This window comes from Leptosomus discolor, chromosome 3, assembly GCF_034619465.1.
Source record: "Leptosomus discolor isolate bLepDis1 chromosome 3, bLepDis1.hap2, whole genome shotgun sequence".
NCBI lineage: Eukaryota > Metazoa > Chordata > Aves > Leptosomiformes > Leptosomidae > Leptosomus > Leptosomus discolor.
In genome coordinates this window covers 77,549,471-77,693,649 of record NC_141393.1, presented here as the reverse complement: position 1 = coordinate 77,693,649, position 144,179 = coordinate 77,549,471, and the positions used below count along the sequence as shown (strand labels likewise).

General features: G+C 38.7%; 4 protein-coding genes across 7 annotated transcripts; 1 reads left to right on the top strand and 3 right to left on the bottom strand.

Moving 5' to 3' along the window:
• Positions 1-28,846: 28,846 nt before the first annotated feature.
• GPR88 (G protein-coupled receptor 88) lies at positions 28,847-29,935 on the bottom strand. The gene has a single exon (XM_009958104.2). It carries the CDS (start codon positions 29,933-29,935, stop codon positions 28,847-28,849), a length of 1,089 nt encoding a protein of 362 aa, XP_009956406.2.
• A 4,654-nt stretch (positions 29,936-34,589) lies between these two features.
• CDC14A (cell division cycle 14A) lies at positions 34,590-97,836 on the bottom strand. The gene is given in 17 exon segments (XM_086462680.1): positions 34,590-34,880; positions 42,745-42,805; positions 42,807-43,067; positions 43,997-44,125; positions 45,743-45,790; positions 46,368-46,483; positions 48,831-48,987; positions 51,692-51,830; positions 54,168-54,398; positions 56,236-56,323; positions 59,562-59,624; positions 61,804-61,870; positions 70,224-70,303; positions 78,201-78,293; positions 86,120-86,195; positions 97,136-97,226; positions 97,731-97,836. Coding segments are annotated over 17 exon segments (1,836 nt in total). The 3' UTR covers positions 34,590-34,850.
• Positions 97,837-101,177: 3,341 nt separating this feature from the next.
• Positions 101,178-108,625, bottom strand: EXTL2 (exostosin like glycosyltransferase 2). 3 transcript variants are annotated; one of them, XM_086462672.1, is made up of 5 exons: positions 108,591-108,625; positions 107,403-107,472; positions 105,816-106,243; positions 104,340-104,410; positions 101,178-103,727 (listed from the first exon to the last, which is right to left on the bottom strand). In XM_086462672.1, the coding sequence occupies exons 2-5, from the start codon at positions 107,405-107,407 to the stop codon at positions 103,236-103,238; spliced, it is 996 nt and encodes a 331-aa protein (XP_086318798.1). In that variant the 5' UTR covers positions 107,408-107,472; positions 108,591-108,625; the 3' UTR covers positions 101,178-103,235. The 3 variants fall into 3 exon arrangements, with proteins under 3 accessions (XP_086318798.1, XP_086318799.1, XP_009953491.1); XM_086462673.1 differs by lacking the exon at positions 108,591-108,625 and adding an exon at positions 108,426-108,459; XM_009955189.2 differs by lacking the exons at positions 107,403-107,472; positions 108,591-108,625 and adding an exon at positions 108,315-108,332 and having other exon boundaries at positions 105,816-106,224.
• A 475-nt stretch (positions 108,626-109,100) lies between these two features.
• SLC30A7 (solute carrier family 30 member 7) lies at positions 109,101-139,265 on the top strand. Of its 2 annotated transcripts, none has more exons than XM_086463501.1 (11): positions 109,101-109,180; positions 109,359-109,460; positions 115,867-115,980; positions 117,458-117,545; positions 119,218-119,344; positions 120,267-120,404; positions 121,977-122,027; positions 124,215-124,350; positions 135,578-135,668; positions 136,679-136,828; positions 138,644-139,265. In XM_086463501.1, exons 1-11 carry the CDS (start codon positions 109,101-109,103, stop codon positions 138,689-138,691), a joined length of 1,125 nt encoding a protein of 374 aa, XP_086319627.1. In that variant the 3' UTR covers positions 138,692-139,265. The 2 variants fall into 2 exon arrangements, with proteins under 2 accessions (XP_086319627.1, XP_086319626.1); XM_086463500.1 differs by having other exon boundaries at positions 120,267-120,422.
• The last annotated feature ends 4,914 nt before the right edge of the window (positions 139,266-144,179 follow it).

Here is a 144,179-nt window from a genome sequence, read left to right as displayed (position 1 = left end):
GCATTTCACATGGTCAGATGAAGGTATTCAAGAAAATGGTAGAGAACTTTTTTACCAAACTTTGTTATTACTCACCAGCAGCTGCTCTCCAAGGCATTTGTAGATCTTTGACTATGGGAAAATTGAGATCAGCCACTTCCCTATTTCTCACCTCCTTCCTGCTCTTCAATCATGAGGTACAGGTATGTCCCTATGGACCCAGAAAGACAAAGGGGAATGATGAGAGCAAAGTCTATAACAGACCATTCCAGCTGCAACCAATGCAGAACTTGGATTCTCCTAGACAGGCTACTAATAACTGCACTGCTACTAACTTGTCTATCACAGACTATATTCTTTATTCGCTTACAACGGTTCATATTCTTAAAAGCTGTGTTCAACTGTATAGATGTTATTTTTGTTGCACTGCATTATATAAATGTTATCTTTGTAGTCCCACAGCGAACTGGCTCACTAACAGGTAGAAATACTACACAGGTATCAGAAAGGAATTAAATGACTTAAGATTGCATGATTCAAAAATCATAATTTTTAAGTCTTCCACACAGCTGAGGATTACAGGGACTGCTCTTTTTTGTTGTTGTTGGTTTTGGTGGTTTTTTTTTTAATAAAGAAAAAAAAAGACACATGAGGAAATCTTTCATTTATCTAGGTATTCTCATTTTTCTCTCTCTGGAAGTAGACTGAAAGATCTAAAGAAAATGACCCTCCAAACAGAGACAAGAAGGAATGAAGAGATTTTTACTTTCATCAAGGCAAAATGACTAGTACACAGGAGAAAGCATTCTGCAGTAGCAAAATGTCTGTGTGAGTGTACATATACTAATAAACCGGGTGATGCTCAAAGCCAGCTGCAAGTCTGTCAAGGATCTGGCACCTTTCCTTTATCTCTTGAATATCCTCTACCCTAAATCAACAACATGCTGTTTTGTTACTTAGACTATTTCTCTCTTCCATTTTTTTCCCACAGAGTTAAGTATCATGTTAACTACTCGCTTTATTAACACGTTCATGGAAGGAATATGCTAATGTAGGAGTAGCTAAGTGATAAAAACCATGGGCACCTGAGTCTTCCTGGACAAGCAAGGGTAAGAGAGATGTGAGTTGCTGGGATTTATTCCACCTTTCAAGCCAACTACTTGGCTAGGCATCAAAGCCCCAGTCCTTGTTGTCTGATACAGACAACTGAGCAAGAATGACTTTCATAGTTGTGTCACCCTCTATCATAGACCATGTTACTGTCCAGTGATAAGAAAGGCAACTTGAGAAACGTGATGCATGTTTGAAATTGCTGTCAGGCAGGATAAAGGTCTGTGCTGAATGAGCTTGAGAAATGACTGACTTTCAACATTCCCATGCTTCTTAGCCAAGGACCCCTCCTGAAATTTCCCAGAAATATACGTGTGTACCAATTCATAAGAAATGGATGATTTAATGACCGTTTTGGTTGCACAAATTTTGCCTCTATTCATTTCTGACTATAATTAGCTCCACATGGTGAGAAACAGATATTAGTACCTCTCTTCCAACAGCCCAGCTCCAGACAAATGCTCTACCTACATGGTTCGCTGCTGAGGTTCTCTCCCCTGCTGAATGAAATCACTACTGACTGGGTCAGACAACCATGCAGCTACTGCTAAAGTAGCTGCGACATCCTAATGAGAAACAAAACATTTCTGTGCAGCCCACAGTTTCTAAAAGATAAGGAAGACATACAAATGTTGCATATGTGGTGTTGAATCCTTTTGTGGATCAAGGACCAAATCCAATAAAGTTCTGGTAGGCCCACGAGCCTGAGATTAGTCTTACCTCTGTAATGTCTTTCTGTATTCAGGGTATCAAGTAGCATTGTGACTTGGTATCTGCAAGACCATCAGGATCAAGGCACAGGAATTTCTAGAAGCATATTCAAGGGTGAATTCATTAAGATTTTGAGCAAATTATCTTACACTCAGTTTCCTAGACTATTTGAATGAATACAATACAATTATCTCACACTGAAAAGAAATACTCTCTAGCAATTCTGTATTATTGTGCTAAAGTGTTTGATATAAAACTATCAGCCTTTAAATTACTTATTATTACATTTTATTACACTGATTCATCTACTATAGTGCCAAGATCCAAGTGCTGACTTTGATTTTCCTGCACTTTCAGTTGCCTTGTACCATGACTGTATTGAATTTTGTGGCATGGAGGGATGTTCATTCTGCATCTAAGGTCACCATACGGACCCTGCTGTAGCTTCTGGCTTCAGAAAATGCGTTTGTACATAGCAAGTATATCCTAGTAAACAATTTAGGATCTCAGACAATCTAAGAAAAATTGTTTCCCTGTATCCTGATTATTGTATTTATTAATTTGAATGTTTATTTTTATATGCAATTTATTAATTGGAATATTAATAAATAAAATTTATTTTTAAAGATAACTAGAAGGTTTTCGCATTTAACATAAAGGAGGAAAAATTTCCAAGTGGAGTCAATAGTACAGAATGATTACAAGAATGAAGATAAATTTATCACAAGGTTGAAAAATAAGCATTGCGTTTAAAAATCCATAACTACCCAGCAGAAAGCAATTACTAAATTAATCTTCACTATTTACTAGTGCCTATTAGATCGTTATATTGCTATTTTAATACAAGCAACAACGCTGCTTTCTAAGTTATCAAAAGGATTAAGGAAAAACTTTCTCATTGTGAGGGTGACAGAGCACTGGAACAGGCTGCCCAGGGAGGGTGTGGAGTCTCCTTCCCTGGAGTCATTCAAAACCCATCTGGACGCGTTCCTGTGTGACCTGCTCTGGGTGGTCCTGCTCTGGCAGGGGGGATCATCTTTTGAGGTCCCTTCCAACCCCTCACATTCTGTGATTGTGTGATTGGACAGTACAGTTGAAAAAGACCATTAATTTAGACTAAAGCTGCAGATTATAATAAATATGAATAAATGATGAATTGACAATTTTGCATAACATTGTCTGTGAAGTTAGTTTCATTTTTGTGAGTTATCTGTAAACTTACCTTGATCTTTTTATTTTCTTACATTTTTTTAATGAATGGATTTCATACTGTAGCGTTCATCTGTTTCCATCAGGATTTGTACTGTAAAATATGCCATTTAAGATTCATGTTATCCTTCCAATCCTTTTTTAGATGACCAAAATTCAGACAACGAAGTTCAGTGCTTTGACTGACACAGTAATCTACTGGACTTGACTGGGAATGGCACTTTTTTGGTGCATAGCTATAAAGCAAGCCATTGTGAATAACTGGAAATCCTGGCAGGATCTAATTAGAAGAAATAGGACATAAAAACAAGCAAGAAGTCATCTTTAATTTCTTGGTAACCTCATAATAACCAAGTTATATTGGTCGTAGCAATTTCATAGCTACTCTTTAAGGTCACTGAAGGTGAAATACTATGGAAGCCTAACCTGGTATGTGACAAAGAACTTCCAGCTTTATCTTGTCTGTAATTGCTCGCTGTGTCTCAAGAGAAATGTCTATGTTATTCAGAGAGCACTCTCAACCACAAGGAATGTCAAGAGCCTGCAGTGTAAGTGAGTATAGCCTGCATTGTCACATCTGGGTTTACAACACACAGAAGTGTTCAGCAACAGTGAGAGCAGCTTTGTGCTTCCCAAATGAATATGCAGTAAGTGCCCAGGAGCCCAAGGCAGCTTTAAAATCTTGCATTTAAAGAGGACTGAAACCTACCATTCCCACCAATAATAGTGCTTTACACAGAGACAAATTTCACAGGCTCTTCTGTGAGAAATTTACTAGTCAACTGAGAAATTTACTTCTCAATATATGCATGAATGCCACGAACTTCTTTGTAAAATTTCCAGGATCCACATAGTGAGAGGCTGTCTGAAAGAGTAGTAAAACAATTACTTACAAACACCACAAATTCTTCTTACTCTAATACTTAAAATCTTTCCTGACAAACCCCAGCTTCTACTCAGGAATCACTTACAGTTGCTCCACAAAACATAATAAACAATGCAAATACATAAAAGAACAAACAAGAGAGAAAACTGGAAAACAGGAAATGGATATTAAGGAAAAAGCTCTTCCAGAAACATTACCAAATAGTCTTAAGTCTTCAGGATCTCACACATATTAGGAAAAAAGTTTCGTCTTCTCAGGGAGTTCAAATGGAAGGACAAATGGTTCTACCATGTGCAGTTACGATAAAGGAAACTATTATAGAGCATATTCTTGTTCTCTTATTCTTGTTTTCGTATCTTACAAAACACATGACGCGTTTTGGATTGGAGGTTACACTTTTTGTCTTCTTACACCAAAAGGAACCCTTTTCATCCATAAATTCTGCTGCTGCTGTTTCTCCCTTACATTTAGAACTATTTGCTTGTGATCTTCTCCGTAATATACCAGAAGAAATGCAACTCTACCCCAAAGCTTTTGACATAAAGGTCTACTTTTGTAAGAGAAATAGGGTTTTTCCAGTTAATTCAATATTCCTCTGAATCTTTGTAAGAATCATGGAAAGTAGGCCAGAGGATAGCTAGTACCCCAGGTCTCACTCCTCCTCCCCCATTTACAGTATTTCTGAATTCAAATCCTGTTTGAATGTGCTCATCAGTGTGGTTTTTATATGTCTACTGACATGTATTCCTAAAGCTTGTAGGCTTTGAAAATCTTATCCTAACCAGGGTAGAAAAATAGAAATTAACAGTACTGATTAACAGTAGTTCATTTAGAACTCAGGAATCACCTGCTCTGTTCTGCCACTCTAAAACCAACTCTGCTGCTTTATACAGCTCTCCTCTGCACTGCTACTGCAAAATCTCTTTTTCTCCATGCAACTGCAAAACAACTTCAGTCACTCCCAAGTCTAGAATGCCACTGAACTCTATCAAATGAGCTCTTCTGAGCATCCCAATTTTGCACAGAGACTCTGCCAACATTTTGCATTGCAAAACAGCTGTAGCTGACTGCCAACTGCTGCTAATGCATTACTCCCAGGCCATCTCACAGTCCTGTTACCATGTTTTGGCTGCCCCTACTGTGTAGCAGCTTCTTCATCCGCTGACATGGCACTACATGCTCTTACAAAGCTGCCTGTTGGCATCCAACCCTAAAGGTAAGTTTTCCCTAAGTGAATCACATCACCTTCTTAGGTTTTCATTCTGGCCTAATCTAAAACCCAATGGACTCAAACAGAGAATCTTCTACAGATACTATTAGACTTTGCATTGTTCCCTTCAGCAGTGTAATAACTTACTAATTGATTTCTTAACATTGAAAGCATCAATTTTACTACCACTAAAAACTGGAATGACTGAAAGACTAAAGAGCTACTTTGCTGCCAAGGATCTGTGTAACCGAAGTCACGAGGAACAAAATTCTTAAGTACTTTATAGGTGGCCTCCTGCTGTGCCTCCCAGGGCTCAAGCACAATGCATGGCTGTAGTTCAGAAGGTTGTCTTTGACACAGTACAAAAGTTTGCAAACTTTATCACAAAGAATAAACACCTTTATCTAAAGAGTGAAAGTTTGCTTTCCAACAACACAACCTGAAAATATATTTCAAAGCTGATTTCAAAATACAATGAGGTTTCAAAGGAAACATACAAATCAGTAAATCTTTAAATATACTCAAAATCACTTCATTTTCTGATGCGTTTCTTTCCATTTTCCTCTTGGGAGAAAACTGGCATCTACCATTGCAGTAGCACCTATTACCACTCTTTAAACATTTCTCAATTTTAGCAGAAAAATCTCTACCTTCTCCAAATACACCATAGATTAAATCTTTCTATAGCTTCAGTCCTTTCCAAAATCCCAATGTCACCCGGGGGATAAAGAAAGAAACAGGATACAAAATAGGAAGAACTTTGTTTACGAAATGGCAACCAGAGTCCTGACATATACAATATTCCCATTGTTTTTTCCTTTGCCATAAGTTTTCTGACCCTTCTGTTTTGTTTTTCTGGTTGATTTATTCATCAGCTTTTTCTATCACTATGGCAAAGGCAAATATCCTTTGGAAGGAAGACCATCTTTCCCTCCTCCACACTTCCTCCAGGATAGAGAAGAAAGAACATCAATTTATTGTCCTGACAAAGTTGGCCACCTGGACAAAGAGCCCCATCGTTCTCAGGCCAGAAGTGCAAGACTGTTGTCTACTCTGGCAAATCTGCCTGAGAAACAGATCATTTGCCACATCAGCAGCATTTACTGTGGGTCCACTGACTAACTTACAGCAATAGTCAACAGCAGGTGCTTCAGCAGAAGACGAAGACTGCCCATAACAGGCCAAGTTCATCATGCAGTGCTTGAAATAATTTCCTTATTTGCACAGAATTTTATGTCCCCTTACTTGAGGTATGACTTCCTTCTTTAGGCTTGGCTTACTTTACTGCAAATATTGTTCCTTCAATGGTGACAACCCACTTCTTTTAAAAAAAAGGTCAAAACCTACACAGAATGAACAATACATACAGAGAGTGGTAAATACAGGAGCATATAAATTTGTATAGAACTCCAGCATTTATCTCTGAAAACAGCAAGAAACTTCCTGAAAGTTTCCCAATCAAAATGTATCATATAATCAGACAGTATCATTATCCAAAATCAAAACCTACTTAATTCAAGGAAATGCAAAGCATTTGACTGGAAATGAGAGGAATTATCACATATCAAAGCACAGTGCTTGCTACTCTTCAGATAAGAAATCTTCCTAATTTCATCTATGCTGTGATATTTATAACATTGGAATTGCCTGTATTCAGGCTGTGAGCTTAATATTTGAACTTTAATCAAAATAAGTTATAGAAAGAAGAAAAAATATAAAGAAAAAGGAACTTAAGATTTGTGATGGTCTGGAACTTAAAATCATTGCCAAGTTCTATTAGAATCCTTCTAGACAACTCAAATGTTGAACCAATGTATCCACATGTTGAATTACATCAATCTTCATAAGCACTGTATTCTCTACAGGGCACACAAAGTCCATATACAAGCAAATAGGTAACCCAAGCGCAATTTTAGTTTTCTTTAAAAAATGGTGGAGAAACATTTTCAGTTAGAAAAATAATAATTCACCCATATCTTGTTTTGATTTTGACATAATTGTCATGTGTGTCCACCAGCAGAAAACAGAAGTCATCTCCCTGATGCAGGTACACAATCACTTTCGATATCCTGACTGGGTTTTTTTCTGTGTAATACATTCTATTTGTTATCACATTATTATAGATTTTTTTGAGTTGACAATCTAGTCATATTCTTACAAATGTCCATCCAACATTGTTACGTAGTAAAGCATCAGAGTTGTTGTTAGTATTATTAATGAGACAGTACTCATTTGGAAAAAAAATAAGGCAATTGAGAGTCACTAATATTTTTTTAAATTTGCTTCTCTACAGAGAAATATGTGAACAGAATGCTTTGGCCATACAAATATTAATGAGATTTTCTTCATGTGGGTCCTGTAAAACTTGCCACTCATCAGGCATTGCAAGTTCTTTATTTGCAGTAACTTCAGAAAGTTATTGGCAAGGATTAGCACTAGACATTGAATTTTGATTCTTTTGGACCAACTCAAAGAGGATGGAGCCTCGTTTTCCTTTGGAAGGACTTCATAATTATGAATGACTGCCAAGACAAGCAGCCTTTGCTAGGAAAAGTAATGTTAAAACAATGCAAGAGGTCACTGGAAGTTTCCCTCTAAATTTTTTCATATGCAACCTTTTGGGGAGCAGGAGGAGGTAGGACCTTTCGTTTGAAACAATAGACCCCAACTAAATACGACTTAAAATATCTTTGAAAAGGAAAAATATTCTTAGGACAGCTGGAAACTAACTCCTGTTGTGTAGCACTGGGCTGCTACAGGCTGCTCTCTTAATTCACAAACAATGTTACTCTGATCAACCCTGCTGTGTGTCTCTAATTGAATGAAAATCTTCCAGGACTGACACAGCTGGAGCACCAGTAGCAAAGAAAGACTTTTTCCTCTGTTACGGAGGGCAATACTTGGGGCAGCTGTAAGTGTACGCACTGTGGCTTGTACCATGCCCCCGGATGAGCTCTAGGCAATTCTGGATGAGCTGTTCCGTATGAAATACAAGCAGAAAAAATGGGTTTGGTAGCATACACAGCACATGGTAACAGGTAGGACATGTTTTAACAAAACATATGGTAACATTTACGTATGTTGGAAGACCATCTAACTTCCAACACATGTCATGCTATGCCATGGCATGTGGAATGGAGCAGTTTCTAAGAGCTTTTCACTTAGGAGAGAAGACCGTTACATTTAGGGGCAAGTCAACCTGCTGTAATGCTACTTTTGCAATTGGGTTGTTTTTGCATTATGTTTTACTGGGTACAGGTACACATCAAGCTAATACACAGCCAGTTCCCGGATGCAGAATAATTTTAATCTTGGTTTTCAGTACAGCTTTTAGGACCAATCATTTTTTAATGTTCTGGTAAAACATGAATACTGCTTAAGAGAATTTATCTAGAATCTCTCAAAGCTCAGTGATGGGAGCATGACAAAATTCCTCCATCTGCTATGGCCACGTTTTTTCCAAATATTTTGCTAAAGGTAATTTCCAAGCTTTTGATTCATTTTGGTGTCTATTTGAAAGATGGTAAGAGGCAGAAAGAAAAATAAAGAACCCTAAATGCTCATGTAACGGTTACAGAAACACAGGCATTTCACACAATTATGTTAAAGAACAGTAGGTGCTTTACAACTCCCCACCCTAAAACAGTTTCCTGTTTTTCAAAACCACAGCTACAGATGCTAAATGCTAAAGATTCACCTTAATGCAGTTTACCTCATTGCAGCCCCTATGCCCAGTTTGCATCAACCACTGAAATTAAGCTTTCATACCATGGTGAATTCCCTGCAAACTGACCACTGCGTATATGACAGATCAGAACCTGCTGTGAACTTACCTCAATTAAGGACCTGTCTTCCCATTTTCACTGTGAGGTACTGCGTATTTCTGAGGTACTATAATAATAATTAACAGCCTTAAAAATACACAAAAAAGAAAATTGAACCATTGAACTAAACTCATTTCCTAGTTCTTGATGAGTTTTTTCATTCAGCTACAGGGTTTAGACTTTAAAAACGCTCATTAAAACCATGAAGATACATTTATGGAAACATAGCTTCACAGGATAAAAGCAATTAGTCATGGATCAAATACTGTTAATAAAATGGAAGTGCTTTGTACTTCCAAACTTGTTCAAGTGAAGATGACTATTGATCAAAACACTTTCTTAGAAACTCCCACATCAATAGCTATATGTAGAAACAAAAAAAATTACATAGTCAAATTCTGTATTGACATCGCTTGATAAAACAAAATCTGTCTCAGGGTCCCTTCCAAAGTGTATCTCCTGTTTTAGTCCGTTTTCTCTCTTCGATGAAAAGAGAATGAGTCAGGCTTTTAAGAAACCCAGAGACCAGACGCTTAGGAAATACTGCCCTTCCTAAGTTGTGTCTAAGCTCTTAAGATATTTTTTAATGATCTCAGAAATTTGTTCTGGTAAAACATGAATACTGCTTAAGAAAATTTATCTAGAATCTCTCAATTTGATTAGTGTAATTTTTTTTCCTGATATCTCAAGCAATGGTTTTCAAAGTGCAGGCTGCAACAGCATGAAGTCTGATTAGACCCATGCTGCTACACTGCACTGATCTGATTCTTAGACTTTAATGACAACTCAAAAAAAAAAAAAAAAAAAAAGAAAAAGATCAAATTTGATCTAGACATACAAAGCCTCACCAGTCCCTACTCATTGTCTTTATAGTACATGAGCTAAAGTGGCCAGGTTGATGGGAATGACTGTATCTTTCTTACAAAGGCTTTTTTGGCTTTGAGAGACTGTCTGGCAATTCAGACTATTTTAAAAATGTCTGCACGCCTTACAACATCCACTGAATTGTGTAAATTTTCCAGACTACCAACATCCTTAAAAATCACAGAGTCATTTCCTAGTTAAAATCTGAAAATTCTCAACATCACTTTCGATCTTTTATAAAACTTTTCAATCTGTAAAGCTTTGAGGCATTATCCTTCCCTACAGATCTGAATGCCTGTGTACGTGCATATTTTACAAATACAGTGGAAAGCACATTTTCAGATTCTTGCTTAATCAACCATATTAGAGTTTAAAACACATCACCAGTATTTTAGCAACTTCCATATAAAACAGACTGGTCATTGCAAAGTCCCCAGTGGATTTCATTGTAAATATGCTGCTCTTATGATACAATTTTTAATACCCTGCACCCAAAAATATGTAGATGATCACATTACTTATTTTAAGATGTTTTTTAAAATATTTGCAACCCTGCCAATTTTAACTTTTTTTTTTTTCTAAATTTTTTGACCAAAAAGTTCATCCATTTCCAAATGGAGGTATTATCTAACTGTTGTGTATGACCAGACCATACACATACCACCCCTTTAGAGTGAACAAACACGTCTCAGTTCTTGCTTGCACGTACTCAGGTTAGTCCTAAATGCACATACATCACAGCTCAACAGCACAGCCGATCTGGTGGAGCTGCAAGTTTAAGGCATTCCCATGCTCTCTGCCAGTATGACATGGTATGATGGAATTTCTGCAGTGAGATATCATGTTTAAAAACTCTATTAAGGTTGCAAATCCACATGCTATAAAAGGGAAGAAGAGAATTAAAGTCTACTTACGTGCTGACATACTTTTTTCCCAGGAAACATTCAGTTCCTTTACTGTAGGAAATAGATTGACTGTGGGGATGAATGAGGAGTTGGAGGACAAGGGAGACTCTGTACCTGAACTTTGCCTCATTTAGCCACAATTAAAGTTAGTGAGAACTATCTTTTGCCTAACAGAAGTAGTAACAAACGTTTATTACTCTGAAAACTCAGGTTCTCAAATTAGGCATTCAAAGTTACTGGAGTTGAGGTGCTCCAGAGAAGTGGGTGGAAAAAACCAACAAATTAATCGGTGGCACTTATTTTCCATGTTTTGATAATCTACATCAACTATGTGGGCGTAGGTACAGTAAAAACACATGTGTTCAATTCAGTACAGCTACTATCCTCCGAATAAGCTGCAAGGGAAAGGAAAGTTTTTGAATCCTGTTACTTCTGGGAAGTGCTGTAATATCCTCATGATTATGAGGAAATGCTTTGAGATTAGAGATGAAAAAGAGAAGGCATCATAACTGAGCAACTGAAAAAACAGCTTTAGGCTATGTCCAGCTTCTAGACAGTTTTTACATGGGAAGTGACACCCATTTGTCCCATTTCCTACACACACATCCACTTCTACAAGCGAAGAAGCAGCAGCAAGACCCAGATCCTCACAGCAGTTTCTCTTGCCAGAAGTTCACTTTTTTTTTTCTGCACTAAGTGCACCTAAATTCCAGGAACTCAACGGAAATAACACCCCCGAGCAGAGACTGCAATTTTAGTCCCTGGAGCAGGACACGTGCAGAGTCCTTCAGCTACACTAGGGACTTCCTTTCAGAAATGGGCCTGATAAAGAACTTTCTCTGTGACAGTCCATCTTATAAAACACAATGATAAATCTGAGATCGGTGACGCTTGGGTGAGGAGCGACTCACAGATAACACTCCAGCGTTTGTGGAGAACCCAAGCAGCCAGTGGTGCCTGCTGTGAGCCCCTACGCTGCACAGGCTCCTCTGGGCTCCTACAAGAAAATCTTAAAGTTGCCCATGAAGAATCTATCCAGAGAGCTCACCAACCAAAGAACAACATTCAGTCTATGGAGAGAAAGACCTCATGCAGGGTTTAGATTCATCAGTGATTCCTAACACTGGGGGATTTTGTGTGACGTAGCAATTGCAGTAGGGAGTTACAATGGAAAAAATGAGTGTAATTTAGCTTGTTTAATATCAGATAACTGTATTACTTGTAACCTTAGAAAGATTTTTTTACAACAAACATAAAAGTACACCCTCTGGGGGTCTCAAAAGCTTCAGAACGTTACTATTATCACCTCCGTTTTCAAACACAGGTGGGCCTACGCTGCAAGGGAAACCTTTAATCACGTTAAAATCTTATGCTTCAGCTAGCTGTGGTACAAATCATTCCCAGCTAGATGAACCATGCGCGACAGCCTACATTATACAGTGGCAAAAATAATAGTCTGCCTTTTAACGTGTTCACAACATACACAATTTGCTGCTCTTTCTATAATTTCTGCATAATAGCATCCTTTGTCAATACTGTGCAGAAGCTCAACATAATCTTTTCTAAATTTCATTTTTTCTTAAATGCTCTAACTATACCCAGAAAAAGTAAAACAGCCCGCAGTAATACACTTACTAATAACTTGTTGATAGATAGGTGCACATTAATAGAGCTCCTTCCTGATAAAAATCCCAATGACTGAACCCAGTGACTTCTTTGTCATTGTGTGAATGTGTACATAGTTTTTCTTATTCAGACACACAGACAGCTGCGGGTCATGTTCTCACAGTAACTTCCTCTTTCCTCTTTTCCTTTTGGACAGTCAGGAGACATGCAAACTCCTTCCAAGTATGCATGATGGCCTCATGCAGTGGGGAATAGGAAGTCGTGGCACTAATATCTAGTGAGCACAAACTTGTAAAAAAACAGTATCTTACGAAAAGATAGCTACAAAGAGAACTTCATCCTTGGGAAGAAAGCGGTCTCTCTGCCAAGCAGTTTTGCAGTACTGCAACGGCAAATGCCCCCAGTTATATTGGTGAGTTCAAGACTGGGTAAGCCCCACTGCGCAAAGCACTGACACACTTTAAACGCTATTGTTTGAAAAGTACCTGGAAGATCTACTTTTCACAAGTATATAATTCTCCATGTGCATAAAATTGTTCTCAGTCCCAAACTAACTTGAAATATTTCCTGCTTCACTATCACATGCCTATACTTCCTTCTCAATTATCACACGCCTTAGCAGCCTCTGGTTCCCTGCAACTCTTTGGCCCTTTTGTCCAAGCGAACAGAATGATGAACACAACCTGCTGACAAAGTGACTTTCTCTGTCATTCTACCCTTACGAGTCTGTACAATACCAAACCTTGGCTATTCTCCTCTGACAGAACAGTTGCAAGTGCTAGCATTTAAATTCACATCAGGTATATGAAATTTTTGAACCTTTCTTGTGGAAGTGTCTCCTTAAGTACCTGCGCTCTCCTCTTTCAATTTCCTTTCAGTTATCAGCAAGTTTATTTTGAAACTTTTCTTGCTGGTAATTAATTTTTCATCTTATTTTCAGGATTTCAGTTTGGCTATCTTTCTCCCTAATTACAAAATCATTGAACTTTATACACTAGTTTCAGCATATCCAGTTTCCCTTTGCATCTTTATTTTCTCTTCCCAATTCTGCAGAGGGTAATTTCAAAAATGTGCTGTTCTTTTCTTTAAAGACTCTTCTGCACTCACATTTTTTATCACCATAACTGCTCTGGTGCCTCTTTCCAGTCTGCCCAAGATCACAGGCTAAATGTTCTCATTTCTCTTCCAATATGCCTCACTAAAAGTCAGTTTCTAACATTTTGAACCACAGCTATCTATTATTCAGTGTGCCAAACACCTCTCTCACTCCTTTGTAAACTTTTCCTTGCTTGTACCTGAAGTTAGCAAGACCACTCAGCTGACTACTCTTTCACAAGCCATTAATGGTTCAAGCCTCTGTTGAACTAGCCTGCAATTGCTCTGATAGCTAACACTGGGAGAACAATAAAACATTTTGTAGCATATTTGCAGGCATTTAACCTTCTTATAACTTCCAATACTAGCTGAATTCTCAAACTCTTTGCTTCTAAATCCTTCCCAAATCTAGCCCAATATTACTTGCTAGCATGTTGTAAACATGCTATTGTTCTTTTCCCACCTAGTTCCTGCTCTGTAATCCCAGCTATTTCATTTGTACAAAAATAGTAGAATTAAATTAATTAAGATTTCCTACTATTCTTTCTTTTAGTTATCGTGTTGGAAATGCCCCACCAACTTAGAAATCTGAAAAAAAAAATCTGAGATACTGAAACTGAAACCTTCCACAGAAGAATAAAAAAAGAAAGAAAAATAAGGAAAAAAATGATTAAAATTCCTCTTATTTGTGAAACAAAACAAAAGAGGATTTAAAAAAATTCTCTTAATACTCTTCACTCCAAGTTCAGCGTAGGCTCTCCGCACATTACAGACTCTCAAAACTGAAAAAAATAAGTTAAGTATTTTGGTTACTAGTTCTCCAAAATCAGAGAAGGCATTAGTTGCAGTTAACTATGTAAATGAAACCTCATATATGCTTGAGTTTTGCTAAAAGAGCCTTTACTATCATTAACTAAGAAGGGTAAATGAAGGTGTAAAAATGCTAGAAGACACTCCCCCTAGTCGGTAGAGTATTAACCAAGGAACTCAGAGGCTCATAGCCTTTGTGTAAAAAACCTTTAACAAACTTTTACTACAGCAATCACATCTTAGTAGCTCTGAGCACACATTTTGTACGTATGTACTAAGAGCGGACAGCTGTTTAATGAGGGTTTGAAAGCAGTGGAAACACCCTTGTAAGAGAGGAAATGGAAATCCCCCCCCCCCCATCCATTATTACACCAAAAATTTATTTCTATAAAATTATTGTCAGAGTCACGGATGAAGCTGAATGTTTAGGAATATGGAAAAAATCTTCCTGCATTCCTGATATTTTGTGGAGATCTGCAGTGGCCCGTGTGCAAAAAAATCACCTGCTCATAACTATTCTTTCCCAGTAGAAACCTCATCTCTGTTAGATGGAATCACTCTTGTATTTTGCAAGACTAGACTAGAACAGAAAGAAAAGGAACATACATGGTCAGACTAACACCTGATTCACCCCAGCGCTGCAGACACTGGAGGTGAGGCTCTTTTCTCTGGCTTGTTCCACTGGTTATGAATGTTCTCGTCTTTTTTTTCTTTAGACCTCGCCTGTGCTGGAGCAAGTTGCTTTCAGACATCCCTGCTCATAATCGGAATATTGTAGTTCAGAGCTGCATTAGAGTGATGCACGAGTGAGAAGCAAGTGGGAATCTCTGTCCTTCCCCACGCAGCAGGCCCGGGAAGGAAGGGTGCTGCCCCAGGAAGGTGTCTGGCGGGTGGGGAGCAGCTGCAGAAGCTGCAGCCAATTTCAAAGCCGTAAAGGAAAGAGATGCTCGGGCAGACAGGCTGGAGTCACTTCCATACAAGCTGTTACCACAGCCAGCAAAATTAAGCTTCAGGAGGAGACGAAAAGAAAGCTGTGTGGCTTTCCACAAGCTGTGTCTTTATCTGCACAGGCAGTAGCAGGCCTGGGGTTTGCATCCTAAACTGGGGCAAGCAGAAAAATGGTCTTTCAGCCTCAGCTCTTACTCTGTTCTCCAGCCTGCCTTCTTCAGCAGGTAGCCTGGACGCCACATTGTAGCTGAATTACTGGAAATACTGAGGCAGGGTTGGGAATCTGTCACGTAATTTGCAATGGAATAGTGCAGCAAATACTCTCCGAGGATTGAAACAAACAAACATAATTAATTTGGCACTTTCCAAGAATGTTAAACAAATTAATTTACCAGAAAGAGTTTTTTAAGCAGAAGAGTGATTTTCAAGTGACTATTGCAGTATAAATGCATTTATAATAATTATCTGAAATACTAATCCGCTCTTCAAATCAGCATGGTGCAAAGTGCTATGTCAATAAAGAGCCTATTCAACATCCCATTATAACATCATATATTTCAAATACATTCCTAGTACTGCTCAGAAACTATTTTCATTGTAATAAATAATTGTTCCTTAATTCAGAGTAATTAACACCTTTAAAAAATGTTAATATTTTCATGTACTGTCTGTGTCTTCTGTTTGTTTCATAGGCCCTGTTTGGACTTCCTGTGAACAGTCACCAGCCAAAATTTCATTATTCTATTACTTTTAGTATTTTACAAATACATTGCAGCTTTCCCTTAAAATACACTGTTTTGACGAACCAACTTGTGGATAAATTCACCCAGGCATAGTGAAATAAAAAAAGCAGTTTCAATGCATGGTAAGCAATTAAAAAACCTTAATTTTTAGAACATGTATGGTAAGCAATTTTTAAAAAATAATTTTTAGAACAATTATTTTTAAACATTCTCACAGATTTAAAGCACATTGAGTGTATCAACTTATTCACCTATGACACTAAATCCAAAAGCCAGTCATGTTGGATTTCTTGCTGAGTGTGTTGGTTTTAGGACAGTCGCTGCAATTCAAAATTAGTACTTTATTTAGGATCAGCACTTTCTTGAAAACAAACATAAAGTTGATGGTTATTTTTAAGAATTTGCTGCATCACACATTTAGAAAATACAAATAATGCCAGCAAACATGAAGGAGATGTACCTTATAGAGTGTCACAGGAAACACAAATCTGATAGAACAAAGAGATCTTCCTATCACCAATAACTAGAAATTGGACCTGCTATTGTTTATTTAAAACATAGGGAAAACTCTGCTTCCTGTCACTATACATGAATTTTGCTCCAGATACAACATGACCCTTTACCTACAATAGACATTAGAGAACTTCTTGGCTTTCATTCATTTAGCCTTTACAGACCGAACCTGCAGAAGGTTCAGCCAACATCCACACTACTTTAAAAGGATCTGACACATCATCAGAAAAAAGAAAATGTGACTTTCCTTGAATTTTATGGGTAAAGCGCTCGTACGGCAAAAAAAGAACAGAAACATTGTTAGGTCAGACAGTACTCTGTGGACAGTCCTTGTTGCTGAGACAGCACAAAGCAAAACTCGCAGCTACACAAGTACTGTATCAGCACTACTGTCTTTCTCAGGGCTTTTGAAGGCTGAAACCTGCAGTCAGTTCTCAGGAGTCCAGAGCCAAATGGCAAACTGCACAGTACAGCCCCATAAAGGGAAAAAACTACAATTCCCATAAAGTTAGAAAGCAATAATAATAATAAAAAAAGACTGGTGTTTAATAAAGCAGTAGCAATCCGTGGTTAATTAAGGACAAGGCTCATGGCCTGCCATGTCTTAATATAAGTTGGAAGAATGATGTTCTTACTGGATGATGCTCATTTTTCGGGGGGTAATCTGTGGCAGCTGTGTATTCAATGAAAACAGGGGACAGAGCAGCGAGTAGGTGGTGTTTCTAAAAGCTTTTAACAGGAACTAGATTTTCATATGTTGTTGAAGAAAGGAAAAGATTTCATAATTTGTTATAATTCATTCTGAATTTTCTTCCTAAATCCCTCCAGTTAGCCATTTTGGTCATGGAGGGCTTTTATGTTTTCCATCTCTTGGGAAGCATCATTTTTCCCATTTGAACTTGAAGTACGTCCTCGTAGCATACTGATACTAAGCACAGGAGCTAAAAAGGACTCCTGCATCATCAAATACACAATAAAGCAGGACCTGACAAATTCAGTGTATCTTGAAAGGGGAGGAAAATCTCAAAAATAATTGCTGTAAAATTAATCTCTTTTTTTTTTCCCTTATTTTTAAACAAAGTGCCATGTTAAAAGTAATTGATTTTTTGCTCTTTGCTAGCCCAGGGGAAATTTTTTTGCTGCTCCAGCGTACGGTTGTTCTAATAGCCTTGCTCTTCATATTTCCAATCCCACTGCCAATTAATACAGGCTGCTTCTCTGCACACTTTCTACAAAACTTTTGACCTTCTTCTTCCACTATGCCTTCTGTCTACAGATGAGTCCCTCTCTTCTAGTCTCTCTTGAAGAATCTTTGATAAAATTCCTAGTTCCTTGCCAGTATTGGCTATGTCCATTATCTCATCTTCATTTCCAAGGAGGTGTCTTGTTCTCCCATTCCTTTCAACCCCATTTTCTCCTCTTCATTCCTACTCCTCGGCTCTATTTCTTTTCCAGCTGCTAGTTCCTTAACACTGTCCTTGTAGGATTGCAGTTCTATGAATTTGCTTCACCAGCCTTCATATGCAGTTTTGCTATTGTGTAAGCATTAAAATTCTGTAATTATATTATATTAAGCTTTTAACTTCATCTTGCTCGCCCCTTTTTGCAGGTTTCCCAGAAGTTCCTCAAGTGCCTCCCTAGCAACTACTAACCTTGAAGATTTTCTAGCATTCCCAAATGAGTTACGTGCCCATCCATATCCCTTACTGTCATGTTAATGACCCACTGAATTCTGCAGGAACAGTATGGTATTCTGTGCTACCTTCTGCCATGATAAAATACTACAAAATCAGTCACTTATTGCATCTGTTCTGTCATAGATGCATGTTTGTGTAACTTGCCAGTTTGTATAGCAGTACCTTACCTCTAAGTCAACAATGTTGAACTCCTCTAAAAAAAAGGACTCTTCCTTTAGCAAAAGACCTTGGTTCAAACATTGCATTCCACAGCGCAGACCTCTTCATTGCATAAGGAAAGTATACCAAGCAAAAAGCCTAGAGGCTGGCTTTACTACAGATGCAAAGTTGTTTGGCTGTCTGGATTTCATTTACTTTTAAATGTTGAAACTTTCTTTAAACTCATTATTCAGTAAGACCTCCCCAGACTTCCAAAGCTTAGGGATATTTCTGTTTATTTCTTTTGTGTGTTAATACCTCTAAGATTCTTCTAAGGAATTCTTGAGCTTAAATTGCCTACTTGTACCTTAAATACTAATTACAGGCTGGGTAGAGGCTTCAGTCCGCCTTAGAATTGTAGTAAAAATATTATTAGTATATTCCTGTCTGACTTACTGATAAAAACACAAATGGATTAATTGCATATATAGTTCACTAAAAACCAGTATAACTTAGTAAAAAATAATTGTGTTCTAAAAATAGAGATTAGGAAAACTGCCATATGAAAGTGAAAACATATGTATTTAAAAATAACTTAATACGTGGTCTTAATGAGTGTCTTAACAGTTATTTGCTTGTACAAAATTTGTATTTTGATAGTGCAGATCCCTTTATCCCCATCCTTAAAAAATCATCAAAGAAAAGTTTCATGAGTGGATCAGGGTGGATTTTTTTCCCCTCTAGCTTGCTGGACCAAAAAAGATGAGTGTGCACTGCTTATCTACTTCCATACATATTAATATATTTGAACAGAAATATCTGAGTGTGTATTTAAACTTAAACAAATACGTTTAAGTTATGTTGAGGCAAAGATGCACAACCTATTTCTCACAGTTTTATCTGTGTAGGCCGTTTTACATCTGTAATCTTCTCTTTCATGTCTATATGCTTAAATTTAAGCCTGTTAGTGTTATAAAAAACAAAAGCTAAACAGTTGTATCAGTGGAAAGCCTGTTCTCTCCCTAATTCTGCTTCAGGAATTCTGACCCTGTTTTTGCTGGTATCTGTCAAATTCTAGTGGCTTTTTAGACCAGATGACTTGCACAGCTTCATCTTCTTCACCAGCAGCACATGATCTCTTTGGACCATAGTGCCATCTAGCTTCTCTTTTCCTGACCTCTGTAATTCTGTGTCCTGAACAGAATTGTGTGACATAGCAAAAGGCGGTCCAGGGGGCTATTGTTAATATAATTGTCAAGCTAGTTTTGACTATTTATCTAGACACACAGGTGAATAAGGGGAAGAAATTACTCACTGAACCTCTCAATAAACTCCTCTTTGATCATCCATTGAAAAACGGGAGACAAAAGTATGTATTTTCCTTTAGAATTGGCCTTATTGCTTCCCTCCAAAATGGAAAATCAAGATCCATAGCAATGCTCTAGGCAAGCTACCTGTGCCTTTGCGAAAGCTCTGGCACCATACCAACACACACTTCACAGGACATCAAGGGCAAAGTGGTTAAATCCTCCTACATTGCTGAAGGCATTTGTCTCCTAAAGAAAAACCCCTGCTCTCAAAGGAGCAATATTTTAAAAGACTTGGATAATTCCCTGAGGTGCCAAGAAAAGAAAAATGCTAGAGAAAGATACTTTTCATTCACATGGGGGTGTGTGTGTGTGTTACATCTCTTCCTTTAGCAACAAAGACTTTTTATGAGAGTAGCAGAGCAGACGTGAAGTGGTCCACCATAACTCCTTGTAACAGGCTGTGTGAAATGGGAACCCTTTTTGGGTAATGGATTTTCCTTGCATACACCTGGAATCTGAGACCCACTCGAAGGTGTCTGGGTTTCATTTGTTTTTGCAATATATGCAGAACCTACCTACATGCAAATATACAACAATTCCAGTCCCCTTAACAAAGGTGTAATGTCATAACAAAGGCTGCAGCAGAAGAGCAGATGAAATCTCTTCCACATTTGGGTCTGGCTCATGTCCTTGGCAGCTTCTGATGAGCCAGGACTATACAAGATCAAATCTAGTTTTCTTAATCTTTCTTCCTAATTCACTGCGCTCTTTACTGCTGGGAGGGATATTTCCCGCTGCATCTCAGGAGCACGGTTTGCTCCCATCAACTGGCATCATTACATGGACTTCTCGCTGTTAATGCCCAGTAACAAAACAGCCGAGTCTTCAAACGCTCGCTTCAGACTCAACGGCAAGAAAAAAGATTTTCGATGGAATTCTACTAGTCAACCAAACGTCTTAAATGATTAGCGTATAATAAGGTCTTAATCTCTAAGTAATTAAAAAACTAATTGAGATTCCACCCCCCTTATGCCTTTTCACATAAACCACTACTTTAACTCTGCGAAGCTACGAGGACAGATGTGCTACTGAGTGTGTAAAGGTGGCATATACATGCAGCGGTGAGAGGGATGCAGTAGTTGTGACCTTTTGCAACTGGCTTGTATGAGGGAGAACAACTCAGATCCCTGTCTGGCCACTGTAAAAGAGTAGGCTACAGGCTAGCAGCCTTCTTTTTCCCAAAGAGCATCCTGACACAGCTATCCACACTGCTGACAGCATCCAGTAGCGTCAGACACCCTTGCTTAACATCTACAGACAACCTTGTGATCACTGAATGTTTTAATGGACGTTTTTGGCAATAGTTTGTTCACAGACTATCTGAATAAAAGTGTTTACACAATAGGCACCTATGCCAACCTGGGAATGGCGGCACATCAACAGCTTTGTACACTCGTGCTTGAAACCAAATATCGATGTCAAAATATTCCCAAAAATATATCACAACTCACCAACTTTGTTCTCAAAATCAATTAATAAAAAGCAGCATTTCAATAAGGACTGTGTAAGTGATGAGAATAGGAAACGGAACAACACTGCAGTATTTCTACAGATACCTCATTTAAAGATAAAAACTTGTATGTGCCATTCTATCCTGATTACGGTGATCATAATTATCTTCAAATTACAGGTAAGATTAACATACAGTCAGCTATTTTATTCATTAGGTTAACATAATATTTATAGTGTTAAATGTTACTAAATGAGATACTGGTCACAAGACCCTTGGTTTTACATGTACTGGGTTTTTATTTTGAACTATTTGCTCCTCAAGTTGCATTCACACAGATTCCTCAATATGGTTTCCCTAGAATCTCTCTACATTTGGGAAGAGAATTGTTTTATACCTTTGTAAACTTATGTGACAATATTTTTTTCTTTAGAACTAAACGAACAATTGTCTTCCAAATCTAAAAGAAAATAGACCAATGATACCCATAAAATCTGAAGAAGATACCAGATAATGATTTAAAATTTGTTCTCAGAGTTCTGCCCTTAGATTCTACAGAAATCAGACCACTCTCTGAAGGCACATAGTTTATTCTCCGGGAAGTCATCCTCTACCTCCAAGCCACAATCTGCAGTCTCATAAACACTGTGCCCCAGGAATCCTGGCTCTGGTTCCCAGATCAGCTTCTGGGCATGAGAGGTCAACCAGCCTCTGCCTCGAGAGAGACCCTGGGAGGTACAGCCAGAACCCGCGGGGCACCGGGTGTTGTACTGCAAAAGGGTGTGGGCTTATCTACCACACTGACACATGCTGCCAAACAAGCTTTCACATAATTTCTTTGATCTCTGAGTAATAACTGCACTTTTTTATATTCTTAAATTCTCAAACTCAGCTGGAGGGATGTTTGGCAAGGGATAAGAAGTCCTGACAAGTTTTGTTTATCTCAAATGAACTAAAGCCATAGTTCAAAAAGATACATATTTTTTCATTATATACACATACATGTACATGTAAGCATGTAATTTTGCTTGAATGTTAATAAAAGGCTATATATATTTTAATATATACACATATATGTACATGTAAGTATATAATTTTCCTTCAATGTCAATAACTCAGAAACAAAATATTTTTCCTCTCAAAAATCTCAAAATGTATTTGTGTTTGGGTGGAGACCAAGCATGGGACACTACCATCTCAAAGACACATTTTTTCGCATAGTATGACTACATTGCAGAAGGGACTATAATTATAATCTTGACATTGCCATAACGACGGTGGTTGCTATCAGGTGACAGGTATAATATAGATAATCAGTAGACAGTACAATAGCAATATTTAATGATGCATGAGATAGAAGAAAATTAATTCATGCCTTTAATTCAGCTCAGAGACATAATTTTTGAGTGTGACTTTCCTAATCCTGTTAGCATGTACATAACAGCTACAATAAACAGCAAAGAGCCAAGCAAGATATCTACTGCAGAATCCAGACAGCTTATATTTACTCATCATATACAATGAATAATTTTTGTGTTCCTATTCATCTCTCTTTTTTTTAACATGATAGATAGTTCTACTGTCTTGTTTTGATACAAAAAAAGCTGATAGCCACAGCAAAAGCTGTGAAAAGTGCCTTTGCCTTGAAATCAAACAGAAGCAGTAGTGAGGCTGTTCTTTTGTTTTCCCATGTTGCAGTCTACCAACTCTCTCATTTAACCAGCCTGAGAAATAATGCCACAAATAATAAAAAAAACCAACTAATCTAGGCTAAAGGAAGATGCTCAGTTGAATGAAAGAGGGATAATTATGCTCAGTGGAGGAGCTAACATGGCTGCACACTAAAAATCTGCAAGATTTCACCACTACCTTTATAAAAAACGATTAATTGAAAGAGATGACAGTCCCACAACAAAGCCATTCCAATATGTGTCGACAGCAATGGATGAAATGCAACAGAAGACAAAGGAGTAACACTCAAACGTAGATATGAGGAAGTACTACTCACATATCTTCACAGTATTTCTGGTTATTACTTCTGTTCAAACCTTGCTGCTCCTGTCTCCACAGCTACAACACTGCTAGAGCCATTTCACTGAGCCTTAGAATGAAAGATGCAAAGTTAATAAAGAATCACAGAAATAGTGTCTTATGAAATTACATCAAAGTGAGTGTCAGAGGCTCCAGGGTGAGAAGAAAGTGGCTGTCCCAGCACTGCAGTACACTGAGGCAAGGCAGACAAAGGGGGCAGAAGAAAACAAAGGGAACGTTTCACTGTGACACTCAGTGGAATAAACACGGGGAAAAGTTTGTGTATTGCTTTACAACACTCTGGCTATTGTTCGCTTCATCAACTTTGTCTCTCAAGCTCTCTCTTTCATAGTTTTCTTCTGTTGCTAACACTCACTTTGTTGCTTTCAGACTGACACTGCGCCTCCATCACATCATCAGCTTCAGAACAGATCAGGATGGATGCAGCTCTTGCCTGAAGCATATCTGCATTTTTAATTCTGCCCGCAGACTGTCACAGGACAGGTGAAGCCTCCAGACAGCCTGAAGACATCTATTAAGAAATTTCCATCTGAGATGGCAGATTCATCAAGCTATTAATAAAACAACAAGATCTCAAAGGTATCTCTTCTAGCTATGGTAGCTCCTACTGTTTCTTCCCCCATGACTGCACAAGTGGGTTTTCTTCAGGATTATTTTGCTTCCAGGTCTTTAATTTCACGAATACCTGCCCAGACTAGGTGTAGGGCAGACTGCACAGGAAGCCTTGCCACATTGAACTCCTCGACAACAAACAAACGAGGCAGCCCACACTCTTAAAGCAGCGCTAGTTTGCTTTAAGGTCATGTCATCCAAGGCAGCAGAGACCATTAGATCACCTTGTATGGTAACAGATTGAATACTTGCATAAGGGCGTGTGTTCTGCAACGAGGTCACTTTTGATAAGTTAATCATAAGGAGCTCTTCAGCTACAAAGTTCTTTTCTTTAGTCTTCAAACTATTTGTGACTTGTTTCTGTATTACCCCCATTTTTTACATAGCTGTAATCAAACACAAGTATCTCTAAAAATTTGTCCACTACTCTACACGGGAAAAAAATCACCTTCAAAACTTACTCAGTCTTAACTAGAAATTTAAGTGTGTGGGATTTGTCCCTCACGTCTTTAGTCTTAGTTTACAATTATCTCCCAAAACTTAGACTGCTCAAGGAGTCATGCCCAGATCAGCAGGATCAAGTACTTTTCCCTTAGTGAAGGAAATTACAGGAAAAAAAAAACGAAGAAGGGGAAAAGAAGGAAAGAAAATAGATTATTACCCTGGTAAAATGATGACAGTGCATGGGAAGGATTGACATAAAAGAGCAAAAAAGGTAGCTTTCTTAGAAGTTAAACAGTCACGAGAAAAGCTATTTTCGCTGCCATTTGGGAAAGGGACTTCTGAATTTAAAGAATACTGCAATAATCGAGTTATGTGATTTAAGATGAAATAGAAAGCTAAAGTATATGTTGTCACTTTTTTCTTTAATGAAATGCTACACTTAAACGTCTTCATTTGAAAATAATCTGTATGTGGGTTTTTTTTAAAAATAGCATCAATTTGGTAGTTAGAAAAAAAAAGGTTCACAGCGTGCTTATGGCTGACTGAATCTGGAGGTTAGCTAAGATGTTATCCGTGCTTGTAAGGCCAGTAATGCTGTTGAGTGCAGTCTTCATATGAAATTCATAACTTCAGTCTTTTTTGATCCCAGAAGTTACAGAATGTGTATGGAATGCTTTGTTAAAAGACGAAATTGAGAATACAATTGCATGTTTTTATTTATTAAGAAAAGCATAGAATTCTGTTTCCCCACATATATAAAGAATCAAATAATTTGAGATGGTTTATTTCATCATAATCCCAGGCCTCATGGCTTTCAGACTTTTCTCTGTGTTGTTTCTCAGGATCACACTTAGTGTCCCTGTCCTGCTATCTTTATCTCCTCTTGTCATTTTTCCCAGCTTCACTTTGCTGCCTGGACTTTTCTACACACCTTTGTTTAGGGCAATGACTGTCCAGTTTTGGTGGAGGCTCATATTACTGTAGCTACTTGGATTCCACAAAGCAGCTCAATGGCTTAACGATCTTAAATTCAGCTTAGGTAACTTCAAAAGATTTAATCCAAACTATAACTTCATGAACACCCTCTGCAAGTAATTTTCACAAATAACTGCGTTTCTGCCTTACAGCATTATTCTGAGGCACTACAATTTTACCTTCAAAAAGCAGGTCCCACGTGTACTCCTGCATGGCCAAACCACAAGCTGAGTGGCAGATTTCCTTACGCCATAATACACCCAACTGCAGTTTTCAAGCCACATCAGTACAACTGACCACAACTCACCCGGCCTGTTACTAACTCCTGGCTGCTCTTGTTTCCAGAAGCCCTGAGAAAACAGCAAAGGAAGAGGCACCTATTGCACATGAACAGCGTGGCTGATCTGCACTACTGTATAATAAATCCAGTTCTTTAATGAGATCACACCCCTCATCCAATATATATGAAGCCAGCTGACCAGCCTTTCTAGGAAGAGCACCTTTAGGCCATGCTCAGACAACTTGCTTGACACACCACCAGAGTGAAGGAGCAATTCCATCCAAGCAAACCTCACTGAAATTGCTGACAGGATTTCCCACCATCTTCCTTTCCACCTCTTGAAAGATCGTTTGGTCGAGCCATTTTAAAGCACAATTGGCAGCATATCCCTTGCATCTCTAAATTAGTTGTTTGAGCATGACAGGAATTCATACTGAAGAAAAGTCACCATTAAACTAGCAGTGGACACATTTGAATCAGCTGTAAAAGTAAGCACAGATGCCAAAAACTGAGAATCAGATCAATTTTCTCAACCAAGAAGCAGTACCACAGAAGTTGAGCTAAGCCGAGCTTCCACTGCAATTTACCATGGAGTATTTACAAGGTGGAAATACAAAGAATATGGCTGTAGAACAAGGCATACAGGACTTTTCTGAGCAGTAATTTCTTAGAGAAACTGATCTTAACTTGAGACAATTACTCTTTCTTACTTACTTTAAATTAAAATTCTTTTCTGCTTAATGCTATTTAGGTCACCTGAGTATATTAAAACAGTCAAAGATTTACAGTCAGATGTGATTACATCAAACTTTCCAAGGGATTTCCAGCTGTTCTCTGGAATTAATGCATAGCATAAGGATAGCTGACTGGAGTTTTGTACATGATAGCATTTTTATACACATCTGCATTTAAAATGTAGTCTATATAAAATACAGGCATTTCAGACGTAACTTGCATGCTATTTTACAAGGGAAGAAGCCCAGAAGTTCCAGTTATCTGATGTTTGGACATTGGATGCTGAAACAGGTTATTGCTTTAATTCCATACTAACACGTTCCATAGCCAAACACAAGGGGGGACGTTGTCTAATTTTTTATTTTAAAGTTTGTTCTTTTGCTTACGGGCCCAGTACTGAGCTTTACCACGTGTTTTCAGTTCCTTTAGCCATAGTGGGAAGCGGCAACGTGAATCCTTTTGTGGGTTCCAGCCTAAGGACTACTTTATAATTGAACAGGGTCTTACCCCCGGGTGGCCCTTGGTTTAGCTTTATTTTGGCAGCAATCCAGAATATTTTCCAGAATTGGTACAGGTGCGATTGGAAGTTTTCCTTCTCCGTTTGCTGCACAAAGCTAGCGAAAGCACAGTCACTGTGATTAGGGTGAGAGATTACAACAAGGATATAGCGGCTCCTCCACTCTCCAAGACATGTGCACAGTGTTGATAAAAATAAATCTTGCATATCTTGTATGTTCATGTTTCCTCGCTAGCCCTCCCCATCTTTGTGATGCTGTCACTCAGTGGCACAGCCTCTCACACTGTCTCCAAGATGGAGGAAAAAAGAAGCTCTCTGTAAGCCTCAGGCTCTACGAAAGTTACTTTTCCACAGGTCCTTGCAAGTGGCTAAAGCTGTTTGCAAGATGCTGATACATTTTCAGGAGGTCAAGATAATTTTTTTTATTTTCCTTTTGAGTTCCTTGTCTTTGCTGAATCCTGACTTCGAGAAGAATCTTTTCTATGATGATAGCGAGTTTTTTTATTTAGAAAAATAAATAATTTTTAGATACATCACTGTATCACAGAAATCTAACAGGTCTTAGACTTGGTAAAAAATTAAATTCCTCCCTTCCTCTTAAAGCAGTATCTGTTGAAACCCAAACCTCATCATCTAAGGCAAGCAAAGTGTGGAGCATTATGAAATATGGCCACAGGGCCTTTTTACGTTATTCCCATCGTGCTTGTCTCTTCCTTGTTACTGTCTCATCATTCAAATCTCCTCATGAGAGCTGCCAAGCTCATATTCATACCTGTCACACAAACTCTTGTTGTGAAGAACTTTCCTATGTTCCCATGTGTCCATTCTTCTTCTCCACACAGCACAACTTAGGTGATACTGCTCGTGGATGCCTATGGATTCAGAAAACAACTACCTTCTTCCAGTCTTTTGTGCCAAAAGGCAAACAGAGCGCTGTCATCGCCACGAGAACAACAGCAACTGTGTTGGAAAAGAGGAAGGGGGTGGTCAAGAAACAGAGAAGGAAACACAAGGGGTTTAGGTCCCTTCCTGGGAGGAACGAAGCTGCATCACTCACCACCGCAGTTTGTTTCCCTCACCACCCTCAGTGCGAGGAGCTGCCGCCTTTCCAAATGCCACACAGAATCTGTCATTTTATATTTAGCAGAGGCTGTGAAATCGCACTCCAGGAGTAACATATTTAACAGAAACAAAACAAACCGGTAACTGAACAGGTGACAAGGTTAGATGGACAACACTGGTCTCCATACTGCATTGTATTTATCAAGTGCATTACACAGGCAGAGAGGCCTTTGTCAAGACAGGCCTTATATAAAGAGCTTTCAAAATCAAATATCCAAACCAGATCACTGCAAAGGTGTACGTGTTTTTCTTTTTAACCATTTCCACAGACAGCATCATCTGGAAGTTTGCCGGGGAAAGCTGAAGGAGGGTGGATTTGTGGTGGATTTGTGCATGTCTGTAATGAGACGCTTGCCAGTTCTTCACAAGTGAACCTTGTGTTCAGGGAGCTCACTTCAAAGAATTAGTTCAAATGCTGAAAGAATTGAATCGATTTTATAAAAACAAACTTAAGTCTCAGAAAGAGCTGTCTCGGTGCCTGTCATATCGAAACCTTTAAAGCATAACGACAGTTACGTACGTTGCCATATTTACCAGTTATCCCAGATTTCTACATCCACCGCTTTTTGGCTGAAGTCCTGGCCGGCACCGGGGGCGGGCAGCTGCTGGGAGCGAGGTCGGAGCTGAGGGGGGAGGACGGGAGCGGCGCTGCGGGCTGGCGGGCAGGAGACCCCCACTCCAGCGCCCGGCCCGGTGCCCTGGAAAAGCAGCCGGAGCCTCGGGCTGCCTGTCAGGGACGAGGTGCGCGGGGTCAGGAAGGAGCAACGGGAGAAAGCGCCAAGGAAGCAGCGCGACCGGGGTGGCGGCAGCCAGGGGACCGGGCCTCGAGAGGGGGCGGGCGGGAGGGCGGCTCGGCTCGGCGCCGTGAGGTGGCCGCCGGCGGGAGCGAGGGGCGGTGAGCGGCCTGAGGGGGGACTCGGCTGTTCCCGCCCGACCGGCGCGGGACGGGCCCGCGGGCGCCGCCAGGCGGCGGGGCGCGGCGGGGCGGAGGGAGGCCCTCGCCGCCGTGCCCCGCGGCCTCTCAGCGCGGCGCGGCGGCGGCGCTGACGCTGCCCGCCGTCCCCCGGCGCCGTGGCAGCTGCGGGCAGGGCGGGGCGGCGGCGGGGTCGGCGGCGGCGGTGGTGGGGCGCGGGGCGGCGGCGGGGCCGTCGGCGCGGGGCAGGACGGAGCGGGCCGCCCGGCGGAACTCCTCGCTGCGCCACGTGTAGAGCAGGGGGTTGAGGGCCGAGAGGGAGCAGAGCAGCAGCCAGCTGGCGGCCTGGAGCGCCGGCGGCGCCGGCCGCAGGAAGAAGCCCAGGAGGCTCACCCACACCAGGGGCTGGGTGCCCAGGAGGAAGACGCAGCAGAGCAGCAGGACGGAGACGCTGCTGAGGCGGCGCTGGGCGCGGCGGGGCGGCGGCGGGGCGGCGGGGAAGGGCAGCTGGTGGAGGAGGTGGAAGTTGAGGACGCTGACCCGCTTGGCGCTGCCCCGCACCCGGCGCACGATGCCGAGGTAGCAGTGGAGCAGCAGCGCGGTCTGGCCCAGCACGGCCAGGGCGAGGAGCAGGGCGGTGTAGCGAGAGCTGCCGTCCGTCTGCCGCGGGGGCGGCTGCTGGGCAGAGCCCGAGGTCCAGAGCCCGGGCAGCAGCGGGACCAGGAGCAGGGCGAGGGCCCAGGAGAGCCCGATCATGCAGCCCGTGTGCCTCCGCTGGTAGAGGGCCTGGTACACGCTGGGCAGCTTGGTGATGAGCACGTACCTGTTGAAGGCCACCAGCAGGTGCGAGGCCAAGGAGACGGTGAGGCCGAGGCCGAGGAGCCCCCCTCGGAGCAGCCGGTACTCCGCCGAGCGAAGGGAGGAGGAGTTGGGAGGCAGCAGCCCCAGCACAGCCTCCTGGGGCATCCACAGGGCGCACACGCTTAGGTCTGCCGCACAGCCGTTCACGATGAAGGCATTGCTGGTTGTCTGCAGCTTCTTGAAGGAGAAGACTAAATAGATGACCATCACATTGGATAAAGTCCCTGAGATAGCTAAAACTGCATAGAGCAGCGACAGGAAGATGCGGGTCCCGGAGGAGTCCTCCCAGAGCAGCAGCAGAGGCGAGCTAGCACTCCAGGAAGAGGCGTTGGGCATCTCGCTGAATGCAGCTCAGTTTTGACTTCTCCCTGTAAATCCCATCCTTGTCTGGGTCAGAAGATCCTGCTGCAGGAATCCCCCACCGAGCGCAAGGGAGGCTGTGCAGCTGAGGGACTCTAAGGCAGGTTTCAGTCATACAAGCTGCACGGTCCAGAAAACGCGGTTCACAGTAACGATCCAGAGAACAGCAGTGTCCAAGGCAGGTAGGTAGCAAGAGATCCCACAGGCTGTATCTACCGAAGGTGGGTCCATAGGGAGCAGATGGCTGTTAGCAGACCAGAGCACGACTGAGGATTTGGTAGCTGTGAAAATGCCAAAAGCAGCAGCACCTTGCAATCAGCAGCAGAAACGGCAGCAACTGATACAAAGCTTTGCAGTTTCTCCTGTGCCACAGTACGTACACTGTATATCATTCCAGGAAGATTCAGCCCTTCCACTCTTCATGAATTATTCAGCAGATTTTCAACTTGTTAAATCAAGAAGAAAAAAAAAAAAACCCAAATCCTATCATGCTCCAGAAATACTGCAACTACAGTCTGACTCTTTCTCCTTGCCTTAGCAGTTCCCTGGTTCTAACCCATTTACACAACTTTCATTTGCAGCAAGCTTTCAAACCAGTATCAGTCACTTCTGTCTCAAATACAATCCATTTACTGTAGAAACTCCTCTGCCAGATACTCACTTAAAATGATTTTTTTTCTGATCTTATTTTTGTTAAGGGAAAGCACACTATGCTTCTGCAAGCTTAAAAGTTAATTTTAGAACTAACTGGTCTATAGTAACAATATACTTTCTAAATCTTTCAAACACAATAGATACACAGATCCTTGGAAAGATGGTACTTATTCAAGGAAGCTTGTCCTCAATCTAAATATTCTACATTTCTTCATAACACTCAGCCTGTCTCAGCCCGCAGGAAATCCTGCGTCACCAACCTGCCAGAGGCGAATGCTGGTGTCGGAAAGTAAACAGACAAAACAGCGTAGCATTTGAAACTGTCTCGCACCAAAACTAATTCAGAGCACAAGTTCCCGCAGAGGTGAATGACAGGTTCTTAGGTGGACTAAAAGCTGGCTGAAGAGTGGGGCTTAACAGTCTGTTCCCAAATGGAGAAGAGTTACTAGTAGCATCCTCCCAGGAACTCCATGGTGCTTTACTCGAACAGGGACAAAATGCTAACTGGACAAGACTTAAGAAGCTGAGTAAAAGAACTGACATTTCCTCTCAAAAGCTTTCCAGAAAGGGAATGCTGATTAATTTTGTAGTGAGTTTAGGAGAAAAGCTGCTTTTACAGGTGGGTTATATGTAGGCTACAGAAGTAAGCAATCTCAGCTCATAAGGCATGACCTGTACATTGACCAAAGATACCTTCTTAAGGTGTTTTTAGCTACTGTTAAAAATCTCAAGATGCTAATAGATGATAATACCAAACCAATATATTAGGAAGTACTTGCAGTTACAATATACATTCTTTAAGATAATGAAGTTAATTTGTGGGGGTTAGGGGATTGTTTTGTTGCAACAGCATGTCTTTTGTTTGACAGAAAGGCTCATGTTTGCAATTGACAGGATTATTGATCCAAATGTGGATTTGTTACAAACATGAGTATCTATGGGTTTTTTTAATTAATTAGATTGCTCATGTTCTTAAGGTTAAAGACATACCTGAGTGATTTACTTGATCAGGCCCTTAATTACCATATTTTTTGCCTGCTGCACTTTACAGTGTAGATCTAATCAAGTGTCAAACCTTTTGAGGCCTTTCATTGTTTAACTGTCAGTAGAGAACAGTTATTACAGAAACGAAAATCCTCCTCTTTCTGCAGTACTGTAATTGAAAAAATATTCTCTAAATCTGTAACAAGAAATACCTCCCTAACCACAAAGCTTCATAAAACATACTTTAAAGAGATGATTAACAGTTTCATAAGGCATTAGCCGCAGAATCATAGGCCCGGTAGAGACCTCTAGGATTTATTTGATCCATCTTTACATGTTTATCTAAACCTCTTTTTAAAGATCTTGTGCTACAGCTTGCTCTCCCAGAACAAGATATATTTATGTATGAAGGAACAGAAATGGTAAAGTTCAAGGATAAGTGAAGAGAGGATAGGAAACAAATTTCAGGGTATTTCTTAAAAGCTACAAGGTTCTAAAGACCTCCCTGACCTTTCACTGTCCCCAAATTTGTTGTTGTTAAGAAGCTCATTGTTACAGAATACTCGCTATATTTATCATTCATTTTTAAGAACAGAAAATACGCTGTACATTAGCTGGCATTTATGTATTTCAAATAATAAATCAATAGAAGTGAAGTCTAGAAAAAGGCTAAGGGAGAGGTTGATTCCTGTGTACTAGAAACTTTTTAATTAGTTGTTCTGCCTTTATATTTGCTCTACACATCCAAATCACCATCCATTAATTGACTGAATGTAGTGGCAGAAGCCTTTTATTGTGTTTTTAGATTAGACTGTCACTAGAATTTGGGCATCTTCTAAAGCATCTGCTTTATTCCTGGCTTTGCCATTCCTTTAGAGTAGCTGTGGAAGAGTTACATACTGTCCACATCATCTATTGCAGTACAGACCTGACAGGAATATTAAGCACTGTGGATAAATAATCATGCAACACAACCACTTCTGCCTAGTTTTAATTGAAGAAAGGACAAAAAACTACATGAAAGCATTATCTTTCAGGTTCTTATGGACAAAGACCCTGCTGTCAGTGAGATTAAGAAACCTGTTGCACATGCAAAAAAGACAAGGTATATTGTACCTTTAACAAGGGTCCCTGTCCAGGAAAAAAAAGTTTCCTCAATTCCGACACAGCTTTTAAATTTTGGTATTTTGAAATACAACCTTTACAGCATATTATCAACAGGCTGATTAAATACTTGATGTTACACAAAGCTAGAGAGATCAGTTACAGAAGATACCTGTCACACTAATGTCTTTTTGCAACATCATCTTACTTATAAATACATTACGTGCTTTAGAAGAAAAAAGGTGATTTCCAAGATCTACTCTTCAGTGAGACATGCAGTTGTAGTAGTTTATATCAAAAGATCCAAGTAAGAAAAGCCAAGAAACAAGGAAGCTGGCTGATATAGGCATTTTATTATCAATTAGCTGTATGTATATATATGTATCTACATTTAAAAATTAAACAGTATTTTATTAAGGAAAACTATTTATAACAAAGTACATGACAAAATTCTTTATAAGAGGTAGAATTACCTTACCATTAATCTATAATTCATATACAGTATATTGTATATATATGCACACACATATGCTACTTCGTGTGTGTATATGTTACATATACACAGTTGTGAAAAAAATACAGTATTGCATGTAAATTTTCTTCAGTGATTTATATAGCTGCTCTCAGTATTGCTTATTAACACTTTCAATACAACTTTACATAGCAATTTGTGATCTGATCTTTTTAAAAAATAATGTGGCACTTTATCTTAACTTCAGTTGTGAAGCAAATGCAGGGCATTCACAGGTCTTCAGGAACAAAGACTGACAATTCAACCAAGTTTTATTTTCAAGTTTACGTAGATACCAGAAAAACTCATAGATAACAAATCTGGTTTGGTTTTGTCTTCTAAATTAGTGGCAAATCAGCTCCTCGAAGCTGCTTACCTTTTTTTTTTTTTTTTGCTTACTATGCACTTGTGGAGTTCTGAAAATTTTACAGGTGATCTCTAGTACTTCACTGTAACAACCGCTTCATTCTAAGTCTCATTCCTAATCACACCTGATTAAACTATATGTTAAAGAGCATCTTTACTACTGACAAAAATATTCTGTGATACAGGAGGTTACATTAGCTATATGTTTAACAGTAGTTTTCAAATTAAAAGGTTTATGAAGCATCCAATTTGTAAGTGAAAATTTAATATACTTCCAACATTTACTTGAGCATGCTTTGCTAATGAAACTGTACACATGCTGCCAAATGTCGGTTAAAAACATGTAAGTACGCAGCACTGCGAAATTCATTGTACGTGCACATTCCTGCCAACTTAAGTTTGGTCTGCCTTCATTTTTGCAGTGGATATTGCATGGCAAAATTTAACATTCTACATTGAAAATAAAAAGTTAAAACATTCCTTTAAGACAAAATGAAAGAAAGCGTTAATTGTACAATTGAATCATCAGATAAATTACTTTCTCTTCGCAGTGGAAGATGTAAGTTACGTTACATCTCAACAAATATTTTCCCTTTATTTTTCTTTCATAGTGCTTCCTTATGAAACATTAGCAGCTAAAAGTGGAAAGCAGACTAGGTATCAAGTGCTTTCTGTTGAAAGTGTAATAACTCATCTCTCACTAGTTAGACTTCCGTTAAGTTACCAGAAGGCCAATTAGTGAAGAAGTAATTACATTAGGCTTTAAGCAATAATGGTGGACCCATAAAACAAGAAAAACATCTTGTTCATAAAAAAATTCTCGTATCTTCGATAAACATGTAAAAATTATTTAAAATACACATTTTTGTAGCAAAGTGAACACTAAATTAAAATATATTCTATTTTTTACATAATTTTTATATATATTGCTTACCAAAATATTCTCTTAATACATATTTTAACACTGTACACAAGTTAATAAATGTCTTAATGAAACTCATTAGAAATATATTCAAGCTGTCTCAACATTAAAAATTTAAATCTGTATATAACATGGGGTAATAATTTCCACAAATTCAACATCAGTGCATCTGCAGTAGTCATTAAAAAGAAATTTCTGCCTGTTAAGAAGTCTCCTCTTGGTGTTAAGGTTTTAATATGTCTTGTATTGAAGACTCCTCCTCTGAGTGAGCAGCTTCCTTCCTTCAGTTCTCCTTCATGAAGGACTTCCAACTTTAAGAGCTCAGCAGGTTTCACCAAAGCAGCAAGGCTTTAGTACTGAACATACTCAGACTGAAGGGACTGTGCAGAGAAGAAAAAACCTGATTAAAACTCACTGAGGAGGTTACATTTGTATATAATATGCATTTTGCACACAGAGATAAGGAGTAGAGGAAGGACAGGAAGGAGAAAAACAGAGTTAGAGGAGGAATCTGAATCTCTGCATAGGTAAAGATCAATAAAATAGAAGAAATTTAAAAAAAAATTGATACAGTGAAGTCCATCCACTTTCCTGTATCTACACTTACTTTTCCAAACCAAACTCTAGAGATTCTTGAAGAAAATGTTACGAGTCCTTTAAGACACCACCTTAAAACAATACCTTCAAAATGTATTGGGAAAACATGATTGCAGGTACTATAATTGAGTTGTTTCCATTTATCCTGAATGAGAATCAAAGTGCTACTGTAAAAAATGCAGCATACTTTAGATGGTGATTCAGGTGATGACATAGGAAACATATACGATTTACCTGATTACAGAGAAAAAACCCTGCATCAGCACAATTATGTACATGAATAAATTTATGTATGATTACTAAAACCAGATGAAAATGAAGCAAATGGTTCATCTGGATTAGCAAGCAGTCAGTAGAATTCAGAAGAAAGCATAACCTGCTCTACTGTATTTATTTACATTTCTAGTTCTGTTAAGCCCAAGGTTTTATTATAAAGTAATTAATCAGTTTAGACAGCATCCAAACATTTTATTACCTCCTATACAGATGTGTTCAGGAAATCATTCTGATGAATAAGAAGTTTTATCTGAGAGAGCTCTTCACTGTACTGGTATGGTTATAAACAAATAGCAAATAAAACCCCCCAAACCCTATTTTAAAATTGCATCAATTAATCATAATTAGAGAGAACTACTGGAGAACATGAATCCCAAGAAAGCTCAGAACCTGGAGTCTCCTGTTCCATTTTCCCCCTATTCCTAACTAGTCACTATAGAAACGCTCTTTTCTATAGTGCAACCTATTGTGCATCATAGTGCATAAACGATATATAAACATTTACAGCTCTAACTAGTATCACAAAACCACTTTTTTTCCATATCTTAAGTCTCAGTGTTGAATCCATTCAGTACTAAAACCAGACACTTTTTAGTCAGTGGTATTCAAATCTTTCTATGCTGACAGCACTTCTTTTTCAACCGAGGAAAGAATATCCAGATGGTCTCAGCTCTTCAAGATGTGAAAATGCATTTAAAAGACAACTTTGGAAATTTATTTATTTGCAAATTGAGAAATACGGTTTTCAGTGTCTTCCCACCTTCACCATAGCTCTATTGCACATAGCAATGATTTCTTCCTAATGTTTCAAAGTGTTTTCTGAATACAATGAAGAATTAAATCTAAGCAGCATTTTTTCCAGATTAAGATTAATTGATGTGAATTCCCATAAAGTTCTTATTTCTAAAAGCATGGTGATAGCCATAATGACTGAGCTGTTGTATACAGACTAATTTTCCAGTTTGAAAAATTAAGTTATAGCTGGGGACAGTCAGGGGTTTTTTTTAAACTTTTGCAGTTAAGTAAATTGTGCTCTTAAATCTCTTCACATTGTCCAAAGAGATCAACTGCAGTATTAGAAAGCCTGTACTTGTGATTTTTAAATTTTTTTTTCACATCTTTTGAGGAATCTTCCAATTTAAAATTTACATTCCTACCTCCTATTTGCAGTGACTCAAAGTATGGCCTATGATTCTGAAAGTTTTATCAAAACCAAAAAGCCCTAATCCACCTTTACACGTCACATGCTGGTATTTAACAAAATCTTATTTAAAATGGAGGTAAAAATAGGAGGAAAAAAACAAAGAAAATTGACTGCTGAATTGCACTGATGAGAGTATAAAATCAGTTAATTGAGTAGAATTCTCAATGTGTACTCCTACAGGGGTCCCATGCAGTGTCAAGCTTGGTACTTTATACCCCAGTATCACACATTCAAACTAAGAATTAGATAGCTTCACTAATGGTATCTAAGGAGGTTCATGCTGAAACAACTGCTTCGATCACTATAATTTTTCTTCTTCAACAGGAGGCACAGAAAGCCTCCTGGGAGAGCAAATAAGCCACAGATCCATCTAGGCACTGGAACCATGTTCACATGCATTCAACTTCAGGACCAAGTCAGCTGTGAGTTAATTCCTAAGAGGGCATTTAAGGCTATTTGCTAGGACTTGAACGTGCACTTTTTCCAGATAATTGTAAAAAGTGATTTAAGTTTTTTGAATTGTGCATCAACCCTCCCAAAATACTGTTGCAACATGACTCTTGCAGCAGGCAAGAATTGCCGGGAATACAAAAAGATCCACTAGAATAAATCAGGATATATTACAGAAAATGCTTTCAGTCTGCTAAATTTACAGATCAGTAAGATGCACTAGTATTTGTCTTTTGCAAAGGCTGGCCTATATTCATTAAGGGTAAGCTCTTATTAAGAAAAAGTATTCTACAAATATAATGTATATGAATCTTAAAATACTGCTACACTTCTCAATTTTTTGAAATTTTTCCATCTTGCCAGTTTCCATGACAGCTATAGAAGCAAAAGGTGACTCATCTTAAGACTACCCAGTTACATACTGTTCAATAAAAATACATTTTAAAGAGTGATATTTGGATTTATAACTGTTGTAAGAACAAAGTAAAAATCTTACTGTGCCATCATACTTGATAAGAATTTCTGCAAATTGTAACTGCAAGAGATTCTGTTTAATCAAAACATCCAATTTGTAAAATTTGCAAATATTTATTCTATTTCACTAGAATGGCAAGTTGTCTATTCTATGAAAACCAAGCTTTTCTCCCAGGTCCTCAGCATACAACAGTATAAACATGATAAAAAGGAAGTGGATTATAAGCTTACACTGATGAAGGACAAAAACTATTAGGAAAAAATGTATGTCTGGTAACAACAGGAAGTCATAGTCATGGTTATTTTTTGTTTTAAATGGAATGTGGAACAATAATATTAATAAATGGTTTTTTTAAAGTTTCACTACAAAACAGTAAAAAAAATTATTGAATAACTTTCTTTTCCATACTGGAAAAAAAAAATGCATTGCATAAAAATCAAGTTCCCAGTTTCCTCACTAATGAGATTAAAGAACATTAATTAAACTGAAAATTTACTGTCCTAACCATCTTAAAATGCTCCTGCACCACTTGTCTTGATAGTTACAAACTTGGAAAGAGAAATATAAGAGCGATAAGGTGATTTTCTAAAATAGAGTTATACAATCACAGATGGTTAGCTTGATCTCTAGCTCAGATGAGATTCTGCTAATCAAAAGAAGGGGAATTTAACTCATATCATTCAAGAGTTCTTTGATGAGAGAAGTTAAATGAATAAACATAACCACCGGTACATGTAATAGACTTCTGTCAGGTACATTATCTGATGTGCTCCAATTAGGAAAAAAGTGCAGTGTAATACAAACACTGCAACAACACTAAGGTTTGGCTGTCAAGACTTCCAAGTAAATTCAGCATCTAAAGCAGTGAAGTGGAAATCATTAAACAGAATTCTGCCAGAACTGGTTTTAAGGCTTGGTGCTACTCCATATTTTGCTCATGAGCTTAAGACCACTGATGAATATCACCAAAAGCACAAGAGTTGGATGTCGGTGGTTGAAGTAGTAACACAAAACAATCTTCCTTGGTTGGTTAATTAGTCCCAGTAAGAAGAGGCGAGAAAAAAAAAAAAAGGATGATGCTTTTCCACAGAGTTCCACATTAGAAAAAACCCAGGGAATGCAGGCCATTGGACTACAACACAAGTCAGTATCTTGGATGGCAAGAACTCTTTTTCCTTCTCCCCATGAACTCCCAATGCATTACAGTTAAAGAAGCTAACACAGGCTATGGATTTATAAGCAGGACAGCACTGAGTAGCAGCTTTCTGGACCCGAGAGATGAATATTAAAAGTGTTGCATCTACTTCTTGAAAAAGGCTTTTCAAAAAACTGAACAGGATTTGAACACTTTCCAAAGGATCCTTGAGCCAACTTAGCTTATCAAAAGACAATCAAGTTGAGATGAGTAGCTTGAAATATCTTCATGTCAAGAAAATAAGGTAATAAAGGACTATGACAGCGACATAATAAAGAGATACAGCAGGTTTCAGATTAAAAGTGAAATGGTTTTAAGCATGACTGTATTCAACCAGTAGGATTAATTATTAAGAAAAAATATATTTTCTTCAAAATAAACCACCATCAAGATGGATCTATATTAGCCAGTAAGTCAGAGGCTCACTACCAGACAGAAAGAATTCAGAGATTATATGATCGAATAATCTACTCTTGTCTTAAACACCAGACATGAGAAACTGCACTCAACTCAGTCAACTGTGCATAGAACAGGTAACAATTTAGTGCACTCCACTGTGATTGTGACAGAGGCACAGGACCGTATATTTAGAAGCACATGCAACACTCAGGACATGTTTGAAAAACATCTTCCAAGCAGGAAAGCAGTTTAACCATTATTATATTGAAATTAGATTACTTCACAGTTAAGTCATAAACTTTTTTTTGCTCCATAGACTTTGCATGGCATGATTCTTCCTAAGAAATGCTGCTTCTCATATCACAATACATAACATCCTTTTTCTCTCACCTCACACTTCCAGAGAAGACTGGATATAGCATCTCATTTAAAGATCTTGCTATATTTGACTGTGTATAACCTCTACTCCTCATCAGCAAATGACATAAAGCCAACAATTGTTCACCCTTACATCCTTCCGTGCATTACTAAGTCATTAAGACAGTTAGGAAGAAGACTAAAAATGTTCTTAAAACAGGAAAAATGTGCGTTCTAGAAAGCTACTTTTTCTGCAAAAATTTTTCACATTCAACCTAAAACGTTATATTATGCCTAACATATTTCATTTAAATCACTGTTTTAAGTCACTTAATAGTTTTACTGCAAAGGAACGACAATTATTTTCCTTCTTAACCAAGACGCACATAGCTACAGTCCCTCTGTCATGTCAAGACGGCTGTTCACTTGTTCATGAATTGCTTTCTCTTTAAATTAGGCAGTAATCAACATTCTTTGCTTTTCTGCCTTTTCCTAAGTCACCCTTATCTAAGAAGGAAACGTGTGCTACAATACTAGAACAGACAGTCACATTGCAAACCCAGTCCCTCTCCCTGCATCTGTTTGGGGAAATTTTTTGTGTCAATTCCATCATGTTGAAGCTTGAGGGTTTAAATAGAAACATAGTGCTAACCTAGAATTTTGTAAATATAGCCGTAAATAAGAAACAAAGTGTCAACCATTACTTAATTTCTTAGCCTATGTTTACAGAACAAGCCCACTAACCAATTTCGTTGTTAAAAGTTATTCCTAGCACAGAGGTACGGCAACTACCTTGCCAAAGGAGATGACAGTTCTTAAATTTTAAGATGTTACATTTTCATTCAAGCTTTTAAGCTGTTTGAGGAAATGTGCTTATTGTTTCTGCCATGATCTATATTATCATTTGGTACTCTTCTAACTTTTGGCCTATTGTGAACAATGTCAGCTTATTTTCATGACTGAGTCACATTACAGTTATAAAGCATTTCTTCCCCTTAGGGCTCCGCATGTAGGTTTACATATTTATGCATAATATGCAGTTGTAACTGGAATATGGAAAAAACCTCTAAGAATTGCTGCTGGCAGCATATCATTTACAGAAGGTACAATAGAAAAGTATGGGAATGTGTTGACCTTCCAAAGAATTATTGTTCAAATACATTAAATATGAGACAATATTGAAGGTAAGAAATAAATTTTAAAAAAGCAGACACTTTACAACTTCGTTGTGGAGTGGTTGCTCCCTGCCATTGTTGGTGTGTTCACTTTGGTTCCAGTATACTCCTGAAGACTGAACTTTTGTAAGCATGTTGGATAAAAGACTAGGAACACCTAAAAAGGCTGACTTTCCAGAACCATCAGAATTCATGAACAAATGAAAGGCTCATGGATGTGTCTCAAAACAAACATCCTCAGCTTGCAATACAGCTTTTCACCTCTCTCCTCATCTCTACACCTGGAGGAATTAAACCAAATTAGTTACTTAAAACAGTTCTCTTGTTCTAGAACTGGTTTCATCATAAGAAAACTGGGATGGTTTCTAAATCTCAATTATATATATTTACCTCAATACCATGTAGCAGGTGAAAACACAGCCAAGTTAAAGGGGTAAAACAAGTTCAAAAAACTGGAAGGATGTGGCAATATTCAAGAAGTCCCTTGCAAGTAAGTTACTGCTGATGTTTAAAGTAAAGTTTAAACTAAAATTTAAACTTGATGCAGAATACTCAGTGATCCTAAGATCACGGAACATTAACATTTATTTCCAGAGAAGTTGTAGTGGATAAGAAGCTAAATGTACTTTCAAACAAGGAGTCTGAAAGCATCAAGTATTTTAAAGAATTGCTTTAGGTCAAGCACATCCTAGCACAGTGACTCTACTCCTTTTCCAGTGGAAATATCCATTGAATTTAAGAGAACAGAGAATCAAGTTCCTTCAACTAACTTCATTTTCAATGTACTTAGTATACTAGTTAGGTTTCAGTCATATGGGCAATTTAATTCCACAATGGAACAATGAGAATATATTTCCCCCTGTTATCTATCCTCAAAGAGTGCAATCCATACTCCCAAGCTATAAACCTGGGGCTTCTGAACTGTAAGTGGTGCCATGTCCCAGCTGTTAACAAGAGGGTGGATCCCCCACTTCTTCAGGGAAAGCAGAACACATGAATGATCTTTTCGGCTGACACCCTAGTTATGTGCAACGTGGGTATTAGCTGTTTTAAGACAGGGGACTCACCACACTCAAAAACAGTAGCAGGTGCAACACTAAAACTTTCTTTATATTGAAACGATTTATCAGTGGTAAGGAAGCAGAAAAGAAAGGTGTAATATTCTGAAGCTCATTTTATACGAAGGTAATTTTATTTCCAGCAGCTAAAAAAACAAAAATGGTAAGTGTCAGTACTACTAAACAAAGACTGACAGGTTCAATTAATTGTAGGCAATATATTCTATTAAAAACACTGCACTAATTTTTATCATTAGGAGGATATCAAATCCAGTATCTTGGAAACCCGGTATTTTAAATTGGTTTTAGATTTATAGTAGTAAATATATTTATTTTTTTCCCTAAAATAGCTGAAGTTATTTCTGATTTCATAACTTAAATCCTCTAGTCTCTCTTTTCTGCATTTTGTACAGAATCACTTTCAAGTTGCATTAATTTACCTTTGCATCATCTTTATACAGACTCCTTCACACAGAAAAAGGGCACAAAATAAGCCCGAGGCAGCAAAGTTGTTGAGGAATGAAAGCTAAAACGGTGAGACTCTCAGAAATATCTTGCTCTAAAATTCTTTTCTCATTCGGTGTTAGGTTTGGACTAGGTTTCAAGTCAAGTGGACTCATCTTTCAAAGGAGCCCTGTCTTTAAGAATGCTGTACCTTCCATTTAGTATGATATGTACAAAGGCTTCTTTAAATCTGTTACTGCATGAAGATACATAATAAACTTATAAACTATGTTATGGATAATTTGAAATAAAAAAAATCTGAAGGGTAAGAAGGTCCATAAAAGAGATATCAGGAAAGGTGTGAATTTAAGCACAGGAGCTATTTATTTTCATGAACCCTCCATGATCTAGATGTTTGAAAGAGATGGAAAAAAAGCAGCTGAAATGATAATTACTTAAAAAGGTAACCAACAAAGGTGCTGTTCAGAAACATTAAAGGAAGTCAGAGAATTATGCTGAGTTAAAGATTTTTTTGGTGACAGCTTTGCTCGCAGAAGCAAGTAAGATAAACATCAGTCAGATGCCTGAAAGTGCTGTTGTGACTATGAACTTACAGGAATTGATCGACTCTGGTATGGTGCTGGAGGAGCTGTAAGGCCCATAAAGGAAGGCTGATGCGTACTCATCTGCCACGGTGCTGTGAAAACTGGTTTGGCTGCTCAGGTTGTTGCCACTACTGCTGTTTCGGTTGTACAAGTTGTTGTTCAGTTCATGGTTATTTCTGTGAGGCAGCTGGAAGCTGCCGTTCAAGTGGCTGGAGATATGGCTTACAGAAAAACCTGTCCTAGAGGACGATGATGTCATTTTGCTCTCATCATCATCTGAAGCAGCATACAGGTTCCCTAGAGAACTGGCTAGTCTGGAGTTTATGGAAACGCTGAATGGAAAACACATGCAGGGAAAAAAAAAATACACAAAAGGTATGTACAGATATATATATAAAAAAATAACAGACAATTCAGAAGACATTAGGTGAATAACATAGACCATTCTGAAATAATTTGTGTTTGCACACAGGTTCATCTTCTAGCTCTCAAATAATGAAAACCAGAATTCTTTGTCAGGAGTTCCCAAACGTTGTTCATTCAGGCACTACCACAGCCAGGTTTCACTCTGTCAAACCACATGCACATGCAGGAGATGGTGCTAAAACATTTAGGCAGTGGCTGATCTACATTGAAGTACTTTGTGTACACATAACAGTCTAAGAACTCTTCTGTTTCTTGAAATCAGTAACATAATACAAGTCTTCAAGTAACCAAGAATATGATAAAATCTGAGAATAAAAATAGGTTGTCCTGAAATATCTCTTTAAGGTCGTTATTTTCTTCAATTAAATATTTGTGCCCAGAAATAATTAAAAATGCATCAATCATTCTAAATTTCACTTAATGTCCATAATTAATAATAATGGAATTAAATAGCAATAAATTAAGGGTTCATAAAAATCATACTAATTATCACTCAGTATTCTTCTGAGACGAACGGTATATAGACTTGTGGGAATACTTGCAAAATACTATAAACTCAGATGAGTAAAAAACCAAAAGACCTGAGCAACGTAACACTGCTTCTGACTTGATACAATCCCACCAAAACTCTCATACCAATAGTACAGGTTTTGGGTTTTGTTTGGTTTTTAAATCTGCAGGCATCTGAAGATTGGCTAGTGGAACAGCAACTTTCTAAGTAAATTTAAGCCTTCTTACACCCACAAACAGCAAGTGCTTCGCAGACTGCATATGTGCTGAAAACCACTGTAATATACAGTAAGCATTTGTACCAAAATGAGAAGAAGAAAAAAACCTTTTAAGGTTAGAGCCTGAGGATGTGGGAATTCTGCTTATTCTTTCTGCAGACGGTGAATTAACTGTCATCACTTTGGAGGCCTTCAGAGGAGACATGGATCCTTCTGTGCTACCTGAAGTATTCAGTCTAAAAAGGAATGCAGAGTTTCGGTGAGAAGATTTTTGTAATTGAAATATACATCTCAGAAACACATATAGTCTTTCAATACATAGACTGGTATTTTAAAAAAAGCGAGAATTCTCAAGTCTGAGTACTGAGAACAGCAAAGCCCCAACAGTTTGCCTGTTTTCAAGTATCTTTTCAAAACAATTTTTCAAATATCCCACTCCCAAGTCTTTCCCCTGCTGTACCATATTATACAGTTAGAGGCTACTTTTCACCTTGATAATTTCTGAAGGCTAAGTGTCTATTTTGTACCAAATTTATTGTAAATTTCATTATAAATTTTAAATAGTGTAAATTTGAGAAAGAATACCTTTTGTGCTTATAAAGGAAATACAAGTAGAAAAAACCCAACACTGTAGCTTTCATGAGACCACCACCATCGTTTCCAAATGACAGCGAGAACATTTTTACAAAGCTGCACAGAACATACAGCTCTTTCTAGGGTGGGACTCTTAATGACCAAATTCTTCACGTTTTGCTAACGAGCTCTAAGTACAGCACACTGGACTACTCAAAAAAGTTAACACTATAGCTGTCCATATTAGTTTATTAAAAACAAACAGCATCCCAACAGTATGAATTTCTCTCCATCCTTAGAACAGGGGATATTATCATATTATCAGCTCTTAAAGGACAAAAGACCTTGAGTACAGGTCTCCAACTACAAGAATGGAATGACACTGAGCAGAAATAGCTTTAATTCCACACCCAGAAAAGGTAAACAGATATCTCCAAGATTAAACATCTGGATTAATCCATCAAAAATCCAGGAGAATGTGTTCTTTATAACGTTTGCTTTGTACTGACAGATATTTTGTCTTACATGTTGTATTCTAGATGCAATGGGGTAAAGGATGCAATGGTTATAAAAACAAAAGACTCAATTCTGCCATTCCTATAACTTAAAAAAATTTCACTCTAGGTTTTATCTTCTTTTGAGGGTCAATGTCAGTACTGATTTGAGATTAGTACACGTCATAAATGAAATAAACATTTAGAAAATGAGATGAAATTATTGGCTTTATTTGCTCCACAGAAAGTTCTGAACAAAGCCATGTAGTAAAGTGTACAGTTCAGAACCTGTATTAAAATATGAAAAGGTACTAAAACTCAGTATTTATCTGGTACATCTTCAAAAAAAAAGTACCGATTGTATCCACTAATACCTCTAGTTCATCTGCTAAAACAACAGGACAAAAATTGTGATACGCAGACAATATGTAGCCAATTTGGGGTTTTGAGACAAGTATTTAATTTTACAGAGATAAAGTGGTTATGAGTTAACTAGTCATGCTTCACTGCATAACAGCATAGATATTAGAAAACGTGACTGAGGAAATTACTTGTATGTGCTAATTATTAAGAAGAATTCAAGGTATTCCTGAAGTAGAGCTGTACCCCTCTTCTGCCCTTTAGATAATTTTCCCCCCTATTTGCAGGTGTTTAAAAAAGTTTGTTACCTGCCACTTCTCAGAAGTCTGAAATTGCTGATCAATTAATGTGATAAGTAGGATTCAAAACACTGAAAATTTAAGACCCGAGTGGTATATATTTAGAAATACAATTTTAAGTTGATACCTGAAAGGTTGTGATATTGACCTGGTGTGCAGTTTCACATCTTGCAGCCTAAAGAAACAAAAGCAGCAATCTTTTTATCAAAGGATAAAAAGCCTTTCCCCTTCCCCAGAGCATACTTGCATGTCTCATACTGGCTTTAAAGTACAAGACTAACAAGAGTTATGAATTATTGAGAATCATTATTTTAATTTACAGTTAAACAACAGAGAGGTACTTCAGGTTTATTTTTAAACTTCGCGTTTTTACAGGTTCCGAAAAACTCAAAATTTATATAAGGAGTACAGAAAAGTAATTACAGAAAGAAATTAAGTTCGCTGAAGAATATTTTGTTTGAGACCTAAGTTTTAAAATGCTAGATAGGTATAAATTTGAAGGTTTTGATATATTGTTTTACTTTGTCTTTTACTGCTACATACTAAGTAGGTATCCTGAACAGGGAGACAGAGGGGAAAAAACCCCAAACAAACAACCCAAACGAGTCTGCATATATACCTAGAGAAATTTCCACCACAGAGGGTGGTACGACTAGTACCACTGCCTTAAACGAGGCCGTGTACTTGCCATAAAGATCTGCCAGCATAGACTGAATCTAAAATTGCAGATTACCTCAGAATGAATTAATTACCTCAGAGCTCCAGTTGCAGCAGAACATGGCCGTCTCCGACTTTTTAAGGCATTAAGCCTATCTCCCTGCGTCACGCCGTTCTGAGTTTCCACACCTGCTTTGTCTTCAAAATCGTTCTGGGAAACACAAAGTAGGCAAGCAAGGAAATATATCAAATCCTTAGAGTAGTGCAGTTTCAAAGTACTGAATATCTCCTTCGCAAAGATTGTAATTTAAAAGGCTAATCTACGGTCTTCGGCATACATGGGGCACCTTCTGCCTTTGTATAGTTACAGTAAATTAAATGTGTCACTGTACATTCACAGAGGCTTTTTGCGGAATCTGACCTCAAAGTCAGTTCAGGATGCTTGAGTCTAATGCCAGTATTTATTTGCTTCAAAGAAGTCTGGTTTTATAGAACGTAAACTCTAACTCCTTCCTCCAAAACTATTTTTAAAGTTATCACAATGTGGAAGGGAAGTAGTAACACACAATTTTGATATGCACAAGATGAGGAAGAAATTTAGATAAAGTTGTGTGCCCTGCAAGAGGAGCTAAAAACCAGCTTTCCTAAATTACTAAATTTTTTTACAAAATAAGAAGTTCTCATGGCCTCTAGAAAAATAGTTCTGAAAAAAATTTCCCTATGAGAACTTAATAAGGAATATAAGAACAGATTTCAGAGTTCTATCCTGCTTCTTCTAGCTTTAGAAAGTATTATAAACTCTAAGAAATATTCAGCATATGCCAACACTGTTTAAATGCCTATTTATAATTTCTGACTGATCTCAAAATAGACTTTTCTAAGACCCAAGTATTGAGTAGAGACAGTATCTTATGTAGCAGAGAAATACGAGTTACACAAAGCAAGAAGAGCTGCAATTTATTTTTTTTTTTTAAATTGCCAAATGAAAAAAACTTACACCAATTGTACTTCATTTGACCTGAGATCACGTATTTGTTTGTATTACTGCAGTTCCTACTGTGCCTAAAGTGACCTCACTGCTCTGCATAAAACAGAACAATAGTTTCTGCCATTAACCAAGATAAAAGATTGACAGAAGTCATACAGTTGAAGTTAATCAAATGATGTGATGGTCCAAGTGTTGCACTAATTATAGGAAAATACAAATATTTTAGCTAGATTTCATTGAAGATTACATGCTAGGCCACTGTTACGCATCATTCAGCCTCAATGGGTATGCTGATGAAATTTGTTTCACTACCCAACAGTTATCGCAAGTAGCTGTTCTGTCCTCTGATTCTCAGACCTCATGAACTTCTGGGACTTGGAACTTTACTTCGTTTTGAGCTTCTAGAAAGCCTAGTATAATGAGGTCTTGCAATATAACCAAATATCCAAAGAGATAAAGAGAGAAGTTAAATGTTTTGAAAACTGAATGTTAAACAGCTTTAATATGACATCTGTAAAAAACTGACACATGCATATTACAGAGGGTTACAGCAGACAAAAGCAGCACTGTGAATTCGTATTGTGAATCTGTACATGAGCTGCTACACAGTGTACAGGTAGCTGAGTTTCCTTCAAGTAAGCAGCCTTGAACACTGGAAGCAGTAAAGTTGTAGTAGCTCAGATTCAAAAACATTATTTTTACCCATACAGCTACATGCCAACTGTTTACATTAGGCATGTAAGATCATCCCTACACAGTCTTATATTCTTCAGTTATCTCTAGATACTTAACTTTACATATTCCAAGTCACAAATTACACTCCCAAAAGGGAAACAGTACTTTTACAGAAATGCATTCAACATGCTCTTCCAGATTACGACAGATCACATGATAGATGATTATTTTAATTCATACTAATAACTGTCTGAAGGAGGTGCCCACTACATCCCTAGTCTTTTACATCAAGTGAAGGATTCCATCAGCAACGTAAAAGTTCTTTAGTTATTACAGAGCTAAGACAAATCAAAGGTGTAGTTCCTCTAAACTGCTTCTCATGGATACTGTAAGAACCTACTTTAGTTCACACTTCATGCCTGTGCTTCCAAGAAATAATTCTAAGGTCCTTACCCTAAATGTACACATCATATCAGTAATCCCTAACACTGTGATAAAAGGATGGACAACTATATACACTCATGCATTATTAGCTAGAAACTTGGAATAAATAGATTTTCCAGGAGGAAAACTGATTATTTTTTTTTTTGCCCACCGTTCTCCAATGAACAACTGAAAACCCTGAAAGAATGACTTGAAGTAATGCAAATCTTTTGAAGTCTGCAAAATTACCTATTAACAGTTTTAAATATAACCTAACCTTTTTTCCTTTTTTTTTTTAAAAAAGTGGATATTTATTCTAATTATGACCTCTAAAAAAAAAGGTTAGCTGTGAAAAAGCAATCTAGTGCTAAAACAAGCCTAAAAAAAAAAAAATCTAAAAAATACCTGTAACTAGATATTAAAAGATCAGCTCCACCTCTGCTTGTTTGAAGTTTTTCCCGTGAACTCTTACCTCCCTGTATTGATCCAAGTCTTGCACTTTATTCATGCTGTCACTGATTGAAATGTCATTCAAGCCACAAAGAACTCTGTTAATGTCTCCATCAACTACTCGTTGCTTCTGCTTTGATTGGATGAGATCTCCCTCCAGCCATAACATTGCTTGCTTCCTTTAGGATACAAACCCAAATCAATTCGTATCAACAAATTTGCGTACACATAAAAAACAATATGAAAACATGCTACTCTTACAGATTGCCAACATTTGAATCTTCTGTACATCTTCATCTGGAAAAAAAAATTCGAATGTCTATCACAAAAAACCAAATCAATAATTTTCAATGGTTAAAAACACACACACCCCTCTCCCAGCGCCCTCCCCCCTCAATCACCAAATAAGTCTGTAGCCATCACAGAAATATTAAAGGTACTAAAACTTCATTTTACAAAATCCTACTGGGAAAAAAAAAAAAAATCAACTAAACAGGAATTTGCAATAAGGCTTTTGAAACATAACTTAAAATTCACATAAAATAATACTTATATAGACGTAATGTGTAGAATAAATGATAATACAGCACTTTCTAACTTCTTATTGGCATGAGCTTTGTGTCTACAGATATTGTGCAGGAAAACTACAGCTGACCTGCACCGTGGAAGCAGTCATAGTCATGTAAAGTTGAACAGGACTCTAGTGTCAATTTTCAGAAAATGAAAGACTATGTTCTTCAGACAGGTGGTAAAAAAAATCAGTAATTTAATTGCTACAATGTGCATGGGCTAAGCAGGCTTTTGTTGATGAGATTGCATTATTCCTCAATAAGGAAGTTTGCTGGGTAGGTACTGGTCATGCTAGTTCGTCCAAGAACTGAGACCCTATTACATATTATTGTAACAAAATTAAATTCCTATACTGAAAGGAGAAAAAAAGAATCAGGATTTAACTCAGAATATTCTTTCACTGGAAACTTTTGTTTGAAAACAAAATATTATGGCAAAGCTTAAGAGCCAAGTAGTCTGAGCTAACTGCCTCAACTTGCTCAATAATAAATGGGAAAGGTAAGCTCTTCTAGAAAAATTTCTCTATGCCCAAGAAAACACCAAGAGAAGGGAGAAGGAGGGGGTGAGGGAAGAGGGAGTGTACCTTATTCCACCTAACAGAAGTAGGCTACAAAACATGCTTGACTTTAAATATTTCTTTCAAGATTAATTCCATTCACAGTAACAAACTGATTCGATACATACTTGGGTGGGAGAGTCTCTACAAAAAAACTACTCAAACCTCCCTTATTAAACTTCAAAGAACCCAAGAGATGAAGCTTTAACATCTAAGAACTCTGGGAGATCAAAGTTGCAAGATTTTACCTTTTTGTCAGGCGCAACTTTGCAGCCCTAAGGGCAAGATATTTTATATTAGAACAATGCAACTGATGTTAGCTCCTTCTTTCTCAATCCCATTTTGACACTCTGGTGCCATTGCTTGAATTTTGTCCGATTGTCAAAACAGGTATCTATTGCCATTAGTGCAACAGAAAATTCTTACTGAACTATACTATAGCTCCTAGCTGTGAATAGTGTAGGTATGAATGAAAAAAATCTCAAGGCTCTTTGCCTATCTATGAAATCAAACCAAGTATTTATATGTCACTGCAGAAAAGACATGGGCTCTCTTTTTCCTATTGTTCAACTTACAAATCACACTACCTACTAACTTTCTCTAAATTTTGCTCTACTGTGGAAGTTATTTTTAAGAGTGCATCATCCAAGCATCAGCACAGCGTGAAGAAGTTTAATCTGTCTTCAGTGAGCAATTGTCCTTTGTGAAAGTTTGTGATTCACACTGTTTTGAATAACAGTGGACAGGAAAATAAATACAAATCCTCATTCATGCTCAATTTCTCTTAGGAATTACAGTAATACTCCTCCTTTCTCTCTGATATCCTATGGATTTTAAGATGCAAGGTCAGTGCTTGTTTTACTGTATTTACACACTATCTAGCAGAGCTGTTGCATTCTCTTTTTTTCCAAAAAAGAGACAAATTTATGGTGGATTTTCTCAAAATGTTTTTTCTCCCAACAGTGAAAATGCTTCCAACTAAATATCATCATGCTATCAGCATAACCACTATAATAGTAAATGCATAATGTAGAAACACTATGAAATTAAACTTAATGTCTATGTCACTGAACCCAGTGCAATTCCATCATTCGTTTCCAGTCAGGATCAAATCCTGAATCACCCATTCAGATTATCTGTACATGAAGTGTTCTCAATCCAAAGTAAACAGTCAATTTTGGGAAGGAGCTGTATTAAACCCACACAATTGTTTTGCTAATGACTATTGGCTCCAGATCTGGAACGCTTCAAACATTATGCTAGGAATCTGACAGAGATCACAAGCTGTCCACCACATACTTATTTAATCTTTGATTACAAGAAAGAAAAAAGCATAGCAATTACACTATTGTACGATTCATTTTAAGGGTCATCATAGGCTATATATAACATATATGAACTCTAGCCTTTCTATGGTAATATTTTAATAAATCCTTATTTTTGATTTAATCTTTTGTCCACATCTGGACATTACACTTCCAACACATTTGTCTTTAACTTCTAAATCCCCAACAACACAAACACACAGCGTCTTGAGACCCTCTGCCCCTAAAGATGACAAAAAACATAGCATTCCAGAGAAGATGATTGCTACGGAGTAAGTTTGATTTCAATCCCAAATTAACTAACCTTAAATATATTGCAACAACGAGTAATATATGACATCGGCAGACAGAAAGTAGATCCTATAAATAGTGCAAGATGGATTAGGATGTAGAGAAGCAGCCGATCCTTAGTAGCAAAGAAGGTATACATACTCTTCCAAGAAGTGTTGCTGGGGTCCTATAATAGAGCCTGGTCGACATATTCTTATCCAAGCAATGGCTTCAGCATGTGTGAACTTGTAGTGTTTCATGATGTAACAGGCAATCAGCGTTCCTGTTCTGCCCAGGCCAGCTACAGAAACACAAATGTCAACAGTCACGTACGAACATGTCATGAGCATTTCGTAATTATCAAATTAAAGAATGTGATCTGAGAAGGCTTCTTTGCAACGTTATTCGCCACCAGTGTCCCAGTTATCACATAATTGGATTTCAATGCTGTAGATGTTAGAACAAATATATCGTATTTATAAAATGTTAACAGCGTTTAATAACACATGCAACAGTGATCACTCTTGGCACTTGTATAATTCTATTTAAAACTTCCCACCCCCAAGTTGGTATTTTAAAACAAGCCATCCCCAAGCTGGATACAAACCTCATATTTATAAAACCAGTAAAAAAAGAAAATCAAAGTACCTTGGGAGGCCAATGCACATACTTCGCAAATCAAAGTTCAAATACGTACAAGCACACATGCACATCACAACGGATAGCAGCATGTGTCTTCTCAGATAGTGGCTTTTTTTTCATCAGTTTTGTTGTGAAATCAACCTATGGAAGTATTCACTGCTATCTGTGTAAACAGCAATGAATGCTGACTAGCATATAATTTTATAGATCAATAGCTTAAAATAATTTAAGCCATTGCTCCCCAAATCCTGGTTTTAAGGGAAGAATAGAGACAGAAAAATTAGCTTCTACTATCAGAAAAAAACTCTAGCTATAGAGGAAGAATGAATCTCTTTCTAGCCTTATGTCTTACCTACTAGTAAAGTGTCTCCCCATTTAAACTTTATTTTCCTGCAAATAAAGCATTTGCAATTTATAGTCTCACGGTGGCCAGCTGTGTTTATGCACCAACAACTATCTAGATGGAAACGCTCTAAGCAGCCAGACATCCTTGCTGACAATTCTATACACAGCTACAAGCTCTTTGCATTTAACCAGTAACCAAATCTTGCCGTGACTTTTTGGAAAGTTAAGATGATTCAGGTAAAACGATGAAGGTAAAGTTCACAAATAGTGAGATTCCTAACCGTATATTGGAAGAGTTGCTCTGAAGAATCATTTTAAAAGGGGAAGTATTGTTAGAGAGGGAGTTTTGGGCTTGGGTTTTTGGTTTTGTTTGTTTGTTTGTTTGTTTAAACGCAAAAGGAATGCAACATGCAAACAGATAACCAAGAGCTGTACTATACTAAACATACTTCTGAATTAAGAAAATGGTCTCTGAAAATTGCAGGTAACACCTACCAACTGCACATATCACTAAGACTTAATTTATTTTCTCTAAGTTCCTACTAACGTACGAACTTTCCATAGCAACCCTTTGCATTAAACCACTATATAACTTCTGAGACGTGCAATTTCTAGTGTGGAAGCTGTGCCTGGAATACTTCTGCAATAAGAGTACAAGAAAGCTACAGACAATACATTAACTCTGAGTTAACTGTTGATTTAACTTAGTATAGGCTTATTTAGAAGGGCATAAAAAAAAACATACACAGAATGAGATTGTTGGTTTGCTTATCAAATGGTCAGATGAAAGACCAAAAATACTTCAGTTTAGCAAGTGCCTATCTAAGTAACTAGAAAAGTATATTGTATTCCTTTAGCAACTAATCCTGGAGAATAACAATCTACTCCTGCTAATCAATAGTTTATACTCTCATTTAGTCAATTAGCAGATGTCCATCTTATTAATACCAGAATTCCTGGGTTCTAGCCACAGTAACAACTTGTGAGCAAATAAACTTATTTATCTTTGATATGCATGTTTATTGTTCACGGAAAAATTATGAATAGCGCTATTCTTGTTTCAGATCAGCAAGATGTTCGTCTCCACAATGTCCTTACACAACTTTAAACATAAATCAAGCCGAATCCTTCAAAGCCTTTGTTAATCGTTCTTGACTAAGCATGTTTTGTGTATTTTCTGGCTGATTTGCTGAAATAGGCTGGTTTGAAATGCTGGCATCACAGTAACTCACATTAACTTGAAATGTGGAAGTCATGCTCCACAGAAAAATGTAGAACAGTCGAAAAGCACAAAGAAAACCTTTCAGTCTTTTGCATTTCCTAGCAGATTATCATAATGCTGTGAAAGCATAATGCAAAAGAGAAATCTCCATCAACTAAAACTCACGCCTTCAAAGCGGTATTAAGAAAAAAAAAAGAACAATGGACAACAGATTGTCAGTTACTGTAAGCAGTAGTGTAGGATGAAAGCACTTAATATGCACATGAAAATAACAAATATTTGTCATAGATTTAGTTGAGTATCATAAAGCAGTATTACTTTTACAATCAGAAAATGTTATTTTTAAAAGGCTTTATTTCGGGAATTAAACTCTATGGATTTATACTTATTTTGAACTTCAATCTGAGAAATAAATTTAAGTGCACGTACCTTTACAATGTACAGCAATAGCACCGTCAGCATTTTCACAGATGTTCAGGAACCTCTGAACTATACTGTCACTCGGTGTGCTTCCATCTATGAAAAACAGGTCATAATGCTCAAAACCAGCATCAGTAAAGCGTTTTGCCTCATAAATTTTTTTGTTTAGTCTTATGATCGATGTGACATTATGTTTCTTGAAATAGGGAAAGTAGGCTTCAGGTGCATGAAGAGGATAACCTATAAAAAACAAAGCAACAATCACTTAATGTCATAGACGAAGTTCAAACTCCTACTAAGCAAAATTGCCCCCAAAACCTTTTTAGAATAATAAACATGCTAATACTGAAAATGCTTTAATATTTTATTCAGAATAAACATGTTAAGTGATACAAAAATTTTGTCCACAAAATGCTCTTCAAGACCATTATAATTATAAAAAGGATCAGAAAAAAACCAAACCCACTGTATATGTGAAACACCGTACTGTGTCCTGTTTAGCCCATTCCTCTCTACAAGTAGGGTTTTATACATAAAGCCAGGCACCTATATGAATTCAGCATTTCAGAACAGCTGTTTAGAGTCAAGCTGCAGATCAAAGATTAAGAACATGCTTTAAGAGGAAACACTGTATTTACGAGGAAAATAGATCGGTGATCTATACTATGGACAAGAGGAACAGCCACAGGATAAACTGCAGTACCAGAAATATTCTTTCTCTACTGTGAAGTAAAAAATCTCTACTGCCTTGATTCAGTTGAGAGACAAAAGGGTCCTCTAGATGAAGATGGGGGGCAGGGAGGGAGGTCAAAGACCAACCACACCACAACTGTTCAGCACACTTTCACCAAATAGCTGTTCTCTGTTGACAAGGGTGTGAGGGAGTGTGTGCACTTGCACACGTGTCTATACGATGTATGCATGTAAAATGTAGTTTATTCTTTTCCATTAACAATTGAGTCTTATAAACAAAACACGGGAACAACATAGCTACCACAAAAATCAGAAGGTCTGTCATTGACCAAATTCACGGGTTTACCTCCAGAATTTTTATTCCTGTTCAAATGAAGTCCAAAAGCTTCTTCACAAAACATGGGTCATTTCCACAAGTCATATATTAGTAAACACAATTAAGAGTCACAACATAATGTAGCTTTGTAATGTGCACTTACACTCACCTGGGTGAGGCTTACTTGTAGCCTCATAGCTGGATTTTAAGCATTAGTGTAAATTTAGTAATTTTCAGTTACATACATGTTAAAAACAAAACACAGATTTTCCAAATTCCATGGAACAATTTAAGTAATTTTTGAAAAAATTCTGCAAGACGGGGACTGTAACAGTGATTGGGGAAGAAACCTGAACCAACCTAAATATTTTCTCCCTGGATTTTGTTTAAAACTTCAGTGGGCACTATGCAATTAGCAGCATTCCAGTCATAAAGGAAACATGAGAGAGCAGAAGGGGGGTGTGGGGGAGGGGGGGGTAAATAGTCAGAAAACATGCTTACATAAACAAAGTGACACAGCACAAAGAATAGGGGGAAATTCAGCAAAAATCTGACTGTAGTTTTTAAATGACTGATTTTCCTTTTAGCTGGACCAAAGCTCTACTTTCCCTCTGTCAATTAAGTTTCTCTTTTTTATTCCATTAGAATCACATAGGTTCGTCCCATTATCCCAAGAATAGTAAAGGCAAGCTTCTTTTTAAAGTCTTTCCTAGTCTGTTACAAAACTCTTTAGACAGTCTCATGCTTTATGCAACTCATCTTTTATTCTGCGTACTTATCATATCAGGTTTCTGGTTCCAGGAGAAAAGTAAGGGACCTGAGTTTCTCAGGCACTTTGCCACTGAATAAAAGTCACTGACTGTTACAAGAATTGGAATTCTTCCAGCAAAGAATTCCAAAACCTTTGGAATTAAGTTCTATGATAGTATATAAAATGTTCACTGTATGATTATTTCTGAAGATGAATATTAATCTATAAACTTCCATTATCTTCTGCTCATTTGCTGTGACTGCTTAACGTGCTGGAAAAAATAAAATCATAGAATAGCATTAAAATATGCACCATACCATTTTCAAGTTTGCTTTTTGGGTGTGGTCCACTAAATGCCAAAAATTTTCCTGGAACAATCCAGTTGAAGTCACCATTTTCCACTCGCTATAAAAATTTCAGGAGAGAAAGAACAAAGCATTTTAGTATCTGTAGATACAAGGATAAAAAAAATTACTCAAGGTTTTATTTTACTTTTTACTATGTTCTTGCCGCATTAAAACAAAACACTTCAAATGTAACGAGCTAGCTTACTTCTATGGGAAAAACTAACTAAACATAAGGGGCTTCTCAGAAATCTCTTAATAAAATGAAACGCAAAAAATTTTGCTGAAGTTTTCCAATAAAAGCAGAAAGATCCTATATCTAAGATATTTATCCCTTAGAGGGTTCAGTGTTTTAAGATACCTACTTATAACAACACTGACAAACACCAACAGTCTTGCATGTTTTAATTAAAGAGTATGGAAAATGCTTCCCTGTAAGGCACTGGCTAAAAAAACCCAATTCACAGAAAACAAATTAAAAACCAATTAACCTTCAAAAACAACCATCCTTTCCATGTTGAAACTGAAATTTACATATTGGCATAAGCTCTGATGAGCCAGTAATCACAGAAGCGAAAGTATAAATCAAATGAAAAAATTAAATTAAAAAAACCTTTCAAACTGTGATGTTTTGCATTTCTTGCTCACTTTTAAATGAAAACTTCAAAAAGGTTCTGCAAATTCTATCAGTGCCAAAACTGGAAGCTTCTTCGGAAAAACATAACTAAAGTTCAAAACTGCTGTCTTTTTTTTTTGACTGAAGAGTGCTCATTCCTCATTTGGCAATGCAGTTGTTCTCAGCATGACTTTCAAGGACACGGCACTCAGTTCAGCTGCATTATTAAGCCTGTGTTTTTAGCTCTCAGCTCATCAAAACATCCTAATGAGTGAAAGGTTCTGATAATGGACATTACTGTAATCAATTCACCAACTGTTTGCTTAGCTAAGCCCATTAGGCTTGCTCCAAATGTCCTCACACAGTCAGAACTCCTCTAAGTTAACAAGGTTGCATAAGGACTAGTGAACCCATCTTACTGCCAAGTCAGGACCCCTCGCCCCCCCAGATTTGTATCTCAGACTGCAATCTCAACATTGTAGCACCTCTACCCCCTTTAAGGAAGAAGTCCTGTGCAGTAAGTACTTTAAAAGTACTTTTGTATTTGTATTACCAGTTTTATTTGAATTAAGCAATTGTTCATAGTTATGTGGGTTATTTTAAATCATTTAAATTTGAAGCAATCTGTCTATGGATATATATATGTGTGTGTGTGTGTATATACTCAACACTACATGCAAACAACACTATTATTATTAAAAAAAAAAAAGAGAACTTGAGTATTTTACATCTAGTCCAACAAAAGGGGAATTAGCTGCCTTGATAATATAGTAAGATGAAAGAACTATAAACATGAAATAGAATTTCCTTTAGCCTGCTCCCTTTAAGTCTTATGCAACTTTTCTCCACATAACTACACATTTGAAGACCTAACACAGCAAAAACCTGAAACATTTAAAGTTTTAGAAATATAGCACAGGACATATCTAAACATAAAGCTGACCACGATGTGTAAAATAATAGAAGACATACCAAAAAATGGACAAAAAATTAAAGGTGATTCCAAGTTCTTGCTTCTTAGACTCAGACAGCGGGCAGCACACTTTAAACATCGTTCACACATATAAACTTTTCACAAACTAAAATAATGTTAAGCATTAAACAAGATAATGGGATAGCTTTAGTCAATTATTTTAATACTTTTTTCAGGCAGAGTAACACCTACTGTATATACAGAAACCTAAGAATTCCCAACCATCATTTATTTTTAGAACAAACATTCTCCTTTTGTACACAGACTAAGCTAAAAAGCAACAATTTCATACTTTAAATTGTAGTTACTGTTCATTTAATTTCAGTAATTCAGCAAAGGCTCTACCAATTTCTCAATCTAATCATTATGGATTAGTATACAGAAATCCTTCTACAAATTTTCAGTTTTGTGAACAGCTATATGTTACAGCGTGCCTACTGCAGCCAACATCTACTGTATAATTTGTGTTGTAAATTAAGTTTTTCCACTGTTTATTCCTCTCCTGGCTTCACCCTTTCTTGAATGTTTATTTCCTATAGCTGTATGTATTTCAGATGTGTACTGAGCCACCCATATCTTCTTGTTTGCAAAACAAAATAGTTATTTATCAAATGGTACAGGGATTTAAGAAAAGCAATTATCCCTAAAACTTGTTTGATATCAGAGATATTCAACTTAAGAAAATAAATTTTAAAATGGACATTTTCAGACTAAGCAAATTTATTCTCATTATTTCAAAATGTTCTGAACATTGCATTAGAGGGGCTGGGGCGAAGAATACTGGCTACAATAAAGTAACACAACTCTAAAAAGAGAGTTTAATGTATATTCAAATGTTTAGTACACCTCTAGTTTATATATCTTTCTCAACCAATGCAACTGCAGGAACTTTAGGGAGTTCCAAAGACAAGGTCCAACACCACTCCGTGGTTGTCACTGACTTCAGTAAAAATGCCTTCCATTCCTCTGAGTGTGGGCAATGGCAGACAACCACCAGGCAGCTATTCTGGACCAGATGTACACACACCTTCTGCGCCTGCCGTTTCCTCTGTACACACCTCAGTTCACAGGTGCAGCATGGGCTTATTTTAAAGGTTCTCCATAGCAATACAGCTTGAGATAACTGTCTACTACTAGCAGATAAAGGTGTGTCTGTTACAGAACAAAGTCCTAGAAGCATCTAGAGTAATCCAGAGTTATCTATTCTTAAGTTGCAAGAAGGCTGGCAGAACAATGAATGACATCTGTTAGCTTTCTGGGACACTGGAGTCCCCATATAATGCATCCTTACTAAAAATAGCTCAAAACGTGCTTAATCTATGTGGCTATAAAAAATTTATCACACATTTGGGACTAATAGCACCTCAAGCAGTAGCTCAACAGGCGTTGAAAGAAAACATAGATTCTGTGGGTCAGCTGAGAGACCTTGGATCATATCCTGGGAGAAGGCTGGGAAAGCATGAAAGAGGTCCCAGAAGCCAGAAAGGCTATGAGAGAACAGTAGATGTATTATGTGATGCACTGAAATATTCATCCTGCCTGTTTTTCACATACAGCGTACAGGTTTGGATGTACATACCTTACATATGAACACTGGGTTTTACTTGAATTAAAAAGTGTTTCGAGTATGTTTCGAGTTGTGGGATACTGTATATTCTAACTTATTTCAGATAAACCAAACATATTCAACTCATTATTAAATGTACAAACCTCATAGTGTTCATATTCATCCACATCAAATGTCTTAAAGTCAAAAAATCCATGCTGCAAGGCCTAAAAGGCAACAAGGTGTCAGTTTACGCTGCAATATGATATATAATCTCATTTTAGAATATTGTTTTTGAGAATCAAAACTAAATCACTAAAGGTTTGTGGGTTTGGCTTATTGAAGCCTCTATGTTAAGACAACATTACATTTTGCACAGATTAACAACACAGACAACAAAAACTCCAACGTCACTAAAGCATGTCAGGCTCATTATTTCCCCTTCAAAGACATTACAATGGGACATAAGGTTGTTGCATATCACTTAAATCGTAAAATTGATTCTCCCCAACCCACTACGTATGTTTTTTTCTGCAAGGCAGATGACAAATTAAAGAGCAATTCCCTTTTTGTCATACACTTATCCAATGATTTCTGTGCTGAATACATTTTCATGCAGTTGGACATAACAAAATACAGAACATTAAGAGTTTACTTTTTTTCCTATACTTAATGATACTCAGATTTTATCATGATAATACCCAGGCAAAATGGTATATACAGAACACAGTACTGTGTATAACCTGTATTTTATGATTTGCTTTTAATACACATGCCACTGATAGAAGGAAGTTCACTAGACTATGTTAGACTGTATTCATTACAGGATTGAAAGAAGTCGTTTTGTATTTGATTACTGTACTATTATTAAATATGCCCATTTTGTACTGCTGATTTGTGTATAATACCATATTAAAAACAATTCTATGAATAAGTAATTCATATCCTAAATTTCTTCCAAGGAACAGGTGGAAGACAGTTCTGCAGCATATATTTATACTGAATCTACTGCATTCTGAGAAGTGTAGATCTTGCACAACATTCTAGGACTGAGGTGTGATAAAAACCACATCACAGAGCTATGATTTAAAAACCAATAATCATCAGTCTGCCATTATTTGCTGCACATAGAGCACCTTTTTTAAGGCAAAACAAAAACAGCTTTGTTATAGACAACATAGGCTCAACGACTGGATCTGTCATGAAACCTAAGATATCAAGAGGTTTCTCTGAACAGCTGATTTTGAAAAATGTATTTTGTTTAAGCATGGTTGGCTGGCTGCGCTCCAGAATTTGTAGGCCCCCCGAATTACACGTATCAGATGTGCACGCAAACACCAAATTTACCCTGGTAGTCTAACATTTTACTTTAGTTCTGCTTAATGTATTTTTACCTCTGTAGGTGAATTGGACAAAAATTCAATAATCAATTTTATGGGAACAAAGGAGGAAAAACCGGTCAAAGTCCTTTTGATGTGTTTGGTGCAGATAAATTACAGTGACTGCACTGACTGCTTCACAGAGCTTCAGGATCCGTAGAATGCCACACAAATTAGAGTCTTGCTGTTAACTGACAGCTCTTTTCCCACCCCCACAGAACTAAAAATATTAAGCTTGATCTCTTTTTCTTCAATTTTTAAGAAACACTTGTTTTGCCATACTTTTAAGAATTACAAATAGTCTATAAATTGTCTGTACAGGACTGTTCACATAGCCTGCCCCCTTCATCAAGACCACTGGGAAATGATGAACAAAATTTAATCTTTGCTTCTAGTATGAAGTATATACCGTAACACAAGGTTGCCAATTAAGATGTGATGTAACAGTTTTAAAAAGCAATATTGGAGTTTAATATTCCCCAGGACCAGGACTGCTGAAAGTGACATCAAAAAACTAGTATGATACATTGGATTTCACTCTTTTTAAAGAATTCTGAAAAGACCAGTGTCAAACACTGAACCAAGTGTTTTGGGAGACAGTTGGAGCCAAGTATATGCAAAACCTGCTCAGATTAAATCACAGTATACCTAGGTGTCTGTCTTACTCGACTTTATCAATCTATGATACTCCCTTTTACTGGTGGTTACAAGTGATCTACTAGCAGATCTGGTGCACTGCCTCGCGCTGTTAAGAACTACCCCCAGCCAGGCCTGGTGCGTTTGCACATTCTGATTCATAAGGTGAGCTTCAAAAAGCTGTCAAAGGCCAGGCCAGCCAGGTACACGTGTAACCTTCTTCCACTGATACTACCCAAACACAGTCCTGAGTAACTTAGGCTTCATGACAGCATACTACTCATTCACACACATTTTGCTTTGAAACCAGGTTTTCTAATGTATTTTCACAGTATTTTCCTTCACATTTAAGTCAATCTAAATCTGTTTTGCTAAGGAAAAGTGTTATTACCTTATTTATTCCCTGTAAACAGTCCAAGATCGTGAGATTGTACGTGCAGTTCCCAAATGAAGCATCCCTACAGATTTAACACAAACGTATTTAACATACACAGAATTATTTTAAGAACTCAGGGAGAGGCAGCACACAACGGAATACATTCAAGTTACTTAATCCTCTCTCAGAACTCTGAATTAAAGTCTGAAGAAGACATCATGTTCATGCTAAAGCACTTCCCTGCTGCAGCTCAGTGTAAACACAGACATTGCAAATTATTTTAAATGTGTATTTTACATCACCTAACTAGATGCCCTTTACCAAATTATTTATGCTACCCTGGAACAGGAAGCTTTGCATCCTCTCTCAATTGTGTAAGGATAGTAGCAAATAAAGCAAAACTTGCTTTAACCATTATCCAAGTCTTAATTGAGTTATGCTGTCTAACAGGGAAAGACAAATAGACTACTAGTTTGGATTTCACTTACAGGCTCTCATTCTGATGCCTGATTACAGATGTGATTAAAAATTATCCAGATATAATTCAATTTCAAATTACTTAACCTCAGTTCTGACACTATGAAAATAACAATATATCTTTAAAAGATGACAGGATACCCCAAAGCAAAACACATTCAAGTGGTAAGAGACACGAACATAAAAACAAGTACCACCACCCAAAAATAACAGCAACAAATGTATTGTGGAAAAAAGAAAAAGTACTTTTCAAAGTGTGCTTCAGACCAGTTTGCTTTTTAACAAAATTCTGCCTTGGGCAGATTATTTCCTAATCATTCATTAAAGAAATCTTTTATAGTTTTGCTCTATGCTATCTTATACAGAGTGCTAAGACCTGCAGTTTATTAGAACAGCAAAATTTTAGGTTTCAGCCAGATCAATCTTTAATCTGTAATTGATTCAAAATTTCAGTCTTACATTGATGACTTTCCTTTTTTTGATACTCTACTTGCTATAAGTAGTATGAAATTTGTTATATTGATATGCTCTTTCAATCCCAAGTACTTTAAGGGTAGAATAGTCTCACCTTTTCTTTAAGAACAGAATAAGTATAGCAGTTTTCAGCAAGCAGTGTTCATACAAAATGTATTTAAGAAAATTAAAAGCTACCATTTTGGTAGTGTCATATTATAGGCAGGCTACTCAACAAAAGCTTTCAAGTTATTAGATTATTAAAAAATACTTAGCGATAATGTTTTAGAATGGGAACTTCAAAGTGTGAATAAACCTTCAATATCTAAATCCAACAAAATGAAAAACCATTAAATCTTTTCACTACATTAGATAAGCAGAACATACCAAAGCTGTAAAATAAAAACTTTACAGACAATACATTTTTGACAGGGGAAAGCTGGATAACAGATCATTTTAGCACAAAAGCGTTCTAGCAAACAGAAAGGTCTTCTGAGCTAAAGATCTTCAGGCCCCAACGGGAACATGTACACAGCAGAAAATCTTTAAAAGCTCTAACAGTTTCCTGAAGGGGCTGACAGAAACAAAAAAAACCTAAAAAAATGCAAACCACAAAATTAAGTATTTACAGAAATATTAACAGAAGATGTGATTGCAGCAGACATGTTCTATATTACATATTATTTTGCTATAACAAGAACATAGTTTTTATCTATAGGTATTTAACCATTTCTTCAACGGATACAGCACCTGATACTGCAGTACATAAAAATAATACTGGGGAAAAAAAGCCACATAATCTGTAATCCATTAATAAGAAGAGCTATGAGAGTGAAAGAGAGAAGGGAGAGGAGAGAAGGAGAGAGGGAGGACATTGAACTTGACCTAGATGTAGAAGATAAGCCTATCTCAGTTCCAGGTGTGCAGTATTCTTAGCTACAGTTCCCACCAAAAGCTATTACCAGTGGAGCGCTCGCGGATGCTGGCAGCTAACATCTACTGCCTGCATCGCCCCTGCCCCAAACGTCTCATTTCTGTTGCTGTGCACCTAACCAAGACAGTACGTGTACTCTGACTGGAGAGAACAGCCCTGCTGACACTTGCCATCCACACACAGGGAAAGAATAGAAGGACTGAAAGCCAGGAGAATTCCAAATAGGCAGTTTTGGAATTAACAAATAAAAAGCTGTTTAAACCTAACCCCAAATTCCCAGAATCTCAAAGAACAGCAGTGTTCTAACGGGTTTTTTAAAGGAACACAACACATTGAGTTAACATCTGAAAAACTGACACCCCCACGTACCTTTTGTGGCAGAATGCGACAACGTAAGGAAACCATCAACAAACCCTAGACAGGAATGGCAGTACGGCACGTAGTAGAAAGCAAGCCACCTGGAAGCGGTGGCTTAATACTACCTAATGCTTCAAGGGAAAGCATGATGTTTGATGAACGGGGGCAAATACTAAGTGTATTATATCCAACTTTGCCACAGCCTCTCTCTCTCTCCCTCCGCCCCTCAAGTATCTTCTGGTATGAAAACATGAGCAAATCATAAAACTTCCTTCTATCGTAATTTGGAAAACAAGAAAAGAGAACAAAATCTATGCACTTTTTTTTCCCCTTAAAGCCACAGCCATTTTTATTTTAGCACTCCCAATCCTTTTCAGGGTAAATCCATGAATATTATTTTTTTCTTTTCTAGTTTCCAAAAGTACAACTGGCTGATTTGAATCAATTCCAGATGCAAACCCCATTCTGAAACTTCACTATTTTATGCTACAGAATTTTAAGCTAAGTGATCTACAGGTATTAAATTTTAGGTGTAAGAACAAAGAAATTAATCTGGCAGAAGTTTTACGTAACATCCATGAGGACTCTGCACGCTGGATCCATTGACATAGTAGAGCAATATCTAAAGTACAGGTAAGGCAAGTGCTTGTAGACTCAGGAGACGAACCACAAGGTTTCAGAAAACACAGCAAACCACAAAATGCACTTTACAGGGCTATTTTAAATATTAAAAACAATATGAAAAAGTTGATTTATGAAGCAAAGTCTGTATACTTACGAAGTGACATTTTTTATATTCGATTTTCCTATCGAATAGTGATTTCATATCATTCCAGAGAAATGTCACTATTCCTTTAGAGCTTAGTCAAAGAGCATTTTGCAGAAGTATTAGAGAGGATAGATGCTTAATGCCAATCTTACTGCCCACTACATATCTAGAAAGGCCTTGAAATTCTCAAAAGGCAAAGATTAAGAGTTTATCATGACCTGATTTCCTGAATGTTTTAGATAAATATTTTACTCGAGTAAAATATCTTTTTTTTTAGAGGGAGTTGTCTAAGGTATTTTAAATCACTAAATACTTTGATTTTTTCTTTGTTAAAAGCAAACCCAAAACAAATCTCCCACACAGTCACCTAGATCACTTCCTCCAGGCTAAGGCTGAGTTATCAAGTTGTTCTTCGATTCCAGAGAAATCAGTCAGAAGTCATCTAAGAAGCTGTGTAAATATTTAAAAAACAAATTTGATCTTATTTTCTGAATCCTCCTGAATTAATGCATTTACTGGAGAAAACTAAATAATTAAAAACTAATGCAGAACAGCTACTTCAATTTCCCCATTCTTTGTGTCAACCCATCTTCCTACTGATTTTGTATAAATTTCCATTTGTATAAATGGATAAAAATATTGGATACTGTCAGAACTAGTAGTAACCTTTACAAAAATCCTGTTAGAAATAAAGGTATTCTCATACCTTATTGACTTGAGAAATCAATTACATAGCACTAGATCCACCAGCATGCACTTTCTTTCTACCAATGACAGATATATTTCAAATTTTAGAACAATAATTAATATACTAATTTTAGCTTGCATAAAATGCAATAGATTCTGAATGGGTCACACTTTGTACCACAGTAAAACGAAATGCAAGCACTAACAGTTATGAGGAAGAGCACTGTAAAGAAAAAATACCTTTACTAATACCTTGAAGAAACAAATAATTTTATATGAAATTAAAATTATTTCCAGACATCCTTCCTATTTAAATTTACTCTTCTTCTTTTTTTTCACTGTACACAGCATCCTATTTGACAGAAATCTAATGTATGTGCTTACGTTTAAGACAGCAGTCATTTTTAGCTTACTGGGACTACTTACAGGTATGCAAAAATATTTAGGTGTTTTTACTGGTGGAAACCAAGCTATTTGTATTTCAAATGTTATACCTTTTTGTTCAACTCAGAAGTCTGTGTTTAAAAAAGCAGAGAAGAGAAAGGAAGACTTCATTTCGTGTCAGAATAATAGAACAGAGCACATACAGACATCTCCTGCATGGTTTTAGTGTGGGTGCTCTGACTGCTGTTGCTGACCACATGTTTCATTACAGTATTCTTCCAGTCTTTTATGGCCAAATGCATAACCACCTTGATTTGCAAACAGTGTTTTACCAACTATTACCTGATAGTACTCTATTTGCTTTCGAAATGAGAAAATGTGAATATTTCTATGAGATACAGATGTAGTATGAATCTGAGCCGGCATTACAGAGCTGCAAATCCCACATCCAATTTCACAGTTATTGTAGCTGACCTCAATACTGCATAACGCTTTCCCTGTCACCAAACCTCTAAACACGTCAATAACAAAACTGTTTCCCTAGCACTTGCCAATAAAAACAAAATGCAAAAGCCACAAACTAAAATCTAGCTCTGAAATTCATGTCATACCTACAGACTGAACACAATAATACTAAAACATATTTGTTTTTTCTCTTTAATATAAAGTCAATAAAGAGTAGCTTGAGGTAAAAACCTAAAAGTTAGTTTCAAAATAGGAAACTGGCATTTATGATGATTTAAAATGGTGTTAGCACCGTTTTCTTAAATGGAAGTGAGAAGATACAGTACAAGATCTTCAAGAGACTGCTGCATCACCAAGTGACTGTGAATCAGCCAAAATAAGTCCAAAGTGTCTCTCACAGACAGTAGTGCTTTATCCTCCTGCTTTGTCCTGTCTGTTTTTCTATTGTAAAAACAAACCAAAAGAATTTACATGTATCTTGTATTCAGATTTCCTTCCACCTCTGAACAATATTTCCTGAAGTTGTCTTTAAATGAAATACCAGCTGAAGATCTAAGCCGATTAAGGCTTTTTGAGGTCACTGAGCTAGATGAAAGCAGATCAGTTTCCCAGTGATCACTTCATGTAAACATACCTCAGTACTCCATAAAGAATCTGACAATCCTGCAGCTTCTATCTATTGAAGGTTGTCTAATTTTTCTCCAAATAGAAGACACTTCAGATAGCAAATTTACAAACTTGTTAAGTAGTCTACCTGTAACACTTAACGACCATTGCTCATTGATAAACTCTTGCACTTGAAACTATTCAAACAGAGATGACTATACTACAGAAGTTATATAATATCAACGTTCCAGGCTCCAAGAATAAATTCAAGTCAAAAAGTACTGAATATCAACGATTCATATCTCAAATTATTTCCTTCCTAGACCTTAGGATAGGAGGGAAGAGGTAAGACATTTGGATTATGTTTTGCATAGTACAAGAGTAATTTTAGTCCTTTTCAAGACACTAAAGATGTGGAAGCAGTGCAGACTCTCATAGCACCAACTTGTTTCTTTGCAGTATAGCTTGATGCCAAGCAGACAAGCTACCTAAGGCAGTGCTGCTTTCCAGGTTCATTTGCTTGAGTCTCTGTATCATGCTATATTTTGCACCAGAGATGTCTCAAAGGTCTTAGAATGGACAGGGGGAGAAAATAATCTCCAAGGCCTTGGAAAATCAGGGAAGGAGGAAGAAATTATTTATTCCCTATTCCCAGCTATCTAGATTGTCCCACTGCAGGCCCTCATCAGATCCACTTGCTCTTCTCTCAGGCCCAGTAATTCTTAAGCTCCATGCGTATCTATTCCAGCCTCTTCCTACGAATTCAACTCCCAAATAACCCCTTCCTATCAGACTCCCCATTTCTTACCTAGCCTCCTATCTTGCCAGAATCCTTCAGTTTATTTCCTCACTCCTCTTTGTCTCATTTGCTGTCCCAGAAACCCAGGGCTTGAAACACACGGACAAAGACTGCAAAGGAGCTACATTTCAGCAGACTGCCTACTCTATACATTTATTGCCCTCTTCTCCTGAAGCTGACAAACTGAATGAAGCGATTATACTTTTGTAATCATTTTGACAACCCAGAGTAGTCCCTTTGCTGGACACAGCCCTCCTATGTTTTCAGTTAGAATTCTCTCCCCTAGAAAACATGAAATGCTTTTTGTATATAATATAAAGTTATCTTCAGAAAATCTTGCTGTTGTTTTTTTTCTTTGACTCCTCCTTTGCTGATCCCAGAACAGCTAACTATTCTATTTTGGAATAGAATTTTATGAGTTCAAACTCACAAGGATTTGCTTTGAATAATTATTTAACACTTAAAATAAAACTGTTTTGTGTCATTAAATTTGTTACTGTGGTTCTTATCAGAGTCAAAAGAAATCACAGGGCCAATTACCTTCACTACGCCCTACAGTAAAGCAGAAACAGCGCTTTAAAATTATTATTACTACTATCATCATCATCATTATCATAAGGAATTGATTGCAAGGCAAAGGTCTGTAGGCTTTGGTTTGAGCAAACAGGGTCATACAAGACTGTTTTGCAAACACTATTCTTCCCAAGTTTTCTGTCTTACAATTTTGGGATCTGACAACTAAGGTTCTTTGCTTTGTCAGAACCTCTTTTCTACACACCTTAGTCTTTATTTTTGGCGGGGAAGAAAGGAACCTAAAGACACAGCAATTTACTTAATTCCAAACAGTAAATTTTTTTAATCTGTGAACAAGATACAGCTATTCTCAGGTAACATAGTTCCTCCACTACCAAAAGTTTCGATTTTTAAGCAAGTTTTGAATAAGCTAAGCTTAAGATTCTTAAAAATTTAAGTCACTTTAGCATTAAAAGCTCTTATATGAAAGAAATACTCCTGCCAAAGCTGAACCACTGAGAATTTGATATGAAAGGGAGAATCAGGTTTTTTTAGACTCCACTAAAATGCTACATAGTAATCCCCAGAAGGAAGGCAAATACTGCAGTGAAATGTTTCACTTGTTGCTTCCCCAAAATAAGGAGATGGAAGAATGTATTGACACAGTTTCTGTGCTCAGAACAATAGAGCTGCTTCAAAGAACTTCTTGTAGCAGCCTTCCAATAGCTGAACCTTCTGTAAATGGAAAGGACCAATGTAATTATTTCAAACCAGGAGAAGATCAGGAACGAAAGAATCCAACAGCTGGAGAAAACTATACATTATCCTTCGTTTAACTTAGATCATGATTCCTGCATTTTATATAGAATTTGGAGGTGTAAAAAACTGACATGTTTAAAACAACCAATTTTTTTTATGTATTGTACATAAAAGTATCTTTTAAAATTAGCTGAAAAAATATGCATACCAATAGCTTAGTAAACTTCTTGGGTCAGGTCAATGTATAAACTCTGGCAATAAAAGCTATCACTGATTTGATATCTGTTCTAAAATGTGATGGATGGTTTAAGGTTTCGTAGACAAACTGGTTTTGACATACAAATCTACCATCCCAACAGTTTATACTGTATCTGGCTCCTGTACAAGCAATGAGAAGAGAAAAAATCTGATCTTCCTTTGCTGAGTGGCTGTAGAATCAGATGAATTTGATATAGACAAGGCAGATCTACATTTGCAAACGCATTGGCTGACAGTGAACCCTATAGTAAAATGCTGACTCCCCTAAAAAAAAAAAAAAAAAAAAAAAGAGGATACTGACCTCTTGCTGTTGCCTTTTATTGCCAGTGTTTGCATAAGAAGAGCGTGAGGTATTTTAATTTATAAAGCACAAGGTCATTTCATGGTCCACACCATGAAAAAAATTTTGAAGTCTCTTTATTAGATAGGCATGATAGCTAAAACTCCTCAGATTCGAGTCTTAATATGGCCTTAGTACAGAGAATAAAGACAGATTGATAGAAATTATTTATGATCCATTGAAAACAGAACGGCAAAGTAATTTAAAAACATGAACATCAGTACTTGTTCCGTAAAATATAACAGCATAAACCCCCCTTCATTCATGTAAGTCTAGCTGGTCAGGTACTAGGTAACTTAAAAGATCAGAACGACTTCCAAATAGTAAAATACAATACATGATAAACAAAAGTTTTAATTGCTAAATCACAAATACACTAAGAACTATTTTCAAAACCTGACAGCTGCAAGACTGGGAGTCTTACTTAAAACTTAAAACAATCTAAATGGCTTTATTATTCCAACATAAAGTAAGTAATTCCACCAAAAATAAAAATTATTTTTTCTGGACATAAGTCATTTTGATCAATGTCTGTATCAGACATGAAACACTTTTCTAGGAAGGCAATCTGAAAAACTGATGTTTAGCAAATTCCAAACCACAAAAGTTAGGCCCATTTCTCAAGTTCACATACCTAAATGGAAGATATGGTGGATTAGATCCAGACAAAAGTGTTCTGTAAGCTTCTTCTGGTGTTTTCTTCAAGTATATTACCTAAAAGGGATGGGGTAGAGGAAAAAAAATCAGCCCTGCGCCGGAAAAGTCATTAACCACACATAAGCTTCCCCCAGCCCACTAAACTCCTAAGAATGCATACTATACTCCTTCATGACCAATTCCTATGACATTTATAGGTCAGAAAAGACATAACTACACAAAGTAAAAGATTCAGAAATCAACATAAGTCAACAGAAACCGGGATTTCTGTTTTGTGTCATTCCCCTCCTTTAAAAAAAATAATTTAAAAAAAAAAAAAATCACATATTGCTGCAATTGAGAGACCTTGAGATACATTCAATGTCACACCAAGATGAAAAATAGGCATCCATACTAGGAGTTCTTTGTCCAGCTTCAGATGAGTCAAAATATTATCACAGCAACTGACAAAGCAAACATTTCTCCACCACAGCTCAATGGAAGATTTTTCCAACACAAATACTTTTTGATTCCTAATTGTCAATATCAAACTACTAATTAACAAAAATATCCAGTTCAACAAGCTGAACCTGTTACTATGAGACCAACATCTAGTTAATGTAACACACTAAGCCAAGGCTCATTCTTCTGTTGCTGAACACGACCAGCTGCACTGGCTTAATAAGAAATCGAAACACAACCACATCTTGTTGCGTTCAAGTTCCTATCTGTACATTAAAACTGCTCCTAAGATAAATCTAACTTGGAATACATATTAAGCAAGTGCGTTATTTACCAAAAAAGATTTCACCCAGTTTGGAGTGGCATATTTCACGTGCACAAACACGTTTTGTCAACAAAGCCACACAACTTTCCTAGCCATTTCCCCCGCAACTCACCTTACAACCAGCACATAGCAGTACGCACAATATATTGTTGAATATGAAGTATTATGATAATTATTTCCTAATGAAGACATAGGTTAGTTCCTGATCTAAGAGCTTTATTCAACTTTGGACCCTGAGCACATTAGAATATAGGTAAGTGGTGGTCACTCCCAGGATATTCGCAATTTGCTTTATGTCTAGAGTCCTATCTCAAGTTAACAGGATTCTCAGTATTCTGTAAGATGTCAACATGGTAGGTAGATTTTCTTGCATTTTTTCCTCAAGAACAGACAATACAGGCAGAAAAGACAAGATAAGGTATAACAAAACCCAAAAAAGACTAAAGTAAAAGAGTCTGGAAAACTCTTTGCCATGACACAATGAAAAGAGGGTCCAGAATCATCTCTGGTTTTCAGCTACCACCTATTTCACTGCTTTGAACAACTGATCTAATTTTGGACCAACACCATCTACACAAACTGGTTCCCTGACGTGAAGTTATATTTCAGTGTCCAGTGTTGCTGCTCCACTCAGTCACACTGACAGCATGGATCAGTATAATCAGTAGCCAAAAAGAGGAACAAACCCCACTTCAGACGTTAAATCTCAATACTGCAGCAGTGTCGATATTGCTATTTCATTTAGCAAAAGTGCCCAAATTACATGTTTCTTAAAATTAATGTCCCTGTATTTGCCCAGACTTCCATATTCTCCCCTCCTCAATCTCTGAAAGCAAAGCATCCTTTCCATCATTAAAACAGACCACAATTTCTATATGAAAACCATTCCATTTATTCTGTGTTACCAGAACAATTGTTTCTAACTCAATTGTTGGATTCTTTGCTGTTGGGGTCAAACCCGTGATTACTAGTATTGGAACAGACCGAGAGGTTTACTTAATGGATATATGTATTTACTTAATTCAAGAAGTAGAGGGGCCCAATTCTTTTTAAGAATTTAAGCTGTAACGGTCTGTCTACAGCAATGATTGTTAACCAACAGCACCAACTTCATGCTTTCAACCCCTGCAGCATAGCAATGCTATTCTGCTTTCAGTCATTTGTAAAAGATCCTTTTAGTCTGCAAAAGAAGTCTCCCTTATATTTCCTTTATAGTCCCCCTCACCACAAAGGTTTTGCATTTAAGAACAACACATCCTGCACAATAGATTTTGGTGCATTTCAGAGAAAAATACTGATTTCATTCATGCCAATTAATGTCAATAATCACATCAATTAGCTTACATTTAAAGCCTAAATTCCTGCTTATTATAGTCAAAAGATCCTTAGAGGGTAGTTCAGAGGACTCCAGGGAGATATGAGTTTTACACAGTTTGGGAGCTGGAAATCTAAAGTAGGGACAAATTTGTAATATATGAATATTTTCCTAATGCTGCAGTTTTTATTTCACAGAAGTTATGGTACTTTAAAACTGTCTCTGCTCAAAGACACGTATACACGACATTTTGAACCAAACTCTACTAGCTGTCTGTCCAAAAAGCTCATTAAAGCTTGTAATAAAGACACCAGGATGGAAACAGGAAGAAGTTATTAAAAACACAAAAGGAAGGAGCAGAGGGAAAGAAACACTAAACAGATCTCCTGAAAAGACAAAGGTATCGCAGAAGTCAAGAATAAAGCAATATCTGAAGGAGGAAGAATAATGAAATGGAGAAGGAAGCACTACAGCACATGTCTTCAGCACTTAAAAAGTGGTGATATCCATTAAGAAAAACGGAGGAGACAGTTTTCTGACTCATCTTTACCAATTAAAACTCGGCAACTGAAACTTAGCTTCATTTTTTAATCTCATACTATGAATCTTCACTGTGTTTTCACTCTGTAACATATACAAATAAAAAACCCACAACACTAAGAGTCTCTTGTGAATTGTTTGTATAAACTGAACCTGTATCTAAGAATTAATGTGAATAAAAGCCTTTTGACAAAAAAAAAGAGGTAACTTTCCAGATAGTAACTATTTTCTTACGAGAGTTGTTTTACAAGGGACAAGGTTCTCCTCCCTTTCCCCGCTGTCACTACTGTAACTCACATCATGTGGCACTGCTACCTGTAAAAACCGGATTAAGCAAATATTGAACATTTTCAAGTATTTTTTTTCTCTGACATTTCCACTTGTATGTCGTCAACTTCCCAATAACAGTGTGGTTGAAAGATAAAGCTCTCCACAGCTGGGACATTGTGCAGGCATATGACAGGTAGCAATACTGGCCACATACACACTGCCAAGGAAATTCATATCATATGTCCTAAAAAGTTTACAGAACAAAAAGCGAATTAGTATTTTGCAAGTCCACCTTAACACTCACCCACAATATTTCAAATACAATTTGGATTCATCTTGTTCCCACTCGCACCTGCCATTTTCAAATTACAAGTATATGGAGCAGATCCATGCTACAGCTGCTGTTATCACACGAATTCTGTGAAGCCAATCTAAAGTAATCTGAAGAAAGGTGTTGCTTGAAACAGCAAAAAAGCTGCACATGCTGCAGTAACTGAAAAGCCTTTGTACCTGCTGATCCTCCAAGGGAGGGATTACAGATTTGAGCAGTAGTGTGATAAGCTTAGATTACAAAAGAACAAACCCTTGAAGCTTCAGGTAGGGCTGAGAAATCTAATTCACATTTTTAAATTAGAGAGAAACTCTCCTGCAAGCAAATGACTGAACATGCCGCAGTAGTTTGCTATTACCCAGTCACCTGCTGTGATAAAATTACAAACTTAGGAACTCAACAGCTTTTCTCCCTTATGGTCATTACAGAAGTCTAATAAAAGCTATTACTACCAAACCACACACTTAAAGTAGCTGTGAGAAAGAAATACGACCAGCCTATCTGCTATCTACAAGGAAAAGGAAAACCAGCTCCCTGGATCTCTGCTCAGAGTTTGTCACAGTGTGAAAGCACTATATTTCGCCAGGACTGCTCAAAAGTCAGATTTTGGTCCACGAATCAAGTTTTGATCTTCAATCTTTGAAGAATTGCAAGGGATAACTACTATTTGTCTTCTACAAGGGCAGAATTAAAGCTCTAGGTTTACCAGGAGGAGCAAGTGCCACACATGTACGTTCTCTCTTCCTCCTGCCCCATTTCTCTAAAAGCACAAGAGCAGTCACTGGTCAAAACAGACTAATATTCCCCCTGCGCTTCTCCCCCAGGCAATTCAAACCTTACCAGATAGCAGAGCACACAATCAGGTAGGGGTTCCTTGGTTTCCAGGCAGAAAAGAAACCTAACAAGTACCTTAAGAATAGGGAAAGAGAGGCCCAGCCCCAAATTCATCCATATGTCATCAGACAAGAGAAAATGCACTTTCCTTCGTGATTTCTTCAAGAATTAACGCTTTGATGACAAGTTGGGAGTTCATATAATCACTTTAGGACAGTTCAGTAAAACCTACTCCCTCTCACCCCTCTTCCCCCCAGAAACTATGAGGGACAAATTCAGTCAAACCAGGCTACTTTAGTTTTGGTATGCATGAAAGTACTTGTAATAATATTTTAAAACCATTTTTAAAGGCTATTTTTAAAAAAAATTAACTATCGTGGAACATAAAAAATACTAACAACTAAAATAAGTCTCCAAACAGATGAAGGGAAAAGTAAAGCAATACTAGCTTCAAAATATTCTCTGTGGCACCTGGTAAGACTTTGCAAAACCTAGTAGCACCCTGTTTCTGACACCACTGAACAGTCTGTGTTGCAGTCTTGGCCATTTAGGAGGAACCTTGAACTTCTCTGTAAGGTTTTGTTACACCTTAAATATTTTTTTCTTCTTAATCTGAATTTAATGACAGAAGTAATCTTTGCAGAATTCTTAAGAGCAAGAACAATAATTTAGCAACTGGACACGATTAGCTCAAATGTATTGAAAGTCCATTGTGAAAACTGAAATTTAGAACACATCTTCCTGGGATGCAATTTACAAAGAGGCAAGCTATTGCCAATAAAGTTTTAATGCTTAACTTTTGCTTAAACTTATGACTCTCTTATTAAAATATTTCAGTAGCTCTAGGGTATTTCAGTACAACATGCCTAAGAAGTTGTTTAATGGAACAATCCAAGTTGCATAATCATCACTGGAAACCCATTCCTAGAACCTGATCCACAGTTTTCCACGTTTCATTTTACACTTAATATTTTAACACCAAGACAACAAAACAAGCCTTCTCAACCCTTCTCAATTAACTTTCACACATTGGTAGAATTCATAGCTATAAGACTTTCTGGTCTCAAGAAGAAAAGACAAAATCTAGAAGACCTTAAATTGAAGAGTACATATATTTCCATCACAATTTGGATATTCAAATTGGGATAGATCAAATTGCCCATTACACACAGTTCTTTCACTGAAGAATGTGATTAGATTCCTTCAGGTCAGGAATCACCCTATCACATAACAGCATAGCATTTACAGGTAAAACACTCCAAAAATGCAAATCTTGTTTCCTGAGTGTGAAATGAATATGCCTGGATTACAAAAGCTAAGCTTCTGCAGTTAAAAACCAAAAATCACATTATTATGTGGCTCATAAAATAACTTTTTAGAATAAATAAATATTTGGTTTCTTAATTTACTAGCATTAGTATCAATCATTATAGAAGCAGGTGAATGAACTCTGTAACACTCGCAAGTTTAGGGAATATACATCTATAGAAATAATTCTGGGATAATACACTTATGTAACATATTGGATACCTTTGTGCAAACCGTTTTACAATGCTACACTAAATTGAGATGAATTGGAAAGTACTGTAAGATGTTTTCAACAAGAGAAGGAATACTTTTTATACTGGTAACACTGCATTAGTAAAGAATTATTCTTGATACGTAATATCTTCAATAATCAGAAGATACTTAAAACATCTACTACTCTGACAGGAGAGTAACAGCAACAAATGCAGTTGCAGATCACCTGCATATGCCAGCAATTAAGAGCTACAAGCAGCTCAAAACAGGCTGGGCAAGGGTTAAACGTGCATGCAGTTGTGGCGCACCAACTTACCTTACTGCACACATACGTTACCAACTCCTGATGTGACATTCCACCTGATATCCATCATGGAGTACACACAGTCACGCCGTGGTACACATACATCGTGCTCCCTCTCTCGACTTTCTTTAGAGGGATTTCTGCTGCCCTCCCCTCCAGCCCGTGCCCTGATCCCTAGCTTTAGCTGCTCAGCAGCTCCTTCAAATAAGGGCTACCAAATATACCAGACTGTTCCCATGTTTAAGCCTTACATACTGTAAATATGGCACAGTCTCACTTAGCTGATGAGTCCCCCGCTTGGAGTCCTGTCTTGCACTTTATGTACCTCCTTACCTTTCTGCTCTTACAACCTGGCTTTGCAAGCAGTTCTCTTCATGGACAGCAGCACTCTCTCCTTGGGTCTAGCTAATACTGGTAACGGCCTTTTAACCCCTTATCCACAGAGAACAGCTGCTTAGTTGAGATAGTCATATAACAAGGACTGGACAAGGGGAATAAAAAGATAATCTCATCCCCTTCAAAATGCCAGTGTCCTACCCCTTCCGAGGTTTTGAAGGTGAAGGCAGGATCAGACAACAGCAATCCAGCGAAGGCAATTAGATGCTGTAATCTACGTATGTGCTAAAAGAGTGTTCTCTAGCTACAGGCTTAATTAGACCAGCTCTTAAAGATGAAGTGAATCTTTCTAACTACAGAACTGGCGACACAATGATGCAAACAGAAAATAAAAAGCAGTCTGAAGGCAATGACTGAAGTTTCTTTACAAACTATAGCATGGGAATGATTATGAAGCATGAAGATGCTACAACTCACTCAGATTTCGGATCTGAAGGGTCAGTAAAGCTTATAAAGATACGCTATCAAATTTGGAGGCTCCTTAAACAGAATACTAAACACAGAATTGGAAATTAATTCCAGCATTATTAAATATAGCCCCGTACAGTCAAAAACATTAATAAACTTAGAACATTATAACTCATTTGTTCTCACTATTCCTTTTGCAGAGTTGTTGCACCAGGATTACTCCCAAGGGTTAAAAATCTAACCCAAAGATTTTCAAAATTTGAACTTATCCCCTATTTTTTTTCCATCTTTAAATTTAAATAGATCTTCTTTCACAAGCGCATTTACATACTATCCCCATACTTGTAAAGCATTTTGTTTAATTACAGGAAACTGCGACTTACATTCTTTCAATATTATCATCTGCATTTATTGAGCTTTGCTTTCAGCATGACCTCAGGCCTGAAAGAAATACAGCAGCTTTCACACAGTATAAAGCCTGACTTAACAGAGACTTCCAAAACTCAGCTGACTACACGGATGTCAGCTCAGGACCGGCAGCTTGTTAGTTTCAACACTTTACCAGCGTAAAACATGCTATCACAAAGACTCTCTGACTTTTCTACAAGTGTGCTCCAATTCTGGACAGTAGAGCAGGAAGATGAAATTGAGCTACGCGGCTATGAAGACACACAAGCGGCTGTGCAAGTGTCAGCTTTGGACTAGCAAATCTTACACAACATGATAATAAATTAGGCTTCTGTAATAAAACGGCCCTGTGTATTGCACATTATCTGTAATATCAGAAGGCTGAAATACCTCAATGTTTCCATTCTTCTGGGTGGGCTATGAAAATTAGCTGAGAAAAGAAATCCATTCAATAATCGCTATGCCTCTGGGCTAGTAACTTTAAGAAAGACTGTGAGAACAAGCTTTCTCCTCCCCAGTATGAATCTCACTACTGCCATGAGCAGCAATTGATCTTAGGCAGCCAAGTTTAGAGTTAAGTTTGTGGTTTGCATTTTTGACATTCCAGAAAATGGTATCCTATGGGAAACATGCCCATGACCTGCCAAAGCTATTCCCTGTGTAGTAAAGTAAATGGACATAAGTGCCAAAGACAGGGCCCACCTAAAACTCATACAGCAGAATTTTCAAAGACAGCTTGGAGAAGAATCAAATGACAATATGCCTACCTCCCTAAAGGACCATCCCTTGAGATGCTATTTTACACATAGCAAGTGTCTCTGAAGGCAGGTTAGAAGTATTCATGTGATAAATAATACTTACAGCATATGCACCTATTAAAAACGCTGCATTTGCTCGTTTCCGCTGGTCAAAACTGGTATAGTACACAATCTTCTTTCTTGATAGACTGAAATACTGTTTTTTAAAAAAAAAACAAAACAGACAGCATATTTACTGAGAGAATTCACTTTAAAAAGTCACTTTTCCAAACCGAAAATAGAGAGATTCTTAAAATTAAAGGAGAAAAAATGATACCATGAACAATCTTCTTACATTATAGATATGAGTGCAGGGAAACAGACACTGTATCAGGGCAGATCTCTTGTTCGCTATGCAAAAATATCCTATAAAATGTAGTTGAACCAAAATGTTCAATATAAAATACTGGATTTTTTTTTTCCAAGTTTAAATATTTGAACAATAGCTTATGAACATTGATGAAAGACATTGAAATTTTCAGACTAAAACACCCTCCTATATGTTAAATCTCTTTAGCACATAATTCTGTGTAGAAGACAAGAGAAAAACTGAACCAATCAATCTTACAGGCATTTTATAAGTTAAACACCACCCTTCCATATACACTACCTAAAAATGGGGTGACAGATATCTTTAGAAAGCTTCAACTGCAAGAATTTATAAAAAAATATAAATGATTGCACAAGTGAAAAGCCTGGGGAAAAAAGCTAGGCAGAGACAAAACTAGAAACACTTGCAATTCTTCTTTCTTTAGGAAGAAAAGAACCCTCTGTCAGAATCCTGTGGACAAAACTCCTATTGAAAACCAGCCCAACAAGCACCAGAAAAGAACAATAATGACAAACTGCAGCAAAACTATTTAAAGCCAGAGAGAGATAAAATTGTCACTTAAAAATGGCAAGTTGAACAGTTTATTGCATTATTATTTTTTTAGCTTCTTGAATTGCTACACTTCCATTATATCCTGCAACACTACCACTCATGTTTTTCCTGACAGATTTCTACAGTACCACTACAGTTTTGTGGAAGTCATCAACAGACATACTGGATTCTGCTTCTAAATATCTGAAGCGCATTTCTATTTTTAAAAGTTGTACATTTTATAAACTGCCTTTATACCAGTGCTGCTGTTATTCAACTTCAGGTTTTTAAATCCAGTCTGACAATTTTAATTTACTTTCTTTTCCTACTCTTGGCACTGATGGCACTTGGGAGTGGGAGATAAATAAATAAAACACAAATCTGCAGCAGTTAAGTAGTGCCAACTGTATTTCACTTCCACAAATCTGTAAACATTGACTCTCATCTTAAATCTTGTCGCAAATTTTAAGACAGCTTTAACCATGGAATCAAATCTTCCAAACAAACCCACGTAGCTGATAAACGCAGGAGAAAACAGATCTATGTATCACAGCGAGCATCTTACTCCCACCCCCACCAGAACTAGCCCCTTTAACAGCAGCTCTAACTGTACATTCCACCCTGGTCTTATTACCCACAACTTCCACAGGTGGAACCCAACTGAGTCTGTCTAAACAGGACTGTAACTCCTGGGATAGCTGGTTGCTGTTGATTGGAAGAGGCTGTATCTTGAGACCAACAGCAACATCTCCCTCAGTGCACATGCAAACATACAAAGCACAAGTAGTTATTTAATTAGCGAAGCATTCAATCATTATTAAAACTTGACAAAATTAATCCCAGTATTTCAAGATCCCTCCTGTCTTCCCCCTCCTCAATTTTTTAATTTTAGTGTTCTCTAACTGCAATTCCACCCATGATGTGTAGGTGGGATAAGATTACAGTAGTTATGCAACAGTGACAGAACTTCAATTATAACTTGTTGACTACTACTTATTTTAAAGTGAAGTTCTTCGCAGCAGTTTACAGTTCACCTGAAATACTGTTTTAAACTGCAAAAAGCACATTCTGTTAGCTACCCAGGAGTAAGTTCTATATAGTAAGACCATATTTCTTGTTTTATTTTACAGAATGGATTTTTTTAATCATCTGGGTATATGAAGTCATTCCAATTTTGAGATGCTTCTGTACCTGAAGTAGCCAAAAAGTGACAGCTCACCTTCAAAGTTCCCAGAACATTTAAATGAAAGAAATATATCATTTTCATTGCTTCATTTTCAAAATGTATGACTCATATTGCTATATGAAAATTTTAAATGTTTTTTGAATCTTGACTAGAGTTTTAACACAAAATTGAAAACCTACATTAATTAACGGCTTATAGCATAGCAACCAGAGGAAAACTGCACCAGGATTTTACTTTTCAGAAGCCTGTAAACCAAACCACTGTTTTTACTTGCACAAGTAACAGAAAATCAAGTTTTACAGTAAGTGTTTGCTGAAGTGTCAATGCAATGCCTCTGTTAACATTAACACACCAAATCTCAACTTGGTATATACTTTCAATATCAATACTACGCTATACAATGTATTTAAACAAAAAACATTGATTTTCTGACCAAGTTTAATAAGCTAAGTCTATTCCTTTGGCTAAGTTCAATGATAACAAGTGTTAAAGACAGTTCTTCAAGGTGACTGTTTTTACAGCTCCAGAGCTCCACCTGAATGGGTTATGGCTGTGCAACTCGGAAGAACCAAAAATATTTCAACAAGGAATTTTTCAATACAGGTTGTCTACAGAATAAATATTGTTAGAGATAACATAGTAACATAGTTGCAAAGAATCTTTTTTTCTAAAACAAAACTAACGCACATACTATGAAGTACTAAAGATACTTTTCTTTACCAGGAAGAAAACGTTGGCAGTTTCACACATCGTTACAAGACAAAATACAACAATATAACCAAATAGTATCTGCCAAGATATATCCCAGAGGAATAAACTTGAAGACAATCTTTGAACCAAAAGGTTCAAACAGAGGTGAACAGAGGTTACATAAAAAGTGTAGTAGGTTTTGTTTCAGGTGAGAAAACTAATTCATTGGGTGTATGAACACATTACTTTCTCTGTGACATTACTTACTTTTTTTTTAAATAATAGATCAGTTCTTTTTTTCTTGAAGATCTCAAGAGAGATTTACTTGCACAGAAATTGATGACAGGCTTAGAAGGTGCTATTGTGGACAATGACTAGATTGATAGCTGTTTAGAATCACCAGATTATTTGACAGTATTTTATTTAACGGATAGTTTAATATACTTGCATTGTTCAAGCAAGAAACTACTACAAGGTGTTTAGTAAACCTGGATCAATGCAAATACTATTTTCATATATACACACACATGTATATATATGTCATATGTACATATAAACAGTGGTGAATACAAGGCTGGCAAACTGTTCATGGAAAATGACATGTCAAAACATGTACACGCAATCTGCCTCAAAATCTAAGCTGTCCTAAAGGAGATGCTTGCAATTACTACAGTTCCACGTGTATACCCAGCAGTTTATTTATATTAAAACAAAAATAAACCAAACCCCTCTGTGATTCAGCAGCAATACAGTTAGCATACAAGAAATGTTAACCCCATAGTTCATAAGCCTGACAGAACCTTCTCTCTCCTGCCTTTGATCTTCTGTACTTGTATCATTTATCTCAGCAACACACCCTCTCTGATTACCCGTGCTTCTGAATTTATTGAGATTGTAGGAGGCTATACACACATAAAACAGAGCAGGTTTTTAAAGCAGTTTTTTTAATGAAATCAGACTTAAACAGAAGAAAAAAAATATTTGTTTCATAAACAAATCACAGTTGCTTGGTCAAGCATTTTTTCCCCAGTCAGAACTCAAAGAACAAGTAGGAAGATAGCATGGCCAAGCATTTTCTCTCACTGTTGACTTGGCTAGTCAAGATCATCTCCATAGCAATTGGCAATCAAAACATTACGAACATAACAAGGTCAGAGAGGTTTTCCTGTAAAGCATAACCAGGACTTCAGCTCCAACTTCCTGAGCAAATGAATATCTGAATAAATTCTTCAGAACTATTTACTGTTTTTAAAATCAGTCAGCATAAAGTTACAATAGTTTACTTTAAAATGCTGGTTTGCCACATTTCAAACCGGTACCCTTCTGCCCCACCTGTTCCCCAAGAAATTAGAGGGGAAGCAGAAAACTGCCTCCATGTCCAATTCCTCTCCCAAAACAGAAATAGTTACAGCTGAAAGACTCCAAGAGAAAGTTTTTGGGTTTGTTTGTTTTAATGAGATTTTATTTTCTCATTTCCCCTGTTCCTATTTACAGAAGTTTTAAACTTAATAAAAGTCTTAAGTCTTAAATTCCTTTTGAGACAACATATCCACAAAAACGATCACATTTTGTGAGCAATTATTTTTGTGCCGTCCTTCTTTTAAAGACTCTTTTTGCGAGAGAAGTAGGTGAAGTGCATATACAACCAGGTATATAACAAATCATGGCAGGGCTCATCTGGGCTTAAGCACTGCAATCGCCTCCGGGTCCCAAAAGCATTGCAGTAATGCAAGAGCAAGCACCCAGCAGCAGAGGCTGGAATTCCAGAAAGAGGTGATCTGTAGCGCCTTATACTTCCTCTGATCAGTCATCTCCTGCTGTGTGTCGCGGTTACCCTTAACGTGAGGCTACGCCAACAGCAACAAGCCCAACAGGACTCTCCCTCCATGTTGTCAGTCCCATCAGCACTTCCCATCTCTGAAACACTGATCACAGGCTGCCTACGTGTCCCCCTGGTGCCACCTGAGAACTACCATACTTTTGCAGTTGCTCATCGCATCAATGCCTTGCTGGCAGGTAAGTCACAGGTCATGAACTACTGTCTTAACGCCCACTTGTTCAGTCCTCAGGAATCTTCTCAGGGACACTTGTGAAGGACAGATGTGAGAAGGTGAGGGGTATAAAGGTAGAAACTGTGAATCCCTAATTCCCAACTACGCAGTCTTTCGTAGCTAGGCCTACACTACACATCAGATGCATGCTTCAGCCCTGGGGTTTGGTCTTACAAGCCTACTTACTCACTGCAGATAGCATCCAAATCAGGACAGAGTCTGGCATATATTTTAACTACTAGGAGAGCAAAGCTTACGTTAGCAGGTACTGCCCTACCTCAGGGGTAGTGCCAATCAGCCAGACTGGAACCTATTCATGTGCAAGTTTCTGTACCACTCTGGTGGTATTCCAAGCTTTAGCTGTTTGATTTCAGGTATCACTTTCAAGTGGTTGCACTATCAGGTTACTCTTCTCTATTATGCAGTAGTAGTTTAAATTAACCTATGTGGAATCAGCCTCTGGTAAGGTAGCAGCAACAGCACCTCCTCCCAGCTGATCTCCATGAGATTTTCCTGCCCTGTTCCTGACCATCTGTACTCTTCACCCAGCACTGCGAGTGTGTTTGCTTTTTTCCAAAATTATTAAAGTTACATTAAAATTACATCAGTTTGCTAAGTCAACCCTGCAAATGTCAGAGTTACCAACCCAGTTCAGATCTGGTTCCCTTGTGTATTTTTTCCATTATAACACATGATCTTTGTATCATCACAATTAGAAGCCATTTGTGACAAGCAGCTTGCCTCATTCAATGCAGATGATCGTCTTATAACAAGAATAAAGACTGTAGAGACATTCCTGTTTAATACTGAAAACAAAACAAAAACACAAGTCCCAAGGTATTTATTAGTTGTGTTCTTATTTTCTGGGTGAAACTCTTGGTACCTAGGGTCCAGTTTGAAGGTGTTCTGGTTCGAGTATAAAAATATGAAGTTACACCTCAAGAGTGATGCACGGGACAGTATCCAGGTCCCAAACTGATCATAGTCTCAATTTGAATCTAGAGAGAACATAACTAATCTCTCTAGGCACAATGAAAATTAGAATAGTGGGCTTATTGGTTCTTCTCCAGAGTAACTGCTTCATAGACCAAACAGTCTCTAATAACTCAAATATAAGGTCACAAACAGCAGAATTAAGGTAAAAGAAATGGATTCCTAATGAGTGAGCACCATTGGTCATGTGTTTGAATGGGACACTGGCACCAGCAAATAGGGCGATAATGTATTTATAAGCTCCATTTAGTGTTAGCACAGAAATGGCAGATGTAACGTTTTCCCACAGGCATTCAAAATTAGAAGTACTAAAGTTTCATTTTATTTATAACTAACTTCCTGTATTAAGAAGCAAGGTAAATTTTCACTAGAGGCACTTTTTTTTTGCAAAAAGTTTATAGCAACTCTATGAATCCCTCAATTTGAAGAACCTCCTCTTAAGACTACCTGACTTTAAGTCAGCACGCCCCTGGAAGCAGCAGATAGCATGAATCAACTTGCATAATGGCTTCATTTGTGCAGCAAACATTAGTCCCAAACATAATGTCATTTTTTATACAGGAATCCTCTTAACAGTAGCCAGTGTTATCACATCTGTTGTCCCATTTTCCCCTTCTGTCAGTATAATATAAAATATTAGACCTGTTAAAGATTTTAAATCTACAATATTTAGTGAAGGGTCTCCTTGGTATTTGCACACAAGTTATATTAATTAGTACTTTGGAATCAAAACATCTGTTTCATTTGTTACAGTTGATAAATTTCCTGTACATGCTGCAAGTCACTTTTACACAGGCATTTGGGGACCAGGTTAAATCTACAGCTGTGTGCTCAGTGTACTGGGTCTGGCTAGGATGGAGGTACCTTTTCTCCACAGCAGCCCGCGCGGTGCTGGGTTTCAGCTCAGTGACTAAAACTGTGGTGGTAACACACCAGTGTTTTAGCTATTGCCAAAGGTGCCTGCACAGCACCAAGGCCTTCTGTTTCTCACTCTGCCCTCAGAACCACAAGGCTGGGGTGGGCGAGATGCTGGGAGGGCACACAGCCAGGACAGCTGACCCAAACTGACCAGAGGGATAGTCCATACCACGTAACAGCACACCCAGCAATAAAACTGAGGAGTAGTCTTTCTAAATTAGCAGTTGCTCAGAGACTGGCCAGGCATTGGCCTACTGGTGGGAGGTGATGAGTGATTGCCTTTGCACCACTTGTTTTGTTGTCCCCCCACACCCTCCCCACTTCTTATTCCCCCACTTAAACTGTCTTTATCTCAACCTACAAGTTTTGCTTGGTTCAGCTCTTGATTCTCTCTCCTGTCCCACACTGGGGTTGGGGTGGGAATGAGTAAGCAGCTTCCAGGTGTTTAGTTTATGGCCAGGCTTGTGATTTTATGACAGGACAGTGTTGTTAGAACACAATTCAGTCACGGTTATCTCCAGAATTGACTAGATTCTAGACCACTTTATAAAGAAAGTGCCAATGCTTTGCAGCCAAAAGAAAAAGGTATTGTGCTATCCCAAGGGGATACTAAAATTTTCTATCTCTAATGAAAAGCAACTCAAAATTGACTTGAATCAACAATTGTGACATGGAAGCAAGAAAATTAGAAAGTTTCTACGAGTTAACTGATAGGGAGAGACACTTCTACAAGTAAGACAGAAAAACGAACCATTTTTATATGTGTAAGAACACATTTCCAAAACACTTCTTAGAAGCAACACTTTATTAAATTGAATGAGATCTGGAAGTTTTAACTCTTCCATTGAGTGAGATTTAGTTTAAGTAGTGTGATTTCAGTGCCCAAGTTTTGTTTGTTCATGGGTGTGAGGTTTTTTGTTTTGTTTGGGTTTTTATTCTTTTTCAATATCTGTTTTTTCAGTTATTCATACTAGCATACCCACTTCATTAGCCACAAACCCATGAAATATCCAGAGTGTTTCTTGTACTATTGTCTTGAAACTGTAAGATTATGAAAAAAGGTGAATACAGCCTTCAGTGCCTCACCTGCTAAGCAACAATGAGAGCATACTCATTTTTTCCATTCTTCAGACAGAAAATAATTCAGAACAAAAAATAACCTTAAATCCTAGTAGTAACCACCCAGATAATGAGCACCTAACAACTACGTTCAAACTGAATAATGTTTTAATTGAATTTAACAACACAAAAATATATAAACACTGTTTTTAAACAAAGCTTACCTTTAATTTCTTATTTAGCTTACAGCAGTATCTGTATAACATTGCCAAATTTAAAGGTCCAAAATCTCCATAGAAACTGGGAGAAAAAGAACAAAAAAATGCATTATTTACACAAAAGAGCTAAGCAAATTTCAACATGCATGTTGCTGATAGTTAAAGTTGCAAATCAGTAACTTCTGGGGGATATTGAGTAGCCAATATATAGGGTACAACATGTAAGCCCTTTATTAATTCATTTAAGAGGACAATAGTTACGATTAAAGTATCTGTAGACTCGGTTTAAGATGGTCTAGTAACTACCTTATCCACTTCATCCACAAACTAACTATAGAAGTTTTAATTCATCCCATGATATCCAGTCTGGTTTTGCCTAGAACTACAGAGTGAAAAACTTCAAGACATGATCTACTGCTCTTTAAGCCACACTGATGTCACCCTAGATAAGCAATTATAGAACCTTTAAGATGAGAATGTATCATTAGATACTATGAAGAATAAGCTAAATAGAATCTCTTATGGGTAGTAAAATTAATTTAATAGTGTCCAGTCTTGATCTCTGTCTGAAATTTAAGCTTATTTCTTTTTATCCCATCCTCCACTAATCCAGAAATTAAGTATACACTTTACATACAATTATGTTTCCCTTTGTCCCCCCAACCCTCTTGTCTCTAGGCTGTTCTTCCAATTTATTATTTATTTCATGTCTTCTGATTGTTCTTGTTTCTCTCCTAGATTCTTCTTAAACATGCCTATTACCTTTGAAGCAGCAATCGCTGTCCTGAGGATTAGAGCTAGTAGCAGTACTCTGCACAGGAAAATTACTGGACAATAAAAGTTCCTGGTAGGGATTCACAGTGCTCTTCCTAACTAATCCTTCATACAGGCACCTTTACAAGTAACAGCAGCCTTTATGAGAGCAACTTACAATGACACCTTCTAGAGCTCGCTCTCTCCTTACCCACCCACTGTGAAAAATTGCTCAAAATTTAAGTTGCAAGCTCTCTCCAGTATTTTTCCTTTTTGAGTATAGAAGTCTATCTCGATGGTCCATGAAAATTTGTTGATGCACACATTACAAACTGCAGTGAGAATTGGACTATAACTTAAACTGTTTTAATCTGCTCTGCCTTCAATCTTTTGATGACAGACAGAATGCTTCTTGCCTATTGACAAACAAAACAGGCCATCAGCATCCGAATATGTGTTATGTGGGGAGTGACAAAAGGAAAAGGTAACTATGTTTACGACTTCTGGGCTTCAAAGGAGTGAAAAACCTACTGAAATCAGGTAACAGAATAAGTGAGAATAGCTTTTGGTTGCCAAAAAGCCAAGAGGATTTATTTTTCAGTAAAATTAATTATGTTCAGTTAAACATAAACCCAAAATTTTTACTTTGAGGGCAGTCCAACATTGGGAAGAGGTTGAGGAGTCACAACCCAATTGTACAAGGCTCCCAGCAACCTGCTTTTGTTGACCTTACTTTGAGCCTGGGGGTTGAATTGGACCATCTCCAGAGGCACCTTCTAGCTTCAGCCATTCCACTATCCTAAGTGGACACACATCGATTTTTGGTGCTTATAACTTCATTAATATCCTCCTCCCCACAGTCAAACAAAAAAGCCAAGCCCAGTGAAAAAAGAGACAATTATGTTAGTCTGATCACTGTCTAGGACGAGTAGCCTGCCTGCCACACCAATGCCACTTCAGTATCATCTAATTCACAATATCAAACAACATATGTGTTTGTTAAGATTCAGTTCAACCCTGCAGTACAAAATATTATGACATAACACTTAATTACAGAAGCTCATTAGCAGGTCAAAGACTAAGCTGCCCAACTATTAGGCCTTTCTTTGCAGGTTGCACAGAAGTTAACTAACATAAGGGAAAATTGCAGCAGCAGTAAAGCAGGGTTTAACTTTAAATTCCTCACCTTTTCTCAGACAAGTCTGCCAGATACTGTCAACAATTAGTTACTTTTAAAACAAAACTCTCCATACAGTTTTTAAGAGATTAAAAAAATGGTTCCAAGAAGGACAAGTATGAGTTATGACATAAGAAGTTAAAACTGGAGCTCTAAACAACACTAGAGGGAATGCAGCTTCTAGAAAAGCTATATAGAAGGCTTACTGACATCTCTTCCTGTTCTGCTGCACTAACACCTTCTCTAAATCAAAACAACAACCCTTCCATTACCTTCAGAGTATTCTTTCACTTCAATATATCATGGAAGAGCAGAATTTAGGATCTTAAGATTATTTTGTGAAAAATACTTGTAAAAGTATTGTGAAAAAGTATGGAATATGATAGTCACTTTTTTGAAACCAGTGTGAGCAAAGTAGCTTTGATCAGCTCAAACATATAACCAAATACACAGTTCACCTAGAGCACTGAAGAGCTACAGCTGTGCTTTAGGATAGTAAGTTTTTATTACTGTTCATCCCCTAGAAGTACATCAATATGAAGTCATATATCCACATCTACTTTCCCACATGATCAAACTCAAACAGAAGTGTAGGAAAAGCACATTAAAACAAACAAATTTACAAATTCACAACTGACAAATTACTATTTTGGTGGAGACAAGGATAAAAGACATTTAATGAGTCTACCCATGAAGTAATTAAATTTCTACAAAATAAGGCTATTCAGATTCTCTAAGCCACCAAGCTAAAGATGTCCATCTTAAACTGAATATTTCTCCATCGTTTATTACCATTAAATATGCTGTGCTTCTCTTAACACAGGGCAGGGGAAAAAAAAGTATTAGTGTTTAAGACTCTGGTACTACCACTGTTTGTCTATCCTGCAGACAAAAGATATTTCTCCGAATCCAGACACAATCCCAAAGGAAAGGCATTTTTGATCCCTGTTGCACCAGCACTATCACCCCTACACTAAACACTGGCAATTCCCAAGTTATTTACCTAACACCATGCAGGCAGTATGAACCAGCCACTGGCTTCGTTGATAAAACACTGTGGTAGATACATGAGGGAGAAAGGTTATTTGTTACATGTATAATTTTAACTCTCTCCACTTAATACCTCTAAATTGGAGTAAGCTTGATTGCGCCTTTTTTTTTTTTAACAGGGCTAAGTGAAACAAGGGCTTCACAAACCTCCAAATCAAAGAGTTCTCTGAACAGTAATACAAGGCTCTATATTGAAGTCAATGAACTCTGATCTACAAAATCCTTCTTCAATTTACATCCTTGAAACTAAATACAGTTTCTGACGTGTAAAAAGAAGGGTTTAATCTTATGCACCCTCATTACTTCCGGTACAACAGGCCATTTTTGTACTTGAATTAGAGCCACTTGATCCTGATTCACCCAGAGGATTTTCTTCTTAAGAACAGAATTTTGACATAGAGTCAAACATAAGTAGAAGATGGGAAATAGGGGCTACAGGTAATGGGGAAAAAAATGACACACCAAGTCATCACCTGAATAAAGAATTTTACCTGGCAAATGTTGAAGATACAAAACATAGAAGTCAAATCATATCACATGATAGTCACTGATAACAGCCTACTCAATATTATTTTACTTCCATCTTTTACAGATAACAGACTTACTTTGTATCTAGATGTTTTAATAAGCATTTATACACAATAAGAAATCAGGATGCCTCTGCAGCCTAAGCCAGTTAAGAGACAGTCATTCACAATGGAGGTGGGAACCAGGTATCAGGAACAGAAGGCAAGTATGGTATTAATCTACATATAATCATACTTTGTTTTAATGAAGTACTTAGATGATAGCTTAAATTATTCTTCCCCCTCATCCCATGGAAACTAATGCTATCCTTATGCTTCTCAAGCTAAGAAGTGCAAAACCCCAGAATATACTAGATGAATATTTAAATACTCTACTTCAAAAATACTATCATAATGCTACCTGGAAGCAGTAGCATAGGTTTCTTGTATCTGTATTCTCCTTAGAACAGACTCCTAGAACCACTCCTTCTTATCAGTTCTTATAGCATAATATCTGAAGCATTTGCTGTATCATAGGAACAGTCATTCACCTAGAATGGCCAGCCCATAGAGCGCTCGTTGGTCTTCACTGCCATGCAAGCAGTTACTGTACATTCTTCTAGGGAATTTAGTGGTGAAAGAAGTGTAGTCCACAACCCTACAGGACAGCAACTCAAGTTGTTTCTGACTGCAGTTCCATGGGATGCCACGTGACGGTGCCATGAGTCAGCTCCAGCCTTGGGCACCTCTTCTGAATGCCAAAATCACTTTTTACTAAGCATTTGAATACACTGACCCTAGCACAGCAGAAGAATAAGAAACAGCTTTCCTATCTTTAAGTATTGGATGGAACCTGGTTATGGTCAATGAAGGAAGACTATAGCCTGGCAGACTTCGAAATTAATTTATAACCTCCATATTAGCATCACAGTCAATCTATTTACGGCCAAGGTATCAAGTTATCTTCCAAAGATAAATTGCACCACTTATACTTTACCCCAGAAGCCTGATACTTTTCCCCCCACAGACGAATAGACCAGAGCAGTAGTTTTATACTGTCATTCACTTACAATTTTGTGATACAGCAACAGAGGGACAGATAAAAGGAAAGAGCTTCCCATCTGAAAAGCTATTTCAGGATTCTTTTCTTCATGACAGACCAGTGTAAGTTCAGTGTTATTGCTACACTTAACACGAGGGTATGCATTCTTACCAGGCTGTAGGCATTTCCAGTAGTCTGAATATGGTCCAAAGCTTAATTACCATATTGGGCGGAAGAAAAAATAGGATGGATCCCCCAAGTCAGTTCTAACACAATAATACTCAGAGGGGATGATGTTACTTGAATGGCAGCCTACTAAATTCTTAGATTAGTAACTTGAAAACAGAGGCACAATTTAACAATTAAAATAATTGTCTGGAATATGCATCCCAGAATTGGAGTACAAGCACTCCTTGAGGTAGGAAGCTTGCCTTCTTGGAGACTAGCAACCATATAAAGTCATTTTTCTGCCAAAGCAGGAGCACCCTAGGCTTCCAATTACTCAAACCAAAAGATTAACCACAAGAACTTCAGGAACTAGCAGACATAGAGCTTCCTAACTGCAAAACTACACTAATTTTTCAGCATTTTACAAAGATCCAGCTTACTGTTAAAATTAAGCAATGAGACTGAATCAGAGTAAGAAAAGCATTCTCCACTTGCCTTTCTCTCCCCCTTCCCTGGGCTGGATTACTGGAACATTCAGGTCACTGCACTGTAAGGCCCTTGCTGCATGTGCTCTGAATCAAGCCGTTAAGCAGTACAAGAACCAGCTACTGCAGAAATGGCCAACTGGCTACTACAGATAAATGCTTCAAATCCTAGGTTGAACACATTTATATGCAACATTCCTGGATGAAAGCCAGGAAGATCAGTCCACACATCCATTACAACTTAACTGCTGGTCAGGAAATCTTACCTCTTCAGTCTTTTTTCTCCAAGTCCTGTTTCCTAGAGTGTGTTTCTCCCTCCTACTTCTCAAGCACACGAAAAAAGGTGGGATGCTCAGTGGTACTGTCTTCCTGCTCTAGCCCCACCAATTCCAGCAACACGTGGATTGCTAGGAGCTTTCTTATCTGGGCTCAGACACAATCCCTAACACTTAATACTACTTAGGGATTGCACACTTCTGAAAAGACAAAGGATGATACAGCAAATATAACCCTAGAAATGATCTATCACCTTGCTGCTTGCCCCTGAAGGTAGGAATGATGCAGAGGCTCTGGATCATGCAAAACGCCAGGTACTCACTCCATTTCCCCTTCAACATTCCAAATCCCCCTCAAGATCCTGATTCTTCAAAATCCAACATGAACTCCATGTTGGATCCAAATTATAGATCATTAAATAGCTGTTCCAGACACATGCATTTTTGACACAGTGCCCCTTGATGTCAAGAACAAAGTATCAGTGAAGATGTTCTCCCATAAAAAGTTTCTCTATAGAAGAATCTTCAGGTCATGTTAAGAACCTACTCTCTATCAAAAAAAAGTCATCTTAGAGGCCAGGTTTCTCCTAAGGGGTTTCCTATACCAAGACACATTCCTGTCCAATACAAAACCGGAGCCTAGAAAACATTTGTTCTATCCTGGTACGGTTTTACTGCAAGCAAACAGAGCTCCTCAATACTTTTGGCAATCGCTTTTACTTTTTCCATATGAAGAAGTGAAGACAGATACAGTAAAGCAATGTGTGGGTATAAAATTTATGAAACTGTTAGACTGGAAAGAACGCCACAGGTGTTAAGGGATAGCACTTTGCAAGTTTCAAATATAAATTATGTCAGTAGTTAGTGTCTGAAGGAAAAATTGACACTCCCAGTTCTTAGATCTTCTGATTTTGTTGTTTGCAGTAAGTTTAAAATCTCTTATTTTAAGATGGAAAATAAAGCTGGAGTACTATTCTTAATACTCATCTGTAAGAATTAGACATACTAAAGCTGGTATTAGTATATGAAGTTTTTCTGCTCTGTATTTACATTCACATTGAGAGAAGTTAGAAGTTGGGAAATTTCCTGATTTTTTTGTGTACTTCGGCTTACTAAGTTATCTCAGTCATCCGATAGTCAAGTTCAAGTCTTCAAAAGCTACTGATGTGAACAAGGAACTCCCTGTTCTGTGTGAAGCAACAGCTCTTTGTTGTAACAAGGCTAAGTTTAAGTTTTCTTTTCCCTTTCAAATGATATAAGCCACAGAATGATGGAGAAGTTCAGGTTTCCCATGCAAGTACTGTTATTGGATAGTCACAGAAAAGCAGCATTTAACCAAAGTAAAAACAAACAATTTAACCCTTACTCTTCTCACAGGAATGAGAAACTGGTTCTTTGCATATACACACACAGTGGAGGAAACAAGTCCTACAAGTCAAAGCCCAAACAGCACTCATCTAACATTGCTGTAGCTGAGCATTTGAGAGCCTTAGTCTAACTGCTTGAACTCAGCGAAGTAGCTACATCAAAACTGCTGTGAAACGGGCAAGTAACATACTGTGGCTTGAAAGAAAGTTTTAGTGTAAAATAGGGGACGTGCAGAGAATATATCAATTATTTACAGCTGCTCACAAGATGTCAGAGACCAGATCTGCAAAAGCTGTTTGTACAAGAGATCCAAAGTCAGAACAAATGACTGAACAGAAACATTATGATTTACGAAAGCTGCCGTTATAATTTATCAGTGAGAGATTCCTGTTTCTCATTATCTAAATTGTAATTTTGAGAAAACTACTCAATAAAAAGGACATAAAAAGTTGCTTTGATAAAAATACGTGAAAGCCAAGTTAACCAGTCAAGTGTAGTATTCTCAACCCAGATCCATTTACTGAAAGGTGAAACATGAAAGACGCTATTCTTGGAGAATAAAAAGCTTCTTACCAGCGCCTAACTCATTAATCGAGGTCTTGCCAAGGCAAGGCTTGTCTGTTTGCCAAATGACAGTCTTCATCAAGCTGGATTATTTCTCATTAACTCCATTTTCCTGAAGTAAGTTACCTGCACTACATTACCCTGAAAAACTGTATTCCCTTATAAGCAGTAGTGCAGACTTTCTCCAGAGGGCCCTCAGAGAGTTTCAGAAAGAGACTGATAAAGTCTTTCAGAAACAGAACAATCAAAGATGAGAATTCAGAATTGGATAAATTCATTCAGGTTTCTTGTTCTTTCAGCTGAGGAATTTGCATACCATTTCCCTAACATAATAGGTTCAAGGTTAAATTGCAGCAAATTTAACTGAAATAGTGACAGCTCTAGTAGCAAGTTCCTAGTCAGATAGCATTTGAGATGTTCTTAAAAGCATTTAAAAATAATAAAGATAGGCTTAAAAGTGTGAATGTTTAAATAAGACAGTGTTATGAATTCATTAGAGCAGATGACAACTTCAAGTAAAAACTGAAGGCTAAAGTACTCGAGATTACATAACCACGCTTTGTGTACAATTTTGTGATCAATCACGTGACAAGCTGCAGGAGCAAGTCAGCATTTATCAGACCAAAACTTCCAAAACCATTAGACCTAGCACAACAGCTGTTTTGTTTAATAAGTGGGGTACACTATTCATGTACACTATTACTTCCCTATGTCTCCAAGAGTGGAGAAAAACAAGGAAGAGAGACAGTAAGACTAAGTAAATGTGTTCCAATAATATCCTCTCTGTAATCAGACAACCCCAAACCTTCATGAGGTTTTTGGCTCATATACTGCTTCAGTGAAAGCAAACTGACACCTCAGTGAAGTTAGCTAAATAAATTTCTGTAACACTTCATACTTAAAGATTTATCACTACAGTTAACAGAGTAACAGTCCAAAGAAAAGCACTTTACTTCCACGAACAATGAAACATCTTTGTTTGGTCAATAGAACAACATATTAAACAAGATCAGGTCAATAACAGTTTATGAACAAAACTACTTGCATATCTCACTGGTGCTGAGGAGTTTGTGCCTGAGTACATATTTCCTACCCTCCTTCTTGCAACACTGAGCAACTCATTTGATTAAAAAGCAGAAGTGGCCATGAAATTCTGATCAGCAAGAACAGCGCAGGCAGGCTATTTGGAATGGAGACTCTGGAAACCCCGGTTCTGAGCTACAGCACTTCAAAGCTCACTTCCAAATGTTTATTTTGCTATCACATAACACAGATTTCTATTCACTTTCTCAGAAAGAAGGCTCTATTTTTGAGAAAATGAGCAGAAGATCCGATAGTGTACTAAAGTTACATTCCGCTACTACTCACAGACAGCCCCTGATGTCAGGCCCCTCACGTTACTGTGCAGCCTGTGGAATAGAACAGACTGATGACAAGCTCGCTGACGAGCATAAGGAAAAGGAAAGCTATTGCAAAAATCAGTGCTTCCCCAAAACCAAGAGACTTGCTTCCTATCCCTCATTTTGCCTGTAGCTTCCCAGTTTCAGAAAGATATTGAAAAAATATAAAATGGTAATACTACTGACACCTGCTCTTACTTCTCTGAGACAATATAAACTTCTTGGAGATGAGAGGGAAAAGACAGAGGAAAAAAGTAAAAATAAAGTCAGACATGGTTTTACTACCAAAGACTGCATACACTGGTAGTGATGGGTGATGCAATACAAATACCAGGGAAAAGTTCAGCACTGTTTTATAAGAGTTATGTTATTACACAAAATTCATCCGTACCACCTGGTAACTGTCACTTAAATTTCTACCTTGTATTACATTTTAGTATTTTAGTTTGAGAGCACAAAAGGGGGAGTACTATTACAATATCAGATATAGGATGATATTTTTTAAAAACCACCAAATAGACTAGGAACTATCAATTTAGAAAATACACCATGAGTTACATGTCCAAAAATCTTTAGACATGCCCTAGAAGATAAAGAAACCCTTGCTTCCTTCCATTATCTTATAATTACATCTGGTATCAAGCTACACCCAGGTATGTGGTTAACAGTTAATTGTGTTAAGGAATATACTTACTGAATATACGTACTGAATACACTGAATTTCCTTTCCTTTTCCCCTCGAATTTCTCAGGGGTTTTTTTTGTTGGGTTTTTTTTTTGTTTGTTTTTTTTGGTTTTTGTTTTTTTTTTTTACACATATGATACTGTCCTCACACATAATACCCCAGTTACATCCTCGGTTACTACAATCATCTGTAACTAACAGTACAGAACTGCTCCCCCTTCCCACCCCCAAGATCAAATCCCAGATAGGATTCTTTCACCCTTCCTAGCAGCATATTAAGAAATAGAAACAAAACACCTCAGGTCAAGCATAACACAGAAGTTTCAGAAGAGATACAAGATCAAATTTTCCCTTCATTAAAGTGAAACATCTTCATATAATACAAATTGCTCAGGACCTTCTCCAGCTGTAATATTAGGTCAACCTTGCCTCAGGGTACTCCTGAGGTCCCTTCCAGTCTACATTAGTTAACGATCATTATAAAACCTACTCCCAACCCAAGTAGTTAATTACAAAAGTCAACTTGGGGAATGAATCATCGGGAACTCCAGCAAAAGACACACAGCTTAAGATAATGAAAACTCATAAATGTGTGTAGAAAAGAAACCCTAGAAGTGTAAGCTGTGCACAGAAAGTAACCTACAAACAAGGCAGATTGGTTTACACCTTTGCAGAAGCAGTATTGAAGTCACTGGAGAAGAGAGGGAAGAACGGCTGATGCTCACAAGTTCTTCAACTCACATGAAAAGTTATACGTAAAATAAGAACGTGGTTTTTGTTTTATTTGTGCTGCAGCAAATCCCTTGTGAAGCGGCCAGATATATCACATACGTGAAACAGTTTGTCTGGGAACACAGGGTACAGCAACTACTTTTTAACCACAGCATAGAGCAATTACTTTGTGTAGTGTATTTTATGTCCTTTAATAGTATTCACACCTATTATAAACTTTACTTTTGAGCTTCTAGGTGCTGCATCTTCCAAACATGAAGCTCTTTCTTCACAGAAAATACTTTGTGTTGTTCTAAAGCTATAAAAGTGGACAGGAAGTGCTGTCTCAAAACCTTCTGCAGACTTATAAAAAATGTTGCAGATGTTCTTCAAAAGCACATTTAAGCTTTGCATTCCTGTGATTGTGTATAAAAGGTGATCACTTCATGTTTTCTACAGAAAACTAAATTTAAAAAACTACTGTTTCACCTATTCATACCAAACAGCAATCTTCTATTTAAGTCTTCCGTTTAATAAGATGTAATTAGACTTAAGAGATCTTCTCCACCTTATAAACAAATCTTACAAAGCTCAGATATCCTTCCCCTAGCTCAACCACAATTTAAGCTATTTGCCTGGCCTCCTAGCCGTTTTTGTGCCTTTTTTTTTAAAAATAGCAATCTTGTTAAACAAGTTTCAACTAATATATTCAGGCTAACTTTACACTCATACTTTGCGCAAGTAGCTAAACGGGGCAAAAATATTCTATATAGTATTCAAGTGTGTCGGGCAGAATCTGAGGTGATCACTCTGAATATGCAAACCACAACAGCACTTACTTTTCATAGACCAGTTCCTCATCGGTACAGAAATAGTGGGTATTCACGGTGCTTTTCGGTTTGTTTCGTAAAGTAGCAAAGTACAACCGATCTGAAAGACAGACGAGGGCAACAGCGTAGTACGGAGGAGGCAGAGGGCCGCTTCCCCACGGCACACGCCCGCCACCCCGCCCTGCCCCGCTGATCCTTTTCTTCCTGCGTGAGCGCCAGGAGCCGCTCCGCCCGCCGGCCCTGCCCACGGGGAACCCCCCTCCGCCCCGCTCTCACCGGCCGGGCACCCCTCGGAAGCGACTCCCGGAGGGCGGGGGAGGTTTCCGACCCAGAACGCGGCAACACGTAGCAACAGGTGCCGGCCCCGCTCCTTACCGGAAAGGAGAGGAGGAAGGAACCGCTTAGGCGTGCCTCGCAGCAGCCGAAAACCGCACGGCACCGGGGGCCGAAGCCGAGCCAGGCACGCAGCGAAGCGCCCACGGAGGCGGGGGAGAGAGGTGGGGAGGACGAGAAAGAAGCCGGCGGGTTTGCTTTCTCACGGAGGCTCCGGCGAGCGGGACCTCCGCGGCCAGGGGACCGGGAAGGCTCCCCGGCCCGTTCTCACCTTTCACGAACTCCGACGCTCCCCCCAGCACTTCGGAGGCGGCCGCCGGCGGCTCCATCTTAAACAGGGCGCGGAGCAGCGAGGCGCGGGGCGGTTCCGAACTCATGGCGCTCCCGGGCAGCCCCGGCGGGGCCGGGGCGCGCTGGCTGGAAAGGGACCCGTTGCTCGGAGAGGCCGCCCGCCAGGGCCCAGGCTGCTGGCAGCGCCGCCGCCGCCGCCGCAGCCCGCATAGGAACGAAAGCGGAGACGAGAACTAGCTCCGGGACACGGCGAGGCGCCGAGCGAGCTGGGCGCCCGCAGGGACTTCAGCTCCACCCCGCCCCCAGCCAGGAGACGCCCCCGGATAAAGAAGCAGCGGGCGGTTACCAGGCGACCGGCGGCGCTCTGGCAACCGCGTTACCGAGCCTTTGTTTCGCACGGCCCGGACCGAGCCGTGCGAGTGACCGCCCCCCCCTCCTCCCGCCTTTGCCCCCCGCCCCGGTCCGGGCAGCCCCGCCCTCCGCCTCACAGCGCCTAGCCACCGGGCAGGCAGCCCGCCAGCGCCCCTTCTCCGCCAGGCAGCGGCTTTGCGCCCGCCATAGCTCCACCCTCCGCCTTGCTCTCACGCCCACCTCCCGGTGGAGCACGGAGCCTCACAGCGCCTCTCCGCGCCCGGGCAGCGCCTTCCCGCCCCGGGGCGCTTTTTTCCTCTCCTTCTCCCCTCGCCCGAGGGCGGCCCGTGGCAAAACGCCCCGCAGAGACACAGGGGGCCCGCAGACCTGAGCGGGAGCAGCGCAGGGTGGAGGTGAGCGAGCCGCGCAGGCTGCTCGGGAGGCCGCTGCAGGGGAGAGGGGAAGCGCCCCTACCTGGGACATTTACCCGGGTGGGGCCCAGCACAGCCGGGTCTATACCGCCATTTAACCTGATAGACAAATGGACTTACCAATCAAAAGCTGCCTTCCTACGTCTCCAGCCAATGAGCGAGCGGTGCCTGGTGAAGGGAGGGCCGCACCCCCCGAGCGGGGCTCTCCTCCGCGGAGCCCCGGCGGCCCCGCCCGACGCTCACACGCAGGCGCCTCCTTTCGCGCCCGCCGGGGTTTCTGTCACCTGCGGAGCCGGCCCGCCGTGAGGTGGGAGCGGCGTCTGCCGGGGGAACGGAAGGGGAGGAAGACCTCGGGGAAGCCGCTTCCGAACAGAGGGGGCCGGTGCGCAGCCCCATCGCTTGAAACTCTGAACGCACTGGTCGGAGCTGCGGGGCACTTACGGAGGAGTCATCCAGCCATGAAGAGTTTCACGTATGCTTCTGAGGCTGTGGTAAAACTACACACAATCACTTCCAGCGTGATGTTTTATAAAGTCAAAGATTGACTTTCTGCTTTTGTCACTCTCCCCTGTAGAAAAAGTAAGTGCTAAACAGAGCAGACTGTCCGTCTCATTTTTACCACTAAACAAGCAAAAGGTTGCAAAGGAGAGGTGCTTTGAGTAGAAAAAAAGGAGGGGAAAAAAGGATGCTATTCTTCCCTCAAACACAAAAAACACCCTCGAAACACATAAAAAAGACATTGTAATACGAAGCAATTCCACATTATCACCGTGTTTTCCTAACACTATAAATTACCTAACTACCAGCTCATGTAATTAATTCTAGTGTGTCTGCAGATGAGGCAAAACTCGAGTGTGAAACACTTTTGCCTCTTCAGTTTTTAGTCTAGTGGCATAAGCACTGGCCAATTTAAAGCCTTACAAATATGCTGAAGTACTACAGAAAATACTTTTCTTGGGCAATTGTTTTGTAGTTGCTTGTTTATTTTTTGTATGAGTCCTAATAATTTGTGCCTTTGTTCTTACATTGCTCTTTTTCACTTTTTTTACGTAGCTCCAGAACTAATATTCCTAAATATGTCTCTTTTGGGGCCTGGTCCTGTAAACTTGGGTAAGAAACCTCATCCTCAGTAGTAAGTACTGGGAAGACTGAGACTATAGCCTTCTGTAACACCAGATTAAATAAAGGTTGTTGGGGGGTATTTGCTTTTCATGGAAATCAATGTGTTTATCTTTTCCTGTATTGTTCTGTATGACTTTCACTTGTATTTAATTCTTAATTAAATATTTTTTTATTTACAAGCAATTCTCTAAGGGGTAATATATCCCCTGTAACAAAAGAGATATCAATGTATTTTCTCCAGAACCATATTTTTTAACACCATTTTTTACTAAAACTTTCAGTAGAGTTCAATTTAACATATATTTCTAAGTCTGTGCTGCACTGCATTTGAGGGGTGTTTATTTGAGCATACTCAAATTAGCTTTAACAAAGTTATCTTGGGCAACACAAGCAAAGATGGGGCAGTGTAACGGGCTAGCTATCCAGTATCTAGAACCCCTAGACATGTAGGTTGTGTTAAAGCCTGTTATTTGTAAGTCTACCTAGCTAGGCTTGTGAACCTAGGAGGCAAACACAACTAGGAACCGAAGCCCCACTGTCAGATGTTGTTTGTACGCTGCTTATAAACCTTTCACAAAATTACAAATATTGTGTTGTTTGCATGCAAGTTCTTATTTGTGGCAATTAGCTAGAGCCTTTGTAAGCATAGAAAATACTTAATCTTTCTCTTCTTCCCTGTCAAAGTACATACAAAATAACTTCCACGGTTTTTCAATTCCAGTGTTGTGTCTCATAGCTTTTAGTATGATTAGCTCATGATTTTCACCTTGTAAAATGCTAGCTTTAAGAATGTTTTCACCTCATACAATTTTGTTTTCATAATAATTTCCACTTACTATTTTTAAAGTTTGATGATAATCAAGTATCAGGGCTACAGTGACATCTTGTGGCATTTTTTTAACTAAGAAGCAATTTTCTTGTAGTCCTGTTGCATCACTTTAAGACTATATTCTGATTTTTTCAACAAGGATTTTTTAAATATATCTTTTAGATACCATTTTTAAAGTCCTGTGTTGCATAAACATTAATTTCTATAAAACATTCAGAGGTGTGATGAATTTATTTAGGCTCCCAAAATATTTCCAAATGACATCCAGATAATCCCTTAGAAGAGATCATCACATGTGTATTATTTTGTAGAAAATATAGATTCTTAGTAATTTCGTTAAAAGAATCTTAAGGTACTTTTATAACCATCAAGGGATAAAAAGTTACCAGTCTCTAACAAAATAAACAAACCAACCCCTTTTGGTTCATAAGCACAATTATGGATCCAGCTGAAGTCTTACCTTTGAATTTTCTTTGCTATCCAACACTAACTGCTTAAGGCTGTGGGTTTTGATGGGTTTTTGTTCCTCTTGAGTGGGCCTTACCTAAATTAAGTGAATGGATGTGCCAACAAGTACAAGTTTTTTAAAAAATGAAATCTTTGTGCTGCTCCTCTGGATGCAAACTGTGGGCTTACTTTAGATATCTCACACCGAAAAACTTGGCCAATAATCTGAAAATAAATACACTGCAAATCTGTTTTATGTATTTTATTTGACAATGGTACAAATTAAATTTACCAGTATAATAAAAGCTTGTTTTATTAGTTCTTTCACTGATACAGAACAAAAAAAACCCAACAAAAAAAAAACCAACCCCCCCGACAAAGAACCCAATACTAAGATTTGGCTGAGCTGACAGTTCATTTCACATTTTAAAAGTAAGGTAAACAACATCTGTGAGTCTTCACAACTCTAGCTGATACTGCACAGAAGTTACAGAAGACCAGTAAGTAAATGAAATGTAGTAAACGACCACTAGGAAAGTTGCATTTCTGGAAAGATCATAGACCTGTTCGTATACTACTTACCATTACAGCACAATAATTAAAATCTACTTTTCACTATTACAACAAAATTAGGCAGACTTTACATTGCCATGTTAAGATTTTGCCCTTTAAATCTTACAAAAGTACTAGGAAGACTTCACGGAACAGAAGACAAATCTTTGAACGCTGACAGAACGAGGCAAAAGAATCCTTCATTCCCGCAAAGAAACCCAAAGACTCACACCCAGAACCAGCCCTGCTGTAAAGAACTTGTCACATTTTTTCAACCACTTTTTGTTACCAAAAATAAAATTATACACCACTTGTGCAGCTGCTATTTGTGTACTAGGTATTAGCTGTTATTGATTGCCCACAGACACCTTTGAACTGACACTAAGAATCAATTAAAAGCTGGTGCAGATGAAACAAACAATCTACTTTGGATGCCAGATTTGATTCCTCTCTGTGATCCAGGAAAATTACTGTCGTTTGTTCTTTGCTCCACACCACAAAAAACTTCCGTAACTGCAATGGAAAAGGTTTGTCCTGTCTATGTTAACACGTTTCCAGAACTAGAGAGTCCCCACCTAACGAAAGCTGTTAGTAATAGCTCTGATTCTTGCTATAGATGAAGCCAGGGAATTCAGAGACTGGTAACAGTCTTTTTTTTTTTTATAATGCCTTACCCATTCATTGCACATTTTAATTCTGTTGTCACAGCCACCAAAACCAAAGATGAAAGGAACCAAAAAGTAAAGTAAATACTTATTTGAAAAGGTAGTTAAAAAAACAGTAATATTACAAAAAAAAAAACCCAACCTGTAATATTACAAAATGTACAGTTACAAACATAGAACCGCTTGCTCTACTAGGAATTGTAAAGAAGACATATTTTAAAAGTGAGGATTTTCTTGGGCACGTTTTTGTAACAATGTACATGCAAAATATCAAAATAAAACCAAGTACTAAAGAGAGTGTTAAGAAAAATATCCCTCCATTTCTCCTGGCTGCTTATGCAAGTTTCGTATTTCATGTATTCATGTTTCTTAAATTTCCAACTGCTTGCAGTGTTTCAGCAACTCTAGGCAAATTAATGATACGGGAAAAGCCACATCAGATCATTTTCCACTCTCTCAGCAGTAGTAGATAAGGTAGGCAATGGTTTTAGGACTATGTTGAGATTAAGGTGAGGTACTCTTTTTCACAGTTGCTTTTGCAGCAGCTCCAGGAACATCTCAGAATACAAAATAGCTTATATACAAACTTCAGAGGGGTTTTGTACGGGAGCCTAGAAGGCCAACAGTTCACTGTAGCCCTTCCATAGTTTCACTGGGAACTGGGTAGGAGGAGGTGAGGAAGGGGAAGGCAAGGAAGCATCTCAACATATAACTATCAAAAATATGCCTAGACACACGAATTTGAAAAAAAGGTTATCAAAACATCAGTACTGAAGGGTAGGAGTGCATTTTTGTCTGCATGTTTCTAAAGAACTGGCCTAATTAATTGTAATAGCTTTTCAGGTTTTAAGGAGAGAGGATGATTTTATCACAGCTAAACATTAGTATATATTCTGGAAGTTTTCTCAAAACTTACCTTGGAGAATTAGTAAGAAAGGAAAATAATACATAAAAAGCCATATGGAAAAAAAAAAAACGAGGCTACAAATAAGGATGGCCAAGATGCTGTAATTACACCTTCTTCTCTCCTTGAACTCAGTACAATTCACTGAGTTTTGTTGAACATCTAACCCCTTAAATTCATTGGCTTACATTTTATTTTTGTGATTGGCATAATTAGGAAAACCAAACTGAGAAATCATTATATTAGAATATTTTAACGGCATGCCATCATAAATATTAACCAGTTTATTTACACAGTAAGACCTCTGCAACAAATGCTCTGCTCGGTGCCACATTCCAGAATAGCCACTGTTAGTGTCTTTTTCTAAATTTCTTATATCAACAGGTTTCACAAATACTCCTGAAGGCTTCCCAGTATGTTTGGCTACCAGAAAATTCATGGCAATATCATCACAATTTTGAGTTTCATCTATTAAGGTGTACACAGCTTCTGGCTGTCTTTGAAAGTCTTCTAAATACCCACTATGAAAAAATGCTGCACCAATAAGAACCATAGAATACTGATCTCCGTTTCCAAATCCAGGGTTCTGCAATTCAAAGCTGCCATAACTGTAGACACCTGAAGGAGTAGAAATGTGCTTTCTAGGAACAAATCCCACTATATGCTCTGGAAATTGCTGAAAGGAAAAAGAAATTTAAAAAAAATCAAAATGAAGGTCACACAGTGAAATGAAAATGTGTTTTAAGTATATTCATAAGAGAGAATTATGCTTTTTTTAAAAGAGAGGAGCACAAGATTATTGCCAGGGAAGAATGAAACTGTTGGCATATGATCCTTTGATCTGCATAAATGTTGCAATTAAATACGGTTTTACAAAACTGACACAATATGCCTCGTTCCACATCATGTAGTGCCAAGAAACATCTACCCACAATTTGCAGCTGTACATTTGGCACTCAAAATAAGTTTACAGACAATTTCTCTTAGAGAGAAGAAAACCACACACTTTTATTCAATTCAAATAAAATCAGTTTCAATAAATTCAGTAGTCAGCAATTTCAGTGGTCATGTACAAGAGTTAAAAATTTGGAAGTTATAGCTCACAGGTATGGCTACTATTGAAGAATATTTTTGCAATTTCTACCATTCAATGCTTCAATCCTTCTACAATTTAACTTTACGGCTAGAAAATCAATGGTAAAACATTACGATCTAGTATTACTCTAATTAAAACCATTAATCTTAATTGTAACTCACAAGTACTGCCTGCCAAGGTGCAAAACATTACCTGCCAGACAGAAAAGGCAAAGGCAAGGTCATGAGCACTGACTAGTGTATCATCATCCATCATTAAAACAGCTGAAGGAAGGAAAAAAAAAAAAAAGAAAAACTTTTAACTTATCAAAAGATTAAACAGGTGAGCACAGCACGCAGCAGAGTATTTGACAGGTTAGCTGTGAAACTTCTGTAACCATTAAGCTGAATTGCCGAACTGAACAGTAACTCCTTGAAAGCAGACTGAGAAAACATATTTAGATTTCAAAGCTAAAGCAAAGTTGCAGCTTTGTGGTACCTGGAAGCAAACCTAAATTTTAGATTATTTGCCAGGTTGTAACAAAACTCAGCAACCTTGGATCATCTGTAGTACAGCTGGACGGATGTCTGTTGGAAAACTTGGAGTGTTTGGCAAAGCAACTTAAAATTCTACTGATCTGTAAAAGTACAACTAAAATAAATAGTTCGATACCATTCTTTAGTGTTTGAGATTTATACAGGATTCTTAGTGTGAAATTTTACCCATCTCCTCACTACTTGCGAGTTCTAAATAAGCGAGCTTAATAAATCGCGTTGGCAACATTCAATATGATTAACTATAGAAGGAAGAATCTTTGCCTTAAACTTTAGGCAAAAGACTATCAGGAAGTGGAAAAAGAAAGATATTCTCAGATGAGAACTCCAGATGCATTAAAGCTTTTTAAGTTTGCAGTCAGCATAAATCCTATTGCAGTAAATGAAGCACTTGGGAAGTGGAAGCTTCTAGTGCCTTCCTAGAAGTCATGGGTTTTGAGTAGCAAGGCATGTTTTAGGAAGGGGGCAGTAAATAGAATTACCTTTACTAATCATGAGTAAGGTCAGGTCTGTAATGCAACATATCGGGGTTTTTCCCACTTGAAACAAACAGGACTTTTTGTTGTGCTTTTCCTGCAAATAGCTTAGGAAGAATATTTAGATGAATAACCAAAAGACTAGGGAAAATACTCTTTAAAAGGACACATAATTTCAGATAGAAAGGCAGACAGCTATGGAGGGGAGTTCTCTGAAGAGCAGAACATGCTTGAGAACTTAGTCTTTAAATGAATGGATTAAATTAACTCTTTACCAGTGACTTGGGTCCAAATGCAGAGACTGAACAAATACATGCACTATGAATTTCAGTTGACACTATAAAGGGAAGAGAGGCTGAACTACCCACGTATGCCCGACAAAGGGAACAGAGAACAGACACAGCTGCAAAAGCCCATGAAATGCATTTGACATTTTTTTCTTTTCTTCCTTACTCTTAACTGACAGCCTCTGCTCTGCTGCTGGTGGTGGTGTGCACCTGGTATTGTAACACAGGTTTCTTCTTCGATACTACCCACATTCTATTAAGTGGCCCAACAGATCCAGGGATTTATTACAGAACTCAAACCATCTCTCTTTTAGCATTCAGAATTTGAGTGTGAAAATAATACTAGTAGTAGCAATATGAACGGCTGATTACCTTTTGTTTCCAGCTCAGGGAAATTCTGGAGTCGATTCCTCATGCGATTTACAGTTTGAACTTTAAAGACAACAGGGACAGGATGAGGCCCCAAGGAATTCCACATTTCCTCTGGTGTCTTCTCACCAATATTGTTCCACACAACAATTACTTTATGTAGGTGGGGGATGGCTTGGTAATGATTCAAAAGCTTTAGCAGCAAGTCAGTTCTATTGTATGTCTGCATAATAAGAGTAAATGAATCCAAGGCAGACTGACTTGGGGGTTTTGGTTCCCTTCTCAAATTGGGCATTTTGTCATCTTTGATATTGGGAAGCAAAGCTGTTAAAGCACCTGCCACAAGAAGCAGGACAATGATCACCACGGAAGTGAAGCGTAGTAAGCGGATTCCCATAACTCTTGCTGGAAGCTTACAGAAGTGGAAATACCTTTAAAACAAGTAACAGGGAAGGAAAAGTCATTAATCCCACGTATAGGTATCTCCCTTCCTTGAGCAAAACTCCCACAATATTAAGTAACAAGTAAACAAATAAGGATGATTTTAGGCCTTGGGCCAATTACCTTCAACTATCAGGACGGATACTTATGGTATCAGCTTCTAATGTTTACTTGCTTTTAACTTTTTTTTTTTGTTAACTTTGAACTTCATTGTTTTATGAAAATGAATTTCAAGTAACTCTAGATGACTTTTCAGCATTGCAGGAGCTCTGCCTGAGCTGGGAAACAAGAGGGAGAGAAGGTGCCTCCTCCAAAGCTCTGGAAGAAAGGAGGAAGTAAAATGCTTTTTCTTTTTCCATTGCTCAGGCACCACAAACAGAAGGAACAATCTTTATCACTGATTTGCTGGACGTTTTGTCAATAGTTTGTAGATCTGCTCGATAGTGGTTGTTAATGTGGAAAATACGATTCTGACACACTAACAGGGGCATGACAGGCAGAGCAAAAGAAACAGGCCAAATGGAGAAATGCAGGAATGCAGCACCATCAGGAACAGCTGGTCTGCTAAATCCAGAACTCAGCAGAAACTGGAAGTGTCAGGCGCTAGGTGCTCTGTAGCAGCTAACTGGGGGAGCAGATTAGTGTAAGGCAGGCGTTTCTGGATCCTCCCAATTTTGGAGCTAAACAGAAGCTTTTAAGAAGCAGCTCCTACAAAGGTAGCCCCGACATTCATGCCTCTTAGGGAGCACTCCCAGTTCTCCAGACATTTATAAACCGTAAACTCAGCAGGACCCAGCAGCCACTGCACTCCCTAGTTTGCACCTCAAACGATGTGTCATCCAGATCTGTTCCTCCTACTTTACTTGCAAGATTAGTATGAACTGAATACAAGATTAATCTCCTAAGGTCGGCATTAAACAGTTACTCATTTGGACATATTATTCATGTTACTCCACTAGTAATTTTTAGGCTTTCAGCAGGGAATTCTGATCAAATTAAGTAATCCAGGACAGTCCCACCAATTACAATTTTTGGGTGAATATCTGTGTTTTTTCACAGAAGTTCTGATCTTGTTTTTCCACAGTGCAAATACCATGGTTGAAAATATGAATGTAAATTATTTTAGTATAAAAAAACCTCTCAACTTACCTCATTGTTGCCAAGTAGGATTGTTTTCCTCCTCTTGTTTTTACAGGACAGTTGTTTGTGATCTTTGAATCTGTTGGAAATTAAAGGGACTCTATAACTGAAGATCAACAGTTACCCCAGGTGCTATCCAGCATTCCTTTCCAAGTAAATGTTCCTCTCGATTACCAACTGATGTACGCATTCTTGGCAATTATCCAATCCCTTTTCCCTTGTGGAACATGTCCACACATACACGTCTTCGCAAATCCGAGTTCCAATTTTACCACTGACTTATTTTATGAGTCAGGAAACATCACTGAAACTATTTCCAGAAGCTAACCCCTTGTTTTGGTTGCTTCATTTTATCGTGGAAACAATCATGCCCGACTGGCAGCAATGCCTACTCAGCACTTCTGAGGTCCGTGTCTTGGTTGTACGTGCGTTTAAAAAGGTGAACCTTAGACCCTCTGTCTCCAGTCGCCACAACACTTATCAATACTACTGTAACGATTAGTTAGTTAAAATTTAAAAGCATACTTAAGATGAAAATATAAGTGCTGTTTACTGTGGTAATGAGACTTTTGCCTTGCCATACATTCCTGCGTTTGTTCAGTTGCATACAACAGGCTGCAATGATAAGGAAGGATGACTTTATAATATACTCTTTATTTAAAATAAACCTCTCTACAAAATCTTTAAAATCAGCACCATGGCACTTTCCTGTAAGAAAGTGCCGCTCAGTTTGCCCAGTTCAGTTACGCACTAGCAACGCGAGACAGACCTCTCAGAAAATCCTTCCAACACCGCCTGTAGGGAACGCCTCTTCAAAAAACCAAAACCGGCGAAAATAAAGCCCCTGTGTCAAAACGCAGTATTTTAACCCTCCAAGAAACACCCTTCTCGAAGGGGTTCCCCTCTCTTCGTGGGCAGCACCTTGTAACAGCACCTCATAATAATGACACGCAGCCACAGCGCAGTGCTTCCCCCGCGCAGCGCCCGCCGCCCCCCGCCCAGCCCCGCCGCCCCCCGCACGGTTTCGCTCACGTTCCGGGGGGCTCCCCCAGCGGTGAGGCGCTGCCCGCAGCCGGGCAGAGCTGGGCACAGGAGAGGAGGTGCCCGCCCGGCACCCCGCCGCTCGGTCCGCCCGCGCAGGCCGCTCCGGTGACTCAGGAGCGGCCCGGCCGCAGCGCTACGGCGGCGCCGCCGTACCCCGCTTCCTGTGGGGCGGCTCTCCGCTTCCTCCCGGCAGGCCCCGGGTTGTAGTTCGGGGTCCTGCCGTGGGCAGGCAGTTCCCTGCTGACCCCCGCGAGGCTCCGGCAGTCACGCAGCTTCCCAGAGCGCGGCGTTACGCCGCAGCCCGGGGCCGCCCGCGGGGGGCTGGGCCGCCGCCCCAGCCCCGTACCCAGGGCTACCGCCGCAGCTGCTCCGGGAGCACCGGGCATCGTACGGGGAACGCGGGCGAGCAGCTGGCACGGGGCGGATGAGAATTCACATGCCGGGGTGGGTCTGTTTGGGTTTGCTTTTCGGTCACCGGAGCCCAGGCCGCCACCGGGTAGAGCAGCCCCCGCCGCCACGCCCCCGCAGCCCGCCCCCCATCCGTGCGGTGGCAGCGCGCAGGCGCGCAGCGTGAGGCCGGAAGCGTGACTGGCGTGTGGGCCGGCGGCGGGGGGAGCGCTGCGGCCCCGCCTGCCTGCCCCGCCGGCCGGCCGCGCCGCGAAGATGTTGCCCCTCTCCATCAAGGACGATGAGTACAAGCCGCCCAAGTTCAACCTGCTCAGGAAGGTGTCGGGCTGGTTCAGGTGAGCGGCCTAGGGTGGGCGCAGCGGGGGCCGGGGCCGCGGCCGAGCCCCCGCGGAGGGGCTGGGGAAGGCTGATGCTGAGGGCGCCTGGGCCGCCCGGCGAGCGGGTTCGGCCTTCTGCCGCCGCCGCCTCCCGCTGAGCCGGCGGCGGGTGACCCGCTGTGTGCTCCGTGCGCAGGTCCATCCTGGCGGACAAGACCTCCCGCAACCTCTTCTTCTTCCTCTGCCTCAACCTCTCCTTCGCCTTCGTGGAGCTGCTCTACGGCATCTGGAGTAACAGGTACCGGGGCTGGGGCGGGGGGCGCGGCGCGGGGCGGCCGGCGGGGCGGGAGCGGCTCCTAGGGCGCAGGAAGCAGCGCCTCCCGCCGCGGCCGGTGCCACGTCTCCCTTTCGGCGCGGCCGGGGCCGTGCGGCGGGGCCTGGCCTCCTGGCTCACCGTCCGGAGGGGCCGGTCGGCTGAACGTTGGGGGCTGCTGGAGAGCTTCCCCTGGCCGGGAGCGAGCGCTCTCGTGGGTAGCGACCGGCTCCGTCATCCCCTCAGCCGGGTCCCAGTGGCTCAGGGGTGAGTCGCTCGTGCTTGGGGGCGCGACTAGGCTTATTATGGAGGAACGCCGTTTGGAACTGGTGTCTTGCCGGCCATGCTGCTCGGCTTCTTGCCGAGGAGGAAGCTTGGCCTTGGCGTGAGTTACAGGACCCTCAGGGGTTGCAACCGTTTCGTGCCTGCCGCTTGACACAGAGACCCTTTGTCTGGGAATGCGGCTTGATTATGGGTTGATAGCTGGGTGGTAAAACCCAGCACTGCACCAAACATCCTTGTCTCTGAGTGGGAAATGGGAGCTAACACATCCTGGTATAACTAAGCGGTACGTTATGTGGCACATAAATTCACAAAGGTGGAAAAAACAGGACGGGCTTGACTAAATTGCTGCTGAAAAATCTGTAGTAAAATATAAGCAGAAATGCAAAATAGCTTTAGTACTGATGTGTGGTGTACAGGGAGAACAGACAACGGTAGTAGTATCTCCATCATTCTTTGTTCTTGATAGGGTTGTTTTATGGTGGCACTTAAGTCAGTTCTATGTCAGTACTTCAGTTTGAAGTGGACACGCTTGGAAATGTCATTTAAGCCCAATGGTGTGCCCCTCCATGTGGAACTTAAGGAAGTCCATCAAAAGCTGTAGTGTGGGCACAGATTACTAGGACTCTTAATCAAGAATCTTGAATGAAAGCAGCAATGCGGGTTTGGAAACAGGTGCATCCTACTATTTATAATTTTTCTCTGAATCTCCCAAACTGTACTATAAAATCCTTAACCTTGATTACAGTAACTGCTGCTGTAGCACTCGTGAGAACGCACTGCTGCCTTGGGCGCAGACTATCCTATCAATGTGCAAACCACCTTGGATGTGCTTGGTTTTGACTCTGATGTTGAGTCACTTTGCAGTTCCTCAGAAGATGCAAATGTTTTTCTCAATGGTTCAGGTGTAAAGAGCTTTACGTTCGTGTGAGTTTGTTCTGATATCTTTCTTTTAAGCATAATGTTTTTTTGGTAGTGCAACCAAAAATGAAATCTATACCAGAAAAAGAAAAGAAACTGAAGTGACACTTGTTGGAAATTTGTCACTGAAGAATTTGGCTTGCTGGAATTGAGAAGGCTTTCACTTATTTTTCTTCACTATAGAGATTAAGATATTGGGGTTTGCTGGAGAGCTACTAGCTGGACCTCTTGTTTATATTTCAAGTCACTAATTTCAGGTATCTCTACATTAAGCCTACATTTTGAGCTAGAACAAAAGACTGTCTTAGCAAGTATCTCTACTAAAGAGGAGTAGCAGCAAATAGAATGAGAAGTGCCTTCATTCAAAGCAGGTGGTTCAGGTGTTGAAAGAACAAACACATGACAGGCAAACACCTAACAAGTGAACAGGAGTCCTTATAGGGAATGTTGTTTCTTGAGTTTGAAAAACACAGTTCCTTTGCTTTCCATGCGAGATGCAGAAGCAGAACGTTTGTGAAGGGGATTTTCTGTATCATCTCAGAACACCTCTCTATTCCACTGTGTCCTGTCCTGGGTATGGCCAGTGCCTGATGCTCCAAGTGTAAGAAGTGTGGGAATTCTGTTCTCTCTAGTGTCCTTGATGATGTCAGTGAGTGTAAGATAGCAAGGCTAATGGGCTGCCATGATTATTCAGATGATTCTTCCCTTGTCTTTCACAGACTAAGGAGTTGCTTTTTAATTGTAATTCTGAAAACTTCTTTTATCAGTTTAAGTAGGTTGCTGTGAGTTCTTTGACGAGGATATTCTTATTTCAAATCAAATCAGCTCCCCAAGTTTTTGTCGGCAAGTTCTAAGTGTCTTCAATTTTAATTTCTTTTTCTTTAATTCTTACTTCTTATGTTCTCCTTAGCTTTTGTTTGCCAAGTAAGTTGTTTCCTGAACTCAGGTAGCTGTTTTGTCATTTATATGATCCTGTTACAAACTCTGGTACGTTGATGTTCTTGAAGCACAGACGACAGAACTGGATGTGGTATTTTGCTAGGTGAGAGCTTGTTTAAAGTTGAAATCTGCAACTTGGGCTGCTCTGTTTTAAAATCCTATTATGTGTGTGCTAATACTAATTTGATATTAAACTTATGTAATTAAATCAACTGTGGAAGTGTCCTCGTTTAGACACAACGTGTTTTTGAGTGCAGGGTTTCTACTAGATTATGCTTTGGATGGTGTGTTCCAGTTCTAAGGAAGTTCTTGCCTATATCCCATGTTGCTAGTGGTTGACTGGATTGCTTGTTTACTTTAGTAATCACTTTGCAGCCGGTCTTTTAAGGTCTCATTACTTTCCAGCCATTTAAAAACAGCCTCAGATGAAATCAGGTTGGCCTCTTACTAGGCCTCCTGTCGTTTGTGCAGTTGACTCACGTACAGCTGTACCTATAACACAGAGCGTGTCTATGCCATGTGGTGAACTGCGTTGCAGACACAGTCTGTCCTGACCCCTGTTGTTAAATCCAGGTGCCTCTGGCTACTTGGAGATGTTAGCTTAGGTCTTGAAAGCGGCACAGCTGTGTTGGTGTTGCACCTATGGTAAGTCTTGCCTCTGTGAGGTTTGTGGGTGTGAGCACAGTGCCCTGATAACTTGCTGTATGATTTCTAGTTCTAGGGATAGTAAGGGATTTTGTTTCGGTAACACTCCTTACACACTCTTCTCTTTCCCGGGAGACGCTATGCAAAAAACCAACCCCACCTCAGAAGCCACTAGCTATCTTTGCTTAGTCGTGCTTGTTCCTTCCATTTCATTATCATCGCAAACTTATCACCCCAATTGCCTTCTATTTGAATGTTTGGTGTGTTTTGTGGGTTTTGTTGTTTGGTTTTTTTTTTTCCCTGCTGGATCTTCCTTACTGCTCAGAACCAAACCTAAAATGAGCTGTTTCCCTAGGGATGTCACCTGATTTTGGGGAGGGGGAAGCTATCACCTGCACCCTTCAAGAATTTGATAGTGAATTCTGTTCTGCTGCTTCATAGGCATCCAGCTAAAACCTTTGGTCTTACTTTAACATTTGTCAAGAGCAATTTCGTCCGTTTCCTGCTTTGGTGGCTGGAGCACCTAAGGAGAATTTATCATGCCATCATCCTCTGCCTTAAGTGGGTTATAGTTGTGTGTGTATATATATCTGTATGTGTCCATGGAGTATATACGTGAATATATAGAGAGAGCAAGACTTTTGGTCTCTTTTCTCTCCTCCAAACCCACTTCTTCCACAGCCAAGTGTTTCATCTGAAACACTTCAGATTGATCTTGAAATTGATTTCAGTCAGGCTCAAATGGTTTGGTTTCTCTATGTGAAATAGTTCAAATTTTGGCTAATGAAACTTTATATTTTACTTCAGCGTGAAAATGTGGCTGTCCTCTAGAACTTGTTACTACCAGTAATTGCTTTTTGTCCTTTGGTTTCCAAGAACTGAGTTGTATACGTAATTGTTCTTTGACAACCAAAGAATTAGGAAAATGTCAATTTTGGTGCAATTGTAATACCGAATGCTCATCAGTACCTCTGTATCAAATGTCTTTTCAAATACAAAGCAATTTTTGTGTTTCGATGCACATACTTTCTTGTGGAATTACGGAGCCTGTTTATGATTAGTAATTAGTAAAATTTGGCAACTGTTATGTGTGTTGTTAAATTCAGTTTACATACAGCACACAAACTAATAGGAGTTCTACTGGCTGGGTAACGTGAGGTAAGTTAAGTTGCTGTGAACTTCATAGGGTGAAACAGCATGCTAACCTTTTCCTGTGTTTGTCAGTCAAGATTGTAGTTGTGCATTGGTCATTGAAATAAACAATTTAAGAAGTGATTTTGCAGCCTATGCTTCCATCAGCTTCTAGATCAAAGGGCAGTGTTTGTCTTCTAGTCAATACCTTGCAGCTGGTAAGGCAAAGATTTGAGGACTGGTAAGATTTACAAGCAGTGGCTCATCATTGTTCTAATACCACTCTTACCATTTTTTAACTGGAATTAGCTTGGATACATTCAGCTGAAAGCACAGGTGAGCAAGTATTTGTTTGCTTTTATTTCTATGTGGATGTATTCCAGTCAAACTAGAAGAGCACTGGTGATGACCAGCAAAAGGAGTAAATGATTGCTGTCTTTACACTTAGCAAAATGAAGAAGCAGCCAGCCATAGCAACTTAGCACTCTTGTCCACATTTTTATTTTTTAAAATTATTGATAGAGCTCACTGTGCTCTCAGGAGTACTGTTGTTGGTTCCTTTGATTTAGTGTAGCTTTACCACAGCATGTTAACCTTGGGTGTGTGTGATCCCAGTAGAGATCAGGATGCTGGAAACCTTGCTTTTTGCTGTGAAGTAATGTAGTTACTTATCCCTCTCTCATCATAGTCTGTTATAGTGAGAAAAACTAGGTGGATAAAAAAAAACTTGGATAAATTCTATACCTGTTTATGAATCAGGCTAAAACACTGGCTGGAGGTTTGACTGGAAATTTGGAGACTGAGCAGCAATACATTAAAAAAGAATGCAGGTCTGGTGCTTTGGCAGTGCCATTGGGGACTGGCTTCTCTGCTCAGGTAAAATGTAAAAACATGTAAACGTAAAAGATGGCTATTTAGGGAAGGTTGGTATTAGTCAGAAGTACTTAGCAAGTGTATTGCTTGCTGACCTGCTTTTGTTTCAGGCAAAAGAGAATATGATCTTAGAATTCTCTGTGTCCTGAAACTCCATTTTTTCAGCCTGCCTTACTCATAGAAAGTGTCAAGTTGCTGCAGTGTGAATGAACATTAAAGAAATTCTCATCTGATGATGCATTAGTTCTGAAATAAGATGCTTGAGAGGAAAACTGCTATCCTGAAGTAGACTTTACAGTCTTGGAATGTCTGACATAATGAACTGAAATTATAAGTGAAAGACTTCAGTCTTTTTGGGCCTAATATATTTTGTCACAGGCATACGTTTGCCAAAATTTTATGAAGGGCAGGGGAGACGAGGAGGGGATGTTGCCCTCTGTGTCAGTGACCAGCTGGAGTGCATGGAGGTCTGCCTGGAGATGGATGAGGAGCTGATCGACAGCTTATGGGTCAGGATTAAAGAGAGGTCAGAGTCAGGAGACATTGTAGTGGGGGTCCGCTACAGGCTGCCAGACCAGGAAGGCTGAGTGGATGAGGACCTCTGTAGACAGATAGGAGCAGCCTCACATTCACAAGCCCTGGTCCTCATGGGGGACTTCAGCCACCCTGGTAGCTGTTGGAGGGACAACACAGCAGGACATAGGCAATCCAAGACGTTCCTGCAATGTGTTGATGATAACTTCCTTTTCCAAGTGATAGAGGAAAGGGATGGGGCTTGGAGCAACCTGATCTAGAAAGTGTCCCTGCCTGTGGCAAGGGGGTTGGACTAGATGATCTTTAAGGTCCCTTCCAACACAAACTGTTCTATGAAACAGTATGTCGATTGAGTTGTTGGGGACTGTAGACATTAAAGAGTTTTCGACCAGTTTTTGCTGTGTGTGAAAACTCTTCCGAAGTATCAGGTTTGAAAATGGATTTGAGAATATTGCTGTTGTAAATGCTTAGTGCCATCACTATGGTGGTATTGATAATCTTCAGCAGAATGGTTTTAGTGTTACTGCACTACTTAACTTTTATGTACGTGGTGTATAATAGCTACTCAAAAGCAGTATCTTTAAACCAATTTTCTTTTTTACCTAGGTGTGAAATACTACTTTTACAAACTTATGTGGGGTCAGTATTTAAACGCAACTTGTGTGTATACACTTTTCTAGCCGAATTTGCTCTTACAGTCAAACTACAAATGGAAATAAAAGAACAAATACCTGCCACTAGAAGTATGTTGGCAAGAGATGTGGCTGTGGGTGTGTCTACTGCAGGGGCTTTGGTTTGTGTCTGTGGAAACCACACACCACTACCACCAAAATCATATGCCAAGTGCTCTTCCAATGTGCTTTCCCTAAGCTGACGAAAGCAATTTTGTCGTCATATTTGTGCTGGTGATCTAGCATGGGTTTTTCCTCTGTGCTGGCAAAATCACACCTGAAGCATAGGCACTACACAGTGTATTCTGCTAGTGTGTAAAAGATTAAATGCTGTTTTTTTCATACTCAACATGTAGCATATGGGACATAACTTTTTTGTTGTTTTTCTTTTCCAGTTTAGGTCTAATATCAGATTCTTTTCATATGTTTTTCGACTGTACTGCTCTATTGGCTGGATTAGCAGCTTCAGTTATTTCAAAATGGAGGTCAAACGATGCTTTCTCATATGGGTAAGAAGCGAGGCTGTTACCTTGATGTATTTCAGTAAATGTCTAGGTGGTGATTTTTCACTGTATGAACAAAGCCTTTTTTTGGAGAACATGGAAAAGCTAAGTTGAAAGCGTGTTTAGGGGTTTTTTTTGTTGTTTGTTTTTTTTTAAAGGTGAGTTATGTAAACTTTTAAGTTAATATCCCCCTAGAAATAGTAAAAATGTGAAGGCATTGCTTTTGGGGAGCAGGTTTATCACTTCCAAGATCTCTGTGATCATACTAGTGGAAACAAACTACACAGCAGAAAGTTGCCCTGCGTCGTTATGTGTTCATGGCGCCCGTGAAGTAAGGGCAGCCGCATCGTGGGTCTGTTCCCACGGCGCAGTGAGGTGCTTTACAGGGGATCTTGGGCTGCTGGTGCCCCGTGACTTCTTTGGAACAGCAAATTAAGCTGAAAGGAGCTAAGGCTGAGGTGGTAAGCCGTGCTTCTCGGAACCAGCAGGATGCAACAGCTGTGGCTGCCCTTAATGCAGATCCGCAAGGCTGAGATATGACATCCCATCCCTATCGTGGATACAGCTGCTGCAGCTGGTCCTGTTTGAAGGGCACTTGGTTCCATGGCACGTGGCAGTTGTGCCCTGTAAAACAGTAGTGGTGGTGCAATATTATTAATTGGCGATACTGATTAATTAACAGCAAATGAGATGTAACGTGGGTTGCTGTGTTCCCCATAGCATTGCTGACCTGAATGTCAGCATTTAGCTTCAGCTCTCTTGCCTAAGCATGTAGTTTGAAACTTAAAGCACTGTTTAATTAAGATGGAAACTCCAGTGTGCCTAGAAATGAATTTAGGAAGAATTGATTGTAACATGAACTAATTGCAGTGAAAGCAAGTTCTGTATTAATTACTGCTTTGCATTTAAACAGCTGGTGTTCCATTTATTAGAGAACAGCCATAATTTATTAAGTCTGACATTTGTTACATTTGAGTTACAGGTTGTTCTAAGCTGGCTGGTTTTTATTGGAAAAATTTAGTAGCTGAAATAATTTCTACTTAAAACTTTTAGTAAAAAGCCCCCTAATAGAGGGATAGCAAATTAATGTATGGTTATTTGATATTAAACAGAACTTTAGATTCAGCAGGCTTTGATTAAATCTTGCATGCTTTTCTTACTTTGTAGCTTCCAGGTATATGTTTATTCCATAACTGCCAGTAGAGATGATCTTAAATGGGAAGATTTGGATGTATTAGAAGTTTTCTTTCCTCTAGATTGGGTAATGGCTGATCTAGATCTTGTAATTTCCGTCAAAATACAACATAGCAAATTTTGTCTACTTATCTGTAGTTTATATACTACGTTTCCATTTCGCAAATCACTGTGTAATGCAACTGTTTGAGAACTAGAAGGTTGTATTCCAGTCTCTAAGTTCCACATTTAATTTTCAGCATTTAAATGGAGGTGGTAATATCTACTGTTGCTTTTTTGTTTCTTGCAGGTATGTTCGAGCAGAAGTACTTGCTGGTTTTGTAAATGGTTTGTTCCTCATCTTTACAGCATTCTTCATTTTTTCTGAAGGTGTTGAGGTATGTTATGAAGGCAGTTACACTATCATTTGTCACATTTCTAGTTGTAGAGCATATTTAATGGGGATAACACTATTGAAATTGATTATGTTCATAATAGGTTAAAAATATGTAGTTTGAACGGAGAATAGGGCCGTCTGAATTTGCTGTTTCGTGACACAGAAACCCAGCTTCTTAAATAGTGTATTTTGATTGTGTAAAGATTCTGTGGGATTTACCCTGGGTTTTTTTTCAGCCAGTTAAGTATGTCGTGGAAAAATCTTTACTTCTCATTTTCAAAGGACAAATGAGGCCCATAAAGAAAGGCCAAAACTAGTCATTCAGAGCAGAGAAGTTAGTCATAAGAAATGGAAATACATTCTGTGAAGAAGTTGAATTACCTCATTAAAGAAAGAGCATTATCTTCCAAATCTTAGTCTGATTTAAATGGCAAGCGGTAATAGCTTTAACATGTACGAGGGCGCTTTTCTTGAATTTTTTTTTTTTTTTGCAAGATGGTTCAGGTGATAGTTTCAAGATGAAAATTTAGACATCAAGGGCATCTGCGCTGAAGTGAGGTAGGATTAAGAGTAAAACTGAAAACTGATCAGTTTGCATTAATGCTTTTACTTATTAATGGGAGATGCACTACAAATTTCTTTAGACTTCTAGTTCAGAATCATTCTAGAGTCTGGGTGGTTTTAATTACTAGAGAATTGGGAAGAGCTTTCAGGAGTGTATCCTCTACATAGATAAGCCTGTAAATACTTCAAAATCAGTACAAACTGGGCTGAAATTGACTAAAAGCTTGGGAAAACTTAAATCCAAATCTCGAAACAGCAACAAGACTTACTAGAAAAAATGAGAAACTACTGGAAGGGTCAAGGGTAATGTTGAAATAACATTCTTATTTTGCTGGTATTAGCTCCCATGCGAAGTATTCCCTTTGCTTGTGATGATGACTCCTTTTCTGTCTGTCACTTCAAAATTTTATACCTGCTGAAAGTTTCATTGTCTTGCTCTTGCCTGTAGCTTTCATTGCTGTGGACAGATGGTGAATGTTTCTCTCCCATGTCAATAGTCATTTACACTCCTTGACGCCTTCAGATGCAAATTGTGTAGGCCTATAATGTCTCATGGAAAAAAAACTTCTAAAGAAAGTAGGGTAAAAAAGAATTAAGAAAAAATCGATCTAGATTTTAGAAGTTTTGAAAAATGCCAGTTTGTTCTCAGTCTTCATTTCAGTCTTTCATTCCCCTCATCCTCTCACCATTCTAAGGAGGAAGGAGGAAATGGTGTTCTGCACTCTGGGAAGTTGTTTGAATGACTTGGGCAATTTATGTATTATAACAGCTTGAAGGTTTTCATATAGTGTTGAGCCACATCCCACAGCATAATGAAATCTTACAATAAAAGTTAGCTAGACTATCAGAATATTGTACTATACTTCCACAGCTTTAATAATAAAACTTCAACTTCAGATAGTAAGAATTAGTCTGTGTACCATCCCCAAAACTGAAAGTCCTGAGTAATTTCTGTCTTTATATATGTCTGTTTGTGTGAGAATGCTCTTGTATCTAAGCAGTTCTTTCAGTGCCTTTTAATAATGTGAAGAGATCGTAAAACTCTACATTTGCTTCTTGCTTTCTTGTTTTTTGGTATTTGTGGGTTTTTTGTTTTTGTTTTTTTTTAGAGAGCACTTGAGCCTCCTGATGTGCATCATGAGAGACTCCTTCCTGTTTCTATACTAGGATTCATTGTAAATCTTATAGGAATATTTGTTTTTCAACATGGAGGTCATGGGCATTCACATGGCTCTGGTAGGATGTTAATAATTTTCAGTACTGTTTCCCTTCTTAGCACCTCGTGTTCCAGGACCTTAGAATCCTCTGATGAGAAGCCCAGGATTGAATTTTAATGTCTTTTTAGTAGCAATCCTACCCAAATGTGTATGTGACCTTACTGTTTTATCACTAGCCCTAGTATGTCACTACTGTAGTTCTCACGTTAATATCCATTAACTTGGAAGACCTAGAACTCCAGAATCTGCTTTCTTGAACATGCAGTCTTCTGCACCTTATTGGAAGAAATTTGCGGAGTGTCTCTTGGACAAAAGCTGGAGTTAAGTCAGGTCTTGGCTGGAAAATTTACAAAACAGTGTCTGAACAAAATTTTAAGTATGGGATGATTCAGCTTCAGGTGCTTCCCAACTTAATGTCTTTTGAATTTAAATGCAGAATTTATTTGCCTAAACATATATGGTAAACATTTTGTTGTTCGTTTTTTTTTCTGCAAAGCTAACTGATATCTCTTTCAGTTTATTATATAAATTGATACAGGCTGGTGGAAGAAAATAGTCTTTGGTCTTTAAACAGCAATTTAAGCTTGAATTTTTAATATGTGAGCGATAGCCAATTTCTGGTTTCTTAGAACAGCTATTTTTAGTGTGTTTGTATCTAATTATGTCTACATTTTTCAAATTGTGCTAAAAGTGTAGCACAACTTGGCTCAGAAGTGGGAATGTATAAAAACACTTGAGTTCTCAAATCAGGTATGTATTTTATACAGCTGCACAGCGTAGATTTAGATGACAAACAGCTTGTGTTAATTTTCTTAACTTACTGAAAGCCATACATTAAGATGACCTAAAAGATGAATAGGTTTTGTGTAGCTGAGAAACAAAGGTAAGCATGCTCTTACACAACACTTGAACTTATACTCGATGGTGATATTTGTTTGCAGGGCATGAACACAGCCATTCCCTGTTCAATGGGGGTCTCGGCCATGGACACAGCCACGGAGGTCATGGTCACAGCCATGAACATAAACACGGCCATGGACACACTCATGGTCACGGCCATAGCCACGGCCACTCTCACGGTCAGGATTATTGTCATGGTAAGTACTTAGTTAATGTCATAGACCATCTTGCCTCGGTTTAAATTTGCTATTAATGATTTACTGGGAAAAAAAGAAAACAAAAGAGGGTGCTGGCAGCTTGTGAGCATACATGGAAGTAGTTTCACTAAAGGTGTGGTACGCTGTGCCATGCCGCTGCCATGTTTTGTGGCTTATTTTGGTACATGCTGTTTCACTTGCAGTAAGTTCAGTGTTGGGTTTTGAAGGGTTTGCTTTGCCTGCGTTTTTTGAATGTTCACTGTAATGTTATGTGATAAAGATAAAACAGATGTATGCTATAGCAATATAATTTCATTAGTTACCCAGTGCTCTGTTTCAATTTTTCATTAAAATCAATAGACAGAGTGAAGCTGCTCTGGTGTTCTCAATTTGAATAATTTTACAGATCAAGATATTAGGAAGGCTGAAGATGGAATTTTATTTGAGTACTTAGGGATTGATGTGTCGTACATGGTTTGTGATCTCAAGTATAAGATTTTCCCCATTTTGTGTAGCTGAAACCTGTTTTAAAGCTGGTTATGAAAAAGGTACTTGGTATCTTAGCTATGTTTAAATCTTTTCTATAAAAGCAAGCAATCTGTGAAGAGACATCCGTGCAAAACATGATCAGTAGCCTCTAGTGTGGGAGAAGAGACAGCATGGTTACTGGTTACTTTGAAACATGTGAATGAAGCCTTGGTGTAATGCAGGGTTGTCAGTCCTTCCTGCCAAATCTGATGTGACTGAAAATGTGCACATTCAGAGCAGGGTATAATGTGGTAACTCGCAGACAGGAGGTGACAAAGAGTATAAAAATATTTACTTGTCCCTTCCTTGCTATTTTTAGTAGAAGATTTGTGGTTGTTTTCCAGGAGTTCTCCTGGAGTTTGATTGGAAAGCAGGAGCTCCCCCCTCCTGCCTTCCCCTTGCGCCCCCCCCCCCCCCCCCCCCCCCCCCAGTGGAATGGCAAATGTAGCATCAATTTTGTGCAACTTTTGCATAAATTATTTTATATCTTCACTAGAAGTCATTTGCTACTTTAACAAGTTTTTCTTAAATTATCTTTCTGACGTGTTCCACAGAGGCATTAATCTCCTTGGATGAGTGGATTTTTGTTACTTAGATCTACCTTCTCCAAGTCTTGTCCTTGTTGTTTTACGTTAGGTTTAAAAGCTTGCTTAAGTGAAATATTTTTGGTTAGCAAATTTATTCGTCCGTACTCCTCTTGTTTGTGTGCATGGCTTGTATTCTTGAGGGGGCTTTATTTTGCTAAATAATAGAAAGGTCTTATTTCTCAGTTCATTTTCATTTAAAAAAAAATTGGTCTTTTTATACATATGTATATAAAATATATTGTGTAAAGTGGTGTTCTCTTTTAAAAAATGTTTAAGACTTTTAATTGAATTGCTGCATTAAAAAACAATAGCTAGAGTAAAAGCCCGTCATTGTGAGCAGCTTGTCCGTTCAAGACGTTTCAGAAAGGGAGACCATAACAGAATATACTACTAGAGAGCGCCTTTGTGTAGGTTAATGTGTCAATAATTGTCTTCGCAGATGACCATTCTCTTGAAGGGATGGCTGGATCCAGCAAACAGATTTTACAAGGTATGATGAGAATAAGTATAGCAGTTTATTAGTTTCAGTATGGTCTGCCTGCCTGTGGCTGTCACGGAACTGTTTGAGAGGGTGCCTCTGGGTAAATGCTACATTTTCCTTAGAGGAGCTATTTTATGAAGTCCCCTTCCACCTGTAAGCAGAGCAGTGCCATACCCCGTGCATGGCTGGGCATTCAGACGTGCACTGAAGTCTAAATGCAGTGGTAATGCAGTGTCAACACTGCGTAAAACGGAGACCCCAAGAGCTAGGATTCAGCTTCTGTTACTGATGCTCAAAAATCAAATAATAAAAATATAGGAAAGAGTGGTTAAAAGCAGAAACCTAAGGAGCCTAATTGCTATGTATGCTCTGGAAAGTGAAAAGCAGTATTATTATGATAGAATGTATTTGAAAAAATGCAGACTGATAGAATTGTTAAAGAGCGCCTGAGCTTAAAACTTGCATTTCATCAAGCTGTTACGGTTGTTTTAGACAAGATGGTAATTCACTCTAAATTGCTTGAAGGAGTACTGGAGTCCATGATCTCCTGAGCATTAGTGTAAATAAATTGCTGATAATTTAGATGTCAGTTTGGAGCTTTGCATTTTTTTAAGTGTTCAGAAGTTAGAGGGAGAAAATCATGTCATGTAAGAGGTAGTAATTATTTGGCATACCCAAATGTAGACACTATTTTCTCTTACTGGGTGATTTTCTGACTTGTTTGTAGTCCTTGAAAAGGAACATTTTTTCAGCCTTTTCCAGAATTTAGAGTATACTGTATTACATATGTATGTATACTCTATACTTAAGTAGAAGATACTTGAAAGTTAGTCTTTTCATGAAAGGCGCATTTTAATTGAAGCATATTAAAAATATTCAATTTTATATAATTTTATTCTGATTTTTCAATACTGTGGTGGGTTGGCTATGGCCAGCAACTAAGTACCCAGCAGCTGCTTGCTCACTCCTGCAGTGGGACAGGGAAGAGAACTAGAAGAGTAAAAGCAAAAACTGCTGTTGGATTAAGACAGTGTAAGTGAAGGAGAAGAAAAAAGAAAAAGAAAAAAAACCCCTCAAAACCAAAAACCAAGTGATACAAAGACAATCGCTCACCACCTTCCACCAGTAGATCAATGCCCAGCAAATCTCTGAGCATCAGCTATTGTGCAAAGACTACTCCTCAGTTTTATTGCTGGGTGCGCTGTTACGTGGTATGGACTATCCCTCTGGTCAGTTTGGGTCAGCTGTCCTGGCTGTGTGCCCTCCCAGCATCTCGCCCACCCCAGCCTTGTGGTTCTGAGGGCAGAGTGAGAAACAGAAGGCCTTGATGCTGTGCAGGCACCTTTGGCAGTAGCTAAAACACTGGTGTGTTACCACCACAGTTTTAGTCACTGAGCTGAAACCCAGCACCGCGCGGGCTGCTGTGGAGAAAAGGTACCTCCATCCTAGCCAGACCCAGTACAAATGTAGGCTTGGAAAAATCACGAAAGTGCTGATTTATAATTGTGCATTGGTTTTTGTGAGGAAGAAGTATCTTAAGTCTGGAGAATTGTATTCCAAAAGCTGTCTGAATGACTGTTCCCGTCATTGCCAGCAGAGTGCTCCAAAGGCTAAATTTTAGCTAGCTGCAAAGTGCTTCTTTCTTTGTCTTTTAAGGTAGTGTGTTATTCTTCAAAGTAAGAGTGAAGTTGTTGGTGTCTGCAGCATTGTTTACCTCTCAAAATAATTTGTCTAAGATTTCTTTGCCGAATAACTTCTACAAGGTATTGTCAGTGAAACATTAGCATCTTTCAAATCTTTACAGAACTGTTTCTGTTAGCAGTCTTTCCATCTTACACAGTAGTTACCATTGTCTGTAGGCATCAGGGAGCATGAGTTCCTTTACTGTAATATGGGTGGGTAGTGAATGAAAAAAATTTAGCTACATCTGTTAATCACTCCTTGAGTGACAGCCATGCCGTAAAGTACCCCTTACTACTGAGTGCAGAAAATAATGTAATTTCTTCAAATGCTCCATATTCTACAAATATGTCAAAGTCCTGTGATCACTTTCTGTGTGTTTGACCAAAAATTGATCATGAATCTCAACAAGCGTAAATCATGTTATCTAGTTCTTGCAGCTCCTCTGTAAACTTTGAAATATTCCATTAGCTTTAAGAATACCAAGTTGTAATGATATCCATTAATCTCTTACAGGTGTATTTCTACACATTGTTGCAGACACGCTCGGAAGTATTGGTGTAATCATATCTGCTATATTAATGCAAAACTATGGTTTAATGATAGCAGATCCTATTTGTTCTATGCTGATAGCACTACTTATAGGTGTAAGGTAAGCATTGCTATCACTGATATTTGGTAGTATTTTTGATGCTAGTTACAGCACAAATTACAGCTCAGAATAAAAGGTTTATCTGTTATGCTAATGACTTATGACGTTTGCTTTTCTTCCTTCCAGGAGCGATATGTTATCTCTGTTCTATACAGCTGTTCTGGTGTGCTCTTACATGAGCTATCTTTCTTTTCCTTTTCTACAGCTTTTGCTCTTAAATCTGCATATTTTACCCCTGTTTGCATAATACTGCAAAAATGTCTTTCAGGCTCAAACTGTAGAAGGCTTCCTCTCTGTATTTAGTACATGCTTATATAAACCAATGTACTCCAGTAAATAGAGCAGAATGGCTTCAGGGCAGCAGAGTTGAGCCTGCTGGCACAGGTTGTGCCCTTGTCCTTGACAAATCAAGGCTGGTAACTTTTATTTAATTTTTTTTTTCCCAGCAAGAGCTGGCTTTTCCTTTGTATTTGTATTCTGAGACATCTTTATTCCTTTTAAGATCCGATGGAAATGCTTCAAGTGGTTCTGGGCTTTCCTGGTTGTTGCTTACCAAGATCACTGTAAATGTGAAGCTATTGGGGTGAGACTGGACAAGCAAACATTTCATTCAGTGATGATGATATTGATGCTTTTCTGGCAGCAGTTTCAATGGTGGCATAGGGCAGAGTGCCACAACTCCAGTGACATCCTAATAACTGAACACCTTTGTCTCTTCAGCCCTGGTGAATGTCATTTGATTAACTGCAGCTACTTGTGCTTATACCGTATATGGCATGTTTATGCCGTCTGCATGGCAGCATTCACAGAATTATTGATGTGAATCTCCCTGTTTGTCAGAGTAAGCAACATGCTTCAGGCACTAAATGCCCACAGAAATAGGTGTGCTAGAGGTCACTATTAAATTACCACTTAAATATAAAGTTAGTATTTTGACTTAAACCTCCTGTAAGTTCATAAAGGCCAAATTATGGCGAACTAATTCTATTACTGAAATCTCAAAAAATGGGAAAGAAAATGTGCAGGTTACCAAGGGGGAAGAGACTGTTGCTGAGGTAATAGCTGAGTAAAACACAGCTTTCCGTACACTGTGTATTTTAAGGGTCTAGCTTTGTGTACAGCAATGCACACGTGCAGCCAGCGCTGATCAGAAAATACCGCGCGAATGAGAAATTATCTTTTTTCTTCCATTTATACAGAGGTTGGAAGAAGACTACCTTCCTTAATCGAGGTTTCATAATAGAGCTGTTTATAGGTCTTCTAGCACAATTGGGAGGAACATCTGAGGTCCATGTTTTAGGCTGAAAATGCTGGAGAAGTTCACTGTTTGTTGTGTCTTTTGACCTGATACCAGACCTCAGCCTGTAACATTATTTTGTTGGTCTGTGATGCTATAAATGATCTCTAGAAGCATTATGCTAACTGAGCACAGTCAGCTGCATCGTAGTGGAAGCAAGCCTGCGTTTCTTGCAGGCTGTCACATCCTGGCACAGCAGTGGAGCAAACACTAATTGCAGTATTTGGTGTTTTTTTAAAATTTGTTCTTTTTTAAGCAGTCCGACATAGTTAACTACTGATGGCTTTGCTTGAAATGAACTTAAATGAGATCATAAACAAGATGACTGGCGGTTTCAGATGGATATTCTTTGAAGGCTTGAGTTCCATCTTGCATTGTTTGACTGTAGTGATCTTCATTTACACTTCTGGACACAAACTCACTGTTTATTCTGCCTTACTCTTCACTATGCTGTGTGTGTGAAGTGCTCTTCTAGAATTAATGCAAAAGGTTTTTTGTATTTTCTTATAAGTTAACAGTAAAATGGGGGCCCAACCAATGATTGCTAGGATATGTAATAGTTTTGTCCTTTATCTTTTCAAGTCGCCTAATTCTGACATAGAGAAGAGATTATACTGAAATTCTGTGAAATTTAAAATTTTAATGGAAAAACATTGTTTGCAAAAAGAATTTAAACTGATAGTGGCAAGAACTATGTCTAGGGTTTTTTTTAATTGTTTGTTTGCTGTAGGGGTGTAGGTGGGTTTGAGGTGGGGAGGAGGGGGTTGTTCAATGTCCGATACAGGGATTCCCGGTCACTTCTGTGGGCCTATTTGCGACCTTGATAATTGACTTATGGGGGGGAATTGGCTTTAGATTGAATAACTGTCTGCTGTTTCAGAGGACTGTTTATCTATTTTACTTATGCAGAGTAGCCTGCTCATGTCCCTTTTACTGGTTAAACCAACTTTGATAAGGTGGAGTGGGATAGATCGAGTACATGTGTGCCCCAACAAGTGGACCCATGCATCTGTTTAAAAATCAGATCTGTTCTTTGTGGCTGTAATAAATCAAGCATAGTTTTAAGTTGGAGATGCAAAAGCCAGTCTGATAAAGTTGTCCAAAAGTTTTAATGCTGTCTGGCGACTTTCCCCTAGTTGGGACTGTAAAGCTTTGCTCCTTTCAAATAGCGTTGTGGAAAAGCCTCAAGGTGCTGTCTCCTCTTACAAGAGTACTTTAGCTGACGTTTAAATCTAAATAATAGTGTATTTTATTGCTGATCTTCCAAAGCTGTTTTGCATGACTCCACATGTTAAGTGTATGAAGTTGTCCATTTCCATTTTGATTAGCTGCTTACACCTCTGGTTCTACATTAAATGTATTAGTTATTAGATGATGAACTAGAGCAGGCAATACTCTCCCTACTGCTGTTAATGTTAACCAACAGCTCTTAGTGAAAACAAAACCTTGAGTGTGGATCTTCTTCTATGTCTTTGAGTACTCTGAAGCTTTAAAATAAAGCAGTTGAAATGTCAAGATCTGCATGGAAATGCTGTCAGCTTGTTGTTTGTGAGGGAGACTTTTATGTCTTTTATGTGTGTATGTCTTCAAGGTCTCGTTGTGCTGGCCTTCTGTCACATGTTCTCAAATGCCAAATTAGTGTATTGGTTTGAGAGTTGCCTGTAGTACAGGTGGTTTTCTATTGTTAAGAAGGTATCTTAGGAGACAGTTGTGATACTGCAGGTGGCTAGACGAGTGTAAATCTGAAGTCGTGGTGGGAGAGCTGTCCAGACTTGAATCTGTTCTGTTAATTTTTAAATAAAGAGGGTGTGCTATTCTGAATGTTACACTCTAGAAACCCTGCTGGCTGTATATGAAAATAAAGTAGACATTGAGCAAATTGTTTTCATAAGTTGGAAATTCCCAATAAAATACAAACTGGTAAATTAATTTTTACTTATGTTGGTTGGTGGCTTTCTCCTCTAAGGGAAGGATCCTCAGACCTGTCTAGATTACAGTATCACTTTGGATGTGTCTTCAGTCTAAGTGGTTAGAAGGCTTTCCAGCTGGAATGAGCTCATATAGAGATGAATTAGGACAGAGTTGTAGATGTAAAGTTGAGAGAGGAGTCTTCTGTAGGATAAACAACATTCTTGGAAGCAGTATAAGGTACCTTGAATGAAGTCTTTGGATTCCTGACTTCAAAAAGTAGTTTTCTTAACCAGCTGAACAGTCTGGACACTGTTGCTGTTGGGGTTTGGGAAGGATTCTATTCTTGCAGTATGATGGGTAGTATTGGAAATAAGTATTCAGAAACACATCCGAATTGTTTTCAACAAAACCAGGTTTATTTTCTGATGCTGAGCTTTAGGTATATGTGTTTAAAAGAGGAATTCTTGTGGTAATAGGTGCAGGAGGAGCAGAGATAATGGTGTGACAGTAATTAGGTACGTGATCTTAAGACTAGTGAGAACCCATTCTGTCTAACAAATGACATTGGCATGGGTTTTGGCCTGATGAGCAGTTGTCATAGGAAGATCTAAGCAACGCGTTAACGTGGTGCTGTGGTGTAACAAACTTGTGGCTTTTATATCCTGTAAAGATACTACGATGCAAGTAATACAAAGTAATCTAGAAAAGTAATTAGATTAAAATGGAAGAATAACAGATGTTGCATTTGGTATCCCTTACTGGATGTGCAATAGTAGTTATGAAAACACATGGAATTCTGCTCTTACTTTCTTGAAGTAAGCAAATGAGTATAGTGGACTAACAAATCTACCACCAAGAACTTTCAGGTTCTCAACTCTAGCTGCTTCATTAACTGAGTATGTATTGAAATTTTCTTGAAATTGAAAATAATTATCTCTGAACTTTCTCACATTTTATGAAAATAAATAATTTGCAATTCAATTTCATAGTTTTCCTGAAACTAATGATTAAACATAGTTTAATTTTAAAATATATGCCAGTAAATCTGCATTAGTATGTTACACTTTGCATGTCCAAGTAAATATTTAATCAAAATAGGTGTATCGTTGTGCACTTACAATTTTTAGTGTACTTTAAGGTGATTAAGTAGCTGTTGTAGTTTGTTTATGCCATCACAGTAAGCTGTGTTTTTGTTGGAAGTCTGATGATACTGTGTTCATACAGGTCATTAGATTTTAAATACAAAATGCATACATTTTAGGGATGTGTGTAGAACATCTTATGTAGTCCAAAAGTATCAGGCAAGGGCATAAGCTGTATAGAATTTGCTTTAATTTACTTAAACTGTAAAGGTAATGGTTTTGATTCTTTGTGTGCAGTTAATGTTTGAGATAAAAAGCTGAATGAGGTGATGGTGATAAGATGCCTTTATTGGCTTATGAGACTCTTTGAGGAGCATTTTAATAGCTTGCTTTATTAGCAAGGAAATTTTCAAAAAAAAGGTTACATGAAAAACAAAAATTAAGAAATTACTATGTAATCAGTGTATTTAGTGTTTAATACTTGGTACATTTTTAGTTGTTTGAGGATTTAATGAAGCTTTTTTTTTTTTTGCCCCCCCCCCCTTTTTTTGGTATGAAATGTGCATATGCCACTTAACCTGGTAATGATTCAGCTGCAATCATGTATCCTCCAAGTTATTGTTTAATGGTCTGAGTTTAACTTATAGAATGTGCAGGGCATGGGTAGGGGGTAGGTTTGATCCAGGCTCTATTTTTTTTTTTTTTTTTAGACTGTATTCCGTCTGGGATACTTACCTGTCCAAAGAGGGAATAAATGCAGAACACAAATCCTTACTCCCTTCCGTGGAACTATGTCTAATAAGCCAGTAGAATATCAAAGCAGTTGCATGTGAGTGCAGAGGGGGATCATTGCTCTTAATCCAAGATTGCTTGTGTCTAGATGAAGTAACTGTTCATTCATTTTATGTTGAGTGTTTGCTTGCTTCGCTGTTAGGCAGCTTGCTCTGATTTACTTGAGTCTTGCCTGCTCCTATTAGTGGGTCTTCTGTTCTGTTCAGTCTTCTGAAATGATGGCAACACTCTACCAAAAGAAATCACAAAAATATCTGTATAGGATGACTGAAAAACTTCTCATTGCAATATAAAGCTGTACAGCCTCTAATTTGTAACCTGTTTTGTCTTGTGCAGATGCATGAAGGGTTGAGCAACACCTCTTCAGTGAAGTGAAGCAGTGCTTTTAATTCAAATGGTTGAGCCTTCCTGTAGACAACATCTCTAATTAGTGCAAATTGTCAGCTACTGATATGGTTGCTCTGTGTTGCTCCTGTGATCCTTCACTAAGGCTGTTCTAAGGTGATATGTTCTCTGCCTGACTGCTCGTGAGTTAGCACAGAACATTCTGGCTGTACAGTGAAATTCATGTCTGAGATTCATCAGAGGTTGTTCTCACTGACAAATAAATACACTTCTAAGCTTAGCAGAAGCAGAACTTGGATAGCTCTTACTAGAGTATAGAGAGGTAAGTTCAGCCACTTTCCTTTAGTAGACTATGACTGTCTACATTCCAGTAAAATCTGTCTTCAGTAGGATTACAGAGAAATATTGTTAGTAGCTATTACATCTCAAGCTTTAAAGTTTACATTTTTTGGAGGCAGAAAAATAGCCCGGTGTTCTGAGATAGAGGCAAAGGCACAAAGTCAGATACTTTCAGCTTTGCAAATTTTATTGTGCTTTTACTTGCTGTAGAAAGTTGTGTTTTCTCCACCTATGGATTGATCTGTTGAGCCTTAACAAGCAGAGGGCTTAGTAGTTTGTGGTTTCTCAACTGGAGGGCTATATCCTGTCATCTTTTAAAATTCCAGCGTCATAAATCTACGGCCGTTTCTGAAGGGTGAAGCTGGAGTGGATGGGGGCGGGGGGGGGGGTTGTAGCTCTTGAGAGTTCCTGTACAACTAGTATCTGATGAATCTTTCTTTGATTACTTTCTCTACTATCTCATGCAAGTGTCCATTTACTTACGAAGCACGAATAGGACATGCTTAAAATAGATGAGTCTGGTTTACTAGCATTTTGTTTGAGGTCTTGGTTGTTTGTTGTTTGTTTTTTTTTTTTTAAAGAAAGCCTGGCTATTTCATAGGTGTTCAGGTTGCCACTCCTCAAGGTTTTTCCAAAGTGTTTTCCTCCTAATTTAATGTGCCTGAATCAATAACAAATTTCTCAAGTTTCTAAATTGCTTTTAATATTTAAAACTAAATGTTCGTTTATTTTTTAGCCTTAGGATTCTAAGTCTTACTCTAAAATGTTGAAGCAATTTTAGGATTTCAATTGGCTATGTGAAATTAGTCATCAAGCAAAAGCCACAACTCTAGTATAAAGCAAGAACTTTGTCCGAAACCACTATTAGAGCCACATGTTTCTAGAAAGGCACCGTAGACTAAATATGATACCAGCTGGGATAGAGCATGCAGGCTACTTATTATGTGGTCAAAGAAATGAGGCAATTTACTTCAGTCATTTAGTGAAGTTGCTTGCATGGGTTACATCATTTTTACATAGTTGGAGCCGCTTGAATGCGAGCTTTGGGGGAGGGCACGCCTGTAACGTTTGGGGTACGTGCCTACAATGTTTGGGGCAGAACAATATAAAAAATTAATTTTTTAAATCAGGTGCTGCATTCGCTAAGATTCAGAAGGAATGTCCTGTAGCAAAACTCCCCCAAGCTGGCATGCTTGTCGTTGGTGTTGTTTTGAGCCATCCTTGCTAGATGGCATGCGCTGCCTTTATTTACAGTGTAATGGTACCTGCCAGCCTTGCTTGAGAGTCAGTGTACTTCAGTGTTAGAAGAGACAATTTAAAGTGGGAAAAGTAAGTGTTAAACCTCTGATCCTGGTCTTGAGCAAAGCCTGCAGTCTGGTTGAAATTGCCATTGCCTAATTGAAAGATTTTATTAAGGTTCTGAAATAGGCTGACGCTCTTGGCACTGCAGATTTGGATGGTGGCTGGAAAAAAAATATTTTGAAACCTGGCCGTAGGTTTTCAGCTGTAGTATTTGAAGAACCTCAGCTGGTCTTGAGTCTTAGCAATGTTTGTTTACCTTCTACAAAACCTGTCACAAGCATCCTCTGTTTTCTATAGTGTTGGGAGTACTAAATGAATTTCCCGCTGTGCTCTGAGTACAGTGACTGTGTCAAGGGTTCTTTACCCCAGAGCTGTTTTCAGCCTTGCTGCCCAAGATCATGACAATGCCGGAGTCTTGCTAGCTGTGCCCGCAGAAACAGCGGCGTAAACAGGATGGGACTGGAGGGGGATGAGTATTAGCTGAATGTGATGCAAGTTGATTGAAAGTCTCATGCTTTCACTCCTCATTGTTAATCAAGCCGTGTGTAGTAGTGGATTTATCAGATTTATGTCAGTAGGTGTTATCTGTTTGAACACCTTTCACTTCCTCTGTTACAGTATATGTGAAAGTGTGATGTGCTGCTAATTCGCTTCACACACGTGAGCTGCTCTTGCTATTATGGCTTTTGTAGAGGAGATGTTTGTGTCCCAAGTCTTGTTGTGGGTTAGCACCTCTTTCAAATTCCGTTGCCTTGTAAAAGAGTGTCATATTTTAGATTAAAGGCTTGATAATCAGAGACCATGGGAAAATTGTCTGCTTTAGCAGCAAAGCTTACAGACTGCTTATGTGTGAAAAACATGCCACTTGGTGAGAATTCAGCATTATTTGTTTTCCTCAGTAATCTTTTTGTAAATTAAGAAAAAAAAGGGGAAGTACCAGTGCAATAGTTGCTGCAGAGACAGCCACGTGTATTTTGCATTAATGACTAACCCCTCAAAAAAAGGAAAGCTTGGTCAAATTCTCTAGCCACATTTTCAGCCTGTTTGGTATTGTCATCTTTCCTAGTGTTTTCTTCAGTCACATGAGATGGAACTAATATTTCTAGTGCCTCCTGGCGATGAAGTAATACTGGTTTTTAGTTAGTATTTGAGAAAAGAGCATACTGTGTGGAGTTTTGGTTTTTAATTAAAGGTTTTGTATTTGAGTAATATGCATGAGACAATGGAAAACCTGAGACACCAGAAAACTGGATTCTATAGTTTGTCATGTTAGTTTGGCTTGCAATAAAAGACTACCTTGTAAGCTAGTGTCCCTTTGGATCTAGAGATGCATCTATGGGCTTCTGTGAGGGTGTGTTGTGTCATTGCTGCTGTCATGGCCTTTTCAGCTTTGCAAAAGATAAATCTGTAGCTGAACACCGTGTCTAAGAGGAGGGAGGTGTCACCTGGGATATGCTTCAACTTTCACCTGCAGTGTTAAGCCACATCCTGATTTACCTCTGTTCTTTAGACTTTTAAGATGAGGCTGTTTCAGTTAAATGCCATGGCTTTAGCTTTCTTGTGAGGTCTTGATAAAAGCATAACTTGGATAGCATTATTGCCAAAAACTTGCACAGGGGGTTTCTCTCTTAAAGCTTTAGTGTCGAGCCATTACAAAAACATGAATAGGTGAAATCTTGCCAGCAGGGAGACTACCTTTTAAGCAGTACCACCTATACCAGCAGCGGGGTGTTTTTCCCCCATTCACCTTTCTGTATATTAGTTGATTTTGAGGTAACACTTCCAGTACATGCTGCTTAAAACTGCACCCCATTGCCTGGCAGGGAGAGACAGTCTTTGATGCTTGTACACACCCTGCTGATTGCATAGACTTAACCTTGGAAGATCAGTTTCTTGGGCAACAACATTCTCAGAACGAAGCAGATCTTAATTTTAAATGCCTTTTTTGCTGAAGAGCTCTCTAATGGGGTTTTAACTTCCTCTTTTCAGTGTGCATCCTGTTCCAGAATGAGTCAACCAGTTTCACTGACCAAATCCTTTTTTTGGAATGTGTGAACGTGCCCAACCTGCTAGTCTTAAATCTCCTACTTGCCCATTCATTTCCATTGCATCAGATAATGTACATCAGCTTTATCAAATAATGTAAGTTAGCTGGGCAAATCAGACATTTTTTTGGTTAGATTTCTTTAATGGATTTTTTTTTCACTCTCGTGGTATGTTCCAATAAAAAGGCTCGCTCCTACATTCTCCATTTCTTTAGTCCTTTGCCTGGGAAAAATGTGCAGCCTGTACGTGTGCGTTTTTTGAAGCCTTTGGATGCCGATGTTACAGGGGCCTTGTTCAATTTATGGGCATAGAGTCAGTGTTCAAAAATCTTGTATTCAGTTTGCATCCTGAACTGATGTATTGGTCTTTCAAGGTTTTTATTAAGAAGCAAACCTGCATTTTAAATAGTGAGTTAAACTGAAATCAATTCAGCAATGGAGTGTTTTGGCAGCTCCAGCACCCTTTGATGTAATGCTTGTGACATGGACATTATTTAGTGAGATGGGTCCATTGATAAGAGGACCTTTTTCCCTAAACTTCTGTAATCCACAGTCTGTAGAACGTGACACTCCAATTAAGCTTCCTTTAGACAGAATGATGCTTACTGCATTGCTAAATGTTTAATTGTCTTGGCGACAGGTCCAGTTCAGGCAACTCCTGCCTGCCCTTAATTGCTTCTTCCTATTTCTGAACCGATTCCTTGGTAGCAGCGCAACTGGGTGAGGCCACGTGGTGGAGTGCATCAGGCAGTGAATTTGGCTGGGATAACCAGCGTGCCTGCAAGGAGGCTTAATTTTAGGGTGATTGTTTTTCCAGGGGTTCATTAGACAAGAGTCATGCACTCTCTACCTCCCTCCCACCCCTGGCTAAGGATTAGCCAAGGAGCGAGCTGAGCAGTCGACCAGCCAGCGCTGCTTCCATGTACATCCCCTTAAAAACGGAAAGGAATGGTTGGTCATGCTGTTCACCATCTGCAGGTACGCAGCTGGTCTGTGCAGTGCCTTCTACATCATGAGATTTTTAAACAAAGCTGCTGCGGTTTCCTTTAACAGACGGCCCAATTAATCTCTTACAAATGTTTTCTGAATGCTTTTTATCCCGTCACTCTAGGTACTCCAGCTGTGATGCCAGTGCTGAACACTGAAATTCCGTTTACAGTTTCTGAAATGTCACTTCTGGTCTAGAGTGTTAGGTGACTTATACGCTCTTGAAATTAGATTGCTATTTAAGTTTTAGTATTGGGCTACAGGTATTTGTCATCCTCTCAGATTTTAGGATGCTCTGCTGAGCCGGAGATGATGCACTTCTCCCAAACAAAAAATCACCATACTGAATACTTAGTGAGAGTATGAATTTTTGGTGGTAGCTTCAGGGTGGATGGGCTTACTGGTACCTGGTTTTATTTAAAAAAAAAAAAAAAAAAAAGTGTGTATGTGTGGAAGTAATAAAAAAAGGTATTAAATATGTTCTTGGTTTGCTGATCAAACAAGACCATTTGGCCGGGAGGGTACCTCTAATTGCTTCCAAATGTTTAATCCTGGAGTTTGTATGAGACCCTACACTTAGTTCACTTTAAGAATATGCTAAGTTGTCTGTTTCTGACAGAATAACTTTGTTGTAGCTGGACTGGTCCATACTAATTTTGCTTTATGATCTCCCCATTTTTATCTTAGTTCATACGAAAAATATGCCTTCAGCCAAACACAAAAGCAAAAACCATTCCAATTGCATATTTTAATGGTTGGTTATGAGTGATTGCCATTGAAGTAGGTTTTGGGTTTGAGCTATAGTTCTCAGCTGCTTTATCATATACCTTTTAAGACACTAAGAGATTTCATCTCAAATCCCATGATTAACTATTAAATTTTTGTGAATGTCCACCAGTTGTCTCTGTGGAAAATCTGGGGGAGAAGTAATCTTGCCTTTAGTTAAGACACCATAGCAATTTTGTCAATCCTTTTATTTTCTGTAGCAGGTTTTCCTGGTAAGTTTCTCAGCTTCTGGTGAAATAACGAAAGAAAAATTCTTCAAGAGCATTAAGGAATGTTCTGTTGCTCTTCGTTCTGCATCTTTTGAAAATGTAATAGTAGCTAACTCCCTTTTTCCTTTCCAGTATTGTTCCACTTTTAAAAGAATCCATTGGAATTCTGATGCAGCGAACTCCTCCTTCTCTGGAAAATGTCCTGCCTCAGTGCTACCAGCGGGTGAGCTCTTAGGCCGTGTTTGCTTCAGCTCAAGCTGCTGACTGAATGAGCCTCAGCTGTGTGTGTGAGGATATTTTGTGACGTTTTCCCAGTAATGCCTGTGAAAGGTTCCTTAGATTGTACAAATGGAGGTACCAGTTTGATTCTTACCTTTCTGAAGTCCTAAATTGTATGTAGCTTCAACTCAGCTTGTGTTTTAAAACGTGCCATGTTGGTTTAGAAAAGTAGATCCTGAAGCTTTTCCTCTAAAAGTACTTTGTGCTGATGCAAAGTGCATAATGTTTTTCTGTTTTGTTCAGTTTTTGTCTCCCTCAAAATCTGGTTCTTAGTGAAGTGAGGTGGAGTAGTTGGAAGTGTATTCATGAGAATATGTAGATTACTGTGGCTTTGACCTCTCCTGGTACTCCTGTTTAACTCACCTGTTACTGTGTCATGGCCTGAGCATTGGAGTGCCTTTGCAAAGTTACTACCAAGCACTTGTAGGAGTGCTGTCTTTCCTCAGGGAGTTACAGGACTATAATCATCATGTGGAGGGTTTGCTAAAACTGGACAGAGGAAGAAGGGGTTTGACAGGACAACCTTAAGCCCTCACACAACATTTACAGAAATAGTAACGTATTTCTGTTAATAGATAGAATCTCTCTACAGGTTGTTTTATGAGAAAATTCAGTTGCAGAAATGGCTGTTTTAATTGAATGTCCTCTCAAATTTAATGACTGTGACGCTCTTGGACACCACTTTTCAGAAGTGGTTTCAGTAAAATGTACGTAGGATGTAAATGGAGCAAGGTACCAAATCATGACACCTACGTACAATCTGTGTTTTCACCTTCCTTACAATTACGGGGATAGTAATGAGGAATTTAAGCAAAATACCACAAATTGCACAGTGAGCTAGAAGTAAAAGAATGCATCGTCTTTTACAATATTTTCGTAAAATCTTTCGTAGCAAATGTAGTACAGACGAACATTGTCTGAAATATGTTGCTTAAAATTTGCCTATATTTGTAGGTGCAGCAGTTGCAAGGAGTTTACAGTTTACACGACCCACATTTCTGGACCCTCTGTACTGACGTTTACATAGGGACTTTGAAATTATTAGTAGCCCCTGATGCTGATGGAAGGTGGATTCTAAGCCAGACTCACAACATTTTTACTCAGGTATGTCTCTTCAGTGGAAATTACATCTCAAAGTGTAAAGTGCCTGTCATGTGATGTGACATTGTAATTCTTACCAAGAAAAGTTAAATGTTTCTGGGTTTGGGATCAGTGTTTTGAAAAGCTTCTCTGCTCCAGCTGTGTAGAACAATTCCAAAACACTCAGTAGTGTGATGGGACTGCTGTACCTCTCTGCATTAGTTTTTGATTCCCCTTAATGGAAATAACAGCTGTAGTTGTCTGAGGTGTATCAAATTAAGTCGAAACCCTATATTGACCTATGAGGAACCAAGAAAATAGATGAGGCTTCCCTCAAGATAGGGCTTCCGACCACAGACCGGACCTACTTAAGGTTTTCACTGTGCTGATGCTGTATTTGTCATTCATTTCTGTCCCTCTAGAGATGTTTGGGTTTTAGTGCATACTCAGTTTCTGGTCTCTCAGGAGAAACACCACTGAAGCCAGCCAGCCCTACAGCGTGCTGCCTGAGTGCCTGAATTCTTTTGAGCTCCTTAAAGTTTAAGGAATTTTAAAGTAGTCAGTCATGGGGAACCCAAAAAAAATGAACACACATACTTGGTTTCATGTTAGAGACTTAGGAAGGAGGATTTGTTACAAATATCTTAAATTCAAACTATCAATAAAGTTGGTCCTTTTTGAGATGTTCCATCACATACCTGTAGGTTATTGAGTAGGTAGGAATCAGTCTGCTTGGCTTATTCTGCAGACTATGTAGTTTGAAACTAAAGGATATTTTTTGGGAAGGACTATGCAGAGCATTCTGTTACATTAAAACTAATTTTACATCCCAAGTCTCTGAAGGATTGCATTTTGTGTCTTTAGCTCTTCAGCTGTTTTGTAGCTGTGCAGGTATCAAGAGCCGTGTGTCTAGGAAGGGAATTGGGAGAACAAGGTCTATTATTTTTCTTCTCTGACTTATGGTAGTAAGTGGAGGAACGGTTGGAGCAAGTAGAGATTTTTCTCCTCGGTAATACTGGCCCTCGTTAATCTTAATATAATTGATAGTTGGTTTTGCCACTCAACTGAGCTAAAAGCAAGTTGATGATAGTTGAAGACAATCTGATCCTTAGCAGCGATCAGCCTAATGCTTCAGGATCACATTGCATAACCAGTAACCATCACAACATCGTTGCTGGCCTCCACTCGGGTTAAAAGAAATGACTGAATGGTTATTTTTTTTAATGCTGTTTTATACTGAATGATGATAAAACTAAGCAAGTCCATCTGAGCCTGGTTTAATAGGACTTCTGAGGAGAGAAATGCTTTTGTACAGTTCGCATACCTTTACCTAAAGTTTAGTGTGTCATGATGTCATGTAAATTCACTGTAGCCGTTGTGTTTCTTGCTAAAATCTTGGTGTAGAACTGGTTTGAACAACACATCCCACGTTACGCTCCTGTGCTTAGCTCCGTTTTAAACTGACGGCTCCTCGAGCAGCTTGCTTTTCAGGAGGTAAAACTTGTAGGAAAGAAAGAATCGCTTTTGTGCGGCTTCACGTATGGTGGGTATTTGGGATCAATCAGAAAAGCCAATGTAGCAGAGCTAATGTTCCTGGGTAATTACCTGTGTGCGCTTGACTGCGCGAAGGACGATGTGTTCATACAGAGCTCTCAGTCTGTAGGTTTCAGACTTGCCAGTGTCTCAGTGAATGATGAGCTAAATGTGGGAGGTGAATTACAGGAAAATAAGATACTGAGATTTTTGCTAGGTCACTCACAGATGTGCACTGCTGTTCAGGACAGTTAAATTGCTTTGGCTTTACAGGGTTTTTTTTAACTCTGTTTTTTTTCCCTGTAGGCAGGAGTAAGGCAGCTTTACATACAGATTGATGTCGCAGCCATGTAGTGAATTTCTGAAATTGTGCTGTTGGACCAAAGTTTTCCGTACTGTAACGGTATAACAACGTACTTCTCAAGACAGAGCCTGCCTCCACCGCTGTTCTGGAATTGACTGAATGGATTTCTGCCCTTGGGCTATGGATGGAGTTCACTTCTAAGGAGTAAATATTGAATGAATGTTACAGACTTCTGGTCTTGTCTTTTTGTGGCCCCTAAACTTGTAAGTTTTTGAGGGGTTTTTTACTTACTAAGATTGTGGTACTGGAAACCCTGTTGTGTCTTCAGTAAAGCTGCTGAAACCACTGCTCATTCCCATAAAACCAGTGTTATCAACAGTCGGAAACTTGTTTTGTAGATAATGTCACAATGGCTGACATGCTTCAGTATAATTGTATGTTTGTACAATTGTTTGTACTTTGCAAACTTAATGAACCAAACCATATTGGGTTTTCAAAGTGCCTTTTATATCAGGAGAGGTATTTGCCAGCATAAATATGGAGCATCAAAGGGTTTTATTACTTTTACAAATACCTTGTACGCAGTCTTATTATTTACTAGTGGTGTACGGGGGGGGGGGGTGTGTTTGTGTACTTGCATAGCTGTAGACGTTAGACTCCCCTTACACTTGCATCTTACCAAACAGACAGAAAAATTCCAAATGTAAAAGGCAAAGCTGTTGTGAAGAGACTTACTTCTAAAACCAGCTGGATATTTTATTGCACATACTTTGTGGAAATCATTTTAGTCAAAGTACTAGATTTAACTGCAATTCTTAGTGTCTTCATACTGTTGAGAGTAACGAGACATTATATGATGCTGCTCATGTTCATAGTCATTGAAACAACAGGCAGCTGAGGGAAGATGCTGGTGATGGAAGCAATGCGTGAAGTTTTTTATCTTCCAAATTATGTGGCGGGGAAAATTAAATCCCTAAATTATTTGTAAAAGCTTAAATCTTCTTGATTTTAATAGGTTGTAGTCATTTTTATTAAAGTGATTGGTGAGACAACTTTTGCCTTTCCAAATACTGAAAAGTGGTGTTCCTGGTGGTTGTACCTGAAATGGAAATAAGGACCATGGTTCATGGTGGTTAAGACTGTGCTTTTTTCCAGGTTGGTAAGTTGGTATTTTTGACTGTCTTAATGTAGCTTTGTGTGTTTTCATGGAGGAGGGGGGGGAAATCTCAGTGTGGTAAGTTGTTTTTTCCAGAAACATCAGTCTGTCATATTTTTCTAGCATTTATAATCATTTTACACTTTCAGATCTAAGCGTTGTTTTCAAAGACAATCTGCTATTCTTGGTATTACAGATGATAATTCCACTGTGCTGTAGTAGTTAACTTAGTAACGGAAGATTGTATAAGGGGACATTTTACAAACAGAACATTGTGGAGTAAAAAACAAGACAGGCATTTTTCCGATAGCCGCTACTGACTGGTATGGATTTTAAGTATTCTGGTACCTGATACGTGGTGATCCTGAAATCGAGGCCCTCTGAAGCTGACAATGTCTGTGTAGTAAGTGCTAGGCACTGTGAAAGTACCAAACATTCATTTGCAGAAATGGCTGGTTTGCTACTGACGGTGCTGAATTCACGACAAAGATGAAGAGTTTCTTGCATCCGTTTTGTCGTTCCTGTATAGCACCTGAGTTTTGATCTCGCTTCATGTGAAAACACGATGGTTGCCAAATTGATAGGTGGTTCCTGAATTTTCCAGATGAGATACTGAAACACGAGTGTTGATTTTTGTACAAAGTTTGGAGTTGTACCCTTGTGCTTGGAACCAAAAGCTGGCTGTAAAGAGAAGTAGCAGTGAAAAGCCACATCACATATTGCTTTTAAGCTTTACAGTCTCTTCCACCCTTCAGATCCTTCTTTATCCCTGTTGCTGGTTTCTGATCCTGTTCGCTTCTCCTGGGGATGCAGGTGCAGAGCGCGCTTTCAGCTGGCTGCGCTGTTCCACATCTCGGCCCTGGCGCCCTGCCGGGCTCCCTCCCCGCCTCACCTCTCAGCTGCTCGGCCAGGCCCGCAGCTCCCGACGGAGGACGGGATTGGGATGTGACGGTTACGCGGTGCGGGGCAGGCTGCAAAAATCTGTTCAGCGGATCTGAGTATGGCAGTTGAAGGTGCCGTTCACAGAAAAGGTGATTAAAATATGGTTGTGGTCATAGGGCAGACAGCCCTCCTGTTGTTTTGTAGTATGTTGGGTATAGACTGCTGCTTGTTGGTAGACAGCGTGATGTCTTGATTTACTTTTTTTTTATCGTTAATATTAACTACTATTTGGGGCTAGAGAAGGTGAATTCATACCACTTCAAAGGCAAGCACCAGCCTTTGTGCACCGCGCAAGGCAAGCACCGTGCCATTGTGTCACAACTCAAGAGCAGGCTTTGGTTGAAATCATTGTTATACCAGCGTGTTTTGGGACTGAGCATTCCTGGACTTGCTGAAATCCTGCAGTGCTGCCCAAGTTGCTGAGCTATTTTAGTTTTCTTAATGAAAAGACAACTGCTACAGTTTGTTTCCAAGTGAGGATCTGCCCGAGTGGCAATTGCGGGTGATGGTGGTTTTTAAGATGTACATCCACAAACCTTTTAAATATTGGAAATTGAGTGAAAAAGCCTATCAGCTGGTTATAATTACACAATTTTGATTTTTGTAACTTTCGACATCTTTTTGTTGCTTATTATGATGTATGGGACCGTGGGAAGCATATGTAAAGTCTGAGTTTTCTAACCAAGATAGCACTTTCTTCATTGCTTTTAAGGTCAACTTGATGTTTTTGTAGCAAGAACTGTATAGTTTGTTTGTTAAATACGATTGAGGAGAGTGTAGGGAGGTCAGGTTCAAAGTAGACTTTAAGCCTTTTTGGGCTCTCTGGAAAAGGATAAGCATCAGAAAAGTCTACAAAAGACAGGAGATGACCTGTCCGGTAGCTAACTACAATCACATCTAGTATGTCAGTAAACGGAGTGATACCCGATTTATCTTTTTTTTCACCTACTAAGGGGATACTTGCTCAGGTTTCAGGAGAGCACAGATCGTGCAATTAAAGTGCAGTTTTCTTATCCTGAGTCAAAGCACCATTATTTTGTGTTTTGCTAATTACCTAACGCTTGGCTGCGTGTAGAACACTGCACTTTTAACGCTGTCTTGAAGCTGCATCGCATTATTTAAATGGAGATTTGTGTGAATGACTGACACGGAGATGGATGAATGTCTGCAGATCATCTGCTGAAACTCAGCTTCCTGGTATCCAGCACTGAATTTTGAACCAAGTTTCCGAAGTCTGATTTTCCCATGGTTTTATACAGCTGAAGCTTACTGGGGGGTTACTGGTCTGTCTTTTCTGTGACTGAAAACAGTAACTTACACCCACATTGTCCCAAAGACCAAGCCAGCAAACGGCATTTTTGCAGGACCTCCAGCAAAATGAGAAGATAAAACAAGTGCTACCGAGTGTCAGTATTAAAATGCCCCAAATGTTTGATGGTAAATAACAGTGGGAAACTACTCCTCAGAGTATGCGCAGCGAGGACTGGTCCTGTGTAGGCTAATCCTGTAGGTCTGCACCTGCGGATAGACCTGTTCCTCACGTCAGCAGGGCCCCTGCAGAGCACTCAGGCAATTTGCTAAACTAAGGCAGAAAGTGCTGGTCCAGATAAATGACTCTGCTTTATGTAATACTGCTTACTAAAATGAAAGTTTAATTGCATCATTAGGAAGAGCTGCTGACACTATTTTTACATAAAAATTGAAACTGCTGCTAGTAATAAAATGGACCTTAGTGACTCTTAATACTCTGAGGTTTTACTGAAGAACTAAAGCTGAGTTTAAAGGGGAAGGAAAGGAAGCTTACCTCTTTTTTAACTTGTAAGTGAAGCTGTTTTGGGAATGTAAACAAGATACAGAGAGAGCAGCTGCTGCTGAACTGCAGTTTTCCACCCTTGGCACCCACTGTGCAATCACATCAGTAAAGTTCACGACTTTTCTGTCCGCAGTGCAGCCTGCAGTTTCGGAAGCCTTCATGCTTCTATAAAATGCAAATCCTAATCGGTGCTCATGTAACAAGATCTTTAAATACCAGTTCAGAGCAACAGCTTCAGTTACTAATTAAGCCCTCTCCTGTTTTCCCCAGCAGCCATCATTATCTCACCCCTTTTAAGCGTGTTTGGGAATGAGCATAGAGGGATTTTCTTTTCTGTTTTCTAATCCGTTTCTCTGATGCCCAATACTCAGTGGTTAATTCCTCTTTTACACTTCTGTGGAAATCCCTGTCTGCAACTTGCTGGGATCCCCTCTCGGATTTCTCCCCCATTCAGGCTTTGTGGCAGTGACCATCCCTGTTGGGACTTCGTTGGCCAGAGACTGCTATAATGTGAAAAGAGGCCAGTTAGGCCTCTGCTGTGCCTGGCATGTGAAGGCTACGTGTGCCTCACTGTGTGCTAATACTGGTTAATCTACTCGTCTGTTGCAGTGAGCCACAAAAGGTTCCTGCCTATGTGGTAACTTGGCGGAAATAATGTGTAAAAGGAGTTGGGTATTTCACTTCCCATGTGCATTGAAGTCTTTCATATGTATGCTGGGATCTTGTACAGGAGTTAAATGAATCGCTGCAGTATTTTGGCTGAAGTGTGAAATATTGTGAATGAAGAAGTCACCAAAATCATTCCTGGTAGCATACAGCGTATTGCTTGCATTCAGCATATTGCTTGCCTTTACCTTCAAATTACAGGAATTACTTGTAGCAGTGAGCTTAAGTTGAGCAGTACACTATATCAAAACACCTGTAAAGAAATCTGAATGATGACACAAGGCAGCTCACTAAAATTCTGAAGACAATGTATGATTTTGTTCTGGAATGCTAATGTTAGTAGCTTAGCCATGACTTGTCCCAAGTGCAATATTAGAAATTTTTAATGTAATCTTTTCTACTTGAATACAGTCTATATAAAATGTCAAATATCCTATATTGCTGAAAAGATATGGGATCAAATTTCTTTCCAATAAATCTTCAGTTTAAAAAAAAAGTATGCGTGAAGGTCTGCTTTGTTCTCATAGCTGCTGTGAAGAGTATGTGAAATAGCAACCACCACCATCCATTAGCTGATTTTGAAAAGAATTCTTGCAGTCTGTTTTCTGAGAATTGGCTTGAGGTTAATGGTGGTCACTGCAGAGTCCAGTACTTCCTAAATGCTGGCATTAACACAGGAGGAAATCCAGCTCCATTTTAAGGCACAACCTTCTGAAATAAACTCTGTGCAGCTTCACTCTCGGTTTCACCAGCTGCCCAAAGGGTGAGTTCTCATTTTTCTTGGTTTAGACATAAAGAACATTCTCACCTGTCTGTATTCACTCTCTCAAGTGTACAGATGGATCGAGACCCAACAGGTTTCGCACACTAATGGTTTCTGTTGGTGAGAGAACTACGACGTTTCTGCAAAGCCGAAAAGCAAAATTTAACATCGAAGATGCCCTTGTAACAGCCGTGGCTA

Coding starts and splice junctions, on each gene's coding strand:
- GPR88 (XM_009958104.2), bottom strand. CDS start 29,935: ATGCCCAACGCCTCTTCCTGGAGTGCTAGCTCGCCTCTGCTGCTGCTC.
- EXTL2 (XM_086462672.1), bottom strand. Junction 104,411..105,815: donor CCCTGAGCTGGAAACAAAAG/GTAATCAGCCGT, acceptor TCCTTCCTTCAG/CTGTTTTAATGATGGATGAT. Junction 103,728..104,339: donor TTGCCTTTTCTGTCTGGCAG/GTAATGTTTTGC, acceptor TTTTCCTTTCAG/CAATTTCCAGAGCATATAGT.
- SLC30A7 (XM_086463500.1), top strand. CDS start 109,101: ATGTTGCCCCTCTCCATCAAGGACGATGAGTACAAGCCGCCCAAGTTC. Junction 120,423..121,976: donor CGGTCAGGATTATTGTCATG/GTAAGTACTTAG, acceptor TTGTCTTCGCAG/ATGACCATTCTCTTGAAGGG. Junction 135,669..136,678: donor TGCCTCAGTGCTACCAGCGG/GTGAGCTCTTAG, acceptor CTATATTTGTAG/GTGCAGCAGTTGCAAGGAGT.